Below are 123823 nucleotides of genomic sequence, written 5' to 3'. Positions count from 1 at the left end.
GCTCCAACTTTGAGATGCCAAAGGAAGCGACACTCTGTCACCCAACACTTTAATTACCGGTGTGTGTGTGTGTGTGTGTGTGTGTGTGTGTGTGTGCTGTGTGTGTGTTGTTTTGTCTGCAGCAGTGATGAACCAGTTTGGCCGGATAGGATGACTGTCACCTCTCATCTTTTCAAATTAGTCCCCCTCTCCAAACAGCACCCTTTTTAACACATTTCAGTGCAGCTTACACAGAGATTTTTGGCCCTTATTTTTTTGCAGGATTGTTAATATATCTTCTAACATAACATTTATCTTAAACAAAAAAAACCATATCATTTTCTGCCACCTTTCACAATCACATTCTGCAGAAGGGACTATCACAATCACCTTCTATAAAGGAACAAATGATAATCACATTCTATAAATGAATATATTGCAATCACATTCCATAACGGAACATATCACAATCACAATTTATAAAGGGATATGTAACAATCAAATTCTAGAATGGAACAAATCACAAACACATTTAATAAAGGAACGTATAACAACCAAATTCTAGAATGGAACATATAATAATCACATTATTTTAAGGAATATAACACAAACACATTCTATAAAGGAAAATATAACCAAATTCTTGAATGGAACATATAAGAATCAAGTTCTATTAAAGAAACGTATCACAATCACATTCTAAGGAACATATCACATTGACATTACAGAGCGAGCGGAAATGCATCCTTTTAAAGGAGCATTTCTGCTATGCGTGCACAAATGCGGCCCTGCGTTCACAGAGCTTTGACGAGCGTACGCAACAGCTCAACACTCGGTCACTTGTCATTCGGACTTTTGAGACTTTGGAGTCGGGACTGGAATAGATAATGATCAACATGCACCAGCATGAATGCGACCAACTGGAATTGAAACTCACACACTGACAAAAATGTATCACTTATTGCTTTTTAAAGACTTTACTTATGGCAAACAAACAGTTAACGTTAGGCAACTTTAGGTTCATTAGCATGCCTGTAACATTTCCTCATGAGGAAAGACCCCATGGACTGAAACATTTGACCTCGATTTAAGTGCTTAAGTGTTTTAGATAATCTTGCTTGACTGTTACTTTGTATATAATTTCTCTGATTATCTAAACAATCAAGTTGTGTTCAGACACAAGGCCCAAATCTACACAATCTACGCCTCTTTATGGTTGTTCACTCCACTAATGCCCCACTGGCTTTCTATAACCTTTATTGTTTGTTAAATCTTCACCACATTTACACATCAGCAGTATGCCTCCATCATCCCATCTCCAGTCGTTCTGAAAGTTTTCTCCAACCGTCGCTGACCTCCTGACCCCTCACCTGCACATGCTGACTCAAGGTGTTCACTTACCCTCCTCGCTTTGCTCCCTTCTCTTCTGCCAAGTACAGCTGATATGCACAAACACACACCTGCAGCCAACAATAGAGGCCTTATTCTGGGTGGGCACGCTGCTGATCCAGCCGGCCCTCTATCAAGGACTGTGATCTGGACATGGTGCGGCTGCTATGCAAAGACCAAAGTGCCTCTGAGAGTTACTTAAATGTACTCCAATCGGAGCAGCACATGAAGTTTTTCTTTTATCCGCGGCTTTAACAATGATCTCATCAGACTAAATAAGGATATTATTTAAAGAGTTTCATTGTCATGTTAACTGGAGAGATTCTCTCCAGAACCTCCAGGGGAAGAGGTCAGGAGAAAAAAGGGCTCAGTCTAAGATATAACGATCTGCTGTCATTATATTTTGGATGTTAAAGCCGGGTTTGACCACTTTAAATCCTGTGTTTCTCCCTCCTGGTGCCGCTCGGCCTCAGACATAACACAACATCCCCATGACCATGACATCACTGTCTAAATAACATGCTTGTTAGGAATCTCCCTTGATGTCTGTTGCTGCACAGAGGGATGAAAGCGAGCGAATGAAAGAGAGGGCAAAAGCCATCAGATGCATCTTCACGAGCAGCCATTGGCTTCAAAGGCAAACCTCAGGCGCTGTGACACAGAAACAACAGCCGATGACGTCACAGAGGGCACAGGACATTTAACCAGACGTCCCATCTGCCCCGATGCAATCCACGGAGCACAAAAGGAGAGGGAAAAAACAAAGATGCGGTTTGAGGTTTAATGAGGAAGAGAGAGAAAAACAGAGGCATCCAGAGAGCACGAGGGTTCACGGGGGTCGGTGTGTGCACACATCAGGGTGGCAGGCGAGATCAGAGCCGCGGGGAGCGTTCCCGTGTTTGGGATAGGAGGGAAAGATAAATAAGCCGGGATGGCTGCACAAAGAGAGGCAAGGGGGAAACGGGAATGTTGGGATTCCAGAAAGGAAAATCCGTGTCTCTCCCTCTCTCACAAACACACACACATACACATACAGATGGAGCGAACTGGTAAACAGACGTGTGTGTGTGTTTTGTAACCATGGAACACGACTTTTAGAAGTTTGTTATGGATTTGTTTTCAAAATGACAGGCTTTCACAACAACTCCCTCCCACAGATGCGTGCCAGTGGAGAGCGTATGTTTTACATCATGACTCTAAGTCTGATGCCTCTGAGTAAAAAAATATGCTCACAGCTAAAGATGTGGCCATACTGTGTATGATTTAGTATCCTCTATTCCACAGGAATGCTTGGATGTCTGATGTTATCCTAAGGCTTAAGCTTTGTTCTATAAACTGTCTCCATATATGTTGTTGAACTGTCCAATGCCTTTCCAGGTGATATTGTGTGACACTGGTGCCCTTCCAGTGGAGAAAATGTGATGGATGCCCTCTATTGTGCCCTTGAATGAAGAAAACATGATGAATTGCCCTTTAAGTAACCATCCCAGTGGAGAAAACATGATGAAGTGCCCTTCAGATCCTCTTTCAGTGGAGAAAATATGATGAAGTGCTTTCTACGCTGCCCTCTATGGTGCCCTTGAATGGAGAAAACATGATGAAGTTCCCTCTTTGGTGCCATTTTAGTAGAAAAAACATGAAGTGCAATCTACAGTGCCCTTTTGGTGGAGAAAACATTATATAGTTCCATCCTCTGTTCCCTTAAATGGATAAAACATGACAACGTGCCATCTATGGTGCCCCCAGTGGAGAAAATGGGATGAAGTGTCCTCTAGGGTGCCCCTTAAAATTGATAACACACAATGCAGTGCCAAATAAGCTGCCCTATATACTAGAAAACCTTTCACGCACTGGTCCCCATTTAATTTTTTTCATCCCTGCCCTTCTACAATTTTAACCAAAATGTCCTCCTATTACCAAAAAAATCCCAGAATGCCTTGTAACATAAAATTGCACAGTAAGAGAACATATGTGTGGAGATTTATGATGTTTGCTCATTTTCGCTGAATGCAAAGTGACAGCTCCTTTAAAAAAAGTATTTGGATGAAAAAGGCTGTCCACTGACTCCAGTTCAGTGATTTTGACTCCTTCCCACTGATAGATGATGTCGTCTGCTTCTGGATGATCTCCAATGCCATGAAGGCCATGAAATAGAAAAATATTTCAAAGTAAGCTTGAATTTAGTTAGAGTATGTTCCGCAGGTCAATAAGGGTCCTCCAGGCTCATCACCCATATGTTTATGATCTGATATCTTAACTCCATACAAAAACATACAAAATCCTACAGATCAGAGTTCCTGTCAACAATACCCTGCTGCATTTACTAACAGAAATGGAAATCACCCTTTTTTGTTTAGAAAAATGTAAACTAGCACCTTGCTTGAGCTTGGAGCCAGGGAGTAAAGAGAAGATATTGGAACCACACAATGGCCGTAAAAATCCAAAGTATCCCAAACAAACCTCATCACTCCCCTGCCGGCCTGTCCTCCCCTCTGATCTCTCCTCTTTCATCCTCCTCTGGTTAGCCCCCCACTCTTCCTCTCTCTCTCCGTTGTCCCCATTCTCGCTCGCTTTTCGTCACTAGGCAACAAGGCAATGGAGGTCTGAGCAGAGAGAGAGACAGAGACCGGCACACAGATAGTGAGCTGCTCTTGAAACTTTGGAGACAGCTATGCCAGGAATGCAGGTGCCTGCTGTGAGGACAACAAAGTGAGGAGGACCTCCGTAGGAGCGCAGCGTGGGCAAGCAGCACGTCGGTGTGAGGGAACCCAGCCCACATCTCAACTCCACTCGCCTGCTTCTTATGCAAAGCAGTCGTTCAAAGTTGAGTTTCAAAGGTATGTTCGTCACTGTGTGAGGCTCCTCCACATACAGCGCGACAGCAGGTCTGAATCCCCTAAAAAATAATTACATTTTACCTAGTATCATACACTAAGATAAACATATTTACTGCAGAAAACATACTGCTTAGAACCCAAACGTTCTGTTAATGACATGCCCTCATCTGACATGGTTGAGATTGAGACATAGTTTTGTAACAAAGAACAGCAGGGTGGCCTGTTCTGAGGCAAAGAAAAGGTAGAAATAGATTTTACCGCATAAAAAATAAGTATTTTCTTTCTTTCTTCTTGTTCTGTCTGTTTCTCTCACTTCTAAACTCCCTCTTTCTTTCTTAGTCTTTCTTTCTCTTAGCGGTCGACACTTCTCCTCCTCTCTTTCTCCTAGTCTGTGTTCAGCAGAAACAGAGAAGCCACATCACAGGGAGAGGAGAGGAGAGAAGAGAAGAAGGGTTAAAAACAAAGTGGAGGACAGAGCTTGGGAGAGTGTGTGATGTGGCTGAGTAAAAGGACACAGATGACAGAGAATACTTGAGACACAGATATAAAAGAACATTATTTATTTAGTGGTGTTGTGTGTGTGTGTGTGTGTGTGTGTGTGTGTGTGTGTGTGTGTGTGTGTGTGTGTGTGTGTGTGTGTGTGTGTGTGTGTGTGTGTGTGTGTGTGTGTGTGTGTGTGGACACATCGATCTGTGTGTCCCTCCAAGTGCATGAAGAAAGACTGTAAGAAAGAGGTATTGGCTTGTATGTGTGGTTCTTTTGCGTGTCCTTTATGTGAAAACATGGCCATATACTGAGTATTGTGTGTTGGTGTTTGTGTCTAGAGTAGTGCACAAATTTGTGTAGTTGTGTGTGTGTGTGTGTATGTGGGTGTGGGCAGCTGCCCATCTGCCTAGTGGAGACTCGGGACCCCGTGGCCCTCACAGCCAACGAATGATGTGATTTAGTGGTGCAGGTCAAAGGTCAAGAGCCCCTAGTCTCCATCTGCGCCCGAAGAAAAGGCCATCAGGAAGGAATTAGGTTGGAGTCAATGGTCCTGGTGACATGTCTGCCATCAATTCTTTCACACACACACACACACACACACACACACACACACACACACACACACACACACACACACACACACACACACACACACACAACACACACACACACACACACACAACACACACACACACACACACACACACACACACACACATGCACTCACACACACACACAAAGATAAATACACAAGTTTTTATTCACCCTCTTACAGGTTATGTAAAATAAATAAGTATTTACAATGGTGTTAGTATTAGCACTAGCATAGCATTAATATTTGTATTATTTAAGTATTAGTTTGAGGAGGCTACTAGTGGTTTAGTATAAAAATGAATATAGAAATTAAAATCTCAATGATTGTTACTAGAATTACATAAACTTGCTAGTGTTGCAACAGATCATAAAACTCACGGTTTGGATTGGAGTCACGGATTGGATCACAGATCAGATCAGCACAAAAGAAAAAAGGGATCAACTATAACTTTTAGAAATCAATGATCATGTTTTTTGGGCTGCTGATACTAATTGCCGAGCATTGATGATCCATAGTGTCAGAAACAGATCCCTTTGTTGTTTGATTATAGCAGCTGGTCTACAAGGCTCCAGACTATTATTATTTTTTGTCACCATCGCAAAAATGTATTTGTGAAAACAAATCTTTCATTCAAGTCATTAGTATTTTGAATGATGTCGATTCTTTTTGTCTTTTTTTCTCACAAAATAATCAAAAATAACCAATAAGAGTATCAGTAGGTAACCGGACTGATGAGCAGTATGGATAAGAGTACTAGTGTTGATAAAATACGATTTACGATACCCCTCCCAACAGTCAGCCTTCTGTTTGGTTTGTCCTTTCTGGGATACCATAGCAACATGGAAGTCTCCGTGAAGAGGAACTGCTCTGTATGCTGAAAACTAAACGAAAACACAACAGTTGTTTGTTTCAGGTGATTATACACTCATGAAAACATAGTTATGAATATAATTTTCAATTTCTGAAAGTAAATCTCAATAAACCCGTCACACTGGTTCTTCAATGTTAGTTTTGTATTAGCATCAGTGGTTCTGTATTAGCATTAACAGGTTGTAAGCCATATTTTCGGGTTGTCTTTGGCTTCCTAAAGTCCTGTGAAATCAACTGTAATATCTTTAAACTTGTACTGGGGTCATTTAATATCTACATTTCAGTAGACAGCTGTGGCAACCTGAGAAAAAGTGCTGTTTATGAGGAGCTGTTTGACTGACAGACGGGCCTGCGATGGCTGAAGACAAGTGTGTTTGATGAAACATGGCAGGAGCCAAATCCCAGTCAGCCCTCTCATTGAACCTACTGAAGGAGGACTGTGTTGTGGAAAAGTTCTCCAAAGTGGCTCAGAAGAAGAGCCCGTTATTTTTTTTTTACCGCAGGTGAAGGGAAAACTGGCGAGTCGGGGGAATAATGTTTATGTATTAGATTTCAAACACTTCTTTCCCGTGAGGAAATCCAGATGTAAAGGTATGTTCTTCTGCCTCAAGGATCTGACGGATTGCTTCTTCTGGTTTTTTTCTAGTATTTTCTTCTTCTTCTGGGTGTTGCGATGGAGTGACAGAGTTTGGCTCTCCATCATTCTCCACATACGGAGGATGTTTGAGCTAAATATGCATGCAGGTTGCTACTGAATGTGTCGCCTGGCATTCTTTCTAAATGTGTCATATGGGCAAAGTGTGTTTGCTCACACAGCCTCACACACCTTTAAGTTTGAGCGGTGGAATATTAAAAAGGATATACCAACCATTAAAGGCAATATCAGTTAAAGGCGCTCCCTATAGACAAACCAATTTCTGGGTCTTTCAAGAAAGAAAAAAAAGCCTGTTCTATGATGACGACCAAACTTTAATCTTCAAACAAACCTTATCCAGCTCTAGTGGGGTTTTTCTCACCGCTCTTATCTCCTTGTGAGCGTTGTCGGCAGAGTGAATTTCTATATATTCTTACTTTCTTTGTCAGCATATATAAACAAACCCAGGACCTTCACAAATACGCACCTCCCTGCTTTCAAAAGTTTCGATAAAGTCCTTTTCATTCTCTCTCCCGCTACTCGGAGAGGAAAAAAAAAAAAACGGGTTGTTAGCTCTTTGAGCCGGCTATCAGAAAATCCGGGGGAAATTACGCTGAGCACAGCAGCCGTACAGCAAAGGGTGATTACAAATTCAAATGGATGCTTTTACATCAATGGAGGGCTTTGAAGACCTCTTAATGAGCAGATAGCTGGAGTTAAACATTTGTGGAAGTGCCATCTTCGAAAGAGAAAAAGGGGGGGAGAGGGGGAGAGGGAGAGGAATAGGGGGAGACGGGAAGTTTATTTTTGATCCTGGCAGATATCTGCAGGGCAGCGCTGAGCAACTGTCTATCTTGGACCAGTGGTTGTCTTTTGAGAGCGCGCTGTTCAAGGCTCTGTTTGGATCCAGGCTTTCTGAACAAACTTACACCGGGACAGCATCCCCGCTGCTGCGTACTGATCAATGTCCGTCAAATGTGAAAGACTGGCATATGTGATAAAAGCTGGACTGAGATATAAAGAGGGGGGGGAGGGGGAATGCAAGAACAAAAAGGGCTGCAGAGAACTGAATGTATCGCAGGATCAAATATTGAAAATAAAATTAAGACGAGGTGACAGGGCAAGAAAACGCAAAGGAAAGAGAGGTTGAGGCGAAGGCCAAATCAAGTGAGGGGTCTTCTCAAAGGAAAGGGGATGGAAAATAAAGGAGGTGAAGCAATGAAAGAGAGATGGAAGCAGGAAGAGAGCAAAGCAGAGTATAAACAAACACAGGGAGGGAGAGGGAGCCGAAAGTGTTGTTCCTCCATCTCAGCAGAGCTGCGGGAGTCTAGTGGAGCTTTGAACTTGGCCCCCATTAGAGCCCTGATGACAGTTTGAAGTGAACGGTTGAAACGAACCGGAGCATTTTAGATGTTAATTTGTTTTTGTTGTGTGTGTGTGTGTGTGTGTGTGTGTGTGTGTGTGTTTTCTCGCCTTCGAATCGTTCGTAGTCACACCCAATTTAACACAGCAGGATAAAAATGCTTCCTTTAGCTTTGTTGTTTTCTGCTCTTTGCCTTTTCGTCTCTTTTCCTCTTACCTTTTTTTCTTTTTTGTTTCAGGAAGAGAGAAAATGATTCATGGTTGTTAAGGCAGAACTTTCAGTTGAATTCAGCTGTTTTATGGGAATCTGTGGAGATGTTAATCTTCATACTGGGATTATTTTTTTACCTTCTGTTTTCTCAGTCATAAATCTTTATCACACTGATGGAGATATGCGTCTTTAAAACTGCAACTCGTCCAAATCCGTATTCTGCTCACAGTTTTTCATTAAACATCCATAATCACTTGTTTCCTGTGTGACGCTCTGAGAAGTTTGTTATTTGAGGACGGTAATGAAGTTTAAGTGCTTTGTGAAAGATGACTCTAGCCCATGAAATCACACGCTGGTGCTGGAATAATGATGCTCCTCGGTGGCGTGACTTCTGTCAGCTTGAGCTCCGTAACCATGTAAGGTTCAATGACTTAACATTCAAAAACGCTGTAATTATACGACATTAAATCAAGCGTGTGTTTGGGGGGAGGGCAGCTGAGATGGAGCCAAGAGGAGGTCAGCTGACATTTTTTATTTTTATGGCTTCTTTGACCTCCGACCTTTCGGACGTGTCTCCCATTGGGTCCGCGGCAGTCGGTCAGATCAGAGAGCCAGTCTGGCACCACCACCTCCAGGCCGACTCCCAGCCCTTTTGTCCCCGAGCCTCCCCAGCCAGGGTGACAGGTTCTGGTGGGGGACACGGCTGGGGCAGAAGGGTGGGGGGGGTGAGGGGTCTGGTTGTGTGTCTGGATGGGTCTGGTGTGTAAACACTGAGCGTCTGTGATCTGATGACACATGAAAGGGGTCCGCCTGTGGGGTTGCCGGCCCATCGTCTATATGTCAACATCCCCCACCACGCACACACACACACAGACACACACACACACACACACACAAAAAAACAGACTAATGCATACACTGACACCAGATTTATGTATTTATGCATTGCGGCGGCACAGCTCAAAGGGATATGGCTGTAGGGGGTTGGGGGAGAGTAGATGGGGAGCGAGGCTGTTTGGTCTGCAGACAGAGACTGATGGGGTACTTCTGGGGGATTGGGGGGGGGGTTCTATAGGTGACAGGAGAGATTGAAGGGCAGGAGGAGACATCTGGAGAGCGATGATGCTGATTCATAAGCTGCTGCTTCAGTTCGACCAGAAGTTCTAGTGTTGACGGGTTCCTTTGTGCACACATACACATTCAGATTTCTTATAAAGAGTCTAATTAGGTGAAATGTCCTCATCATATTTTCACAAGTTCTTTTGATTATTTCATCTGTTTTGCTCTGTTAAACTATGAGTAAACACTGAAGACGCTGTATGCTTAAAATGTGAAGTGCAGTGGATCGTGAGATAAATTGGGGTACGTCAGTGTGTTTTAATTAGCAAATTGTTGTCAGTGGCCTTTGAGTTTGCCCATTATTTACTCGAGTTTCTCTGTACTCTCAATTAGACATTGCATCTTGAATCATGTTTTGAATACAAAATGCTACTTTTATGTGTGAAAAGATACTAATTTATGTTACTCTAATTCAGTTGAGGTAACAATGTGTAGTACCAAAAGCCCGACACTAGAGGGTAGAGATATGTGGCTCCACTTTGTTAAAAGAGGGTAAATACAATAAAAGGTTTTATTTTTATTATTGTGAACCTAACCTAGTTATACTTATTAAACTGTCTTGTTATTAGCATGTTAAGTATGCTACCTTAAATTGTACTAACTGGTATGACAGGTGCAAAGGTTTGGTTGATTTACTATGTCAATCACAACCGCTGACTTTGCAGACAATATGTAACAAACCCAACATCTATGAGTGGATATATTGAGAGATAATTTAGGGATGTATACTATATGTATCCTGGTGAGTTCACATAACAAGTTTTATGTTGATATATCAGCAATAACAACACCAAAGAGAGGGTGTCTCGAGAAATTCCACACTGTCCCAAAACACATCAGAATAAATTGCATGTTGGTTAATTAAGGGTTCTGATGGGCGTGACGTTGGTATTTTCATTCTGTTATGTCATAAAAAACCTTGCTTGCTTGTGCATAAACTGGATGTATCCTTTAACACCACGATGAAAACTACTTGTTTGGACTCTGACCACTGAGCTTTCAGCCCTGTCTCCTAAAAATGACCTTCCCATACAATGAAACTGCATTTTGATTTACCTTTCAAGGGAAATGTATTTTGTCGTGGAATATGTTTGCTTTTGACGTATCACAAATAAGTTTCAGATGAGTCTGCGGAAGTCTGTATGGAGGAGGTCTAAGTGGTGGTTGGGTCAAAAAAACACAGGACTTTCACCCAGGAGACTGCTGTTTGGGTCCTGTGCGAATGAAAAAAGTACTTTTGTTGCCTAACCAAGTCCATTTTTTGTTTGTTTTGTTCATTAACCACACGTTTGAAACCACTTTAAACTGCCGTTGTTCTATCTAGACAAAAATATATTTCCCTCGTAACGAAATTGAGAGAGCAGCTTAGTTTTATTGGAACTTTATTTTGTAGGAGCTTTAGCACCAAGTTGAGGAATCAAATTTTTCTTTCCACAAGATTTATCATGTCATGACTCCTTGTTGGGTTTCTGCTATTTCCTTCACAGTTTGCTTCTATGCCTCCTCAGAGCGCCTTAGGTCATTCTCTTTCTCTTTCTCTCTTCTTGCGATCGTCTTTCTTTCTTGTGTCCTTTTTCCTTAAAGAGTCCTTTTTAGTTGATCATTTCTGCTGAAATGTTTCACTTCGATATTGTCTTCTGATTGATAAAAAAAAAGCCCAACATGCTTGATTGTAGGAGATGACTCCAAAAATATGAAAATATGATTTTAGACAACAAATCCCAGCCAAATTCAACTGAAACATTTCAAGGGAATCTAAGAGCCATGGCTTCAATGTCAGACATTAATGCTTAAAAGAAACATGAAGCGTCTAACAGTCATATCAAATTATGTTTGCTCAAAATCACAGATGGTATTTTCATCATAAGAAATGAACACAAGATTCATTTCATCCCATAGAACAGTCTTTTTACTCTTTTCTTGACTGGCAAACAGCTAAGCCTTCAAGAGTAGAGAGAGAGAGAGGGAGAGAAAAGGAGAGAAATAAAGGGGGGATGTCTGGGTAACTTCAATAGCCTCTCTGTGTCCATCTAATATGGAGGGCTAGCATGCTGGGAGTTGGCCCTTTCCATTCAGACAGACCCCAAACTCATAAAGACCTCTTCTATGGCCCCCAACCTGAAACCCACCCACCAAAGCCCTCGCTGGTATAGGCCCCTTCCATGGGAACTTGCAATCTGCAACGTAATCCCACTTTGGCCCCTGGAGAAGCCTTTCCAAACAAACCATGTGAGTCCTAATACCCAGGGCTTCACAAGTGGCTCCTAGCTAGGCCCGAGCTCCACCACCACCAACAACTTGGCCCTCCTTCTTCTTTTTTCCCTCATTCTCTCGCTTTTCTTCTTTCCACGGACAGACGACAAAAGAAAGGGATCTCCTTCTAATTGCTTCGAAAGATTGAAAAGCCGAGAGGGGTGGTGGGCGGCTACAGAGGGAAATGAGACGGAGGCTCTGGAGGCAGCGGGGGACTGTCAGTCTGGCTTTGCCCGCCCTGGGTGTGCGCTAGCTGGGATAAAGGAGCTGGCAGGACAGCCTCGGCTGCAGAGCCGGGCTGAGTGGATCAGAGCGGAGGCGGGCGACTCCCAGGGCCCGGCTTTACAACTCTGGCCAAACGGAGGGACTATGAGAATGTGGAGGAGCTGAAGCAGCTCTGCTGGAGGCCCTCTTCACTCATGGGAAAGGACGTCTGGTCTACACAACTGGGATTCAGAAACCATAGGCCGCTGAGAACGCAGTGTTCAAGCCAAGAAGACGTATCTAACAGAGAGGAGGCAGAAACATAGAGTATTGGTGGCCGTCCAATGCCTCAACGGTCCAGCCACTATTGATCAGCGTGGTGGTGGAAGATGAAGTGTGTGAGCACACAGTTGGGGTGGTCCGTGACCTTTGGATCTGTTGCTATGACATGCAGAGTTGCTAATAACACTCACACACACACAGAGCCACACACACCTTGACCTCTGCAGCAAGCATACCACGCCTCTTTCTGTCGCTATGCCATCACCCAGCAGCAGCTCCTCTGAAGCTCGGCGGAGGGGTTTTGCTCATCTGTTTCTTTATTGTGAAGTCTAAATGGGACAAAAAGGGAAAAAAGAAGTTGCTTTGGTGATGATAAAAATCAAGATGACATTTTATTGTCAATCCTTTGCTCTTCAATAATATTAAGACAATATAAAAATGAATTTTAGGAATAAATTACATCATTTTGTTGGGGTTGGAGGACTTATCACATCATGTCTAAGTTCAGACATTGAATACAAAAAGGGCCCCGCTCCTCTGTTTGTGTGGTGACATGAGATCCAAAGGGTTTTGGCCTTACGAGCTCCAGAAAGTTCTCTCCGTCTCCCCTCTCTGACCTCCTTTCATCCCTCCATCCCTCCGCCTTTCTTCTTTTTTAATACAAATCAGCCACTCAATGCCATGCACATGTTTTAGTGTTATTTGAACTCTGGCAGAGAACTTCAAACAGCTTTCAAAGTGAACTGAGTTTCTCTTTTTTTTTTCTCTCTCACTTGCTCTCCATCTTTTTCTCCTTTTTGAAAGAACACAGCCTTGCTTCCAAGTACACCTGATCAGAAGGTCGAGAGATGGGGATTATGATATGCAAATGAGGCTTTGTTATCAGAGTTGACATTCGTTAGAAAGCCGAACAGAGGAGAGGTTACATGAAAAGGTGGCAGCTCACCCCCCTCCACCCCCTTTTAGCATAACCTCCCCTCTCGAACACATTGGCCTACCTAAGCCCCCTTTTTTTCCATTTAGATCAAAAGGTTACACACAACAAAGAAAGGCCTGTGTGGAAAAGAAACACACACACGCATTCTTCCGTGTACTTTTTACACAGTCAAGACTATTGATTGGTCAACTGCCCCAAAGGTGTCTGTGCACATCTGTACAGTATGCGTCGATGTCGGGATTGGACCGTGTCCTGATGAGGCTGTCATCTCTTGTGCTGTTTAGGCAGAACGGAGGTCTTTGCAATTACCAAACACTGTAGAAAGCCTTTCATGTCTCCCCCCTGCTGTGACAGGATAAGGACGAGGACACACACTCACACACACACACACATATACACACACACACACACACACACATATGAGAGATTGAGTCTTCCTCCTTTCAAATACACACAGAAACGTGCATATGGTCGCCCTCCCCCTGTTCAATCTGCACACGGTTCAGTTCAAAGGAGTCCAAGCGAGGTGGCAGTCTGTGCTACTTTTTCCAGCTATTAGCCTGGCCCGGCCATGTGCAGTGATCTATTGAGGAGTGGGTTTTATGAACTTCATAAAGGGGATGGTTATTAGAGCTTCAGAGTGGAGATGGGCCGTCTGGCCTTTGAGTTGAGCAGCAGGGGTCCCGAGTGCTTTGATGTGAATCGTACTGTTGAGAGGTAGAGGGAGCTACTGAACCCTTACAAAAGACCAAGCCCCTCTTATATAAGTGATAATTGACCCAGTTTTTTTTTTCTTTTCTTTATTTGTCTTTACTTTTTACAACTCAAGAACACGACAAAGACACTCGGACAGCTGATGATGAATAAAGATGTATCCAATATGTAGACATCCTCGTCATACTCTTTATTTTAGTATGGCTTCTTATATCAAAAAATCACTCTCTCAAGACATAAACGACATGACAAAAACGGTCACAAGGTCCATTTAGCAGGTGTCAGTGTTCGATCATTAATAATTATTATTTATTCATTTAAATGACAGCGTCTTAGCTGTACCAATGTTAGTCCCTGAGCAGAAAACAGAATAACGTCTCTGTAGTATAAAATCACACTGACAAGACTGCATATATTCACTTTACAACAACATCAGCAACAACAACACAATAAACAACATTAAGAAACGTCATTATATAACTCAGATGGAGTTTGCTATGTTTCCAAGGTCAGGAACGACTTTTGACAATCAATATATCTCTCTAATAATCAATGATTTATTTCATTTTAATAACTTCTAATGGAAAGGATTGTGTGACATTTGGATGTGATCGTGGGCCTCTTCAGCAGGTGTGAGGAGATCATAGAAAATTCTACTTGGTATTCACTCTCCCTTTCCATAATTCATAAATCAGATCTAAAGTATAGCTGTGCTCAGTATGTCCTGAAGGTGGTGCTGCTGATCCACATCGCAGTCATCAACATCCTCCGCAATATCAGCAGGTTCCTGCAAGTATTCAGGTGCTTTGCAGTGCATCATCCTGCCTGCTAACCAATGGATCCAGATATGGTTTGCATGCACACTTTGCATTCAGATCGCTGTTCTAAATTAGGTGAATTTGTTTTGACGGACCACAATCTCCACACCTGGCTTTAACGCGTCGGACAGAACACAATTTATAAATTGAAAACATTTATTTGCACTCTGTTAAACCTTTCAATTTGCACCTGCTTGTATTATTGACATATAAGATTTTTTTTCTTTACAGTTGTAATACTGCTGAAATAAAGGGCTCTCAAGGATGTGATTATTATACAGTGTTATTTCATATATATATAGATATAAGAACTTGTGAAATACACAGTGATACAAAAGGCTCTATTTAAAGATTTGTGAAACCAGCTCATGAAATATATATCACCAAACCAAGACATGAACTGCACTACTTGCATATAAGATGTCGAAATCAAATTGATCAGTTCAATTTAATAAGAATAAATATTGCCTTTTAAAAAAAACGTTTGTATTAACTCACTTGCATTTTAGGGAACATTGTGAATACGATCAAGGAAAGCTTTAATTATACGACATGTTATTCAAAAGTGAAAACAAAAGGCACTTTATATGAAGATTAAGAAGGAAATTACAGGAAAGAAAAGGAATATGATTTTGGTCACCAAGTTTTTTATAATTATTATCAACCAGGATCAGTAATAAAACATTTAATCTTACAGGTGGCTGTGCATACAGACGCTTCTGTGGCCTGTGTCGGGATGCAACAACCCCCTCTGGCCGCTAGATGGCATCATTTTCAACCAAATTATTCTCAGACCAAACCTGTCGGGTTTGGGATCTACTGGCCACCAGTGTCACGGTGCACCTGGTGGATCTGATCCAGGGGTAGGCTGTGTCTGCAGTCTTTTTGCTTTATAGTTTGATTTTTCTTAAATGACAGCATCTGGAAAACACATCATCATTTTGGATTTGATCTGCGGTGTGTTTACTTGCTGCTCATTGGTCCTGCAGCCGTTTTTTAAAGGGGAGACCGGGTTGCTGGTGCTGTTTGTGGAGGGGAATCCGCGTCTCGTAGTCATGCTGCAACGCCATGACGCAACTCACCCTCTCCTGCTGCAACACAATACAATATGAATCACCAGAGTGCCGACGATGGGACGCTTCTTTCAGGTGTAAATCTCATTTAAATGCTTGCAGAGAAGGGGGGGGGAGTGGCGCTGACTGTCGCCCATTCACTGACTCCATAACACGCCCAGAGCTTCGTGCATTTGTGGCGTAAAAAGTCGGAGAAGGGGGTGTACCGGGGTTTGATCGGTGTCTGTCTGCTCCGGACTCTCGCTGGGTGAGCAGGCTGATCAGGCCAGCCTCCCACCGGCTGCCCCGCCGCGCTCCGTCCGCTCCGCAGGCTCCAGAGAGCGGCTCCGCGCACGGATCCTCACCGCGTTACGCAGAGCCAAAGCCGCGGATGCAGAGCGATCCCAGTGGCCTGCACACGGAGATGCGATAACAACGGTGACATTAAAGGTGTGTTTGGCTTTTTTTGTTGTTGTTGTTGTTGTTGTTGTTGATTTGCCTGATCAGCTGTTCGGTCCATGGCTGTATGACAGTTACACAGCCATAAACCAGCGCAGTCTGTGAGGAGGACAAAGGGGCGGATGGAGACACCAGGAGCCTGAGCTTTACATTTTTTTTTTTTTTTTTTTTTTTTTTTGGGCATTCTTAGTGTTAAAAATAGAAAAATGCATGAGCAGCAACCACATGAAATAAAGCTGTCAGGATGACTGTAGTGCTATAGTGGAGTGTACTTCCCTGTGAAAACACATTTCTGTGTCTGTTTCAGATGTTACATCCTCAGTGTTTGGTTGGATCATGTTGTCCATCACACAGCTGTGTGGACTGGTGTAGGTGATGCACTGTGTAGGTAGGCGGCTGGTTGGATCTGTGGCTCATTATGGCAGCCTGCTGTGAACTGGACAGATCTACATGAGCTACTCAACCCTCTCCCCTCTTGGTCCGCCCCTTCCAAGTAGCAGGCCACAGCATCACAGCCACACAAGGCATCATCCATCACCTAGGCTTTTTATCTGTGTGTCGCCTAATTATGCCAAATCCCCTCTTTTATTCCAGGGATAGACCCCCGTGGGCCAGGACAATGTTGCTTAGCCTGTTGGATCATTTAGAGGGAGTTTATGCTCATTGACCTCATGTGAACTGGTTTCTGAAGGAGTAGTAATGTGGCTTTTAATACAGGTGTGTTAATGAATATGCTATAGTAATTGCAAAATTGTGCTTGACACTGACCTTGTTTTTTTACCCACTCAATGTCCCACTCAATTCTGAAGTTGTGGTTGTTTCATGCAAGACACAAGTTCACAACATTAGCTAGCATCTGTTGTTTAATCACAGCGAAACAACTGTAGCCGGTGTGAAAGTAGATGACAACAGTTGTGCGTTAACCGTTAAACAAATGTGCCTGTCTTTGTTTTTCTAGGCATGTTAGCACCATGACTACAGGTTGTGCTGCAAGAGGAGATTGAATGCCTCTTAAATGTCAAGGTGAGACTTTCTCCTCCTGATTTGACAGTGTGTGTGTGTGTGTGTGTGTGTGTGTGTGTGTGTGTGTGTGTGTGTGTGTGTGTGTGTTTGTTTGTGTGTGTGCGAGTGTGTGTGTGTGTGTGTGTGTGTGTGTGGTGGGTGTGGTGTTAGTAGTGCTGGAATTGATCCAAGGCCTTGAGCAGAAGCTTCCTTCCTCACTTTCTTACCTCACCTTAATTATGTCTCCGTCATGTCGACATCTCTTACTCAACCCCAGTCTTTGGATTCTGTCTGAATCCAAAGACCTATGTCTGTATACATTTTCAAATTCTGCTTTTTCTTATTAAATACCAACATCTCCCACTCTGAGGTGTGTTTGTAGATGAAGGGGGGGTGTGTCACTACGTCTAAAGGGAATACTATTTCTTAGGCTTAATTAGACAAATCGCTGTGAGGGTGAAAGCAAACACTGGCAGCTGAACTACATGAATAAGCTTTTGTTTGTGGATAAAAAGGGACTTGATGGCACACTCTGTCACAAGGCCTTCATTCTCAAACACTGGAGAGTCACAGGAAATCCAGTATGAACATAGAAAACATGTGTGTGTAAAGCTGAAGAAGTCAATGTGATTGGATTCGTTTATGTTTTCATTTGTTTGTGCTCAAGGCTGTGAACATTCAAGTTGAACAGCAGTTCACATTCTGTGCAAAGATAAAATAGTTTAGCTAGAGGGCGTCTGAAGAGCTGACTCTGAGTCAGCGGTTGTTCCTCACATTCTTCTTTGTGGTTTGAACCAGCAAGCAATAAATGAAAATGCTATGACCAAAAAAAAAAAAAAAAAGAGGAAAAAGAATCCTTATCTGTGGCTGTCACAGGACTTTAATAAGACCCCTCCCTGCCTGCCAACCGGGCAACACTCTGCCCATTCATTCATTGCATGTAACCAGAGTCTTCCACAAGCTGCTAGCTTTAGAGTGAAGAGTGCTAACAATAGATTTGTTGGTTGTTAATTAATGATAATTTCTTTGGAGTGGCTTTTAGAAGGAGGCCTGGAGGGCGACTGTGGTTCAGAGGTAGAGCAGGGTCGTCCTTCAATCAGCGGAACGGCGGTTTGATCCCTCGCACCACTTGTCCTTGTCTATGTGTCCAAGGTAGCCCGTGTCATCAGTGTATGAATGGGTTTAAATGGGTGAATGATGAGATGTAGTGTTAAAGCGTTTTGAGTGGTCGGAAGACTAGAAAAGTGCCATACAAGTACAGTTCATCTAATAATAATAATAATACATTTCATTTGTGTAGCGCTTTGAATGGTACTCAAAGGCACTATACATGGTAAAGACAGAGACAATAAAAGCAATAACAATATAAACAAGGTATTTACCATCTACTAGAAGGGATAGTTTGTCTGTGTTGCAGATTTGGCAACTTTCTCACTAGTTTTAGCACATTTTTGAGCCAGTGCTGCTAGCTACTTTCATTTTAAAAGAGTTGGCAACACTAGGCTGGGATTTTTGGTTGGATAATTAAAAAAATCTAGCTTACTCTTGTTACTTTCTCCAGTGTTACCTACCTAACCTTTAATGACACTGTATGTGCCTGTTTACCTCCAAAGTACACCATCAGTAGAAGAGAGAGCATTGGTGACCCATCCAATGTTTGTAGTGGTATGTACGAGAGGTAGCCCCTGAATCTCACTGTATATCAGGTGTCCACAATAGTAATCACCAGGGGTATTCCTCCTACTGTGTGAACTCTGAGAGGTGCCCTGAAAGATGAATTAGACAAAAGAATGGGATATATGTGTTGTTCCTGTTGAGAGAAGTGACATTGAGAGAAAATAGTGTGTGAGCTAATTCTTGTTCGACCTCAACTTCTCCTTATAAATATAGAAATAATCAGTTCGTCATACTATTGTAGACATCTGCCACACCAGACAGGAGTTCAGTTCTGCGCTTGAAAGCAGATCATGACACGATAAGACGAAGGGCAGAGCCAGCCTTATAGCTAAGTTGTTAAGAGACGTAGCACCACCAGCTTGTAGTTTTGGGAAGGCCAAAGCTGTTTCAACATGACAATGCCTCAATGCACAAAGCATGATTCATAAAGAAATGGTGGTTGTGGTGTGGAAAAACTTGACTGGCCTGCACGGAGCCAATCCAACACCTTTTGGGTTGAGTTGGAACACCTGCAGGCCAGACTATATCGCCCCAACATCAGAAAACAACAACGATCTGGTATCCGATACCCTAATTTGAATAAATAACAATTCAGTACATTTATATTTACGTTTTTATTTGTTACACTCTCTTTCACAAAGTTAGAGGAGCCATTTTAAGTCAAGTCTGATGTTGCCTTACACATTAAAGAATTATCCCAGTCCCTTCCACACAGTGAGGCATACAGCTTATAATTTAAGAACTGGTATTGGATCGGTACAAAGCACCTATGGGTGTCCGCATACTTTTGGCCACGCAGTGTCAGTGTGAGCTGAGTTCTGATGAAAATGCAAACATGATCTGCAAAAGCCAAATGATGGCAGATGTGGTAGATGTGATAGTGATGCTGCAAGAAGCGTGACTTTGCTTATGGATTTGTGTGCGAGATAACTGACACACACAGCCCTATTTTGACGTGAAAAGACACACACACACACACACACACACACACACACACATGCACTAATGCATTGACACATGTTGTGTTCATGCTCCATGTCCACACGCTCTGTGTAAAAATAAAAAAGCCACTGGCGCTTGTCAATGTGACGAGCAGCCAGAAGGGTCACGGCTAATGGCTTCTGACACTGCCACAGCTGTGTGTGTGTGTGTGTGTGTGTGTGTGTGTGTGTGTGTGTGTGTGTGTGTGTGTGTGTGTGTGTGTGTGTGTGTGTGTGTGTGTGTGTGTGTGTGTGTGTGTGTGTGTGAACTCTCTGACCAGCTATTGACCAGGATATGAATTCAATAAAGGCACACTGATGAAGCACATGTTCGAATCAACAGCTGAGCTATCCCATAAGCAGTTATTTACTGCAGCTGGAAAAAGAAGTGTTTCTGTAAAGGAAACATCTGTTTGTGCTTAAACTAAAGAAAGAGAGAGGGAGAGAGAGAGAGTAATTCGTGGTGCTTTCCTCTTATTGCGGCTATCTGGTGAAACAGGAAGTTAACGTTTGAGAGAAAGGAGGAAGTCCTTGTTGACTAGATCACAAACAGAGATTAGACCTACACACTAGTAATGCACACACTGTGCAAGTCAGAGGTGTACTTCGCCATTGCCAAACCAAAAAATACCAATTACTAGTACTTACAATATCGTTATTATTATTTTTATGTCTGTGTAGCCAAAGCCTGATATATCTTACTCTGAAATGCCGTAGAGCTTCATGATAAATACACACTTTAAGATACGCCTTTATTTTGAAATCCCCACGGTAAGCTTCTTCCTACAGAGCCAAATTATAACATTTTCAAAACATATTTTAGTAGCTTTTTGTGAGTTTATATACAGTATGTATGATTGTGATTGTGTTTAAACAAACATAACATAGTGTCTGATATTGATCGCAGGCCCCTGAAAAGAATCAAAAGGAATCATTTCATGGCCGACTATGTGATATCATAGCGTTGTCAAGAGTCTATTTAATATTGTATCGTGATGAAACTTGGGATTTTCACCGCAGACAGCCACACTGTTGTACAAAGTGACATGTTCATTTATTAACACAAACAAGAGCTCTGTAGTTTATTTTGATTTGATCACACATTCACTTTAATAGTCCCTAACAAATGCACTATTTTCTCCTAGTTGAGTAACATCCACTAAAAACTATAGTGCCCAGCTGTTTTAGGGAATTACTGAAAAAACAAAACTATATAATTGTTTTGAAGATTTACATCTTCAGTAGGAACCAGTTATATAATATATTGACAACTAAAGTGAACGCTAACATGAGACTGTTGCATCTATTTAAGTTAAGTTTCCGTGAGATTCTGCATGTGCAGCCTTATCTCCAATGACCCAAGATGCTATCTAACATCTGTTTAATGGTTGTTCTGCTGAAGATGGAGAAACGGAGCTCTCACGTACCACCAGCGCCGCTGCCGATTGAGATCACGGATACAGAAAGTCTGATACAGCGAAGATTACAGGTTTCCACACGCAGAGCCGCTGTTAGAAATACACCCTTCTGTTACTTCATGTAACTCATACGCTAATTCTGCTCAGTGTCTGTGTTGATGCATCCATTGTGTGCCACATCACTGTCAAAAACGGGGTGAAAAAATGAAAGAATTAGATATTTTGAGCTGCTTTCAGTGGCCTCAAATCTTCTAACAATGTCGCTCTGGATGGCAGTGCTACTTCTGGACATTATTTAGGAGGTACTTCGAGTAAATGCGTTGAACAAGCATATGTGTACTTTGTGTCTATGTGTTAACACCATGAGAGCTTGCAACAACTCTACACAGTAATCCATGAATGCTAAGTTAAAATAAGATTATTTTACTCTCTTCTCTTATTAGCCCCAGGCTATTATCTCTCCATCATCAATTTCACAGTCTGCATGCGATGGCTTTCGATTACTGCACAGTATTCCCTGCACGCTCACAATTCTGTGAGAGTGTAGGGAGAGTATACACTAAAAGTATCATGGCCCACTTATTCCTGGTGTTCATACAGAATAAAAGCATAACCACATTTCGAATGTTAATACACTCGCTGGTGATTTTGTTTTCTTCTCAGTTTCTCCCCCCAACATCTCCCTCCCTCCCCCCATCACTCCATTCATCATGTAACAGGCTGGATTATGACTAATGCCAAACCCTCCGGCTGTTTGCGGGCTGTCAAGCATCTTTTACACAGATTATAAATTGCTTAATATATTTGGATGCCTGTGTGTGTGTGTGTGTTTGGGTCAGGACTGCGCGTTCCTCCACCTTTTTGATCTCTAAAGTGTCAAATCGGGTTTAGGCAGCACCAGACATCCATATTCGATGCTAATCCGCTAATTATTGAAGCAAAGCGTTAAACCTTGCAATTAAACGAGTGCATTTATGTCTCACAGAGAAGAAGAGTCAACAGCTGAGGTTGTCAGGAGGAAGTAGTCTGATGTTGACAACCATAATTAGAGGTTATTAATTGATCAGGCGCTCCTTTTGGTCTTAGAGAAGGTGGTCTCCAGTACAGATAAGTGATGAACAAACATATTCTCTCTGTCTTTCACTCGCCTCAAAAAGGTAGATCTAAGCTTCTTATATGCTCTTTGGTGCTTTGGTTTAGCTCCTACGCATCCTACACACACACACACACACACACACACACACACACACACACACACACACACACACACACACACACACACACACACACACACTCACTGAGAACCGTTCGCTGAAGATTTGAACAAACACTCCACACACTCCGAGGACACCGGGGTTATACGGTGAGGAAGAGCTGCCTTGACAAAAAAAAGGATGCGGGGATAAGTGCGGAACAAGATGAAAGCTTCACTGTTGGCATGGCAACCACCAGATGATCTGCATGGCAAGGCTTGATGTTTGACGTGTTGACGGTGGATTCTGGGTCGGAGACGGAGAGGTGAAGAAAACAGGTTTGATCCAGAACAGATGCGTGAGTGCTCCTTATCTCCCTGGCTGATGTTTTAGTGGTTTTTTTATTTTTTTATTCTTATCTCGTTACGAGATCCAGAGCAGCGTTGCTCACCATCAAACCTCCGGTCTGCGTTTCCTCTGATGCAGCTCGTGATGCTGTCAGTCGATGTGCTCAGACCCCGGAGCAGCACTCTGCGTGTGCACAGTTCGTGTGTTCATGTGTGCATTTGGAGGTTTGAGGTCTGTTGCTGTTGCGCAAATATATCGGTCTAACAGGCATATTGACAGATCACACAGTAATAGTGTCAGTGTTGTTCACTGTCTATGAGTAATGATAGAGCAGCTCCATTAAAACAGTCTGTAAAGCCTGCTGTGAAATCATTTTATCATTGCAATTTTTTATTTAAATGCTTTATTGCATTTTTTATATATTATTCAGTCTTTATCCAAGGCAAACGGCTGTTTTTTTTTTTTTTTTTTTTACAAACTCTGGAGTAAATGTTGCTTTTGTTCTGTATTAATATTCAATTATATTGAATGGAGCTGATGCGATAAGTCAATTGGCAATTAGTAGAAAATTAATTGGCAATAATTTTATGAACAGAAAATCAAATTGAATCAAAAATAACTTTAATTGGCAACATTTCACTGTTTCCAATTTCTCAATTGTAAATGTTTTCAGGTTTTCGTCTTCTTTGTTAGTTAAATTAATATATATATATATATTTTTTTCTGTTAGTCAGATAAAAAAAGCAATTTGAAAACGTCTGTTTGGGCTCTGGGAAAGTGTGATCACTTTTCACTATTTTCTGACATTTTATGGAATTGATTGATCAATAGAAAAATATTTCTCACTTTAAATCATAATGAAAGTTATCATTAGTTGCAGCCCTGATTAGAATATTGACTAAATTGTCATCTTGCTTAAAGTTTGGTCAAACCTCAACATGAACTGGTTTGTGTGCAGCAGATTCTGCTGTGGAAAGAGCAGTCCTGTTCAGAACTTTGTGCTTGTGTCACTTTTTTCATCTTTCCTTAGAAAGTCAGTCGTTTCCCTCGAGGCTCTGTCTTTTCCTTACCGTTTCTTCTCTCCATGCACCTCCCTTTACTCCTCCACCTCTCTGTCCTTCAGCGAGACCTTTTAAGTGGCCGGCCAGGTGTTTATGGGACCGACCCCTCAGCAGCCTCACAGAGCTTTTCTTATGAACTGCTGCTTGTGTTTGCTTCCCCACAGTCAGTCAGAGTTTCTTTGACTTCTGTGGTAAACTAAGGCCTTAGATTATATGGCAATAAACCTGAAATCATTGTTTGGCTCTTCTTTCTCAAGTGCCCCTTGTCACTTATCCTGTCTTGTCTCATTGTTTCTTTTTTAGAAGAACTATATAAACAACCAGTAAAACTCTGATTGTCATTTTCGCCTGCATTCTTTCATCTAAGCATACGGTACATTTACAAATATTAATGTACAGTACTTCATTTGTTTGTGGTATAACCAGGGTGCTGGTGATGACGGGGACCAGAGAGCAGTGGAGCATCGAAAAAAACCTTATTGTGTGTTAATCTGCGTGCTCTCTGCTGTGTGTACTCAGCTTGAAGACAAAGGACGGTCCTCAGCCTTTGTGTCTTTTTCTATTTTTCTCTCTCTCTCTCTACCTGCTTTAGGTGCTCTCTCTGTCTATTACCTGAATCCCCCGCTCCAGCCTCCCTTTGTGCCACTTTTGTTTGCATTCATACACATCCAGGCAACTGCACACATCATGTGACTAAGGAGCTCATTTCTGTATGTGTGTGTGTCTCTAGGCAGTTAGTGACAATCGACTGCTCCATCAGCCTCTCTCTCTTTCTCTGTATGTGTGTGTGTGTGCATCCTGTGTTCATCTTGAATCTCTCTGTCTCACCCGATCTATCTCCCCGCTGTCACCCGCACCCTTTTAATGCCTCGCCGACTTGTTTCATACTTGACTCGCTCTCCCTTTTTCCTCCTGCCCCCATTTTTCACACAGTCATCTGCTCAGTATGCTCCTGACGCCAGCCCTCATTTTCTTTTTTCCTCGTTTTTACTTTTCTGTTTGATCTGTCCTTCTGTGGAAACTTGGCATGCTAACTTAACATCCTTCAGCAGAGGTCGTATCAGTCTGTCCTCGAAACCTGCTGACGCATCCAATCGCATCGGCACCCGGTTACTTAAGGAGAATTATTCAGTAGTTTAGGTCTGGCACAGATTACGGTGGCCTGAAGTAGACAGGATGGTGAAGTTCTCAATTGAACAAATACAGTAAGCAGGAAATCCAACAGAAACACCAACAAATGTTATATTATACTGCTAATAATCTTTTGATTGTCCTCGTCATTGCAAAGATTTGTGGATGTTTTATTTCCATCAGATGCTTGAACGTTGGTTTTTGAAAGCCAGAATATCTCAACATCTTCTGAAGTAACTGTCTTTTAATGTACCTTTAACTTATTTTGATAATGTTCATTTAGTCTCCCATTTCTTCTCTTTCTCTCACTCCTTTCACCTCCCTCTCTCTATTAATGCTCTGAGGTCGACCTGTGATTGAAGCAACGTCTCACATACCAATGTTTCAATTGATTCATAATCAATAGACATGACCTCTTATGCAGGTATTGAGCATGATCTAATAATCATAGAGACGTTACACGCATCGTGTCATACTCTGAAAACCACACCCACCACAGGGGGAAAACCACTGGCGTCACAATATGCAATGAATTCTACCTGAATTCCTGCCATTGCTTACCTCAACAACAACAGCCATTATCTCTTAATGTGTAAATGTACCGCAGTCTGTGCTCCCTGGTGTTGTGTGACTCTCCTATAAGGACAGTAGGTCCTCATCTCTCCCTCTCCACACGCCTCCTTGGGGCTTGATATTTGTCAGGCTGTGTGACACTCCAGAAGTATCTACCCATCCATCAAATGCAGAGCGAGGAGGAGAGGGAAACCCGGTAATAAAAAAGGAAGAAAGAGGGACTGAAAAGAAGGCACATATGTAATCTGTCACACCCGGTGTATCAGCTAGCAGGAAAAAAACAAGCGGAAAAAAGAAATGCTGCCTTTTGGAGGCACAGCTGGAGGTGTTAAATCAATTAAGATTGCTTCTTGGCTCTTCGAAAATGGAGTAAATTGGTGTTTATTTCAGCGGTTCATTCAGCTGAGAGAAGAGAGACTCGTTATGCTGAAGGCGGCACAAACTGTGGACCATAAATACGTCTCCATCTCTCTTTCAGCACCCACTCTCCCTCCTCTTCAACACGCATCCTCATCATTTATGCCCAGTTATGAAAATACACATGTAAATTTAAATGGTGTCAATGTATTTGGAGTTGAAGCAGGAAGGGATTACAGATTGTGGAGAAGGAAATGTATCTATTTTTGGACATATATTACAAAAACATTTTTTTCATATAGAAGTTCTTCACTGCACATTTTTCACTGTTACATTTTCTACTTTTCTCTCCGGTCTCCTATTTTTACTTTGAGTCCACGTTCTTTTTCTACTGTCTGTTCACCCTTTTATATCATTCTTATTCCCTGCTGCTTTTAGCCCCCTCCCCTCCTCTCTTTCCTCCCGGTCGGGCTGGCCTTAGCTGATTAGAGTGGCCCTGCTTGCCTTAATTAATTGGATAAAGTCTTGTCTCAGTGCCAGACTCCTTTCCTCGTCCTCATCCAGAAGCGGCTAAAACAAACACAGGGCTTTTTTTAATGGCAGCCCAGCACTGAGGAAAGGAAAGAGCAAAAACTGTGGGTGTGTCAGCAAACATTGTGCAGGTTTGCACTTTATTCAACCTGAAACTAGACATGTTACGAATATGTCATCTATGTTTTAACTCTCACATAGCCTACGACCTGTTGGTCCGTATATGAGCCAAATTCATGTAAAAAAAATGCTTATGCCTCTATATGACCCACATAAGAACATGTGACAATCAGTGAGAGGGTTGGCTGTTCTTAATGCATGTCATTGGGTCCAATAAAATCAGATGAAACTATTTACTGCACACAGTTCAGACTCTAGCAGAGCCACCGGCAGCGATCAGCCCCCTTAAGACGGACCCTGATCCGGCTTTGTTGCCACCTTCGACCTGCAGTTGGAGATGCGGTGGCTCCTCCTCCGGCCAGAAGCAGAGGGTTAGGGAGCCAACACTGGACTGAGCTGGGTAGACTGTTTGACCCTTCTGTAGTAAAATTAGAGGTTTAATAAGCTTCTTCTCGCTTTTCTGGTGTGCAAAAACACTATCGCTTTAGTCCACTGGGACCGCCCAAATCAACACAAAATGAAAGTTCCCCGTAGAAGCTTTAACTGCATTGAAATGAACAAGAAAATAACAAAGAAGAAGTAGTTATCTACAAAATAAGGTATCTTTTTATCCCAATGTAGCGTAATAGAGATAGCTAAGAAAATTTAAAAAAAAATGAGTCTCAAGGTGGGACTTTTACTAAGTTATTTTCATTATCAATTAATCTGCAATTCATTTCTTCATTAACTGCTTATCTTATAGTCTATAAAAAGCCAAAGGGTTGTGAAATACATCTAAACTTCTGAGAGCCCAAAATGACTTTCAGTTGCTGTGAATTATGTAATTCTGTGGTTTGTTTGTTTCTTCACTTGCGATTCCAGCTGAACCGTGAATGTTCTGTTAAAGATGCTTTAGACCGAAAGCTAAACTTAAGTGTACTCTGCATAGGTCTAAATGTGCAGATATCTATTCAATCAGTTGCAGCATTTTTGGATACTTCCAGCACCGTATTTGTGTGGTAGATTATCCTGCAGTTGCTATGCATTATGAAAGAAAGGCACCAAATTTTGGTATTTAAGAAACTGGAACGGGTAAATATTCGGCAGTTGTGCTTGAAAATAGAAAATGAATGATCAAAGTGGTTGCTGATTCATTTTCTTTCATTCAAAATCATTCTCTTGCCTTTTCACTTGCGCATGCATGTGGACATTAAGTACACAAACAGAACACACCAGTGCCTAACGTGTCAGTTTTAGATTATGAGGTTTACTCATCAGTAGAATGGTATTTGCGTGATTCAGTGTCTTTTGGCTGCACACTCCTAAAACCTGACTCCAGGAAAAATCTTGGAACCCTCCTCCTCTTCTCACCCTGTCGACCTCCACGATGCTTAAATCCGTCCTTGAGGCTTTATGACGACAACACCCCCTTCCATCTCCATGGCTCCGTCTCCCCACTCGTTTGTCTCCTCCCCCTTCATCACTACATCACTCTGTTGTCTGTGTCATCCTCCCTGTGTTCTCTCTCTGTATCTGCTTTCTTTAAGTGAATACGACTTCCAAAAAAGCTTGTCTGTGAAAGGTCATCTGCAGCCTCCATAGACCCCCCCATGGCTCTCCATCTTTCTTTCTTTTTGTTGCTCTCTTTTCTGCCTCTCTCTTTTTACTTGTTTTTATTCGATCTGCTGTGCCCCCGAGCACAGCCATGGCAGAAACAACACACACACACACACACAGAGAACCCACTGTAGTACAGCCAACCGAGAGGCTGGCTGTGAAAGTCAAATGCTCTGTTATTCCATCCCAGCAAATACAATCTCTGGAGATGCAGTGCCAACCGGAGAGCCCCGAGGGACATTGGGGCTTTCTCAGAAATGCAGACGATCACACAAGCTAACTGCTCTGTAGCTCCCCTCCTCCTTTCATTGCAGGACATTTCTAACAACCGTGCAGAGTGACTGTGTGTGTTTGTGTGTTTGTCTTTCTTTGTGTGCTTGTTTTGGCCTGCCCGTTTGATAATGCTAACCAGAGATGATGGACTCAATGCGATGTGGAAGAACAAACAGGCACAATAACTCAATAACAACGAGGCCTCATTCAGTGAAATCACTAGATGATGAATGACTTTAGTTCCAAGACTCGACAATAGACGCCTTATTCCTGTGATCACTGGAGCCTAACGGCTTCCTTGTTGTGTGATTATGTCATGCATATTGTTATGTGTGGACGGGGTGAAGGAGGGGTTTCTTATATTTATGTATATGTTTATGCTTTTTACGATCCAATAAAGATCAGAAATAATGCAATACATAACCGTTATAGCCTTAGTAAAAGATTAAATTAAAGGACTAAATGACGGACACAAGAAATTAAATGAGCAGTATTAGAACAATATTTGAGCTATTATTTAAATTAATAAAAACTGTGCTGTGCTTGGCAGTGCATTTTGAGGTTCATCATTTTAAATTAATTTGTAAATACAGGTTCTCAACCTTTTTTACCACATAAGTTTAAAGCTGCACTAATTGATATGTTTATATGAAAAAGTTGATAATGTATAATGTGTAATGAGAAGGGTGTTATCCGCAGGTAATCAGTCCTGCCCAGTTATAGTGAAACATGAACAGTACGCTAATCTGAATGTCAGAATCAAATGGCAGAAAATGTGGTGGAGACCAAAACGGAGGTGAAATATCTATTTATATTAAATATTGTACTTAAATTACCCAGGTGGCTAGAAACATGTGTCCAAATGAATGTTAATGTTGCTCTGTATCTGCTGGATGGAAAAAAAGATGCTAACATGATAGCCATATCAACTTTAAAAGGTGACAATGTGTCGCTGTCAATGTTGTATTTGTGGCTTGTTGCACTGCCACAATGTGGACTTAAAAATCAATTTTATTCAGTTTTAAGTTGAATAATAATAATGTTTTTTTTACATTCGCTAGTGAGAGATGCAGCCACCCTTTTGTCTTCTCCTGTCTCGTCTTCACCACCTCACAGCATTTAGCCAGCTGCAGTCTGCCTCCCGTGGAGGGGGGAGTTAAATACAGCTGAAGTGCTGAAGGCCCATCTCCTCAAGGCTCATGTGTTCTGAAGTAACCCATTAATCATGTTGCTATAGCGGGGGTTAGTGAGTGAGTGGGCTGCTGTTAAGACAGAGAGAGGCCAGGCCTGAGAGCAACTCGGTCTGTCAGCTAAAGAGTTGCATAATGAGGGCTAATGGATCGCGGAGCATGGACATACCTGTCCAGTCTACTCACATTAGGATGAACAGAGAGCTTCAGGCCTGTTCTCTTCTGTCCTATGTGCTGTATGTGTGTGTGCATGGATAATATGGGAATCTCTGAAGTTATTTAATCAAATTGCTGATTTTGCGCTGCAATTTGTCAACTTCCTTGCTTGCACCGATGTTTCATACCAGTGTTTCTGTGGTTATTAACGGTGTACTGCTTCTGTCTCGGTGTCTCCCGCAGGCTGTGAGCCTTGTGCAGGGTGGAGATGAGCAGTCAGGGCAACAGCAGCAAGGGAGGTGGCCAGCATGCTGACACTCCACCACCTCGTCACGCCCCTGGACCCAAGCTGCAGGTGCAGCGCTCCCTCTCTCGTGACACCATCACCATCCACTTCTCTGCTCTGGGGAAAGAGGAAGACGACGAGGAAGAGGAGCTCTACGGTGTACCTCTTGGATCTGCCGGGGTTGAATCTGAGCTTGATTTTGCAGGGGGAGTTCAAGGTCTAGAAGCTTCAGGGGCCGAAGACCGGTCCGTCGCCACGGGCTTGGAGGCAAATGAGGAGCTGCTGTTTGAATCTGCTGGTGGTCAGACCTCCTCTGGAGCTGCTGTGCTCCCTGTTTCCTCCACCATCTTGTCTGTGCAGCCCTCAGACCCACACACACCCTCTCCAGCCATGACTATTATCCCTGGCTCCACGCAGCCCCACCTGAGCACCACTCCTCCTGCCAGCTCCTCCTGGCCCTCTGAACGACCTTCAGCCAATCCCCCATCCACGAGCTCTAGCTCCTCCTCCCCCTGCAAGTCTGCAGCGCTGTCCTCCTCCAAGCCTTTCCTCAGCCTGGTCAGGTCCTTGTCCAATGATGTTGAGTCTCGGGAAACCGCCGCTGCTCCCATCACCGTTGCGCCATCGCAGTCACGGCACCGTCACTTAATGAAATCTTTTGTAAAGTCTCTTTCCACGGACACTTCGAAGGCTGAACATCAGGAAGGGCCTCTTCACCAATATCTCCATCACCCTCCTCATCAGCAGCAGCAAGTGCAGTCATCCCAGCGGCCTCCACCTCGCAACATGCAGCTTTTCAAACAGTTCTCCCAGCCCCGCTTGTGCTCAAGCCCCGTCATTGTCACTAAAGCAGGTGGGGACTCCAAAACGGCGCCCTCTTCCCCGATCATGTCCCCAGATGGCAGGTCTTTCTTCAAGGTCCAAGAGGTGGAGGCCAGGATAGAGGATACCAAGCGACGGCTGTCAGAGGTGATGTCGGACCCCTTGCAGCTTTTTAGTAAGATCATGGGAGACGAGTCTGGCGGGGGAGCTGCTGCCACTCATCGGTCCAAATCGCTGTCCTCCAGTGCGTCAGAGCTCAGCGGAGGGACGGCGGTGAACGGACACACGGAAGGTAACAACAACTATAGCATCAAGGAGGAGGAAGGGGCAGAAGAGGAAGAAACCCCCAAGGGGAAGGGCCCCGACTCCGTTTTTTTCTCCTTTCCTTCACTGGGACCGGCCCCAACCGTCCCCCCGGCCTCCTCTTTCACTTTCCCCAAATCCCCGTCCCTAACTCTGGGCCGCTGCTCCATGTCGGCCCTGGTGGCTCGGCAGGAAGACGAGGACTTCTGTGAACTGTACAGTGAAGACTTTGAGTTGTGTACCGATACAGAAACACCAGATGGGGACCGTCCCGCGTCCCGGCAGCCCCATACTGGTAGCACTGGGTTGTGTAGTGAACTTGACTCAGAGGAGGAGGAGGAGGAAAAAGAGGAGGAGGAGGTGGTGGAGTCGGTGCCAGTGACCGGCCTCATCTTCCTGACACAGGTGGTCTACTGGTATATAATCCTTCCAATGCCACCATATGTATGTGCGGTGGTGCATGGGATAGTAGCTGGGTTCATGTTGGCCTTGCTGGTCCTCTGGCTGTCCTCTCCTCGACCCTCCTCATCAAATACGAGAAGAGGGAGGCGAGGGATAAAGCCCTGGAATGTGGCCCAGCTGGATATCAAAGAACCGGGAACCTTCAAGGTGAGACAAAGCTCAGCATGGTTTGGACTTTGTTGCTGTATGACTTCAACATGACTTCTGTAGCAAGTGTCCTTGATTTACTGGCTCTAGGACTTCTATCAAGGTCTTTCTCTGGTGCAACATAATGAATTGCATATTTAGGATGCATTATTTGCGCAAATTTACAGGAGAGTCGCCGATTTTTAGGCATACTTGCATAAAACACATTGTTCTATATGGCAAAGAGTCAAGATAACTTATATTAGGTTTATGCTGCAGACACATGGAAAGTTAGACCGAGCACAGCGTATCAATTTATTCGACAAAATGTAATTGAGGCCGGCAGAGAATAACGGGCAACGGTAACAGTAGATGGCATTGCCGCCCAAGTTAAGATATTCAAATTATTGGCCATAATAACTTAAAATAAAATAATAAGTATTTTCTAAACAGTACAACATTACCATAGCAACATGTTGTAATGCGTGTTTGTTTGTTTTCCCTTGCTGTCCAGAAGATGTTGACCAGATTTTACACATGTAGTTGATAGCATCTGTGTGATATTTGCCTATGGCACTGCAGTTTATCTTACCGTGCCTTAAGTGAGAATGCCAAACAGTGCACAGAATGCAAAACTTCCTTGATGGTTTACTATCAAGTATAAGCTTAATTGTTGTCAGTCAGATTTTGTTTTGTATCTTTACACTAGCCAACCACTGAAATTTCCCCTGTTGTTTCAATTGAAGTTGCTTTGCTCACAGAGCCTCCTTTGGGACTGATAAGGTAGGAGTTTGGAACTGTAATTAAACTCCATACAGCCTCATGAGGACCAGCAGCAAAATATTGGGGAATTTTATTACACTTTTTCTTCAGTGATGGATACAGTTTGGCTTTGAACCAAACATTTGAGAACATCATCCGCATCTGCCCCCTGTCCTCAGTCAACCTCACTCAGTGCTGCAGAGACTCTGCTCGAAGAGAAATGTTTAATAGTTGGAGGGAGTTATGTAAGCATGTGTACTTGTTTGTGTGTTTGTGTGTGTGTGTGTGTGTGTGTGTGTGTGTGTGTGTGTGTGTGTGTGTGTGTGTGTGTGTGTGTGTGTGTGTGTTAGTGGGTACCAAGCTGTTGCACAGGAGAGCCTTTTGGCCAGAGGGCACAGCTGTTCCCAAAGAGGAGCGCTGTGGTTGTGCAGAACATGATACACACATTTGAATGACGGACCCCTGAGCACACAAGTGCAGGGCAACAGCATCTCTCTCTACCTCCGAGGATCAACAAAGAAACCGTGTTTCAGACGCCCCGTTTTATCTTTTGTTGTGTTGTATGAACTTTGTGGCACAACACTTCTGAGGGAAGGTTTGTTTTGAAATATACTGCTACATGATTTTGTTAAGATTCTAGAAAAATACAGCAAGGAGTGATTTTAATTGACAGTAACCCTAACCTCCAAAATTGATGTATCCCCTACATTTAATTTTCATGTTTTATCATTCAAGTCCAACAATGCTTTGTGCCATTAGGTAATCATAGATATATTGTTTTCTTAGCGTCCGTGTTGGCACGAAATTTCAGTACAAATGTATATATATTTTGTCTATCAGGGAGAACCTTTAGGTTTTTATTTAAAAACTCTCATGTAATAAATATCAGCCTCAAACTTCCAGTATCATTTTGGCTATATTCACTAGTGGGGAGATCAAAACAGACAGCTCAGTCTTCTTTCACTTCACACTTACCTCTTGCTTTCTTTTTCAAGACATCCTTTTGAGCTGAATGACTTAGAATCCTCATGAGCAGGTTAAAGGATGCTTTCTTCTGTCATCTCCCAGACGACATATGCACAATAAACCTTTGACAGAGGAAAGTTCAAACATAACATTTGAGTACATGGGTAATCATGCCTGCCAAAGAAAATAACAACAATCTTTGTACAGTACAAACACCAATATTAATTCACCAGTAACCAAATGGAAGATTAACTAGTGAGAGGACGTTTTCCCCCAAATCTTCTGTGTTTGGCTCGGAGTTTGATGTTTGTACATTTACTGTGAGTCGCTGTCAATTAACACTCCTCCCCTCTTCCCCAACCTTCAATCTCTCAGGGCTGGATGAACGAGATCCACAGCTACGACCCGGAGATGTACCACGCCACCCTGACCCACTCCGTTTACGTCCGCCTGGAAGGCTCCATCCTGCGTCTGTCCAAGCCCAACCGGAACATCTCCCGCCGCGCCACACACAACGAGCCCAAACCTGACGTCACCTACATCAGCCAGAAGATCTACGACCTGACGGACAGCAAGGTGTGCCGGTTGTGGGTGAATGTGGCTAATGAGGAATGCAAGAGAGAAGCTGAAATGTGTTTGTGTGTGAGGGAAAGAAAGACATTAATGTGTTAAGTGTGTGTGTCGCTTTGCTGGCTCCTCAGTGTATTTGTGTCTTTGATGATAATCCTAACAGATAGTGACATCAAGCACACGTCCCCTCATATTTGCCTTTGCCTGAGTGCATGCTTGCTAATAGGTCAAGTTCACTGTCAAAGCTGCTCATTCTCAGTGTCACACAGTGTGTGTAAACATAGAGTGGATATCACAGGTCACTGACCCTGTACACACAACTTTGCGTTTTGTGCAGTAGTGTGCTGACTCGATGGTTTTGTATTTCTGAAGGCAGGGCAGTAAGAAGACTTGTATCATATCGTGGAGCAAAGGAGTCATTATGGCTGTCCTCATCATGCAGCTACGCTTCTGTCCTTCTCCTGCAACTGAATGGCTCCCGAAAATGTCATTACTCCAGCATTATTGTGGATGTTGAGTCTGTCTTAAATGTTACCTGGATTTATAGAAGCTGGATTTATTTTAATAGTGTCCCCAAACATGCATTTGTCTGCTCAGAGTCAAGGTCTTATTGTTCTGACATAATACCACACGGCTACACCCAAGAGGCAACCACTGCTTCTGAAAAGTGCCCGCTGAAAACTCGAGGCTCCGAAAAACGCCAAACCTACGTCCACTTCTTATCTACTGTTCATGGGTCACACACACCCAAGTTAATACAACCGTGCGGTGTTTACATTTCAGCAATGTTTATATCTGTATGAGAGTTATGTTCGGCTGGAGCAGGTATTTATGCTTGAATGAATGTAAACAAAATGCATGTACCATTAGAACATACTGTACAGCACTGAATAATGGCAAATGCTAGCTATTATGCTAGCTACTTTCATAATTAATAAAACAAAGGACATGATCTTACATTGCTGGTCAAAGACCAATTGAGCTTTGGGTTAAATACATAATATGAGTCATTTGCATTTGTGAAGTTACAGTCCCCCAGCTGATGCCACTCACACCATGGGGCAAGTCTGTCACATAATATTTCAAAGTATTTAGTTTGTCCTCATTTCCATGAGGGCATTCTACTGCCCCCCAAAACAACAACAAAACACTTTGACATCATTGTCTTCATGCGTTTGATTGTATTAACTCTATATGCTCCCCATAGATCAACCTGGTGCCCCAAAGCCTGGCCAGGAAGAGAGTTTGGAACAAAAAGTACCCCATTTGCATTGAGCTGGCCAAGCAAGAGGACTTCATGTCTAAGGCCCAGGGAGAGAAGCCCGAAGCCGGCGAGGAGAGATTAACGGGGCCGTGTGAGAAACTGGAACGGACGGACAAATGTGAGAAAGTTGAGGTAGCAGGATCGTCAGAGGAACCCAAAAGACCGACCTCTGGAGGGGGGGATCTGACAATCTACTTGTTTGGGAGGACGGGTCGGGAAAAGGAGGAGTGGTTCCGGAGATTTCTTCTGGCGTCCCGACCGAAGTCAGAGGGGAGAAGTGGAAGTCTGCCCGGCATCTGCAAGAGTGGTGAGTTTGACACTGAGACATGCACAGTATGTGAGTTTATCTGGATCTAGCATCCTTTCCTCGCACTGTGTCTGCACAGACAGTCAGAAGAGTATGTAACTGCACAGCCATCAGATCTGTGCATAAACCCCGGCTTAGGGACTGACAATCCCCTCAACTAGCGAACAGATGAGTGTGAATGGGTCAGCAGGATTACATGCACAAAGAAGCAGCATATTACAGCGTTGGTCTCCATTGTGGGATATAAGCCCGCAAGGATAAGAACCGACTCAAAGGCGAACACTAGCAGTGTGTAGGTAAAGTGATAAAAGGCAGTGCAGGGTGAACAGGATTACTGTAAAGATGATATAAGTGTCAAGACCTGTTTTGTGGTTATACATAGCAGATGACACTGCATCTTCTCAGAGAGAAGATGCAGTGTCATCTGATGTGAAGCATGCTGATTCAGAGTGCTGCAGAAATGAATGAAAAGATAGATCCAAGGACTTGAGCATGAATTATGTATGTGGAATGTGATGCATTGATTTCAATCACTGAAAATGTTGTTGATGCATAATTAAGCTTCCCTTACTCATCCCATCCTTGTCCCCCTCCCTCCACTTTTAGCCTTCTTGCCCTCCCACAGCCGCAGTAGCAGCCCCCAATCTGGCGGAGGCCTGGAGGCCGACAGCAGGAGCAGCAGACGGGGAAGCCTGGAGGAGCTGTCTCAGTCTCGGCACAGAGAGACCTCCTCTGCTCCCTCCGGTGGCTCCGCTGGAGGGATGAAGCAGAAGATGCAGCTGGACTACAACGTCTACATGGCCAAGTATATCAACCCCCAGGCAGCACAGGGGAGCCCAACTGCCGCTGACAGTCCTGGTCCAGCAAGCCCCGAGAGCAGCCCCAAAACTACAAAAAAGGTAGGAGATGGACAGACACAAGGCTGGAAAGACATGAACACAAAAATCAGGCAAACTAGTCTTTTTGGGACTCCTGGTGATTTGACTTGGTCATAGATAATTTGTAGATATTAGTAATTGTAGATTTGTTAGTGAAATAATAGCAATTAATTGCATTTCCCCTAAAGCTACCCTGTTGAGTTCTTGACCACTAGTAGTGCTATGGAGCAATGTTTCCGAGCGGGCCCCGTTTTGTTTGTCTCGCTGTCCGGCTGATTTGACAGTTGATGGTGGTAGCGCGCAAAAGTAAACCCCTGGTTTTAACACGTGCTCTGTATCTGCATACATTATCTTGATTGTGACGTATCAGGTCAAGGGAAGCAATGCCATGGCCGGGCCTAATTTATTTATTTTGCAAGGGAAGACATACTTTATAGCTACTACTATTAATTGTAGCTTTTGCCGGGCTTGGTTTAGCTAGCAGCTGGAGATGGAGTTAGACCATTCAACTTTCTGGTCAATTTTTTTTTAGAAACTGATTTCAATTCCACTTTGCATTTACATGCATTTTCTTTTCTAGTCCGGGAAAGATATCCAGATGTGTCAGACGTGAACATTGCTTTTGTTTGTTGACAAGAAAACTGCTTCAAACAGAGTACCTTTTAATCCTGTGGCCCTGTCATGTAGAGCGGTCTGCGTCTTAATCTAGTTTGCAGACCTTAGTTATTTGAGTTAATATAGTGAATTTGTTCAGGGCAGGTCATAAGAGTTAAGCCTGTGTCATGTGGCCCACCAACAGGCTAATCCAGCCATGGAAGGTGATGAGCCTGCATTAACCCTAGGCTTCATATAGACTGCCATTTTACTCGATCGGAACCTTTTAGCTTAACTTTATGTCAAGAAAGTTAAAGCTACAGTATAAACCTGTTTGTGTGCCCTTCAGGTACGCAGGACTTCAGAGGATCCTGTGGAGCCTGAGGCCTGGGTCAACGCCTCTGTGGGAAGGATATTCTGGGACTTCCTGGGAGAGAAATACTGGGCCAACGTAGTCTCCAAAAAGATCCAGATGAAGCTCAGTAAGATCCGGGTGGGTACTGGTGCTAGCTGGTACAAACATACATCTACTATCAGAAAAATGTTCGTCCAATGTGATCAGTTCAAGAGACAATTTCTCTGTCTCTCTGATGGTTGTATTTCATGTCTGTTTTTTTTTCTTTGTCTTCTGTGTTTCAGCTGCCATATGTCATGAACGAGCTGACTCTGACAGAGCTAGACATGGGCTTTTCCATCCCTAAGATCCTCCATGCCTCCAAACCCTCTGTGGACCACCAAGGTAGGAAGAGAATGTTTTCAGATTATCTTATTTGCCTGAAAACAATCTTCTTCCTCTTCCTCTGCTCTCCTCCATCCCTCATCGTAACCCAGCCGGTTTATCAGTTCTCCCTCTTGCCTTTTCGACAGAACAGTGAGACATGTTCTCATTTGTCTTTTCCCCCTCAATCTATCCATCTTCTTCACCTCCCTCTCCTACTCCTACTGTTCCTCCATCTTCCCTTTAGCTTTGCTCCTCTTCTCTCTGGATTAAGATGTTTCCCCCTTCCTCCAAACCCTCTCTCTCCCTCTCTCTCTCTCCCCTCTGGAGCCGAGCCCCTCTACGTGCCTCGCTCTATTAAGCCTCAGTAATTAAACTTCACGTCTCCGGGTCCCCCTCATCCATTACTGAGACTCTGACTCACCCTGCCCACCCGCCCGCCTTGAACCCCAGCAAAGAGATTGGTTGGAAATACAGAGACAATGCAGATATGTGAGGCATATTAATTCCTACCGAGGTGGCAGGATGGGGGAGAAAATGAGAAAAGAGGAGCTTAAGGAGGGGAGAAGAAGGGATGATGTTGTAGGAGTTGTGTTTCTATCATTAGTGGTGCTTTAGAAGAGAGAAGAACAAAGGAGGAGATCTTTTCCCTAAAAGTATATGTATGTAATGTGTAGGTTGTAGGGCGTGGATTTGAAATGATCAGGGTTTGTCCAAAGATGGTTTTGTCTGAATTGATATCAGTGTAAAGATATAAAAGCATTGAAAGTGTGATTTGTTTTACTGTTCAGTTGAAGCAGACAGTCATGAGTCATTCTCTCGTCAGCCACATTTCCACGGCCGAGTCTGCAACGCTCATTAATGTGTTCTGTCTGAACCTATACTCCCACAGAAGTATACTCACGAGGCGTAAACAGTTGATTGCGGCACATAATTAGTCCTGGTGGACTGGCATCTCTAGAAGTGCTGCGCTGTAAACCCCCATGAACAGAACAGGATGCATTTGCTTGGATAGTAAAATTCCTAATTTGATATCCTGTTGATATATTTATTTTTCTCTCGTGATGATGATAAGAAGGAGAGTGAGTGAGTGCTTCCTGCCCTCTTAATGTTGAGAGGGCATGATTTGATTTATAGTGTTTTTAACTCTGCTCCAAGACACACTAGATGCACACAAGCTATTGTAGAGCTTTGCAATTACTTTTGCATCACAGCACCTTGAGATTTCATTGTATTTTAAAGTGTGCTATATAAATAAAATCCATTATTATTATTACTGATGTTATTAAATATATATTTTTATTGAGTACCTAGATATTGATAATCAGTTCTACTAGGCGATCATGAAATAGGTTTGGGTGATATGGTCACTGTAAAGAAAAATAAACAGTTGAGGTGCAAAATGTGTTTCTGATCTAGCAGTAATGGTGAAGTAGGTGTTGTCAGAATAAATATGTTTATATATTTATGTGTTGTCTCTATCAGAAGGGTTTATCATGTTGCGAGCATGAACATGTTATGAGACGGTATTACATAGATGGTTTGAGTGAGGATGGTGTGAGTAAATAGGTCATCATGTAACTTGTGACATTTTATGACATCACATGCAGTGAGCTAAAGAGATATTAGAAATATGGACATTTAGGACATAGCATGTATTTATAACATGTATAGTAATGGTTATTTCTGTACAGCATTAAACATCATCAATGTTTCATCATGTTTATGCACTATTACCATCTAAGTTTAGCATGTTAGCATGTCAACATTTGATGATTCTCAGTGTAGCTGAGGCTGATGGGAATGTTATTAGTTTTATATATCAGATATTTGGTCATAAACCAGAGCTTTGGACAGATTGACATTCATTTGATAATGGTGCCAGATGAGAAGTAACTGGATCACCACAGTCCATAAAGACTATGAATGTCTGCACCACATTGCATGGAAATCCATCCAACAGTCCAGACATCTCACTCTGCACCATAAATGTCAACCTGCTGGTCGCACTAGAGAAAAAGTTGGGGATTACCAAAGTCAATAATGTGCATTATCTGGGCAGCATGCACACCTGGACCTAACTTGATGGCAATTATTGTCACAGTTGACGAGAAAATACAACAAAAAACTAAAATGTCAACTACGGTGGTGCTGCAGGAAAAGAAAAAGGCGTTTTTCAAAGTCCGTACGTTGCATCCTCTTGGGATCATAGATGTCTGTACATAATTGTATGGCAGTCTATCCAATTGTTCAGCTATGTATTGCAATGACTTAGATACAAGGCAATATCTTGTCTTGTATATTAATGCTGTTGTAGTGATTTATTTCCCAGTTTGATGTGGAAGCACACACATGGTTTGATCTGCCATTCAGTTACAGTATGGAACTAATTAATTAGACCCTCCAGACAGTCTCTCCCTCCTGTGTGTCTCGTTCTAGACAGAGACAATAAGATAATGTACGACATGTTCTGACTTAATGCTGTCGTTCAGCTTCTCTTTGAGACTTTGCTGCCACACTCATGCAGATCAATGAGCATTTACGGGGAAAATGAAGAGGAAGAAGGAGCGAGGCAGAAGGATTTAATAAACAACACTTATCAGTTGTCGACGTTAGGACTCGTTGAGCAAACAGCGGGGGGATCTGAATCTAAATCGTTTCTCCCGTCGCCTCCTGAGAAGTGTAATGTGTAAACGGGAAGTAGCCTGATACAGTAAGCCAATAAGGAGGGGGTCTGACCTTTTCAGTGTCTGCTTGAGGATAGGACTTCATCCTGGAAGCTCTGCAGGGGACCTCACAGCAATTAAGAATCATGGCAGGAGGTTCTTGTTTATTCACAGAAATAGCATTTAGAGACGGTCACTTTTGATGTTTGGTTCGGGGATGTAAAGTGATTTTAATGTTGAAACATAATATGTCTGTGTGGTTTCTCTCACCATCTGTCCAGGTCTGTGGTTTGATCTGGAGGTCTCCTACACAGGCTCCTTCCTCATGACGCTGGAGACCAAGATGAACCTGGCCCGTCTGGGGAAGGAGGGCGAGGGGCTCGGGGAGCACGGGAAAGAGTGGTGAGGCCGATTTAAAAATATCTTACAGAGTTGTTGTTTGTGTTTGTCATTGTCTTATAATACATTATCAGTGACTGTAGGCCCAAATGGGATGATTGAAGGTTTTTTGCTAACAGTTCTAAGCTGGATGTTAACTAAGTAGATATACATTTATTAGTTGTCAGATCTGTTTTTTCATAATTTCCTACTATGTTTCTGTTGTGACTCCTTTCCTCCCTTCTCTTGACATACTAATCCTCTCTCTGGACACATACCACTGTGGATTCATCTAATGGCTGGTGAGTTTGAGATTATAAACCCATAGTTCTGAATTATAGTTTCCTTTCTTGAGTGAATCATTTGAGAATAATTTCCTGTGATTTAAATCTGCAAAGCCATTACAGCCTGTGTCCGGTGTGTGTGTGTGTGTGTGTGTGTGTGTGTGTGTGTGTGTGTGTGTGTGTGTGTGTGACAGGCCCAGGCCGCGGACATACTGTCTGGCAGACAGCGATGAGGAGTCGTCTAGCGCCGGCTCTTCGGATGAGGAGGATCCATCAGAACTCCTCAGTGACAAAGCCATTCTCCCTGGAGCCGAGGGGTGAGCGAATGTCTCTTTACAACAACATCATCATCACGTATCTGAATTGAGAATGAGCAGAAACAGATTTGCACTGAAGCAGACTGTTCTGCCCTTTCAGTCCTACCACCCACCCACTCAGTCCCACACGGCGGAAAAGCTTGCTGCTGATTTAACGTAGCACCCGTCACTCCCCTCCGTCGTGGGCGCCGAGTAGCAAGAGATGCAGTTATGAATAAATAATGAACCTGACTCACTCCTTGCCTCCCCTCCCTTTCTCCCTCTCCATCCCCTGCTCACGTAGCTACGTTGGAGGCTACAGGCCGAGCAAGATCATGCGCTTTGTGGACAAGATAGCCAAGTCGAAGTACTTTCAGAAAGCCACAGAGACGGAGTTCATCAAGAAGAAGATGGAGGAAGTGTCCAACACGCCCCTGCTGCTCACAGTGGAGGTGCAAGAGTTTAGGGGGACGCTGGCTGTCAACATCCCGCCTCCCCCCACGGACAGGATATGGTAGGTTCACTTCCAGGGAGGAGTGCAGTAAAGACTGTAGGATTCAGACAGTCAGTTTATGGGAATCATGGTTTGAGAATATAACTCAACGCCCTCTGCTGGACAAATACAGACATGCATTCAATGAAAGATTTTTTTTTTTGAATCACTAGTAAACTAAGTATATTTAATATTTAACATGACGGCACAAAGGTGTTTTGGTTAAATATTTGCAATGTTACATCCTTAAGTACACATCATCAGCAGTGGTTTTCAACCAGGTCAACCTGAGGAGTCACAAGATGAATAAGAGAATAAGAAAGAAACCATATATTTCTGTTACAGAAAATATATATATTTTTTCCCCAATGTTTTCCTTTCTGATTTTTCTTGTGAATACCGGATACCTTCGTCTCTTTAGGCCTCTAGAAATCAATCAAATGAAACAATCGTAGATGTGAAAAATCACTCTTTGGCTGAACTGCTTGAGTGAGATGATGACATTTTAAGATAAGAATGTTTCCTCTTGGTTGTCAGGTATGGTTTCCGGAGTCCGCCTCATCTAGAGCTGAAAGCACGACCCAAACTCGGCGAGAGGGAGGTAACTTTAGTTCATGTGACGGACTGGATCGAGAAGAAACTGGACCAGGAATTCCAGGTAAACACTGAGAAAAAAGTTGCAAATGCTTAGTCACGACTATAATTTCTCTACATTGTTGATTTAGTTTGTAAGGGATGTCACATCCCATAGCTTTTATTAACTTTCTTGCGCTTTAAAAGCTGCCTGACTGAGAGGCTGAAGGTTCACTCAAGGACAAAAACATTGTGCTGAGCTGTTTAGAGGAAGAATTTAGGTAATAAAAGAGGACTTTGGGATTAATTTATGGCTGGCCACCTACATGCACTTCAAAGCAGTGTGCCTGTGGCTCTCCCACCCCCCATATATATATATCCAAAGTAATGATACGCCTGCCTCTAGATAACTGCCCTGAGGGACACCTGCAAGCTACTATCCCTGTCAGCTCCACCACACATCTACATTTATCCCTGCCAGACTCCTCTGGGTGTTATTATGTACCATCCCCTTAAAACCATTCCTCCAGTAAAATACAGAGCTGCAGAGCTGCACTGTTGTCATTTGTGAGCGAGTGTAAACATCTGGCTTTCAACAAATGCCGAACTCAGGCCTCATTGGTTTCCAGACATAACAGTGCAGGGTTGGTTACACAGGAGACGATGTATTTCAGGTCTTTGTTTCTCCAAATCTTGTTAGCAGATACACTCACATGCCAATGTTTTTATTCGGTTTATATTGTTAGTTACAAAAGTATATTCACTTGTAGTTTCTGTCCCTGATGACTTTGCTTTGTTACTTTGCTTGTCCCCCCACAGAAAATATTTGTGATGCCAAACATGGATGATGTATGGCTACCCATAATGCACTCTGCCATGGACACACGTTCAAATGCCAACTTGGTTACTGAGACAAATGATGCCTTGAAGGACCCAGAACCCGAGGAGCCTGAGGTCTCTGACATGTGAAGACTGCTGTTCAAAGTGCATAATGGCGGACATTTTATCACCAAGGTAATATGACAAGGCCCCTCTCAGAGACCCACGGGTACAGGAACGTACCGGACCAACTCTCCAATATTTTTACCCATGATCAAGTCCAATTGTTGCAACACCAGTGATGTGCTCTCACATACAGGAAGTGTTGGTGTGCTTGTTATCATCTGTGGCAATGGAAAAAACAGGAAACGAAAGAGAAATGTGACACAGATTGTCATCGAATCACACAGCTTTAACTTTATTTGTGTGACATCAAATGCTATGATTCATTTTTCTGATGAAATAAAATTCATGGGGCATGTCGAAACCGTTTAACGAATGTGTGTGGTGGTGGTGGATCGACAAACAGCCATCAGATTCAAACAGAAGAACCATAAAACCTGTGACGTACAGCTGCACCAAACATTTGCAGTGTTTAAATTTTTGTGCCGCCCTTTCTAATCCAGCGGTTTGTTGTCGCTGTATCTTTACGAAACGTTTCGAGGCCACTGATGAAGAGCGTGTATGTCCTAGTGAGGCATCTCTTGAGGGAATAACTCTAAAATTTGGAGATGATTTTGCTTAAAGCCCCTGCATCTTTTGACACACATCTCACAGGGTTATTGAGTCATTGGTCACCCATCCACACTGCTGCCTGTGCCGGTCGCCCGGCACCTTTATGCAAACAGATCAGTGACAGTGTGTCCATCGAAGACACTAGGTCAGTTTGAATCCACTATGGACACTGTCATAACATACAAACTGTGTGCTTTTAACCGTGTGGTCGGGATTAAAGCTAAATCTGACTTTAGAGGGGCAAATTGAAAGATTTCTGCAAACACAGCAGCTGAACATTGCCTAGGTCTGATGAATGTATAAATAGGAAAACGCGGATCTCCAGCTGTGCGAGGAATCGCTCATTCACTGACGACGTGCTTCTACGCAACATGCTTCGAGACTTCTTTTCATGTTTCATTCAGAGCTGTGCAAAAGTAATAATTTTTTTGTGTTTTTATTGCCAAAGCAATCTTTCAGTCCTGTCTGGAGGCTACTGTATGAGGTAAACAGTGACAAATAAGCAATCTTATGTTCCTTTATTTGAATAAACATACTGGATATTAGCCATATTATTTAATGTTGTCAGAAGACATCCAGCTTATGAATGCTCTTTCTTGTTGAATTATTCATTGTTTTGCTGCTTCTTTCTGTACACATTCAAGATGAATAACATTAAACTAGAACAGCAACTTTGTAATCTGCCAAGACGCCCGGCTGCTTTACGGGCGACTATTATTTTACATGTTTTTACGTTCAAATGTGTGTGTTGGCAAAGTGTATGAGGCAGAAAGTGCCTTTTAAAATAAACATTCCTCCGTAGTGGGCCACCACATTTGTTGCATCAGTTGAGGATAGAAAGTGTGTCATTGTGTCTGTCGAGACATGCCCTTAGTTTTCATAGGTTTCAGTGTTGTTCATTTGCACAGTGATGAAAAATATCAAACATTGCTGTTGTGTTCAGTGATGTCACAGAATGTTATGGTTCTGATCGTTGTGGATCAATAAAACTTTTTGCTTGGAAAGAGTTTGTGCGGCTTTGTGGCTGTAACTTTAGAAAGTCAGAGGACTTTCTCAGAAGGCATCATGCGTTTATCAGATTGCTTTACTTTTACATATTTAGGGTTTATGCTTGGATCTAAAATTATAATTTTCCTCACCAATTAATATAAAAAAAAAATCATATCACTTGTTTCTGTAAGTAAGATTTAAAAAAATAATGTATATCATTTGAACCCTTTATGAAATTACAATGACTAAACCGTACCAGCAACGTATCACATTTACGATGCTTGTACCAGAGACCATTGAGAAAACTGGAAAATTAAGTTATCAAAATTGTGAGCCAATTATCTGGCAAACAACTGATAAATATATAATAAGTTAACTGTTATATATTGGCCAATAAAAAGCTAGTTTTCAGACTAAATTCTCATTATCCCATCAGGCTTTATTGTTTATTCTAAATATATCATATACAATGAGCCAACAGGGACTAACAAATTCTCAGCTGCACATTTATTTAAAAAAATAAAAAAAAAGTTAAATAAGTTTTCAAACTCTTTCAAAGTTTCTAATTTCCTGTATCCATGCATTTTTTGCACTCAAAGTTATTGCTCTGAATATTCTGTGTCTTGCTTTAAAGGAGAAACTTGGGAAAATTGCCAAGAAACCCCAGTTATAACAAGTTATGATCTAGCACAACTAGTCACCTTTGTGAGTGGCCAAGGAAAAGGCCACTCAGGTTTAGAGTAGTGCCAAAACCCCCCCCAAAAAAACATGAAAAGTAAGTGGAATAAAAAGGAATGACAATACTGTGCTTGTTGATAATTTTTTATTCAATAGGACATCAACCTGCAAAAGAAAAACCACTTTCAGTAGACTCGGTTATTGAAACACCATCAATTAGAAACTGTGTGTGTGTTATGTCAGTTACATTTCTCCGTCATTGTGGATCTGAAGTCTAACCAGTCTCTCAACCATCATTCATAATCCACCTTCTGCTGACTCAAGATACTAACCATGTTTCCACTGCAGGGATTCATCCACACCAAACCCCATTTCCCTGTAAATATATAAAAATAAAAAAAAATCTTGAGTGAACCTGATTTTTAAAAAAAAACACATACAGTAATGGTGTTTGTGGGTCAAGTCAGTTTGTATATGTTAACTTCACTTTTACATCAGAAGTCTAACGCATGAATCATCATTCATAACAGTTTCAATCCACCTTCTGCTGACTCAAGGTACTTACCATGTTTCCACTGCAGGGATTCATCCACACCAAACCCCATTTCCCTGTAAATATAAAAAAAAATCAAAAAAAAAATGAGTGAACTTGATTTATAAAAACACACATACACACACATACAGTAATGGTGTTTGTGGGTCAAGTCAGTTCGTATATGTTAACTTCACTTTTACATCAGAAGTCTAACGCATGAATCATCATTCATGAAACTCTTCAGCTTTAAGAAAGAAAAAAAAAAGAAATTCTCACCATCATAAAGTCATGAAGGGCCTCCGCCTGAGAGCACGCCACCCTTTCTCCGTCCACGTGTGGATGTCCATGCACCAGAAGAGCCCTGCATGGATGCAAGATCATCTCCGGCCCTGATGAAAGCACAAAACACTTTATGTAAAATATTAAAATATTTCATTGTATAAGACATTTCAACATTGGAAAAAAATATTTTACCTCGTTTCCACGATGAAGCGGCCTAGTCACCGCTGCAAAATGCACCATAATGCTTCAGCAAAATTAACAGAACATTGTCTGCATTACTTTCGTCATGCATCATTATAACTAATCAAAAAAATAAACATTAAAACGCTTTTTCTAGCCATTTTTAGATGCAGCTATTTCTAGTCGCACCAGTGAAAGCATGCTCTCAAAGGAGTGAGTGCAGAAAATGTCTGCCCCGGATCTACTTTATATTACATCCGGAAGTATGGAGCTCTTCTCTGATTGGCTGACACGGCCTTGAGCGTCTCCCCTCCTCCACTCGCGGAGGTATCTTATCCCAAAGTCCAACCCTCCTCCGTGCTTCTCATTCCAGGAAGCAGCGGATCCAACGCTGTGTCCGCCTGCTGCTGGCCCTCAACGTTACAGGCGTAGATTAAACACAATAAAATAAGATTAATCTCGTCTGGAAACACGTTTTTTTTTTCTCTATGTAGTCAGACGGCGGTCGGGACCAGCTGTCTTCCCCGGTGTGAGGCCCCGAAAACATGGACTGGACGGAGAGCAGTCGGGCCCTGCTGCGGTGCATCTTGGCGTTGCTTTGCTGCGCTGCTCTCCCACAAAAGGTACGAGAGAGGCTAACTGGATAGGCTAGCTGGCTGGCTTAATGCATCTATTTCTATTAAGTCATTGTTGAAAGCTTGCTATTAACTTATCCACCATTTATTCACATATTATGGACGTCAGAGCATGTCCAATTAAATAGTCCAGTGTCACAAATCAAGGAAACCCTTCAGAGCATGAACATTTGATCTCCATCTGCTTTCTGAGAAACTTTTTAGTGATTGAATTAAAAAAAAACAAACAACAGATCTACCTATTAGGGTGCAATGAGGATGTCCTGTGTCTATATGTGCATTTGTATTGTTTTGTTTAAAGCCAGGCCCTTTACAACCTTTAATTGATTTGATTGAATCAACTCCCCTCAAGTAATCTTTAAAATCATACTGTCAAACTAGCACATTTAACAAAAAGATGACATTCTACTAAGTTCAGTGTGTTGGTGTGGTTAAGGCTTGTTGATATGCTAATATTTCTACTACTTGCATGTTTACACTCCTTATCTTTGCACCAGGTTGAACACAAGTCCTTTGCTTGCACATGAGCAGCAACCTTAAAACGCATCAGTCTGTTGTGCAAAAGTGGGAAAACCAGGCAGATGAGTTAATGGCCCAGTGAAATTTTGGTCTTTGGCGTTGGGCCTCGTCAATAGATGTCTGTAGATGTAAATACTTGGCATAGCAACTCCAAACAGAAGGCACATTTAGATCAAACAGTAGAAGTAGGAGCTTAATGCAAGATAACGCATGTCTATGAACTGAGGTACAGTTGGAAGGATGCTTTAGGACTTCATGGAGGCCTTCCCCTTCAGCCATCTGAGGCTATCCGGACCGATACAGAGTGTGTGGGATTCATCCGTAGTCTCTAATTTAAAAAGTTCCACGCCAAAGCACGTTGTTGTGCGTGATGATTCTTTGTGGTTAGGTTGTTTTAAATCGTGCACATCCTGCACAGAGCCAATACGACCATATTAAATGCCTCTGTTCACATCAAAATGCAACGGGATGTGGTGCACAAATGCTGCGTCTGTAAAGTAGCATCAACTTTGCAAGAATATAAATCATCGGTTTGTGATATATTGTCATCAAGTTTAATTCTTACCGAGGGAATTTTTAAACAGAAAACTGGATCCATAGTATTAGTAGCTGGCACGAATGACAGCTAGCTAATTAGCTAAAACTGAGCCAGATCCCTTGAAAGTCCAGGTGGACACATTATCTACCAAGCTAGTAAACCACTTCAGCTAAGAAGCAGATTAAAGAAGCCTTATAATCCCCTATCATGTTCTTCTTAGCTCGGTAGGCAGGTTGTGAAGTCAGAGACAAATGATGAAGGCGTTCTGTAGATGGTGGCATTTGTGTGTGAGAGAGAGGGATACAAATGAAAGGAGGTGTGTTTGTGACTAAAATCTAGCTCAAAGTTTGGGCATTTATTACTGTTTTAATGCTTCTTCTCACATTAAGCTCTCACTTCTCACATCTGCATTTATATATAACACTAATATACCTTGTAAGACTTGTAGGCCGCAATATCTTAGTCTCTTAGCTGCATCGTGTCCCATTGCTCTCCGTCACTATGACGATATTCTATTATTTTTTGTTTTTTTACAATCATGATTCAAATTGAACCAAGAGAGGCTAATTTGGTTAGAAAAAGTTGTGATCTTGCACTCTATTATCACAACTGTAGATTGGTTGATTGTGCCTGAGCGAGGGCCAACACGTGACATCCATCCTCCCCAAGCAGAGAGCAGCTGATAGACTGTGTTGACAGAGAAGGTTGCTAAAAAAATTTAGCTCCACTTTTTCCTAAATGTGAAACACAATGACTTTCTCCCTTCAGGCATATCTCCTCACCTGTCCTATTGTAGTATAATTCAACTCTTCCGTTAGTGTCTGTGAAGGAAATCAAACATCCCCAAGCCAGTGTCATCTTTAAACAGCCCCGAAGGAGAGACCTGAGCCTCTAATTACCTTTTTGGATGACTGATGGATCAACAGGCTGTTCTTAATGCTGCCTCTCCCTCTAAGTGCACTAAGGGATTTCGAAATTGACTTTCAAAACTTATTTTTGATGACTGGCGTGTTTCTGCCCCAACACCTCCCATGATAAGTTAACCGTGAGAGATAAGTATTTCTTGGTTCCTGTGTTGGTTTTTTGTCTGCACCGGAGAAAGCGGCAAACAAACTGCTTATTGCTGCAGACACGCTTGCGGTAGAGTTGATGTTCCACTTTTAAACAGAAAAACAGTGATTGTTAGTTTAGCCTCAATTAATACATTGGAGAGCTCAGACTCAAAGACATCTTTAAGTAATAGTCTTACATAAAAATAATAATATTTGTCTCATTAAAATGTCAGATACCAATTGATTGTTTCCTTTTTCAAAACATTTCACAAAAGCCTCCCACATGTGTGATCCTGCAAAAGCCCCTGCCTTACGACACATCTTTTACCAATGTTATTTTTATAGTCAGACTCACCATCGTTTCCTTGCTACTTCTAATTCGAAAGCTGACTCATTATATTCTCAGTTGTTTCTGTGTTTTCCTCTCTCTCTCTCTCTCTCCTGCATGCATCTTTAAACCATCACATAGAAGCCTGAGTCAGAGGATAAAAGAAAATCTTTGTTCGGCCACACAATTATTGCTAATGGAGCCCCACTATTACTGTGGTCTGTCTGTTGTTTGTGGCAGTCACAGCCCTTTTAAAGGGGCTGTGCTTTAAGCAGCTACACAAAGTCACTTTCTGACATGTTACACTGTTGTATGATGTTGATGCATCCTAAAAGTGACACCCATAAAAGTCTCTTTTCTTTCAGGATGCAGGGCATTTATGATCGGGTGACACTGGGGTGCTGTGAATTTGTTTGCCTCTTGTTTTTCTGACATGTTTTTCGACTAATCTACTCCTTTGTCTGCTCCTTGAGTCGCCCCGTCCCTCTGTGTCTCCTACATGTGTCCAGTCTCTGTCTGACAAAGAGGCCCTCTGTCTGACTCTTTGTCTTTACCCAAATTTATCTCTTTTTTTTTTTTTTTTCCCTAAGATGAAGGATCACATATTTGCAGCTTTTTTTCCCCAGGTGCTCTGGTTTTAAACCTGAACACTTCAAACTATTTGCTTGGCGTTGAAAACTTCACCATCTTGAAGACATGAGAGAATCTTATAAAGGGGCCATAATGCAGGTGCACTACTAAATGGCTTGTTGGAAAGCTGCCAATTACAGCTTGTCCCGGGTTCAGTTTGGTCTGCCATGCGAGTCTGTGTCCCTTTTTTAAGCTATGCCTGGTTCATTTAAGAGGAGAAAGTGAAGACATCAGAACCAGCCAAGCCGTTGGTTTTCGCACGGTTCTGTAGTATTGAGTAACATGTCGCTTACGCAACAACCTAACATTTCTGCGTTGCACACAGAGTGAGGAAATGGAAGGGATAGCCATGCTTTTTAAGCTTTATAACTCACCTCCTCGGTCACTCTGAGCAGCCCAGACACTGTAAACCAGATGTGCCCGAAGCCAAACACCGCAGAATATTCAACAGTTGCTAAATATGAGTGTCGGCTCTAAACAAGGAGGCTAACAGATGTTAGGAGAGTTATTTGTTTGCGAAACCGAGAACCCCGATGGAGATCACGGGGGGGGGCCCGAAAACAAGTTAGTTATGATTTCTCCCAGTACAGTTGTGTGTGATGCTCGTGAGTTTGCAGCAGCCCAGTGGGAACAGTGACAGGTGCAGGATATTGACACACATACGCTCGTATAGGATGTGAGACCTTTCAGTTTATGGGGTTGTTTTGGCCTCGGTTTCTGTTTTTGGACGGTTATAACTGAAGAAGGAGCTGAAGAATGCACAGGGAGAAAGCGATTGTCGTTCACTGGTCATCTTTTATGACGTTGGTTTTGTGAGGAAATTAAAACTGTGATCAACGGAAACAACCTGTTGGTGTCGTTTGCTCTCCGTACGACCACTCGGGCCGGACTTACTAGCTCTAGTGGTTTGTTTGTGTCCGGCTTCAAAGCACTGCAACCCCCACATACCTTATCTAATTGATAATCTGCATTATGCTGTATGTAGGGGCTGTTTGCGCCGCCCCCAGGGAGCTGTTCGGGGGGGATTAGTCATGTTGATCAATGCTGCTGTGGGTCGGTAGGAGAACGAGGTTCGTCTGCTCAGCTTTTCTAAGACTGCTGTGGTAAAGATGGCAGGTTAAGCAGCATTCCCAGTCTGACCCTGACAACTGAAAAGCGCTGGTAAACTGTCATAAAACTAGTCGGTTAGAAATCATTTAAAAAGTGTGCCTTGGAAGATATTTGACATGTAAGAAATTGTCTGAAACATGAAACTTATTTGTAAAAAAAAAATAAATGAAAAGTCCAGCCTTTCTTAACTCCTCGTTCAGTTGAGAAAGCTCATGTGTACAGAAACCATAAGAAGCCCACGCCTTGGTTATCAAGAGCAACGTTTTTTAAATTCCACAGTGGGTGAGTGGAGCGCACATCATCACCCACAGTGAGGTTTATTCTGGCATAAGCCGAGTCATGAGGCTCGGTCGTTTAGCCGCTGGTTATTGGTTCAATTGTTTTCTCTGGAATTGTGGCATCTTTTGTTTTCGCTTTCCCTTGTGTCATTGTATTGCTCTTGTGTACTTTCATCATGCAATGAACCAATCCAAGTGTCTGTCCATGTCAGCCCATATTTCTGAGTGGGAGTAAAAGGTTCTGGAAAGAAAAGTTCCCATACTGCCCGTCAGCCCACTATTCATCTGTCCAGAGAGGAAGTTGAAACATGCTCTTCACTCAGTTCATTGTGAAATCAATTTTTTATTTTTTTTAAACCGTCAACCTTATAAGTTTTGCTGGTTGGTGACACGAGCGTTAACGCTGAAGTCAAGAACGTGCACACGTTGCTCATGCCCAGTTTGTTTACTTTGCTCCACGTTGCAAACCCCCCTCGGCTCCGGCTGTTACTTTGGACCCTCAGCAACATGCCCTCTGTTACCTCTCTGGTCAGGCCCCTCTTAGTGTGCTCTTCAGCTGTCATTGTGAGCTATTGATTTGAAGTTGATTGATTTTTAGAGCAGACCAAGGTGGCACACTCCCCGAGGGCCACCCGACACACCAACCACCTCCAGCAAAACGCTAATTGTATTGGGGTTTGATGATGAAAACAGGCCCTGTGCTGTAACATTTGTCAGACAATGGAATCATCTTCTGCCACATTTCTTCATATTAATGCGTGAATAATTAAACATAGGCAATGCTGTAATTTAAACACATCACTTATGTTTGGTCCAGGTGTGTGTGAGGACAAGTGATGTCTGAGTGATTAGAGGGTGAAATCATTATTCACAACCTCAATGCAGAAGCACCCATTTACACCTAACCCGTGGACTTAAGTGGGACTATGCATGTTCATACATGGCTGCGTGCTAATCTCTGGGTTGGATACGTTATCACTTTGATTCAGTCACATTATAAATGATTGGAGATGTGTTTTGTTTATGACATCATCTTGATTTTTGTGTTTGGTTTCCGTAGGGGTTTTGCAGCGCCAGCACGGTTTCCCTTCCTGAGAGCCTGCTCTTTGTGTCAACGCTGGATGGGAACCTGCACGCGGTCAGCAAGAAATCAGGCTCCATCAAATGGACTCTGAAAGAAGGTAAGAGGAGAGTTGTTTTTTTTGTATGCGTGTCTCTCAAGACGCAGTATTATTCAGGTTACATTCCAAAACAAAGTGCTCTTGTTGTGTTGCCACAGGGAAAAGAACGAGATCCCACTGCTGTTTTTAAACAGCAATGAAGGGATGGTGACTTTTGTGAGAATATAGAAGAACAAAAAAGGGTTTAATTAGCAAAATCATTTCACAGAGTGAGGGCCACATGTGAGATGCCATATCAAGGCTGTGCCACTTGGTTTTTAATTGTTATCCTAAGTGGTCTGTTGATTTAATTTGATTTAATGTGAACAAAAGGGTATCGGCACCAGAAATTTAACCCAAATATCTGAATGCATTACGACTCCTTATTGTAAAGGAGACTATAACTTGAATCATACAATACTGTCTTGCGCTGTTTAAGGTTTTCTTACCCCAGTAATGCTTATAAAGTCTATAAGTCTAAAATAATATTTGTTATTAATTTGGTCAAGAAACACTGATAGGGCTTTTTTTTATTTGTGTTGTTGACTTTTCAGAAATGTTTTCTGGGTTTAGGCTTTGGAAATGCTGTTGGATGTTCTGTTAGGCATGGAAACAGGGTAATTATTAACAGAGAGGGGCAGAAATAGCCTGTAATCAAGGTCAGAGTGGGCAAGGGTAAGCAACTTTGCTGTAGTGTCACCTGCACTCAGAGCATGCACTATGGTTACCGTGTTAATGCACTATACACCTGGGAATGACATTAGATTAGATACACTGAAGGGTTACTGCAAAACTTGTTCTGAAGACATATACTTAGAATAAGAGACATAGCATGACAATTTAAGACTTTCACAAACTAAGATATATTTTCTCACATTTTTTAGGATCACAAGGTTTTATTAAATATTAAAAACTACTGTGGTTTGAACCCATTCGCCCGGTTTAGCTCCACGTAATACCCAATTCATAAATAATCAGAGGCAGCGGCTGCTTCCTCCGCACCATCTGTTTTGTTTTTTCTGGAAGAACTACTGAATATAAATTCGCCCAGTTCTGTACCAAGCTCGGCACACACCTGTTGTTGTTGTTGTTGTTGTTGTTGTTGTTGTTGTTGTTGTTGTTGTTGTGCTCCAGTCAGGCAACGGTACACCCACACAATGAGGGAGAGGCAGAAATCTTTTCCCTGCACCAAGACATTTCACCTCAGCCCACACGAACGTCCTCTCACTGTTTGCTCGTTCCTCCCCGTCGGCTTTGCAAACATGCATTTGTACATCAGCCAACAGGAGCTTAGCTTATTTCTATGAAACCGTTGCGTTCTCACCACCTTCTGCAATTACAAGACACTGGTGCTGAGGTTTCTTCAGCACAAGAGTCAATGACCACCTTCAGGTAATCCTACGCCTCCCCCCTCCTTCTATTGTTGACCCCTTCAGGCACCTCGGCAGAGATCAGCACCATCTGGTCTACGCCCTGTATGTTCACACTGTAGGGAGGTGTCTGTTTGTCTAGTAGCAATGGAGTTTAGGGCCTTCAGCTATTGTTACGTTTTAACAATCTACATTATTGCTGACCATATTTTAAATAGAGCTATTAAATGAGTTTATAACCATCATTTATATATAATAATAAAACATTTATTTATTTTCCCCTCGTTTTATGTAGCTATCAGTTAGGTTACGTATGAATATTAACTTTTAGTGAATTTAAACTGCACTTTTCTTCTACAACACAACAGTAATATAACTTTGACAGAAAGGTAGACATGACTTTCAATGTGAAGGATCACATACTGCTGAATGGAAGCGAACAGCTGCCCAGTAGGTAGGACACATTATTGGATACTTTGGAAAACTGGTAGGCACTAATGTAAAATGGTTGGAATATGCAAAAACATGATGTGGCCCTTTTTTTAGCATCATTAAATGTCCCTGGGAGCCATTTCAGGGAGGAAAAGTCACATCATTTTTTTAATACACTGAAACTTTTGTATATTTCATAACTGTACCAGAGTACATGTGACGAATAATCAAACTGAAAATGCAAAATATTCTTTTTATTCTTGGAGTAATAAAGTTTGCCGTTATTGTTCAGACTACAATGCCTACCTTTTACACAAATGGACATACTGTGTGAAAAGTGTTCATGAAAAAAACATATTCACATTAAACAACTGATCGCATCAGGAGAAATGCCCACAGTTAAGAGTAAAACCTGCATCCTGGAGTAACCCGCTACTCTAATCAGTCTGTTAAATGGATATGTTATTGATGCTCAACAGGTTAATATGTTCTAGTACACTTTAGAGGATATGATCTAATATGAGCTCATTAGATAACAATCTGTTTGGTGTTGCACGCTTTACTTCTATGCAGAAAGCTGTTGGCAGACGTGACAGTTTGCTTTTCATGTTTCCCCCAGTGGGGAATCCGTTTTCATTTGGACTTATTGTATTCTGTGCGGTTGAAAGTCACCCAAGTTCCCATCGTTCTCTTACTCAACAGCTTCGAGCCACGGCCTCTGTTGTTCCTTGATATTCCTGTCAGTCCTGACTTGTGTCTTGTCTCCCTTTTCTCTCCCCACAGATCCAGTTCTTCAGGTCCCCACACATGTGGCAGAGTACGTATTTATGGACTTTTGTGTTCTGCACCTGTTTATAACAAAAGATGATGAGTGCTAATGGTTATGGTAACCAGTTGAGCTTGTCTCATCTGTCACTCCCTTTACTGATCTTGAGATGTGATGTGTCTTCTTAAATCTTTACTCCAGACCGGCCTTTCTGCCTGACCCCAACGATGGCAGCCTCTACTCTCTGGGAGGGAAGAACAAGGAAGGCCTCACAGTAAGAGGAAATACTTTTTATCACAAGCTATAATCTCCCTTCTCTTGTGAGAAACGCAATGTTCATTTCCTTTTTCTATAGAAAAACATACCCTCTCACCACCGATGTTTAAACAAGTCATGCTGAAAGTACAGCACTCTCATTCTGAAGTTGCAACTCTGGTGGTGAATGAATGAATGTTCCCCATGTCACAGGACACACTGCATGTTATTTCTATCTAATGTGCATTCGTTAATTTTGCTCAAACAGAAATTACCGTTCACTATCCCCGAGTTGGTCCAAGCTTCTCCCTGTCGCAGCTCTGATGGTGTCCTTTACATGGGTAAGGCTTATTCTAAAATAGGAAGTATATTTGTTTGTCTTTTAATTCAACACATTGTTCTCTAGTTTTGTGTCCCCACACCTAAATGAGCGGGTGTTATCTGGATATCTTCCAGCACCTTTCAGTTCCACTTAACCAGAGGTCGTAGCTTGTGCTCTTTTGAATTTACAACAGTTAACAGAGGGAAGGTGCTAATCTGCCGTGGTGACCGTGTCATTGTTTAAAGGGAAGCGGTTGACATTTTCCTCCCGTCAGACATCGTCAGTTAAGCTTTTGTTTGTATTCAACTGAAGCTGATTAGAGCCGCAAAGGTCTCTGGCTCAAATTCTCAATCTGTTTGAATTTTTTATGCTAAGCACAGTTTGTAGGAATTATCACGACAAAACGTCCTCCTTTATCTTGCATTCATTTGCATTAATTTATAGTTATCTGCGGTTAAGTTATTATTGTCACTCCCTGCAACGACAAAACAGGGTGAGATGCCGGTTCAAAGAGGCCGTGACGGGTTGGTCGTTTAAGGATAGATTGGTGACACCCATCACAGGAAGGATAAATGGCTGCATGTTATCCTGCTTGACTGGATTTGCACAGGTGCATATTGTGGTCAATTTGGCAATTCCTTAGAAAAAAATCATAAAAATGTCTCACGGTGACAAAAAGCCCAGCAAAATAGGGAGAAACCTCATGAAGTTATTAAACTCTCTTCCAGGGTGCAATAGGTGTCACATTTCCAGCATGGACAAAACTAGGAGTAATAAAATTAGAATTTAAAGACAGAAAGTCTAAATTACCTACACACCATACTACTAAAGTACATTTTAAATGCAATAAGGTAATTGGTTTCATTATAAGACCCGATTATGAAACAGAAACTGAACTTGTGCTTTTGCCGAGAGCAATTTGAATGCTGTGAACATGTACTCAGTCGTGTCCGTTTGTGTTTGTGCTCTCGTACAGGTAAGAAGCAGGACTTGTGGTACGTGGTAGACCTGTTGACTGGTGAGAAGCAGCAGACTCTGACTTCTTCCTTTGCTGAGATGTTGTGTCCCTCTTCATCTCTTCTCTATCTGGGACGCACAGGTAAAAACAAAACCAATCAAGCAACAAAAGTTTTTTTTCCCCCCAACTTGGCTTGTCTTATCTTAGTCAGATTATCATTTCAGCCCATCCCACCTAGTTGTTGATTTTTAATCAAGCTAATCAACAGGCCTATTTGTTTTGCATACTCTAATTCCAAACTGTTGGCCAACCCTTATTTACCGTCTCGGCTGCTCTCCCCGCCCTCCCCGCCCTCACCTCAACAACACCAACCCCCCTCTCTGTACCTGATATGGTAATTGTAGACAAGAGCATAAAGCATCTGAGCCGTACAAAATGAATACTAGCTTTAAATCCATCCTAACCTCGGTGTCAAGTCAAAGCTCACTTTGTCACTAAACAATGTTTATGCAGGATTTTGTTTCACCGGGTCTCAACTTTCCACTTTTCTTTTAAACAAAGGAAATTCAACACCTCTTTGCATTTACACCCAGCAATTGATACTGAAAGCCGTGTGTGTGTGTGTGTGTGTGTGTGTGTGTGTGTGTGTGTGTGTGTGTGTGTGTGTGTGTGTGTGTGTGTGTGTGTGTGTGTGTGTGTGTGTGTGTGTGTGTGTGTGTGTGTGTGTGTGTGTGTGTGTGTGTGTGTGTGTGTGTGTGTGTGTGTGTGTGTGTGTGTGTGTGTGTGTGTGTGTGTGTGTGTGTGTGTGTGTGTGTGTGTGTCATAAGAAAATAAATACAAATGTTTTTTCTTTTCCTGTGGGAATAAGCCCTTGTTGTCCATCTCCCTGTTAGAGTACACCATCACCATGTATGACACCAAGAGCAGAGAGCTGCGCTGGAATGCCACCTATTCTGACTACGCCTCCACCCTTCCTGATGATGAAACCAAATACAGTAAGACTCTTCGACACACATTTGCTCTTTTTTTTTAATTCAGTTTCTGACGTACGGTGCTAATAACTCGTCCGCTCCTTTGTTTCCCCACAGAGGAGGCTCATTTTGTTTCCAACGGCGACGGCCTGGTGGTGACCGTGGACAGCGAATCAGGAGACGTTCAGTGGGTGCAGAACTACAACTCCCCGGTGGTGGCCATGTATATCTGGCAGCGCGAGGGTCTCCGCAAAGTTCCCCATACTAACGTGGCCGTGGAAACCCTGCGTTACCTCACTTTCATGTCTGGAGAGGTCGGCCGCATCACACAGTGGAAATACCCGTTTCCCAAAGAGAATAAGCCCAAGAACAAGTTCATGTAAGCAGACTGAGAGAAACTATACCTGAGATTGTTACTGCTTTGACATTTCCATTTGGATACATTTTTAGGAAAAGATGTCTTACTCTGTTTTATACATATTGGAACCGTCAGTGTTTATTAATCATAGGAACATAACTTAAATGGAGGCTCAAAATCAAGATTTTCTTAAGTAAGTCTAAAAATGTAATATCTAGTAAGTGGGCCTGTTTTCAGCTGTGGTTTCACACCGCAGCCCTGTTTTATTTTTATATGTTGTGCTCACACCTGCTTCTGCTGGGAAGGCCAAACGGGACTTTCAGTGGTTAAGACGTTGTGAAAGTTTCGCCCAGTTTAGGGACATGATGGAGAACTCCGAAATGTTGTTCTCCACTTTGAACCAGCCACAACAGTATTTTTTTTTGTATTTTGTTTGACTGTGCTCTTTTTTTTTTTCCTCCTACAGGGCCACTTTGTATGTGGGTAAATACTCCACCAGTCTGTATGCCTCTCCCTCCCTGGTGCACGATGGAGTCACTGTGGTGGTGAGTGACCGTTACGTGTATCTCTTCATTTAGGCAAAACACAAACCTTATCCAGAAGACATGAACATAGAATATGTAAATTTACCATTAAAATGCCGAAGCAGTTGTATAGTTTTCATAGTAAGTCTTTATTTTTAATTAGTGGTTTCGATGTATGTATATATTGTATTGTATGAGTACTTCCTGTTCCAGTTGTGTCTTTTATTGCCCAAGCTTAAATCACTAGTAATCTGATACAACATTAATCTCAATCCCTCAAATGTTTTGTGTATTTCTATTCACAGCCTCGTGGCAGCACCTTCCCCATGCTGGAAGGTCCCGACAGCCAGGAGACCGACGAGGACAAGGAGTGTGTCATCACGCCCAGCACCAGTGTCAAGTTCAACGCTGCGCTCCGAGAGCGAAACCGCATCAACTTCATGAGGAACTACCTGCTCCTCATAGGTACTAACATCAAAGCACATGTGTTCGTCTATACCGACTCTTGGTACAGTGAGGGAAAGAGTTTCAGTACACCACCTAAAAAAAAAAAAAAAAAAGGAATCTGAGTTTCACTTACAATTAATGGGTGAGGGTTTGACATCAGGAGAGACCTCTGGAAAATGGTGGTTGCTGTAACAGGCTTTGTACGGTCATAAAAAAAACCTTTTTAAAAAGTCGTCAAATTTGAAAATAAAAATAAGAAATCTGCCTCATAAACTTTATGATAAAGTATATGTGGTTCAGTTAAGATGGACTGAGAAAAATCCGTATTGATTAAACACTACTGAAATGATAACACAGATCAATTGGAACAATGCCAGGAAAATGGCGATTTAATAATGCCTTCACTTTAGTGACAATGAGGGAGTCCACGCAAGGCTATACTTAGAATCAACACAATTTAACAAACTAAAGTTAACACAAAACAAACAATTGAGTGTGAAGATAAGCAAAGTGAGTAATGAAAGTAGGGCATGAATGTGTGCTGTGGAGGTGTTGAAGGTGTTAAACCAAAAGAGGGTGATGGAGGGTGGATGTCGGCTGTAGGAAGGGAGAGGGACAATGAGCAGCTTTTATAGGCTGGAAGGTCAAGGTGAGCTTAATCAAGCTGACGAGCAACTTAAAGGTCATGGCATAGGAAAGACCAGGATCTGGGGTGTGGGAAATGTGGACTGTCTATTACAACGTTCTACATTTGAAATAAGGAAGAGGCGGTGCTAGCTAACTATGCTAAAAGAGCTACACACTGGGTTCAATCAACACACAGCCCCATCACCAGTGACAAACGTGACACCCGCTTCTCTCTCGTCCTCCATCAAACAAGGGACCATTTAAGGTGGTATGAAGTTAATGTCCAGCCCTGCCTACAATTCATGAATAAACACAAGCCAGCTTTTTCAGGTCATATTTCCCAGCAGCTATTGTTATGTCATGAATTTTACCAATATATAAATTTTTTGGTAAATTTAAATATGGATTAATTGTTCTCATTTTTTCCTGTAAACAGACGTCGTAGAGAATGTTTGGTCATGGAAATGTTTTGGTTAAATATGCATATGAACCCTGCTGTATGTCGAAAGATTTCCCTCTTAGTACTCTTCACTACATTTTGAATTGTCCACTCGCTTTGTGTGACCGCCCTCTGCTGGATGATAAAATGAATAACACTATGTTGTGTTTTCTTACCATTTAAACAGAAACTATAAATACTTTAACATCCCAACTGAAAACAGTGTTTGGTTTTGCTGGATGGCCATGATTTGGATGATAATGATGATGATTTAAAAAGCCCACTCTTGCATTTCAGGTCATCATGAGACGCCTCCTGAAGCTCACAACAAGATCCTCGAGAGGTTCCCCGACAGCTTCCCTCGCAATCAAGGCAACGTCATCCCACCGACCACTGAAAAGAAAGTTGAGGAGGTGTGTGTGTGTGTGTGTGTGTGTGTGTCTGTCAATGACATATTTTGTTTCGGTGATTTTTTCCGATACCAAAACATCTGTGCAAATTGTTTCACTCTCTTCCTCTCTGTCCTCTAATCCTCCCACCGTCTCTAGAAGGTGAATGAGAGCGGTATGGATGATGGGCCACCTCCTCCTCCGCCTGAAACATCTATCCAAGAACCTGGGATCAGCGGCCGCACGGTGCGTCCAGAGGCCCCGGTGGACTCTATGCTCAAGGACATGGCCACCATCATATTCTCCACTTTCCTCCTGGCTGGCTGGGTGGCCTTTGTGATTACCTACCCCAAAGTAAGTCAAACAGCACCACCTAGTGGACTGTTGAGTGTCTGCAACTACCTAGTGATGACAGGAAATCTTTCATAATATGTAGAAAGAGGACTATAAGTCTCAAATATGCCAGTGACATAAGTGCTGAATACACTTTTGTGTTTCTAATGCTGCGTTCACACCAAACGAGAAGCGCGTTTAGTGTACATGTAAAGTAAATGCACTGACGCGAGTAGACGCCAAACGTGCCAGTGACAACGCTGTGTTGGAAAAGCCAATCAGCGTTGAGATTCACTTCCTGTCATCCTCTCACGTAAGCAAAGTCTAGCACCAATCGATCCGAGCTCTGTTCAGAAAACAAGCATTTTAAAAGTGATTTCCTTGTCGTCTTGCAGAGAGGACTAACAAAACATGAATTCTGACTTTTTACAAATCTGCATCATTACGTAGTTATTTCGGCGTCCCTTTTTGTACATTTTTTTTGCAATTAAATCACAGTAAAAGTGTTTATTTTCGGTTCATACAGCTGTAGTAAACCAGCCGACAGGTGGCTTGCTGGATTCAGTGAATACGGCTCGATAAAATCCACCGAGCGCCACCGGATGATGTTATGAACCCAGACAAGACGGCGTTTCGTTCTCCGGGATATCTGGGACTATCTTCGCTTTGCGTTTGAACGCAGCATTAGAGCCTCTGACTTAGTCTCCTCCTCTCTCCCCCACAGAGCGTTCACAAGCAGCAGCAGCTGCAGCACCAGGAGTTCCAGAGACAGATGGAGGAGAAGCTGGAGCTGCTCCAGAGACAGCAGCCGTTCCCCACTGCAGACGTGGCCCTGGGCCTGGGCCTGGCCCCAGACGGCGACTATCTGGAGGTGGCCCACACTCGCTCCGAGTGCTCGGACCACAGCAGCCCCAACGTCACCCCGAGCCTCCAACCACTCAAACCTGTCTGTGTCTGAGCTCGGAAGCTCAGCCAATGAGCACGAAGATGGAGGTAAAGATCGGGGGAATCAGGATTGAATGCACGCTGTTTGTTTGTATTTGTTAAACATTTTAACCCAGTTGTCAGTGTCATAAAATAATGTACTTGTCTTTTCAGAGGAGGACTCTAATACTGTCAGAGTGGGAAACATAACCTTCCGCCCCAAAGAGGTCTTGGGTCACGGTGCTGAGGGCACTATTGTGTACAAGTAAGCCTGAACAACCATTCAACAATTATTCAGGACGACCTGTTTCATTTCTTAAATATCACAACATTGTATTTCCATCGTTTCTCCACAAGGGGTCAGTTTGACAACCGTGCAGTGGCGGTTAAGAGAATTCTCCCAGAGTGCTTCAGCTTTGCAGACCGGGAAGTCCAGCTGCTGAGGGAGTCTGACGAGCACCCAAATGTCATCCGCTACTTCTGCACCGAGAGAGACCGTCAGTTCCAGTACATCGCCATTGAGCTGTGTGCAGCCTCACTTCAGGAGGTGATTAACGGATTAATAGATCTCTTGAGCACTCTCTCTGGGAGGAGCTGAGTTAATGAATCAAGTATTTTGCTACTAGCAGCCCAGTTTTAGCTTAATTTTCTTAAATAATGAACAATTTTTTTGTGTCATTAGGATGCAATATAGACTGCGAGCGTCAGTGTACTATGTGATAAAGTTTGGCAGTAAGTGGAGGAAAGAGCCAGGGGTTCTTTGTCTCTGTCATTATCCATAGAGCACAAAAACTACAAGAAACGCTTAAAATGAATTTGTTGCCTTACACATCTTCAAATTATGAGACAATGAGATGTCCCGTTTATTATTGGACCACACTGACTGTGGTCTTTCATCTCTCTAGTATGTGGAGAAGAAGGATTTTGACCGTCATGGACTGGAGCCAGTTATGCTTCTTCAGCAGACCATGTCAGGACTGGCCCATCTGCACTCTCTCAACATAGGTATGTGTTACCAAACAACATGTACACCACTAAACTGACTAACTTGATATTTTTTCATCTCACCTTGATTCTTTTCCTTCAGTCCACAGAGACCTGAAACCCCACAACATCCTGGTGTCCATGCCCAACGCCCATGGTCGGGTCCGGGCCATGATCTCAGACTTTGGCCTGTGTAAGAAGCTGGCAGTGGGCCGCCACAGTTTCAGTAGAAGGTCAGGGGTGCCGGGCACTGAGGGCTGGATCGCCCCCGAGGTTCTCAGTGAGGACTGCAAAGACAACCCGGTGAGTCCGGTAGAAAAGCAGCAGCTCTGTCATGGCGGTTAGAAGTAATGTAGGTTGTTACTGTTGCTGGTAAATGTGTGTTTCACTCCATGCCACGCTGTGACCTCCTCCATCCGTTGCTTCTCTCGTCTCCTGCAGACCTGCTCCGTTGATATCTTCTCTGCCGGTTGTGTGTTCTACTACGTGGTGTCTCAGGGAAGCCACCCCTTTGGCAAGTCTCTGCAGCGGCAAGCAAACATCCTACTGGGCACATACAGCCTGGACCATCTGCAAACTGACAAACATGGTGAGTGCTATAGTAATAACAACAGTGATGTGCTTAATGTAGACTAGTAAGGGCAGGTAGGGATGGTGGTGTGGATGATAGCTGCTATAAGTGTTTTGTACAGCCGATTGTTGCTTGATGGCAAAAATGTATGACTTATTAAAAAGGATTTACATTTTGTTAAAGGTACTGTGAGGGACTTTAGCTGGTCATGAAATAGTGTCAGTTTATTACTGATGCCTCTATATGACCAACATAAGTACACAAGACCATCAGCGAGAAGATTTGCTATTTCTACATAGTTTTTCTTAATGCTTGTGATCGGTGCCACCGGGTAGAATTCCACGGGAAATCAGATGAAATCTTACAGGTTCACCAGAAACGTCCTCAGCTCATCGCTGGAGGTAAGGAGGCTCAGGGAACCAGGACTGGGCGTAGCAGACTGTCAGACGACCTAGTCTTTTTAGAAAAAACTATCATTTTACTGCAGAAATGATAGTTTTTTCTAAAAAGACTAGTGCTAGGAAACACTACCACCTGTGTCCACGGGGTCCTCCTAAATCAACACAAAATGAAAGTTCCCTTTAGTAACTTAAAGAAAAAAAATGTTTTTACCAATAAATGCTTTGTAATCATACTCTGCGAGCACATTGTCAAAACCAGCTTGTTTGTGTCATTTGTTTCAGAGGACATCGTAGCCAGAGATCTGATTGAGCAGATGTTGAGCATAGAGCCCCACAGGAGGCCTTCAGCTGAGAGCGTTCTCAAACAGCCGTTCTTCTGGAGCCTGGAGAAGGAGCTGCAGTTCTTTCAGGTCAGCTGTTCACATATCACTGCTTAATGTTTAGATCACATGTATAAGGCTGTTTACTGTGTTCACTATGCTATTACAGACTCGGGCGTCTTCACAGTTGTATAAACCCTTGTGTGTTCTGCGTGGATTCATTATTAATAACCTTCTTCATAAATGAAGGCAAACATGCGTGCACATGCAAGCAGGTTATCTGTATTGAACTGCATAAAGCGCTTATTGTTCATAATATCTACTGCACGTGCTTGTAGGATGTATGAAAACTATACTTTTCAATTAACTTAGTCTCTACAATCCCATATCAACCTGCAGAACTTCATTGATGTGCCATATAACATATTGAACAGAAGAACAAAAAGCTGTCCCAGGCTGCTAAAACACACTCTGTCTGATCAGGGCCCAAGGTCGCCTCAGATATTAGTTGATGTTACTGACTTTTTTTTGTTGTGGTTGCTTGCAGGATGTGAGCGACAGAATAGAAAAGGAACCGCTGGACGGACCAATCGTGAGACAGCTGGAGAGAGGAGGGAGGGCTGTTGTAAAGCTTGACTGGAGAGAGCATATCACAGTGCCACTGCAGACTGGTATGAAACTGCTTTACACGTGTCAAATATAATATACCCCATGAGGGAAAAGGGTCTTCTTGTTTTCTTGTGTTGGTTCAAACGAAGGGTTAAAGTGTAGCACTCCACAAACTGTACTCGGGTAGAATTTCAGGTTGGAGATGGTTGCTTAGACATGCATGGTATAGGTTCATAGTTGCACTGAAGGCGGTTTCCTGTCATCACATAATGTAGCGGGTGGTAAAGTAAAGCCTTCCTGTCAGCATCGTCCCCCGCTGAGTATCAGAACGCCAACTGGTTCTCTTTGTACTTGTTTTATTGACCAGAACAGCAAATCCCACAGATACAGTTATGGATTGACTAATGTGATACCATTATGTGGGTATTTCTTCATTTTATAAACATATAGTATGAAAGTATACAAAGATTTTCTTCATTTACAAAACGACTACCTTAATAAAAAGCTCATTCAAGTCCAACTTGAGAGGCCAGATGCATAAAACTCACTCCGTAGATTCACAACTAAAGACAGAAATATGCAAGCCTCGTTTCCACTCCCACTGTTAACAATAAGTGGATGCATAAACGCACATAAACATCTGTTTGCATAACGATTCTTGTGCAATTGTGTCACATCAGCAACAGTGCCTGAGGCTATTTATAGCGCCAGTGCCATTTATCACATGTACCTGTCAACCATAATTGCAGTGATACCTCTATCATCATCATCATTAAATGTCTGATGGAGGATCAATGATTAATTTATAGAGCTCATGTTGAAATTTGCTTTACAAAGTGCTTCACAATTCAGGATGAAATTAAAATATTAACACTGAAACGCTGGCTCAAATGTATATAAAAGGATACAATTCATCGCTCATAAGTTATGAAGCTTAAGTTTTTCAAGAAATGGCACAGTCAGTGAATTTGGCCGGCACTATGAAGTCTCTCACTTTATATTAAATGTCCATTTTATGTCACCCACATCTGTCTCTAGAAAAAGCATGTACGTATGGTCTCAAGCGTGTGTGTGAGGTGTACACATTCTTCTTTTAAAAATACCAGTTTATGATTGAGAAACGGTGTGAGAATTGTTTTTTTTGCATAAACTTAGTTTATATTTCCGGTGCAAGATTTAGAGAAAACTCTCTGTTCCTATATTTCCTCAGTTGCACTCATCCTTCCAGGTTTTGGGTACTTCAGTAACGGGATCAAATAAAAAGAAAGCTGCATCATATCAGGATTTCCTGTTTACTGTTGCTTTGTTGGCTAATGATCAGGCATTCTTTCTGTAGTTAATGCATGTTTTTTTGATTAATTTTCTTTTTTTCTTTGGCAGATCTGCGGAAGTTTCGCTCCTATAAGGGCGGGTCAGTCAGAGACCTGCTGCGTGCAATGAGGAACAAGGTAGGAATGTGTTATCATGCTTTTGTATTTAAAGGAAACCGGTCCTACTGTCTGACTTAACGCTTGACATTCCATCCACAGAAACATCATTACCGAGAGTTGCCTGCTGAGGTCCAGGAGACTCTGGGCTCCATCCCTGACGACTTTGTGTCCTACTTCACGTCCCGCTTCCCCCACCTGTTAATGCACACGTACCTGGCCATGCGGACCTGTGCATCAGAGAGGCCCTTCCTGCCTTACTACTCCACTGCAGATCAGCTCGCAAAAACACAGGCCCAGTACACACACCACGGGCCACACAGACAAAATGAGCCATGCACTCAACACCTGCCCACACACACATCACCGCCCTCCTCACAGCCCCAGGACCCCATACAGTCCGCACAGCCACAGGACCCCATACAGTCCTCACAGGCGGTGGAGGTCCCTCACACAACACCCGCCGAATCAGCGCCCGCCACTTCACCGGACGAGCCTGTATCTCCACATTTTCCAGTCCAGACATCGGAGCCAGCAGTGCCAGCACAGTCCACACAGACCGACTTGCACAGTCAAACCTTGAACCCCACGTTTGCCTCAGAATCACCTACAGAGCCTCTCGGGCAAAGAGGATCCAGTCAGTCTGAGATGAACACACCGTCAGATCCTCCTACGCTGGATAACTAACCAGTGTGAACCGAACCAGAGTCAGGTGGACCGAGCACAGACGGGAGCGTTGCCTTCAAGAGTGGACACAACGTGGGACTCAGTTGCTGCACCGTGAGCTGGTGAGGACCAGGCCTGCAGTGCCTGGGATCCACTGCCGGGCGCAGCAGCTGCACCCTTAATTAAGTGCCTTCTGCTCACCTGGGTTAAATTGTTCCCCAACCGAACCGTCCACAGGTCCGTCTCCGCCTTGAGGAAGTCAGATAATCAACAGGGTGCTGTTGGACATTATCTTGTAGCTGGACTAAGCAAAGAGTATATTTTATTTTATAACAGCATGTCCAAAAAATAGTGTTTGTCCACAAAAACATCTGGTCTCTATTGTGGGAAAAAATGTCTGGATGTTGTTGTTGGTTGGTTTTATAGTGCAATGTTGTATTTCTGAGTGAGCCTGTTCACTGCACAGATACCGTATGTATATTTTTGTATAGACTGATTCAGAAATTGGATCAATGATGATGAATCATTCAATGTGGCCAACGTGCCTTTTTTTTTTTTTTTTTTTTTTCTGTCTTTTTTTATATATATATCACTGTGCTGCATTGGGACAGATCTTTAAAATTGACTATGCTAAATGTGCTTGATTCCAGTTAATGCTGCTAAACTGCTTCTCTTTTGTCAATCAAGACTATTGTGCTGACTCGGTAAGAGTGGACTGTTCCAAAGGGTGTTCAGGGTGGCTTCTGAATACAGTAGGTCATTTTATGCTCATGTGATTATGTAGTCATATCAATGAAATATGAGTTTAAGAGGTCAGGCTGCAGAACTAGCATTAAAAACTCTTTTCAAGGGTGTCAAAGTGAAGTTAATGACTTGCACATTAAATTCTATTTTTTTTAATACTAAGATTTTGCTTGTCGATTGGTCTCTCTGTATATCAAGATGGCGATCGGTGGATATGGAAGATTTAACAGTCAGTGCCTAAAAGAAGCTTGACACAGGTACTCCACTGCTCTGAACTGACTATCGCTACAGTTAACATAGTATAGCGTAGCCTACGGTGTAACTTTCCTCTGACTCAGTTTTGTAGCATTGCCAAGCAACAGCAGATATTTTACTGCAGGCAAATAAAGCATGTCACTTAGCAACACAGTAACACAGGGCTGGACTAAGGACTGAGCCAGTGTGTGAATCCAGGTCATACGCTGATATATACACGGGACGTAAACCAATGAATTCAAAATAACTAAAATGCAATTGGCCAGAAAATTGGAAATAAGTGGCATATGAAAAGATCAAAATCAGTTCATTATAAGTGGATTCAGTACAGAGAGGTTTGGAATTGTTGAAAAGACTTTGCTCAAAGACTGAAAACAGGAGTGAGGTCCAGAGGTCCAGGTACACTGCTCCCTTCATGTGGCACCTAGAACAGGTTTATCAAACAATTCTTCCTTGTTTATCATTTAAACTGATAACACTCATGGAAAGGTTATTTGGACGGAATTAACTCTGTAAATTCAGCTGTGAGCCTAACTAGGCCTGTGTACCCTGGCTTTCTGTCAAAATGAATTAATACTCATTTTTAAAGGCTGTTTTACAATTTTTTTTAACGTTTTTATACATTTATATCTCTGCTATTAAAATAATTCTGCCGTCACAACCCCATTTCACTTTTTTTTTGTCAGTGAATTTGGCCGGCACTATGAAGTCTCTCACTTTATATTAAATGTCCATTTTATGTCACCCACATCTGTCTCTAGAAAAACCATGTACGTATGGTCTCAAGCGTGTGTGTGAGGTGTACACATTCTTCTTTTAAAAATACCAGTTTATGATTGAGAAACGGTGTGAGAATTGTTTTTTTTGCATAAACTTAGTTTATATTTCCGGTGCAAGATTTAGAGAAAACTCTCTGTTCCTATATTTCCTCAGTTGCACTCATCCTTCCAGGTTTTGGGTACTTCAGTAACGGGATCAAATAAAAAGAAAGCTGCATCATATCAGGATTTCCTGTTTACTGTTGCTTTGTTGGCTAATGATCAGGCATTCTTTCTGTAGTTAATGCATGTTTTTTTGATTAATATTCTTTTTTTCTTTGGCAGATCTGCGGAAGTTTCGCTCCTATAAGGGCGGGTCAGTCAGAGACCTGCTGCGTGCAATGAGGAACAAGGTAGGAATGTGTTATCATGCTTTTGTGTTTAAAGGAAACCGGTCCTACTGTCTGACTTAACGCTTGACATTCCATCCACAGAAACATCATTACCGAGAGTTGCCTGCTGAGGTCCAGGAGACTCTGGGCTCCATCCCTGACGACTTTGTTATTATAAGTGGATTTAGTACAGAGAGGTTTGGAATTGTTGAAAAGACTTTGCTCAAAGACTGAAAACAGGAGTGAGGTCCAGGTACACGCCTCCCTTCATGTGGCATCTAGAACAGGTTTATCAAACAATTCTTCCTTGTTAATCATTTAAACTGATAACACTCATGGAAAGGTTAATGCAAGGGTCTGACTCCACAGAGTTATATAATGTGATGATACATGGGGCAGCTCTAGTCAAACCGTTGATCCCTGCCTTTTGTCAGCCCATTTGGACGGAATTAACTCTGTAAATTCAGCTGTGAGCCTAACTAGGTTCCTCTTTCTCTTCTGCCCACTTCCTCTTCTAACTCACTTCAAAAGCCCCATGTTTGTCCTAACTGCTCTATAAAACTATTATTACAGATGTACATTTGTTGCTTCTCCTTTTTTGTTGCAGGACTTTTTAAATATGCTCTTTATATAGAGTCTTGTTAACATTATGATGTTACTGCTAGTTTTACATACAGGTAAAAGGTGACTGATGCTGTTATAAACATGTTCTGTTGTGACCTGCTCAGTTTAATCTTGAGTGTAAAGTTTCCAGTGGGGGTGAGTCTTGCTGGGGAGGGGGAATACATTTCCTCGAAAACGAAACCTGGTGGGCTGCGCATGCGCAGTGGGTGCAGCCCACCATTTTTATTAAGAGAGAGAGAGAGAGAGAAATTACAGCAGTCCTGCTTTTGATGTTGATCTCTAACAACGTCTGAATAAAATCCAGATTTCTGTCACTATCTATCCAAGGTAAGAACACTGATCCTCTTTCTATTTATTTATTTACCTTCTTGTGTTCATTTTTTTTGGATGCATATTATATTACATCCATACATGCTCTTAGTATAAAGCTGACACCCGAAAAATATTTATGTCCCGTCCCCGTCCCGGTATATGTGTTACGAGATGTTCTGTGTTGAATCAACGGTGTACCCGTAGGCTGCATGAGTTTGGTGATGTGGAGATCCAGTCAACGGGAGCAGCATGTACCCTTGGGGAAAAAAAGCGGGAATAAAATATGTGAAATGTGGATTTCTTTTTGACCTTGCTTCTAATGCACTTTTACTTACTCTTAATTTGACCGCTTTGAGGGTTTTTGACGCCGTTTAAAGGCAATCAAACGCTGTTTTTACAATGTTTTCCTCATAGTAGTGAGCTCTTCCTTCTGTTTTGCAAAGCCAGAGAGCCCATTGTTTCCCCCGCACCAACCAATCGGTCAAGAGTAGAGCCAGACCAAAGCAAGAGTGCTGCAACTGTCTTAGGAAGTGATCTGTGGTGTCTTTGTGAATTGCACAGTATTCAGAAAATCGTTTAGACCATGTTTCAATTAATGGTATTTTTAATCATCTGCATTATGCTAATAATGGTATCATATCATCATATAAGAGCCCAACTCAGAAACAAAGTCCACATTTCTTACATTACAGTCACTTAGCAGACGCTTTTATCCAAAGCGACCTACAATCAGTAGTATATTACATATCATTCACCCATTCACACACTGATGACAGGCTACCATGCAAGGTGCCACCATCAGACTCTAACTAACATTCATTCACATCCAGTCCACACCGATGGCAAGCCTTCGGGAGCAACTTGGGGTTAAGTGTCTTGCCCAGGGACACATCGACTGCTGAAGCCGGGTATCGAACCACCGACCCTCTGATGGAGAACTACCTTGCTCTCCACTACGCCACAGCCGCCCCCTTAGTTGAAAGCAAAACATTTAAATCCCAGTGAAATATGGTCTAACCGTGAACGTCTAATTAACGTCTTCACATAGTCGGTGAATAAACTTTCACCTTTGAACGTCTTTTAACCATCACCGTCTTATCAAAATGCTCACAGTGAAATCTGTACCAATTAAACATGTAGTCATAGTAACACATTAACAGTTTACATTGACAGGACAAATAAGACCATCTGACACAGGCAACAATTCATTTGATTTTATTCATACAACTACAATGAAATTGAAAAAAACAAAACAAAATCTCCCGTTTCTTCTTTAAATGTCATTGTCAAAGCCTCCAGGAGCCGGTTTCAGATGATCTGCTATATTTCAGATGGATGTCTGTAAATTAAACAAGAATTATAAAACATATTCACTCTTGAACGTCTTTTCCCCTGTGACCATGATCGTTTTTTTAAATGTCTTTCCAACGTAAAGATGCTCACTGGCATATTACACATTATAATACTTTATATTGTTTGTAAGTTGCTGTATGCCAAACAACAATGTTCTGACCGTCTTCTTGTTTGTACATCAATTTATTTTACTCACTACCTCCCCATTTAAACTGTGTACCTCCCCATTTAAACTATGTACCTCCCCATTTAAACTATGTACCTCCCCATTTAAACCGTTTACCTCCCCATTTAAACTATGTACCTCCCCATTTAAACTATGTACCTCCCCATTTAAACCGTTTACCTCCCCATTTAAACTATGTACCTCCCCATTTAAACTGTGTACCTCCCCATTTAAACTATGTACCTCCCCATTTAAACTATGTACCTCCCCATTTAAACCGTATTACCTCCCCATTTAAACTATGTACCTCCCCATTTAAACCGTGTACCTCCCCATTTAAACTGTTTACCTCCCCATTTAAACTATTACCTCCCCATTTAAACTATGTACCTCCCCATTTAAACTGTGTACCTCCCCATTTAAACTATGTACCTCCCCATTTAAACTGTGTACCTCCCCATTTAAACCGTGTACCTCCCCATTTAAACTGTGTACCTCCCCATTTAAACTATGTACCTCCCCATTTAAACCGTTTACCTCCCCATTTAAACTATGTACCTCCCCATTTAAACTGTGTACCTCCCCATTTAAACCGTGTACCTCCCCATTTAAACTGTGTACCTCCCCATTTAAACTATGTACCTCCCCATTTAAACCGTTTACCTCCCCATTTAAACTATGTACCTCCCCATTTAAACTGTGTACCTCCCCATTTAAACTATGTACCTCCCCATTTAAACTATGTACCTCCCCATTTAAACCGTTTACCTCCCCATTTAAACTATGTACCTCCCCATTTAAACCGTGTACCTCCCCATTTAAACTGTGTACAGCCCCACTACTATTTCAGATGTAAAATGGCCTAAAACTCACTTTATATCAATGAACTACAGCGACAGCCTATAAACACAGTCGCCAACATGAACTTACACACATATTAATGATTACTGTTGGTCCATGTAGCAGTAGCTACAAGCCAACATGCTAACGCTACAAGCTAGCAGCCTCGCCTGCATCGTGAGCAGCTTCAAATTATCTAATGATGCTAATTTCGCTTTGAATAACTGGAATCCAGTAGTTCAACCACTTACAAAGTATGTAGTTAGCGTGAAGACTCATTCATTTGATTTTATTCATACAACTACAATGAAATTGAAAAAAACAAAACAAAATCTCCCGTTTCTTCTTTAAATGTCATTGTCAAAGCCTCCAGGAGCCGGTTTCAGATGATCTGCCATATTTCAGATGGATGTCTGTAAATTAAACAAGAATTATAAAACATATTCACTCTTGAACGTCTTTTCCCCTGTGACCATGATCGTTTTTTTAAATGTCTTTCCAACGTAAAGATGCTCACTGGCATATTACACATTATAATACTTTATATTGTTTGTAAGTTGCTGTATGCCAAACAACAATGTTCTGACCGTCTTCTTGTTTGTACATCAATTTATTTTACTCACTACCTCCCCATTTAAACTGTGTACCTCCCCATTTAAACTATGTACCTCCCCATTTAAACTATGTACCTCCCCATTTAAACCGTTTACCTCCCCATTTAAACTATGTACCTCCCCATTTAAACTGTGTACCTCCCCATTTAAACTATGTACCTCCCCATTTAAACTATGTACCTCCCCATTTAAACCGTTTACCTCCCCATTTAAACTATGTACCTCCCCATTTAAACCGTGTACCTCCCCATTTAAACTGTGTACCTCCCCATTTAAACCGTTTACCTCCCCATTTAAACTATGTACCTCCCCATTTAAACTGTGTACCTCCCCATTTAAACTGTGTACCTCCCCATTTAAACTATGTACCTCCCCATTTAAACCGTTTACCTCCCCATTTAAACTATGTACCTCCCCATTTAAACTGTGTACCTCCCCATTTAAACTATGTACCTCCCCATTTAAACCGTTTACCTCCCCATTTAAACTATGTACCTCCCCATTTAAACTGTGTACCTCCCCATTTAAACCGTGTACCTCCCCATTTAAACTGTGTACAGCCCCACTACTATTTCAGATGTAAAATGGCCTAAAACTCACTTTATATCAATGAACTACAGCGACAGCCTATAAACACAGTCGCCAACATGAACTTACACACATATTAATGATTACTGTTGGTCCATGTAGCAGTAGCTACAAGCCAACATGCTAACGCTACAAGCTAGCAGCCTCGCCTGCATCGTGAGCAGCTTCAAATGATACTAATGATGCTAATTTCGCTTTGAATAACTGGAATCCAGTAGTTCAACCACTTACAAAGTATGTAGTTAGCGTGAAGACTCATATTTTTTTTCAGTCCGCTAGTTTACTTCGCTCCGCAAGTCCAATGCCGAGTCTCCCGACCGGTGCTACCTTCAAAGTTGAGTGCAGTCTGAGCCTAATTTCCTGCGCATGCGTGTTCCAGCAGTAGGCACTCACTTGTATTTTACATGAATGTACAGACAGAATGTAAACTGCTCCGTTACGATGTCCTGTGAGCATCTTGTTGGCAGCAAAACGTCTATAGTTCCATATTCATGACTTTATGTGAAACATTAAATGCGTTTAAATCACTTCGCCGTGTAAGACAACGTATGACTTTGGAGAAATACGTTAAAAATAAGCAATATCATCACCTACAACTGAACAAATCAACTTTTTCTGACATTAATGTGACACGTTGATGTTGTAACTGAATTTTAGCCGGTTGAAAAGACGGCAAAAATAGGTCTTAGAGTTCAGACCCAATATCACCCAGTTTTCAACCAGAAATCAACGTTGAAATCCCGGTTGGTGCTCACTGGGCTATTTAATCTTTGTGGTGTAAATATTGGCTTCTGTCACTGCAAAAGGCAGCTACTTGGGCTATAAAATTGTCTTCATTCACTGCTAGATGATTCAAATTGTACAATTCAGACCATCAAATATTTATTTGCATGAGAATATGATCACCTTACCTTAAACATATATTAATCTTCATTTTCCATTTCTCCCTGGTGCAAACAAGTAGGGCTGTAATCAACCAAAGAAATTCTTGGTCGACTGAAACCCTGAAATTTCGACTAAAAATCGACTAATGGGGGGGGCATCACGTGCATCTGCGCAATATAATAGCACATGATTACCGAAAATATATACTGATATCAGCACAAGAAGGCAATTAAACAACAATTCAGGGAAAATTATCTTTATTAAACATCCCAGATCATGTACCAAAAATAAAGCAAAGGCTCAAAACAATAGCCTACAAACAGTGGGCACGGCGCAATTGCGCATTAGGCAAAATCCAATAAATAGAAATAAATGTGCACAATAATAAAAGGGAACCATAAAAGTTCGTTATTTAGCAATAAACTGAAACGAAATAAAGTGCATAACAATAACAAGGAAGGCTCACTCAGAACAAATACAAAAATAAAATAATAAAATGCCTCATATCCTGAGCAATAAAATTGACAATTCCTTCTGTGATATCATGTTTGCGTTTGGATGATATAGGAGGCTTAACATCCAGCGTGGTCTGGGTGTATCGGAGGGATCCTTCTGTTGTTGCGGGCGGGTGCGCCTGCAGTTATAAAACGAATAAACGATTATTAGACTAAAATATTGAAATATGTTTAATATGATATTAATAGGCTATAATATTGAAATATTACCGTTTTTAGATGATACGCCATGTTTGTAGTCGAGCTGTGATATGCAAACTGTTGTTTGCAAATTTTACATTCGACTTTTTTCCCGCATCTATTTTGGAAAAATTCTGCCACACTGCCGATGTCTTTGACATGGATGGTAGAGGAGGAGGACTCAAATGAAACTTAAATGAAACGCTCAAAATAAAAATAAATATTCAGCAATTAAACCACCGGACGTTGAATAACATGGACCTTCTTCAATCTACCTGTCTCTAGTGGGTTGGGCTAATCCAAAATAGTGAAAACAAGGGGGGTGTTCTCTGAAGACAGGCTGTTTTCTGTGAAACAGGGCTCTGAAAACACCCCCATTAGCACTTGGTACTTTCCTCCTGATGACGACTTTATGAAATTAACACGGCAAAAAATCGACCAATCAGAATTTTGGTCGACCCAGAACGTATCGACCAATAAGTCGACCAGTCGACTAGGACTTTACAGCCCTACAAACAAGATTCCAAACTGAAGCAGTTTTTGATCACCAGATTTCATCCACACATGTCAAGATGATAATGGGTTGAAAGTAACTGTAAACATTTTCTCTTGCAGATGGAAGTTGATAATAGGAGAAGCCAAAGTTGATAATGTGAAGAAGTAAGGAGAAAGAAATCATGGGTGAGTGGAGAGACAAGTACTTTTTTATGAGATGTTCTTCAAGGCTTTGTGGGAGTTATTTCTTTTAAAGTGGTAATACCTAAAATATTCCCTTGGCACCACGGTTTGGCTTTACCATCAATTTGCCTCTTAATTAGTAATTAACATATGCCTGTGGAAATGTGGAGGAGAATCAAGTTGCTTCTCGGATTCTCTTATTCATAATCAAACATATTTTTTCTCTCTTTTTACACTATACAGCTGACGAACTTGAGCAGTCACCCAAGGGTTGGAGTGAATCTCAAGTAAGCGACTGGCTAAGATCAATTGGCGTGAATAAGAAGTACATAGAAAAGCTCCATGAGGAAGAAGTAGATGGACAAATCCTTCTTGCACTGACGGAGGACTTTTTGAAGTCAAAGATTGGCATGAAAGCAGGGCCTTCTCTTTTGATTATTAAAAACAGAGATGAGCTCATCAACTCCAAGAAAAAGTCTCAAGAGAAGAAAAATACCACTAGTGGCAAAAACCCCGAATTGGAACAGAAAAACATTGATCAAAAATCTGTTAAATGTCTTCCCACAACAAGTGAAGGTCCTCTGGTACAGATTCCTGAGAAAGATCAAGCCGTCGTAAAGGAAAGACAAACAGCTCAGGTACCATATGCGTTGACTTCAAAAGAAGACTGCAGACCACGACCATTTGATCAAGAAGGGATTGATTTCATATATGTAAAGCACAGAGTCCTGCAACCTGAATCAGGTGCTTTTAATCTGACATCTCCATGCCATGAATTTAAGTCTTTGGCATTAGCTGTTACTTTGGATCACACACGACTCCAAGCTAAGTTTGCAAAAGAGGTCCTTAAATTTGCAACTGGCTGTATGAATATCAGATCAAATGGCACAATACACTTTGGTGTTATGGACAGCAAGGAGAATGCAGAATATGTGCATGGTGAGATAATTGGTATCCCTGTTCAAGAGAAAGACATTTATGTAGATGCTTTGGACTACATTGAAAGGAGTTTCTCTTCTGGCAGCGAGCATGTACGTCAGTGTGTACGGCCACCAAGGTTCATTGAGGTTATGGATCGAGAAAGTACAGAAAAGAGGTATGTGTTGGAGGTTGACATTGTGCCTTCAATAAGTATCGTTAAGAGCAAGGTGTTCAAAGTTCGTCTGCCAAACTTCAAAGCGTCATCTAACAAAGTAGAATTTGAGAAAGAAACGACTCTGCGGAGGGTGGGTTCAAAAACGGAACCAGTGCTCGACAAAGACATCAGTGATTTTTACGAGCAAGTCAAGCATCGGGATGCCCAAAGAGAAGAAGCAGAGAAAAATCAGTTCCTTGGTGCCCCAGACTTCTGCCAAGACCTGGGAAGAAAACTGAAAATGCTAATGACTTGTGGGAAGAAATTCATCGAAAAGCAGAAATGGTTCATACTTGTCACAAACAAATTCAACCCTGATGACCTTTGCCACATTGACTGGCTGCTTAACATGAGCGTGTTCTGTGTGTTTGACTTTGACCCAGACTCAAAGATAACAGGTCTTTGCAGCAAGTACCTTCAGCATCATGCTGCAAACATGCATTCTCTGCAGAGCTATAGGATATCCAGTGACATGAACATCAAAGAATTCACAAGCCACTTGCATCTGTTTGAGCAAGCTAGCTGGATCTTTTGTAATGGCCGTACTGACTTTAAAGGAAATGAACCTCCTTGTGATGAGATGACCTGGATCAAGACAAAAATGACTGTCCTGAGGGAATCTGTGTCTATGATCTGTAAACAAATCTTGCCAAATGGGACATTCCAGGTCGTTTTTCTTCTCACATCACCAGTCGAGAAACCACTCTTGCACACCTTTAATGAGTTCTTCACTGACATGGAAGGCCATGAAGACATCATCTGCATCTGTGAATCACAGACACACTTCCAGAAGTGGCAAAGCTTTGCAGAGGGGTCATGTGGAACAGAAACTGTGAACAATTCCAGTGTTGTTGGGATGAAAATGAGTCACGTTAACGCAACTCTACAGCAAATACAAACTGTAAAAGCATGCGCCAAAAAACACTTGCCAGTCTTTGTGAAAGGGACATGTCTTCTTGAAACACTGGGAGAGGAACAGATGTATTCTCTGGAAATTCTGACGGTCGATCATTGTGATGAAACAAGCAAAGAGTTCATTGATGAGGAGAAAGTAAACATTGACCAGCAGTTCTACCGTGGTGGTAGAATAAACTGGTTGAATTTCTGGCTTGCTGAGCACAAGTATGTTGGTGACATAATTGAAAGAGATGCTTATCATGATGTTTCCAAACTTCTCAGTGACGATTTGAAGTGGAATGCAGATCAAACTCCGGTGAACAGTATAAACATCTACCATCATCCAGGAAGTGGTGGAAGCACTGTCGCAAGACAAGTGCTGTGGAACCACAGGAAAGGTATAAGGTGTGCATTTGTGAAGCCTTCATACGCTGCTGCTATTGTTGCACAACATGCAGTTCAATTGAGAGAATATGAAGAAAAAGATCAACAGACATGTCTTCCTGTGCTGCTCCTCATTGAAGACTCAGACAAAGAATACCTGGATGATCTGAGGAACGAACTGGAGGTTGCCACCAACACCAAAAGAATCCAGTATGGAACTCTATGTTTCATTTTGTTGAGCTGCAGACGATCCCATGATCCAGAGAAGAGATGCAAGGAGTCTCCATTACAGAATGTGTCTGTCACTCACAAACTGTCTGATCGAGAGAAGAGAAAGTTTGCTGGAAAACGTGAGGCACTTGAGGCACGATATGAACCTGAATTCATTCTGACATTTGTTTTGATGAGTGAAGGATTCGATGAGAAATATGTTCAAGAGTTTGTGGAACATTTGCTCCAAGGCATTGACCGCACATCTGTTGCCACTAGACTCATTCTCTATGTTGCACTGCTGAACACTTATGTTCAAAACTCTTTCATCTCTCAGTCCCACTGTCAAGCTTTGCTTGCCTTGACCATTCACTTGGAAAGGTTTCGCCAACATGAGTTTGAGAAATCACTGGGTGACCAGGCTAAGCTAGTCTTCTTGCACCTTAGAGATGACAATACGCACATTGAATCGATCAGAATCATCCACCCTCTCATTGCAAAGGAAATTCTCCAACAACTTTTGGGGAACCAACAGACCCAAAGCAGTTGGGCAATGAATTTGCTAAGCGACACCGTGCTTTTTGAGCACAGATTTGGAAGAGATGAATATCTGTCATTTTTGAGAGCACTTTTCATAAGGCGAGCCAGGATAAGCAAAGGGGACGAATACGATAGTTTTTTCTCTCCTCTGATTGAGCATGTGTGTGAAAAGGAAAAAAGCCCAGGCAAAGCAATTGAGTTACTCAAGGAAGCGTTCGAGCGTTTCCATAAAGATCCATTCTTTGCACAACAACTTGCTCGTCTTCATTACACTTATGAAAAGTTCGAAGAGGCAAAACACTGGGCAGAGACAGCAGCCAAACAGCTGCCCAACAACTCATACATACTCGACACAAAAGGGCAGGTGTACAGGAAGTGGTTCCAAGCTAAGTGCAAAGCTATTGAGAATGACAATGTACCAAAGACAGCCCAGAACATAGCAGATGCTGTGGAGACTGCACTGAAAGCCCTGGATTGTTTTCAAGAATGTGAGAAAGCAGCTAACGCAGAAATGGAAGACATTAATAGTTCAGGGTTTTTCTCTGAAGTTGAGGTTGGATGCAGCCTGCTCAAACTGATCTCTTCATCGCAAGTGTTTGCAAACAGAGCCAATGGCCATTCAGAGTGTATGAAGTACCTGTTGACAGACTACATTCCGGAGGAAGTTGAAGATGCCTGGGAACCATTTCATGGCCGTTTGAAAAAGCTCAACAACACAATGCAAGAAGCCCTGGAATGGATTTCAGAAGACCTCAGTTACTTCCAGACAGACATTGGTTTAGATGGAGAAGAGACCCCTGAAAGTCCTGAGGAGAAGAGAAACCATCCACTCAAATGGTTGGCAAAAAAATCTTCAGAGTATGGGAAATATTTCAGTGAAGCTTATTCTACTGCGCTTCAAGGGCAATCAATCCCAGCCAATCTGACTCCTTTCCAAAAACGCATGGTCATCTATCATCTTGGTGGGGGGAACATAACAGCCATCCTCTCCAAGCTAACTGACCAGCGGGATGCAGTGCGTCTCCTCGAGACCATCATTTCTCTCTACCCCAGTGATCCAAAAAAGGCCAAATTTGGTCAAAGGGACATTGTCAATTACATAATGGCCCACCTTACTCTGAACTGCCTTTCACCACAGATACAAAAGGTCGCTCCTCTGAAAGATCTGCAGGCACTTTGTCATCAGTTCCCAACTGATAAAAGAAAATGTTTTCCAAACGCACTGTTCTTGCTTACCTTGCTGTTCTGGCCAGAGGATCACGACACAGACCATGAGAAAGAAACCAAATATGAAATTGTGCATTCAGCTGTTGAATACCTGGAAAAAGGTTATTGGACCAAGAAGAAGGACATTCCTCAGAGGAAAAGAAGGATTTACACACATTTCTTTCTGGGCAGTGGGAACGGACTGGATAAATTTGTCCACAAGAAAAAGTTTGAAAGAGTCACAAAGGGGTTCTCAGTTTCTGAGAAACGCATGAAGTGGTTGAGGGGTGAGGCATGGAAAAAGCCTGAGATCGCCACCATGCTGAAGTGTGTTTCTGGATGGACTGAAGATGGAGTGGTGTACCTTGAAGGCCCTCGGAAAAAAAAGTTCAATATCCTGCCTCTTCATGTACCATCAGTGCCTCATAGTAATGAAAACATCACGTTCTACCTGGGGTTCACATTCCGAGGGCCCGTTGCCTGCAACATCATTGTGAAACAGTAGATTGTACCATGATCCTGTCACAAATGGCTGTACGTCATCTTCATGAAGCATGGGATTAATATTAACAGATTAAAAAAAGGAGAGAGATCAAGTCACACAAATTGTTTTTCAAGGAACTAATATTTGTAAAATACAAAACTCTAAATGTTGAAGCATGTGCTATGGTACAAACTGTAATTTGTTTTGCAAGATAGTTTGTTATCAAAATTATATTAGTTTTTTTACATCTTTTATACTTGTATATGCATATGTGAACTGAAAAATACAGCTAAAAGATGAATTGTTCACACCGTAAAATGTTCATAAACATCTGGGCTTCTAGTACATCATGATGGCTTATACTAACTCTTCTGTATCTTCCAGAATACAATATAAAAAAGCAGTGGAACTAATAGCAACTACATTCATTGTAATTGTATCAGTGTTTTAACAATAAATGTTTAAAGACCTAAGCAGCAACATTATGTACAGTTGGAGAAGAACGTGTCTATCATATATTAATATGCAACAGAAAAACAAGTGTAGTTAATTGTGAAAGGAAACATTTGAATTAAAAATTAAACTACAAATTACGCCAGTACCTGTACTTAACTGGCTATACTTTTTTTTTTACTGCTATACTTATATTGAATGAATTGTTTTTGGTCGTAACATGAATAAGTATTTGACTCTGTAAACATAAGTGTTGCTGAAATATATAATGAAGATCTTGTAATACAATAAACTTTTTTTCTTCAATTCTAGTTTGTTTTATGTTGTCAATCCTATTAAACTGACCTTTGAAGTTCAACTAATAGTGATAGCCCTATGAAGACATTCATTTTATAGTGTAAGAGCTTTGTCTGTTAACCCTTTAATTGTGATCCCCACTGCACATGTTGGAGCTAAGCCATGTAGCTTAGAAATTATAAAATGGTGACAGTTTGAATGTAGCTATAGTTGGAGGTATTCTTCACTCGTAAACCGGGTCAATACAGGATTAATACAGTTGCATGGCAAATGAGTTTAAAAACAACCTTATTTGAGATATTTCATGACTTAAAGTCAGTGAATAACTTTTTGACATGGTGCGAAGACGGGGATCAAACATGTTGTTATAATGGTTGCACACACAGGTAATATTCTTTATTGGCTTATGTACTTCAATTTAATCAGTGTGTGGTCATCAGGTACTTACATAAATGTTTTTTTGACATAAAAAAGTTTGAGTTGGTAAATGGCACATATATCTACTTTTTAGGAGTTTGCTGCAACAACCCTTATATACAGTCACTATAGCAACAACACAGAGTATTTGAATATTTAAAGGTACAGTTCACACCAAAAATTAAATTACACATATTTATCCTCTTACCACAAGTGCTATTTATGTATCTTGATTGTTTTTGGTGTGATATATATATATATATAGTCACTTTATATTTTAGACTGTACAATACTGATTCAGGAACAGAAAAAATAAATAAAAAATTTGACATCATATTAAGGACCTTATAACCTTGATTTTTTTAAACAATCTATTTTAATTCATTGTATGAAACGTTTATGTGTCATGACTGACAATACATGTCTGTTGCTGTTTTCGTTCATTCACAAAAAAAAAAAAGGCGAAAGGAGGTGACGTAGTAACAGTGGTGGTTTTTGAGCGCTTTTGTCCCACTGTGCTTGCCATAGTTTGGCTGCACTCTGGATCGTCTTCTGCACACAAATGATTTCGTCGTATATAATTTATGTCAGTCACACTCTGCTTGTCCGCTTCCTTGCAACACAACTTGTTTCCTGACACTAGTGAGAGAAATGTTAAATAACAGCTTTGATCGACGCTGAACTGCTCGATAGACTGAGTGTAAGTGATTTTCTGTTAGCTGTTTGTAGCCATAGTTTGCAGTAGCAGGCACAACTTGATATGGGTCTGCTGTCTAACTCAACAGTAGCTGTGCTCCTCCTCACATGTTTGTACATCAACCACTTGTGCATCCACCAGACCAGACTGGTTAGATCAGACTCTGCAAGGCACAATAACACTAAAGCACATGCAAGACTTGGTATTAATCCAACAAAACTGCAGAATAATACAGTGGAAACAAGGGGAGTCCTCACAGAAAGCTCGAAAGAGACTGATATTTCCAGAGATGATAAATGCACCGTGTCCCCAGAGAGCCGGTTTGATTGTGCCAGGGACAGGCTTCTGAGCCAGGGAGAGTGTGAGGAGAGGGGGTGCTGCTATGCCCCTCTGCCTGACTCTGCAGGACCACCTTGGTGCTTCTACCCCAGTTTGTACCCTGGCTACAAAATGGGTCCCCTCACTCCCACCATGCGAGGCAAGGAGGCCACCCTGAGCCGAGCCACCAGCTCACATCTCCCCAGAGAAATCTCCACGCTACACCTAGAAGTCACAGAAGAGACTGCAGGCTGCTTTCATCTCACTGTGAGTACCACGGTGTGCACAAGGTCCCATTTGAATTCCCTGTTGATGTGCATGTTAAGTATGTAGTTTGAGTGGGAAATGTATTGAAAGAGTAAAATGTGTATTTCCATGATAACATTGAGGTTGTTAAAAACATTTAAGAGGAAAGCAGATTGTGTGAGCTGTGTGATTTGGTAGGATGGGGAAAGTGAGTCCCGTTTTATTTTGTCTTGTAAATACTATGAGGATTTAGGATAGTTCATTTTTTTTATGAAATGGCACTTAACGAAACTCTGGAATATGGTGTAAAGATAATTAAACATTGCATTGTCTCAAAAGCCAAGAAAAGAAGGCACGATGGACTATTTAGTTAGTATTTACTTGTAATTTGTAGTAAAAATGTTGTCAGCTTTTTATTTTATTTTATTTTATATTTTGTTGTAGCTAATGAATGTCTTGTTTGAAAGTTTTGTTTGAAAATACATTTGCAGCACTCTGAATCTGGCTTATAAGGATTTTTGGTATACTGTAAGCTGATGCAGGCTGGGCATTGTCGTGAATAACTCAATATTAAAAACTTCCTTTATTCCTTCATATGTATGAAATCAAGAGATAAGACCTTCTGTTATTCTATACACATGGGTTCATTACTGTATGCTGGTAAAAACTAGACTGACACTTATTTTCTCTCCAGTTAAAGGACCCATCGTCTCAGCGATATGAAGTCAAACTTCCAGCTGGTGTTCCTCAGAGCAAAGCTGATGCTCAGGATGCCCTCTATTCCACTGAATACCAGTCGGACCCATTTGGCTTCATAGTGCGGCGCAAATCCAATGGAAGGGTGATGTGAGTAGCTCTGTACAGTTGTTTTTACAATTACAATTATATAAATGACATCATAGAAACGGTCTGTGTAGTCATACTTGTGTCTATCCTTATTAACAAGTGAGATAGGGCCTGCTCCTGCTGTATCTACTTGCAGTGTGTTCACTCCTTCATACAATCCATTTTACACAGTGTTTTCTTATCATTTTACGTCCACAATGTATATTTATATGCCTGTAATATTTAACATTTGTAATATTTGTAATGCATATATATAAATACACTTCTCTTAAAATGAATGAGAAGGTGGAGGCCACATTAATATACATATATATATTAATGTTAATATATATATAGAGAGAGAGAAAGAGAGAGTACAAAACTTTGATCAATTTTGTACTTTATTTTACTAATTTTACTTAATCTTTTTAGTACATTTGTATATTGTATTTAGCTTTATAAACAGTATATTTTCTAATATTTATTTACACTGGGGCCACTTTTATTAGCAACACGTGCAAAATCTAATGTGGTCGAATCCAACAGCTCTTCCTGTACGAATATAATAATATTCCATTTTGATTGACACTATCAGAAAGGTATTAATTAAACTATGTAGTTATTATTGAGGTTGTGGTTTGCAGCAGTGCTGTACTGGATTGAATTATATTATAATGTGTTTGCATTACATCGTGTACAGGTAGATGAAACTCACTAAATTTCTCTTGTTCTCTGTGTCCTGCCTGTCCAGCATGAATACCACAGTCGCTCCTCTGCTGTTCGCTGACCAGTACCTGCAGCTGTCCACCGCGCTGGCATCCTCCCTCGTGTCTGGTCTCGGGGAGCATTACACCTCCCTCCTGCTGGACCTGAACTGGACTTCTCTGACTCTGTGGAACAGAGACATGGCGCCTCATGTGAGTCTTTTGCAGATAAGGGGTCACAAGAAAAATCTGAAGGTTCAAAAGATAATTAACAAGATCTGAAACAGGAAAAAAAAGATATTCCTGCTGCACAAATAGTTAATTTTTCTCTAATGTAGTCTCACCTCTTCCAGTCTCCAAAACACCCTAAACCTACACTTCTGAAAAATCAGAGCAGGGGACATCTTTCTTTGGTTGAATTGCCCACAATGATACGAGATTGCAAGTAGTCAGTGATGTCCATTATGTAAAATATAATAATCCTCTTTTTTTAAATCATAGCACATTAAAACTAAGATTTAAAACCTTTAAATAAAGTTGTATGCAGGCGTTTGTAATTTCCTGCCTCTCTCCGAATGTGTGTTCAAGTTGTAAATGTTGCCACTTGTCTCTCTCTGCAGGCTGATGCTAACCTCTATGGCTCCCACCCATTCTACATAGTACAGGAGGAGGATGGCTTGGCACATGGAGTTTTCCTTCTCAACAGCAATGCCATCGGTACCAAGCTATCCTTTCCAATAAGACACACACAGAACCCCAACTTCTTTTTCTTGCATGTGAGAATACTAATTGTTGCTGAATATATTTCCAAATGTCCGTGCAGAAGTGATGTTGCAGCCGACCCCGGCTCTCACCTGGGTGGCTATCGGAGGAATCCTGGACCTCTACGTTTTCTTGGGTCCTGACCCTCAAAGTGTTATACGACAGTACCTTCAGGTCATTGGTATGTCTTTTCAGTGTTGACATTCAGTAACACATCTTCAGGAAGCATGAGAAATATATATATGTATATATATATAGATGTGTAGTTTTTAAGTGGAAACCTGTGAATCCTTGTCTACGTCATATTTAAAGAAGCCCTAAGGTAACCTGATAAAGAGTTGATTTGAGTTGAGTTGTTTTTGTGTTTCCCTTGTGCAATTTCTTTACCCCCAGGCTATCCTATGATGCCTCCCTATTGGTCATTGGGTTTTCATCTGTGTCGCTGGGGTTACACAACCACTATTACTACCCGACATGTGGCACAACGCATGCACAATGCAGCATTTCCCATGGTAAATGAAGTACTCACAAAGCTCCTTTTAAAATGGAAGTGAATATTACAGCCCCCGTTTTTTCCTACATATGTGCATTTATTATGTACAAAGTTTTGTGGATCTGTGAAAATTGTCAGTAATAATTTAAACACAAGTCGAATCAACACTTAATAACACACGATAGTTTGTTGTGACACCCTCAGATACTTTAAGTTATCATCAGTATTGCACAATACTGACATCAAATTGAGATTATTCTGGGTTTTTTTCATCACCAGGATGTGCAGTGGAATGATCTGGACTATGCAAATAAGGGCAGGGTATTCACCTTTGACCCCTGGCGATTTGGGGACCTCCCAGAGATGGTGGAGGAATTCCATGAAAGAGGCCTGAAGTACATCCTGATCCTGGTGTGACATCTTTTAGTTTTAAAAGACCTCACAAACTGCTGATGCTGAATTAATAATTTAACATTTCATTCAAAAAGTAAAAAAAACACATGCATGAATTGTTTAAATAGTTTTTAGTATTGTGTAGTTCTTTAAATGAGCACAAGTAATCATTGACCATTACGATGTTTTTCCAGTAGATGGCAGCAAAACGTCCTTAACTTGCCCTCCTGGTTTGTGTCTAAGGACCCGGGGATCAGCAGCACCAGCCCCCCTGGGACTTATTCGCCCTTTGATGATGGACTGAAACGAGACGTCTTCATTAAAAATGCCACAGGACACATCCTGATAGGGAAGGTTAGACTTCTTTTTTTTTTTTTTCTAGGGATGTATGCTTTTCTTTTTCATTGTGATGTTTGATGTCATACACATATAAACACTGTGTATCTAGGTTTGGCCGGGCCCAACTGCCTTCCCCGACTTCACCAACCCAGAGACCAGGCGCTGGTGGGAGGACTGCATCAGAGATTTTCATTCTAAAGTTCCTGTGGATGGTCTGTGGATTGTGAGTATTCAAACACAGAGCCCAGGTTATAAAGACACAGATACTATCACTTAGACATAAGACCTCAGGTATTTCAGGTTTTTTTGTTCTGAGATCTGTGCATGACTGGTTGTATTTAGTTTGTGTGCACCTTTAAAACCCACATAAAGAATAACTTATCCTCTATTGCTAATCTCCCATTCACCCCCCAGGATATGAATGAACCAGCCAGTTTTGTGCAGGGCTCAGTGGAGGGCTGTCCTGACAGTGATCTTGAGAACCCGCCCTACACACCCAGTAAGTCTATTGGATCAGTGTTGCACATTACTAGCATTTAAAGGCATACAAACGTTATTGGTTTTACATTTGTAGTCAGTTTATATGTTGAAGTACATATATGGAAATTGTATAAGATACTAAGTAAATGACTATAGATGCGTAACTGATCTGTTCATTGCTATAAATGTTGCATTCATTTGTAACCTTTGTGTGTCTCTGACTGTCTAACAGGGGTGGTTGGGGGCCAGCTGAACTCGGGAACTCTTTGTATGTCGGCTCAGCAGAAGCTGTCCACCCACTACAACCTGCACAATATGTACGGACTGACTGAAGCCTATGCCACGCACAGGTTAGACCATGCCGCGATGCAGATGCAGATGCAGTTTGCAGAGCTAGCTTTGTGGGAACTTAGTTATTTCACTGTAAGTAGCTGAATAAAATAAGTTAATACCAGCAAGTAGCAATCAATTGACAGGAAAGCAATGCATTTTTTTTACATTCTAGTCTAGTTTAAAGGTGGATCAACAATGTGTCGTATGAACAAAACATAGTAGTGGTACTAAGTAGTGGTATAACTTATTCAAATTTCAATTCCTCTTGCATGGTTGCTAGTGTACTGTGTAAATGAAACAACAGAAAAACTGAGTTTTTCTTTGGCTTTTATTTTTTTTAATTGTATACTGCATTCATCCCGGTGTTGGTTGCCATCTTCAGTGCTCTCATGAAGGTACGAGGGAAGAGACCCTTCGTCCTGTCTCGCTCCTCCTTCCCCGGCATCGGACGCTTCTCTGGAGTTTGGACAGGAGACGTCAGGAGCGACTGGGAGCAGCTTCGATACTCCATCCCCGGTGAGGAGATGTCTGAGGGGTCATTACACTGTGCTTTTATGATGATCAAGCATTGTCACGCAAAACAACAATTGAATAAACGTGATTATTCAGTGGGATAATGGCTTGAGATGGCTCTAGTTTAACTTATCTGTATGTGGTAGAATAAAGAAAAATATATCTCTTTTTAAGTGGCCAGAGAACATTTGATGGTTTTAAACTGACCTTTTGCACCTGTCCCCCCTGCAGCGGTGCTGCAATTCGGCCTGTTCGGCGTGCCCCTCGCGGGGGCGGACATCTGTGGCTTTGGAGGGAACACCACCGAGGAGCTGTGTGTACGATGGATGCAGCTTGGGGCCTTCTACCCGTTTATGAGAAACCACAATGACAAACCAAACGCTGTGAGACAGAGATTTTGTTAATTCATGTGCATTTTTTTACAAGTTAAAGCAGTGTTTTAGGACGTCAGGGTCCGTCCTGTATGTTTTTTCCACTGCCTCTAGAGCAGTCCATCTGTTTCATGTATTATGAATAGAGGTAACTCTATATCGTGTCATTGTCTGCGTGTTTCTGTGTGTCCCCTCAGCCTCAGGAGCCCTATGTATTTGGGCAGAAGGCCCAAGCAGCCATGAGGAGTGCGTTGAACCTTCGTTACTCCCTTCTTCCTTTCCTCTACACACTCTTCCACCATGCACACACTTCTGCTGCCACCGTGGCCAGGCCTCTCTTTATGGAGTATGTGTCCTCTCTATCCTCATTGTCCTATGTAAATTAAAAGGCCGAGACCACATGCTTCTATTTTTATGACATAGACTTTTTCTGCTCCTTGTCTATCCGTCCTTCTTAGGTTTCCCACTGACGCTAACTGTCAGGCCATAGACCGACAGTTCCTGTGGGGGAGTTCACTCCTCATCAGCCCGGTCTTAGAGCAAGGGGTGGTAGAGCTGGCTGCTTACCTGCCCTCTGGCACTTGGTACAGCCTGCACAATGTGAGCCAAACTCCAATCTATTATTGTTTGTTTACTGCTAAAGGTAGCCATGTTTAAGGCTTTTTGTAAGTGTCCACCTGTTTCTGTTTGAGGTCTGTTCATTTGTGTTTTGCTCACTAGGGTCAACCTTTCTACAGTAAGGGTCAGTACCTGCTCCTGCCAGCACCTCTGGACACCATCAACCTCCATGTGAGGGAAGGACATATTATCCCCCAGCAGGTGGGTGTCTGCTGCCAACACGCAGCTCATGTTACTGACCTTAACACTCTCTGTTTGATTTTTAGTTCAGTGGGAGACAACATGTGGTAGATGAATTATTGATTAAATATTTCAGGGTTGGAAAAATCCACAATGCACAATTTAAACTTCGGAAACAAGTACCCAGAATTCCTATTATAATTGCTCCTTCTATTTAGCTGAGACTGGTGTAAAGTATAATAACTTTTTTCAAACACAATTGTTACCTCTTTATCTACGCAGAAACCTTAGTTTTCAGTAAAATTGATGTGACATTCACGTGTATGATTAAATGTTGTATCAGGTCTTTTTGAACTATAACTATCATGACATCCTGACTGATGTCTTAAAGCTGAAAACTAGTCGAAACACTTCAGGGAGTAGAGTGCATTTCGTATAATTTCATCATGTTTTCTTTGATGTGCCTGTGAAGGAGCCTGCTTTGACAACCGCCGTCTCGCGCAGAAACCCTTTCTTCCTGACCGTGGCACTGTCAGCAGGCGGCTGGGCCCGGGGCGACCTGTTCTGGGATGACGGGGACACACTTAACACTTTCGAAATGGGAAATTATTGTTACGTTATCTTCACCGCTGCATTTCGTATAATTTCATCATGTTTTCTTTGATGTGCCTGTGAAGGAGCCTGCTTTGACAACCGCCGTCTCGCGCAGAAACCCTTTCTTCCTGACCGTGGCACTGTCAGCAGGCGGCTGGGCCCGGGGCGACCTGTTCTGGGATGACGGGGACACACTTAACACTTTCGAAATGGGAAATTATTGTTACGTTATCTTCACCGCTGGGCAGGTAGGAAAAGAGACAAGTGATATTTGCATTGGGAAAGCTGCAGAGACAATGTTTTGCTTTTAACTGCAATACTTTTCTTTTCTTTTCTGAATGATGAAATTCTGTTTAAATGCTTGAAACCCTTTAACTTGACCTGATAAATTCAGACAAAACCCCTCTTGATGTTCCCGTAATGTCATCTTCAGTCTCAGGTGGTGGGTGATCCTCTCAGGCTGAATGGGGCCCTGGATGGTCTGGTGCTCGGGGGGCTGCAGGTGTTCGGGGTTCCCTCACCACCACTATATGTATTAGCCAATGGGGACAGAGTCAGGGATTTCACGTACCGCAGTGACACCAAGGTGAGATCTGTGTGACTCAGCTCTGCTTCCTCTGGAGTTTATCGGAAAGATAATGATGTCATTCTGCAGATAAGTGTCTGTATGTCTCCTCCTGTGTATTAAATGTATTTGTGTTTGTCCTCCCTTTTTACTCATCATGTTTTTCAGCCATTTGTCTTTGTGTCAAAGAATATAACCATTGAGTCGAACTTTGTTTGTGTCTTTCTCCCACCGCAGGTTTTGACAGTGACCAGCATTGCTTTGCCCATGTCAGAGGTGTTTACAGTCCAATGGGCTCTCTGATGCAGCCTTTGCATTTACTGCTGTAAAGATCAGCTGCACTTTTCTGCACTCACACCAGCTGATTTCTTTGAGCCATGTCAACCATCCTGGAGCTTGAGATGCACGTTATGCTTGCGTTGCCTCTTTTTTCCAAATGAAATGCTCTGTAATTAGCATGTTTTTAAAAACAAAGGGAGCCATTATCTTTACTTATCTCAATTTCTTGCAAGGTCGTTTTTGCTGCTAACTGCTACACCGAATCAAGACCATGTGATGCTTTGTAAATGTATATAACTTCTGAGACTGTTTATACTTCTTTGTATTTTTCTAAAATCGTGTTTATATGTTATTGTTACTGAAGTGCATTATAAAAATAAATGTATCTACAGGGCTGAATGTGAGAAATAATCAGAAGGTTTCATTTGCTTATTGTTTACTGATATTCTCCTAAGATGTTGAATAAACTGTTTCATACTGTCTCTGAAATGAGATCCACAAAACCAGTTTGAGCCATTGCTTTTTCTCAACATAATACAACATGAAAGTGCAGTAGCATTTGCATATACCACCATAATTGTACATGATTTATTGAATATACAGTACCAGTCAAAAGTTTGGACACACCTTCTCATTCAATGGTTATTTTTTATATTTTTCTACATTGTAGATTAATATTGAAGACATCCGAACTATGAAGGAACACATATGGAATTATGTGGTAAACAAACAAATGCTCAACAAACCAGAATATATAAAATAAAATGTATATTTTAGATTCTTCAAAGTAGTTGAATGAGAAGGTGTCCAAACTTCTTTTGACTGCTACTGTAGGTGCAGTAGCAATTGCAAATACCACCATAATTGTACATGATTTATTGAATATATAAACAATTTATTGCACATGGGAATTTATTTTTTGATCAAAACAACTACATTTACAGATTGAAGGCAGTAAATTGTGTATTGTTGTTTTGGAAAGGAGATAAATTATTAATTTCCTGAACTCAAATCGTTTTTTAAACAAACAAGTGACGCCTTCAGCAGCTGTGTGACGAAATACTCTGACTCCATCTCTGGTCCTGATGACGGACCAACTGCATTCAAGCTTTGGCCAGTGACCTTTAAAACGTCACTAGTGATGAGAGAGTCAGGTTTTTTAAGGAGGGGTGGGTCGGATGATGACTGTGGTTAATACAAAACATATTTATTTTAATTGTAAAATGCATAAACGCCCTGTTGTCCCTAAACGTAACGGTGTGTTTCATACGAAGCCTTCACAGTCCGGAAGCAGCGGAATTTGGGAGCTTGGTCTGGCGCTGTGACGTCAAGCTAGACGCGCACAACCAGGAAGTAAAACAAGTCCAGCTCACAAAATAAAAGCCGTCAAGCATTGCCTTAAATCGCAGCTTTTATTTTGAAAGTTACAACCAGAAGTGTTTTTTTTTTTAGTTGTTGCTTGCTGTAGAAAGAGCAGCGGTTAAACGTTTGGTGTCACTGTCGGAAAACACTGGGACACAAACAAGACTGCACACCGTTACAGCAGAGATAAATCCCCGGGGGTGGTGGGGGGGAAAAGGCGGTGCAACGACGCCGGTGCATGCAGCAAGGTCGCCCGGTGAGATGGACGTCCGACATGGGGTGTAGACTCCTGCAGCGGGACTGAAGGTGAGAGCTCGTTTTTCTGCTATTCATTCATTTTTCTCCAGCTGGAACAGGTGTACGCTCAACAGCAATACAAGGACGCATTTCTCCTGCACTGTGGCTGCTGTTAGGATTAAAACTAACTTTAAAGTTGCAGGTGAAATGTAACCTGCAGGATTTCGGCCATGGTCTTGGCAGCTGGAATCAAATATTTATGCTCAAGATGGTATAACGTTACAGAATACAACTCGCATTATGTATGTATTAGTGTGGGCCTGTGTGTGAATAGTGCTGTGGTGGCAAAAAGCCTGGTCCCGTCCTCCTGTCAGGCGGATTCTGGCTGTCAGTGTAGTGATAGCTGATGGAGCCCCGGACATCATGGCACTCCTCTGTTTTTACACCGAGGCATTTCCCCCACAGCCCCTCCACAGTCAGGACAGGGAGAGGCAACCTTCAGCCTGCATCTTTACTATGGTACACAAGAGTTTAACCACAAGCACATTTAACCTAAATTCAGCCTATACAGGGACTGAGCAGTTCAAATGTAAATCCCTGTACATAAAATATGTAATACAACACAAATAATTATATTTAATAAACTGTGTATTTTCCATTCATTGGGTGATCCAACTGTGTTGTAATTTTCTTTTTTTTAGGCTGTAGTTTGTGGTGTTTTTTGTATTTTTTATATTTATTTTGTTATTATTCTCACTTTTCTCTACTGATATGGAAAAGTGGTGGGAAATGATTGCATATGAAAACTAGAGGGTTGCACACAGTGAAGTGTAGATCTCCACCAGGTGTGTCTGCAACGACCACTGCCGTTTTGTGTGATTGGATGAATACGACCCACAATTGGCTAAACCCGCCGTCTAGACAACGTTTGGCTTTGAGGCAATCAGAGATGAATGCAGGTAATCTGCTTAAAGTCGTCGTATAGGACAGGTCATACTATCTTGCCAAAACCAAATAAGCTCACCATGCTGCCTTCCAGCTTATCAGCGGCTGAGTTTCGGCGAGGCACTGCAGTGTGTTTACTGGTAGTTTCATTAGCTGTTAGCCAAACACACTGCAAACTAATATCACCTCACTGTGGGTGATCGGGGGTCAGAGATGCATTTAGATGTGTTGTCACTTGAGGCCCCTACCAGCTGGGGGTCGGTTAATAGCAGTGAGTGAGGAGTCAGCAGGCAGTCAATGGCTGTATAATAAAAACAGGTAATAAAAGGTGTTTTGAGAAAGTCACCACAACCACGAGAGGTCCCTGAGGATGCAGCCATAACTGGTCACTCAAAATATTATAACGCTTGCTGCAGCAGAAAGCGAGATTAGCCGTGGACAGACGCAGAGGTGCACACTCACTTACTCACTCACGGAGGCGCTTGATCCTGCTCGCTGAGATCATAACAACAGTTAAATTGCCGGGCCAAAGCAGGATTTCTAAGCTGATAAAGAAATTGATATTTAAGAGTTTTAAAAGATCTTTCGTAAGATATTCCTATTTAATTTTACATTAACACCTACCATAAACAAACTGTTTAAATATGGATCCCTAAATGTATTTATTTTCATGATATGTACTGAGCAGGACATTTCAGTTTTGAAATATAAACTTGTTTTGTGCTGTCTGCTATACAATTTATGTCATGACGTTCTGTTTCTAAACTACGTCAATCATCTATTCAATTTCTATACTGCAATTTCTTGTTGCATATCTGTTGACTAATAAACTGATATCGATATATCTGAGATTAGCTAATATCGGCTGATATATCCGCCCAGTGAATTCATCCATCAGGCTTGAGTAAACTGTGTAGAAATATTTACTGCAAAGATGTTCAATTGCAAATTTAAGCAAAATTTTATTTTTTTGCAATAACAGAAGTATGTAATCACCTTTCTTTCCTCATTAAAATCAATAAAGTTTTGCCACTTTTGAATTCGCCATTACCACTTAATACCAGCTAGTGGTTGCCGGGGTTACGTTTTTTAGGCTTGTTTCTAAAAAGTGTGCCACCTTTTCAAATGGGTGTATTTACTTTTTACGGCACACACAACTTTACGTGAAGCCCATTAAAACACTTTTCCTGAAAGAGAAAAGTGTTTTACTGCTCCCACCGAGTCCCCCGTAAAGTTCCCTCATAACTTACCCAGACTCTTCAGAGTCCACAAGAACCTTGTTTTTCAGGCCTCTTTGTGGTTTCCTTTCAGTTGCTGCAGGCATGTTAGTATACAGCGGAGATGTAAAGGGGTTTCAGTACTGGCACCTCTTTTCAAAAGTCAGCGTGACAATTTAATTAATCTAGCCCAGAGGAGAGAAGCTGAGCTGAACTTCCACGGTGTAGGTTTCAAGCTCCTATTAAAAGCTCTCTTTTTGGAAGGCAATCTGTTAAAAGTTTGTTAAAACTCTGCAGGTCAGAGTGGGACTAGACAAGAGTTTAGAGTGTCCTAAGGGTGTGAATCATTTGATAAAACGGTGAAAGGTCAGAGAGGAGAGGCATCGTGAGATCACACTGAGGTGTTGACGGCATAAAATATGAAGCGAGAACAGAGGACCAGACTGAACGAGCTCTATCAAACTGACCTGAGCGGCCCTGTAATCCCAAACAGACCAAAATAACCAGCGGAGAGCTGCACATTATTGCTGCTGTTATGAGGCCGCTGGAAACAGCTGTGTGAGGCAGGTTTAAGATCGCAGCCTTTCATTATGTTCAGGTAGCATGTTTGTCAGGAGTGTGCGTCCTGCAGGAATGCAGAGTCCGATTATGTTGACACTGCTTTAGTCCATCGGTGAAGTGCTATTTGAAGCAGTTATTATGCAAATGTACAGTAGTCTAATAATGTGGCTTGCAAATAGAGGAATGGTGACTTTGCAAGCAAATATTGTGTTCTCCTATTTGGGATTATAATCTAGAATTCTAGTTAAATGAAATATGCTATATAAATAAAGAAAATCAAGCTTTATTTTTTTTCAGTCTGGTTACATATAAAACTAGAAAGGTGCCCTTAGTAAAGTGCAGATCTCTGCCAGGTGTGTCTGCAACTACACTGCTGATATATTCAATTCAATGAATACAACCCAAAATTGACTAATCCCCCCGTCTAGATGTGTAGTGCAGTGTGTATTTTTTTTCTCACACATCTCACACAACAGATGCGTTGTCATAGTGATCTATGCTGATGTCAAGACCGGTTCTGTGCAGGTGCTCATCTCAAGTTAATGCCAAAGGCCCAACTGCGACTGGATGCGTTTATTTAGAACCCCCCCCCTTACTGTGTCTTTGGAAACAGTCAGCAGAGTGTGTACTGCTAGTTCCCTCAGCAGCTAGCTGATAGCCAAACACACCATTCAAACCACTGAAAGTGCATAAACTGTTTTCCCCCACTGTGGCTGTGTGCAAAATTGTATACTAACGTACTTTTCTTGCTAAGTGTGACTTTAAATTGAGCATACTGCGTTCACACTGCATTGTATGGACATTTTGTGTAGGTAAGAAATGCCAGGTTGTATTCTACATTAGCAATAATTTTAAGTATGAGACTTGATGCCTTGCTTTTTTGGTTCCTTGAGACCGGCGGTCAGACTAGTGAGGTTTTAATCCAGGCTAAAACCTGTTGATATGTCACTTTATTAGGTTTAAATATGTTTCATGCCAGAAAGTAACCGTTTAGATTCCCAGTATGCGGTCAGTTTATTTATATAACATCTAAAAGGACATTTCCTGCCATTGTTTTTGAAGATGTGAGAGCTGCTGGCGGGGTCCTTTGAAACTGGCCCGGCTGTCTGTTGAGCAAACATCAAAAAAAGGTTATGATAATTTGATTATTATCTGAAAGAAAAAAAATCCCCCTTTTTTGTTTTTTACAAGATGTACTGCGCAAATAGTAAAACTCACAAACCCAACATCCCATATTTTTTTAATGTAAACCAAATGATGGCCTACAGTCAGCCTCCTTTCGGAGGTCATGCCTGGATTTCGTGCCAGCAGACTTCCTGTCTGGGGCCTGGCATCAGGAAGTGGGGTGCCTGCCTAATCAGGCAGAGGTAAACATGCCCTCTGAGGAAAAAGGAGGGAACATTCCCCTGCCGGAGTGGGGAGCATATGTCGATGTTCTGCCAACATGAAAACAAGGTTACACACATGAAGTGGGTCCAAATATACGGATCCACATGTCAAAGCAAAGAGAAAAGAAAATGAATCAATGAGTTCTATGTGTTCGTTGTGATCGAACAGGAGAAAGAAAAAAAAAAACAGAAGAGTTTGATTCTACTTCCTTTTATTGTTCTTTGAGCCTGAAAGTAAGATTACTTTGAGTCTTTTTCAAAGAAGGAAGCCTTCAAAAGAACTGTGTCTGTTTCGCTGGATTTAACGTTTGTCTCATCAATGGAGACTTTCTCTCTGAAGCAGACAAGTGGCAACACTGGTGGTGTGACATGCTGATCCCAGTTCAGTGCTGCTGTTGAGGACATCTGTTGGATTCTGTTATCTGACAGGAATTTCACACGGATGGAGTGCAGTGTGTTTGCACATGGCTGTGTGTGTGTGTGTGTGTGTGTGTGTGTGTGTGTGTGTGTGTGTGTGTGTGTGTGTGTGTGTGTGTGTGTGTGTGTGTGTGTGTGTGTGTGTGTGTGTGTGTGTGTGTGTGTGTGTGTGTGTGTGTGTGTGTGTGTGTGTGTGTGTGTGTTTGTTTACAGAAGGTGGGACCTGTTTGGTTACACACTGTATCCACAGATCCTGTGAATATGTTTGTGTTAGTAGGTGCAGGCGTCTGCTAAGAAAATGTGCCATAAAGAAATGCTGAACGGGTACAGAGGGTAAAGGGGGTTGTTGGGTGGAGCGCTGCAGAGAGGACACTGCAGTAAATACAGGGACAGTGAAGTGTAGGTTATGTGCAGTCCTCTCCTGTCCTTAAAATACAAACCTGACTGTCATGTTTCCTTTTTGTCTTCTCTTATGTCCCCCACCCTTTGCTTTTCCTGCTCTTTAAAACTCCCTTTTCTGCTCCCGAATATTCAGACGATGGGCCCAGTGTCCCGGTGCCTGAGGAGATGTCTCTGGGTCGGCTCCTGCGACGTGCCTCCTCCAAGGCCTCCGACCTCCTGACCTTTAACCCCGGGGCGGGGGGCTCATCGCTGCGCTCGGGCTTGGATGGCGAGATCATCTTCTCCAAAAATAATGTTTGCGTGCACCCTGCAGAGCCGCTGCCCGGCCTCGCCGAGCACCACCCAGGTTAGGCTGGACCGGTGTTGAAAGTGTCTTTCCTGCTGCGTGTCTGTGTGGTGGGAATGGAGATGTGGAGAGAAACGGTCTGACCAGCTTTCCCGTCAGCTAAGTTATTGATGCAGGGTTCTCGCGGATCCTTGAAAAGTCTTAAAAGTCTGTAATTTGATTTTTTTAATTGTGCCACATCCCTGTTATAGGTCATGAAGGGGATAAATCATTTGATGTACTGATTATAAGTTCCGAGTGCAGTGATAATGTCACAATCCCTCACCAGCGTCACACTTATACAGAATTACTAATCCATTTCAACTAGCATATGCTATTGTACTTGAAGTATAAATGTATAGTGCCTTTTTAACAACAAGGTAATTCAGACTACTTAACATAAGACATAAAAGGCATTAAGACAAGATATGAAAGAAACACAAGGCGATGTAAAAGACGAATAAATAATGTTTAAAACCAGTAAAATTAAATAGAAGATAAATATAGAATAAAAAACCCACTTAAGTTCATACCAGGCTTCCCGCTACAAATATACAGGAGAATGGGTTCGCTTATTATTTGACCAAAATATGTCAACATAAAACATGATTCAAGCTTTTTCTAAAAGCGAAGATTAAAAAGGCGTCTGAAACACATTGCATATTAACAGCTGTTCACCAGATGTCCTGCTGTCAGCACTATACAGGCTTTTATAGAGCGTGTCACTGTTACTACTGTATAACTATAAACACACAATACACCTCCTTTTACTAAGACCGCTGTAACACAGACTAAAACATTTTTACTTTGGTCTACTAGCCTTGTTCATGTATCAGGAGAATGTTTGGTTCTGACCTAATGGTTTAATAATGTCAGCATTAGTGGCCTGTGTTGCTAGTTTACATTTTTTACTCGCCCTGGCATGAAACAAATAGCATTTCCTTAAATTCTCCTTCTCTTATCTTATGTGTGTGTGTGTGTGTGTGTGTGTGTGTGTGTGTGTGTGTGTGTGTGTGTGTGTGTGTGTGTGTGTGTGTGTGTGTGTGTGTGTGTGTGTGTGTGTGTGTGTTCCAAGGTAGTAACTGGCCTTTCAGGGTGTGTCCTCATCTCTTTGTGTGTTTGATCTCCTCTCAGGTTTCATGTTTGTCTTTGTGTTGCAGCTTCCTGCAACTTATAAAAAAAAGATTTGTCATTACCTTTTATGTTACCTGGATTTCCCCCCCAACATGATTATTTATTGGTCCGTGGTTTATGTCGCCCCCTGCAGGCTACCTGTGCGTCCACACGGAGAAGGATGAGAGCCTAGGCACCACTCTGATTCTGACCTGGGTGCCCAACTCCCGCATCCAGAAGCAGGACGAGGAGGCGTTGCGCTACATCACACCGGAGAGCTCCCCTGTACGCAGGAACGCACGGCGACGAGGCCGACGGTGGGAAAGACATTTCTTAAAATGTGTATCCTCAAGGTCTTTAAAAAGTCTTGGTGTGTTATTATAACACAGATTGTATATAAGAAGTGGATGTAGTCACCTTGACATCACCCATTAGTTTGTGGACGGTTTGAAGCATTGAGTTCGTCATTTTGGATGTCGCCATCTTGCTTTTTGCAACCAGAAGTGACATGAGAGGGTGTAGTTGGTACTGTTAGTACTGTTAGTAACTGATTGCTGGATAAGATCATTTTAAGAAACAAAAATGTTACATTTATTTTTTATTAACTTATAACACACTGTAAAAGGGTTAAAGTTGTAGTACGGGACATACAGGACAGCGCCGTGGTAGAGAAAGTAGATATTGAGACCATAAACTAATGATTACAATGTTTAATGAGGTCATTATTAAAGAGAGAAGTGGAGTAATTTTCATCCTAGACTTTTAAACAATCTGACTTATAGAAAGTTTCGATCACTTCTGCTATGGCTTCACTTTTCAGATCCGGAGTTTGCTGCCTCTGTTATAATGATAATAAAAGTCAGATCTATTAAAGAACACTCCTTAAGATATTTCTTATTAAAAAAGGCCTGAGGTTAAAGTGTCACGCTGAGATTCGAAACATATCCGATAAAGTGTGCAGCTGCATATCAGTATTAGTATGATACTGATGGTGTTTTAAATCCACCTTCCGCTCCAGACCCCACTCCCGTCCCCCAGCAGCCCAGGAGGAAGATGAGGATGAGGAGAGGAACATCACCACCAGCAGCACCTCCGCAGAGAACCACAGCCTTGCTGCAGAGGCAGGAGCGGATCCCTCCTCACACCAGCAGCAGCTGCCCTCGGCGGGGGAGGAAGGCGACGAGGGCTCCTGTGAGCTGTCGGACGAAGTGAGTCGGGACAGCACCATGGGATCGGACTCGGACACGTTCTCCTCCCCGTTCTGCCTGTCGCCCGTCAGTGAGGCCCTCTGTGAATGCAGCGGCTCCGTCTTCCTGGACAGTGAAAGCAGGTTAGTTAGTAGGTTGGAATGGGCTCCGTTCATGATCTGTAGTGGGTGTTTTTTTTTTTTTACACGGCACAGTTACGTTTATTCTTTATTTTATTCTTACAGCAGTGTGAATATTTTTTTATTTTTTTTATAGTCCTCTCCCACATTAACACACAAAATTGGGTGGTTTTGACACCCTGGTAGCCAAATAGTTAATTCCACCTGGGACATTTGTTTTCTCTCTCTCACCTAAATTCCTGTCTGCCTTTCTAGCTTTTCAGTGACGAACAATTGTAGTGTTTTTATTGCTCTGAAATGGTCAGAAAATTCTTAATTGTAGGTGAGAGCACCTTTAATCAGGCTGCCTTTTCATTGGTAATTCAATGTGGTCATTTTTTTACTGTTGTTTATCAAACATCCAGCAATTGATGCTTGGGAGAGTTTACTTTCAGGACTGTTATTCCTATTTGCCTGTGCCATTTTTCCCATGCTTTCTTTACATTAGAATTTGGATGACAACACTTAATAATTTGACAGTTTTTTGTAAGTCATGCGCCAGCATTTGAGGCAACAACTATCTGGTGTCACTGCACCGCTTTAAGTTGCTTTGGAGATTCATTCAAGTGCCACATTAGCTCAGGTGGAGCTCGAAAAAGGATGCTGACAGCTGTATTTTGTGACGGCATCGCCTTGCCTCCAGCATGAAGTTTATTTAATATGCAGTGATCTCTCATTTGGGATCTGGTCTGAAGGCTTTTGGGTTTTCATTGTGCTCAATGCCACTTAAGTTCAAGAGCAGAGCCGGTTCTGTCAAATATAAAAGCATTTGTGGCACTAAGTAGTTCCATATCATTTACTGTAATTGTTTTTAAAAAGATATAATAACAGTCATTGGACGGCCATTGTTAAAGATGACACATGCTGCAGATTGCTGTTCAGCTTAATAGAGCTTAATTGTGCGGCAGCTTTTGTAATTGCTGTGGAAGACAATTACAGAAGCAGCCATACATAATGAGGTAGACGAGATAGCAGAAACACAACATGAAGAAATGTGTGAGACAAACGGGGCCGTAGCCATCATTTTATAAATATTAAGGTCGAAGCCTAACTAATTGCCCCCCCCAGCTCAGCAATTAGGGTTTAGCATTTTATATATTTAATGTATAAGAGCAGAATGATTTGAGGGCTGACCAATATTACGGCAAAAGTGTTCTTAAAATGAATCTCCAGGCCTGTATTGATGACCTAGATGGAATTAAATAAAATACCTTATAACTTTGATTAATTAGGGATGCACTGATCTGACTTTTACACTCCCAATACGGATACCTGGCATTTGGGTATTGGTCACAATCGAGTGCTGATCCAATACCAGTGTTTAATTAATGAGCAGTATTCCTGCCATGAAGACATCGGTGTGAAAACATTTTTCCTTCACCATGATTTGTGTAAACACTAAACATGTTTGTAAGCCAAAGAAGATTTAGAGACTGCAGCATCTAGTTTTTGTGTGGTAAAGCATCTGGGCACCTACAGGGATTTCATGGTGCATTCAGGTGTACCTCGTAAACTCTGAGAAACACAAGCTGTTGTTGTAAATTACCCTCCTGCCATCTAGTCGATCTCCTTTGTGTTGTTTACCAGTTTGATCCCAATTTACTGGTAAAATAAATTGTTACATATTAAATTAATTATTTAAATTTGACAATATTGCTTAGTCATAGTCTGTCAGTGCTGAAAAAAGATAAATAAAAAATGTAATTGAATTACAACCTTTAAATCGAAGTCAACCAATCATGAATTTGAAGAATCGTGACACCCCTACAAACATGCACATAGATTTAAAATGTACTGAATTGTTTAAATTAATGGTATCTGATACCCGATCCATCTATTTGAGTTAGCATCAGGCCGATATCAGTATAAGTGTATCTCTATGCATTATTAAAAACGTATTTCTACATGGAAAAAAAATCCTATAAAATTATGCCGTTGTTTTTGTTTTTTTTAAGTTCGTACCACGGCTCTTTTTCAAACCAGTATTGAGAAAAACTGTCAAACTAGTAGCTTATGTTCTAAATAACAAAAAAGAATTCTAGTAAGATTTGATCAAACATTCAACAGTCTCTCATTAAGGTGTCATAGTTATTGATGCAAAGTTGCTTTTGTTGGTCTGAAAGCAATGAAATTTAAATATATTCGGGTAAAAACATGGAATCAGCCTGCAAAATACTCACTGTATGTGGGTTGTTATGTAAACTTCCCTCTTGTTGCTTAAAAAAACCCCAAATAATTACCCAGAGGACATGGCCTCATTGCAAAGCTGATCTGTAGTGAGGACAGACCAAATCAGAGAAAAGTTCAAAATAATTTAAACAGATTTAGGGACTAAAGAAGAAATATAAATTATCTGAGTGTGCTGTAAAATTATTTAAGGATGTGTGTGTTTGTTGTAGAGTGAATGCCCTGTCTATCTGTGTGTTATTCCTGCAGTCCCTTCATTCCTACAATTGTTATATATAAATGTACTCAAATACTACAAAGACACAGTTGATATTCTATGTGGAATTTATGAAACTGTCCCATAAGTTTTGTGTCTGCCCATAATGTCAGCATTTTTCAACTGATACACTCAGAATTACACGCTGTCATAGCTAAATGTGTAGCACAGTAATGCAGATGGTCATTTGTTACAAGTCACTATTTGTTAAAAAGGTACATTCAGTTACCCTAAACTGCCACAAGGTGGAGCCAAACAAAAATAATTATTTGCGTGAGTGATAGTTTACACTCTGAGGCCACATGGGGGCTTCCTGCACTATAGCTGAGTGCAGCCATTGGAAGGGAAATCAGGTAAGATGACTTCTAGTAGAGTGCATGAAATGTTATCAAAAACCAAGATGGGCTCATTCTCTTAAAGCTGCTCTCAATCTGAAAGTCTTACAATGTCACAGATGGCCCCAAAACAGGTCCCCAAATCCTAAAAACCCATAACCTCATGGGCTTCCAGAGACTTCTCTCTAACCAAGCGAGCCATCTGGACAGTGATTGTGTTGCTGCTTTTTCGGACCTCACGACCGCTCGACTTTTATGATTCCCTCCGTGGTCGTTTCCTCACGCAGCTATTTGGCCGTTCTTGTTGCCCAGAATGTGTGGGCCTGTGTATGTGTATGTGTATGTATGTGTGTGTGTGTGTGTGTGTGTGTGTGTGTGTGTGTGTGTGTAGGCCTTTTTTTAACCGCTCTCAGACCCCAGGCTTGCTGTAAGTGCAGTCAGTGTGTGACTTGGCAGCGCCCTCTGTTTCACAGCTTCTAACCTTCACTCCGGCCTTCTCTTCCTCCATTCCTCGTTGGTGTTAGCGTCTCTCCTCAGCTCAGCTCTTCTCTGCCTGTTTTCACTTCGTCTCTCCGTCCCTTCCTTCCACAATTTATTTTGCATCCTCTCCTCTTGCTCATTCCCTCTCTCTGTTTTTCTCAATATTGTTTCATTCTGTGTTGCCCACCTCTCAAATATCTTGCCCTCCCTCCCCTCTCACCCCTCTCACCCCTTCCCCTTACCAAAGCCTGTGTGAAGCCCTTTGATTCCCAGTGCTCCCGGGGTTGTTGTGCTGGGCTGAATGTCAGCTCTCCGGATTAGAGGACTGAAGAGAGTGGAGCAGCAGCCAAAACCCTGGAACCCACTCAATCTCTCTTTCTCTCTCTCTTGCTTTAATTGACACTGTTAAGGGGCCAGGAACTGGAAACATGTCACTTGGAATCATTCAAAGAGAAAGAACCGCGTATGGGAGAGCGAGAGCAGATGAAAAGGGGGGGAGGAGACAGAGGAGAGTGGTGGGAGAGGGCGAAAAGAGAGAAATCCACAGCAATCTATGTCAAGCCTCTTAACAAGTTCCTTTAAAGTTTAACAGTAGTTTATATAAACCGCTGTTGACTGTCAATGTGCACTGCCCTCTTTAGGCTTCTCTTGCAGAGCTTTAGCATGTGATCATGTCTGAGATAAGTGGTTTCCAATGTTTTGGCTTGTGACGCCTTAAGAAACAATTATTTATCTCTGGTTACGTGTGTGTGTGTGTGTGTGTAGCAGTCTTGAACACAGTTTTATTCCTATTTAATCATTTTTAGGGTTCTGAAGAGGTATTTTATTAATGTAATTGTTTTTCCTTTTTATCATTTATTGGACCTGTCCTTGGAAGTTTTCATGTATTGTTTTACAACATTACAGTTCAGAACAAATCAAATATACACATTTTTTCGCATATTTTTTGGAGGTATTGGCTGTAGAGATGTTTTCTCTAATATAGTTTAACAATTCGGCTTTTGGTGCTCAAAGCTCCAAAAAAGTCAACAGCAATGTTACTTTCCAGAAATCATGACTTGATTACTCAAGATGTAGGAACTATTTTCTTTTAACCATAGTTCCTGCATGAAGCTGCTCACAACAAGAGTTGTTATAGATGTATTTTTTGGTAATATGACTAAGTGGGAAGAGGGAACATTTGTTTATTGATTTGAGGCTTAACTATCCCTTAAAGTAGAAGTACATTTTAATATGGGTTTTTTTTGACAGTGATCAACAGAAAAAGACCCTTTAATGTCAAAGTGAAAACTGATCTCTGCAGTAGTACTCTAAATGCTTTACAAATAGAAAATACTAAATTATTTAAATGGAGATCCCCTGGGTGTAGTCAATGAGTTTGAACTGTTTGCAGATTAGAAAAAGTGGTGTGAATACTGTTTATAGGCACTGAAATAATCTCGGATCGTCACTTAAATGTGTGCTGTTTTGGTTCTGGGATTAATAAAATACCCCATGAGTCATAAATAAGACAAACTTCAAACTGTACTGACCATTTTCCACTGTTGGCACTGCAGAGAGCTCCCCCCTTCACTATTCGCCCTCCCACGTCTCTCCAGGGATTAGCTGAAGGGCCTGGGAGTCCCTGCAGGCCTCTAGCACTTGGTCCTGGTTCTCAGGGTGACCTGGCAGCACCTTCCCTCGGGGTAAAGCCTTGTGTATGTGGAGAGAGGTGTTATGAAGGGCCTCGGGGCAGTTTTGATCTCACCCTGGTCTGGTGGGACACACTGGTGGCATCAGCCTGACTCCATCAAAACACCTTGTTTACATAACGTACTCTCTCTCTGCACAGTTTATGGCTCGGCTGCCGCCTGCATTAACGGCCTTACAGCACATGACCGGCATCAGGCCGTTGACGCTGACAGACGTTGTTAATCTCTCGCTGAGTTCAACGCTTGAATGCAGCACAGCGGTGGATCCATGCTATAAAGCCAAGAATCATGTGCTTTCTCACTACATTTTCCATGGTTTGTGCACTTTTATTTATATGAGGAGAAGCGTTTTTTTTACTGAAAGCGTGCAAGAAGACTGATGGAAATGTGTGCTGTAAATGGGCTCATACGCCTTGTTAACAACCCGAGCTTGACCGTCATAGGATTTATGAAAAAGCGAGTACAGTAGCCCTTTTTAAAGTATATTTCTGATCGCTTCACTTCCTTACCAGAGCTGTCTGTGCCTCTCTCCCCGTCTCCTTGTAGTCCACAGTCTGGTTTGTGGCGTGATACATGAGACAGAGAGCAGTAAATCACTAGATAGCGGAGGAAACTGTGCAGCTTGGATTGATCAGCCTTGTTATTTTCCCATCTGCTTACGGGGAAATGATTAGCCGGACATGATTGATTCAGGGTGTAATAGATTAGACCTGGACCGCCTCCCTCGTAGTACAAAGTACTACCAACATGCCACTTGTGTTCACCTGTAACAATGGTGGAAATAGATACGGTTTTTTGGGTCATTTTTTTCCCCTAAATTTGTGGGGTACTTTTAAATTCACACATTCATTTATACAAAAGAGATAAACAGTTCTTGTTGCATTATTTCTATTATAATCAAAGATATAGAATTAACTACATTTTTAAAATTCTTGTTTTAATTATTTAAATAAATGTGTGTGAGTGGTGTGAGTGAGGAAGCAAATAACTTCATGTAGATGTCTGCTTCTCAAGTGTCAGTGGGTTTAACACATTTCTGTTTCTCAGCGTTAGTAGGTCCTGAGACGTGTTTGAGAGTGCATTATGGTCATTAGCTATGGTCTCTGTGTGTGTGTGTGTGTGTGTGTGTGTGTGTGTGTGTGTGTGTGTGTGTGTGTGTGTGTGTGTGTGTGTGTGTGTGTGTGTGTGTGTGTGTGTGTGTGTGTGTGTGTGTGTGTGTGTGTGAAGAGAAAGACATTGAACATGCCAGCCAATGATTCTTATGATTGAAACACTTGTGTGTGTTTTCTGTGGTGCAAGAAGAGGACTTTTATCTGTTTTATCTGTTTTTCGTGTTTCTCTGACATAAATGTGGAGTGTGTGTGTGTGTGTGTGTGTGTGTGTGTGTCCTCCTGCAGCAGAGGAACCCTCGGCTCAGGTTTCAGTGCCGGGAACAACACTGGCCATGGGGGAATGACAGGGGAAATTGGACGGCAGACAGTGTGATTTGTGTTTGTACAGATTTCCTTGTGTGTGTGTGTGTGTGTGTGTGTGTGTGTGTGTGTGTGTGTGTGTGTGTGTGTGTGTGTGTGTGTGTGTGTGTGTGTGTGTGTGTGTGTGTGTGTGTGTGTGTGTGTGTGTGTGTGTGTGTGTGTCCTCAGAAGCCTCCATGCATTCCTCCCATTCTCCGCCTCTTGGTTGAACCATACAGAGACACAAACAACAGGGCTGGACTATATGTCTGCACAATGCTCGCTGCTGCTAGCCGTCTACACGAAATGTTTTATTGATGTTCCAAGTGGTTTTTAATAAGAGGCACACAAAAAAGTGGAGATTTTTATCTAGAAGGGATAAAAGTCTCATTCCTTTGATTTCATGGAAATTATGACTCAATTCCCTTCAGCACAATCAAGTCCCCCAAAAAATGATTTTGTCTTTCTTATTTTGCCAGGGAGCTGTGCGAGGAGTCCATGACCTACTCCGCAAGCTCCGCCTCCAGCCTGGACAGCCACGCCCCCTCAGAGAGCGGCGGCAATTCTCATGGCCTGCGGTGGGAGGAGCAGCAAAAGGTGCTGGCTCTGGAGCAGTTGTGCGGCGTTTTCAGGGTGGACCTGGGTCACATGCGGTCTTTGAGACTCTTCTTCTGGTCAGTGGGGAGTGCAAAGGTCACAGGGAGGTCATGGCCTTGTCGAACTACTGTGCAATGCCTCACTGTGTGTGTGTGTGTGTGTGTGTGTGTGTGTGTGTGTGTGTGTGTGTGTGTGTGTGTGTGTGTGTGTGTGTGTGTGTGTGTGTGTGTGTGTTGTAGGTTCCAGGACTGTTTTGTTTTATGATTAAAAAAAGTGGAAAATAAGCTTTGAGATATGATTAGAAATACGTTAAGGAGTGAAAAATGATTTATTCCTGCTTTAATAAACACATTTTTTTGTGAATCTTAATTTCTTGTCCTTTTTGTGATGTGGTTTAGCGATGAGGCGTGTACCAGTGGCCAGCTGGTGATTGCCAGCCGAGAGAGCCAATATAAGATTCTCCACTTCCATCACGCCGGCCTGGACAAGCTGGCTGAGGTCTTCCAACAGTGGAAGTGTTGCAGGGAAACGCAGCTTAAAGACCAGGTCGGGTTACAATCCAAAATCCTGTTTGGCATCCATAGTTTTATTGAGAAACAAAGACATTTGTCAGATTTTTTTTTTCCCCTGGTTTTTCTCCTCAAATGTTGGTTCTGTGCCCACATTTTTTAGCTCAATTGATTCTCTTTCCATTAGGTGTCTGATGAGAAATCCTGCATGCAGTTTTCCATCCAGAGGCCCACCCTGCCGTCCGCTGAGACTCACCCAGAGGAGAAGCTTTATCGGCGTCTGGATGTCACCACCTGGCTACGTCACCTCAACCACAACGGGCAGGTGGAGGAGGAGTATAAGCTACGTAAGGTATGTGACTGTATTTACAATCCCGTTTTGAATAGTCTCACGCGATGCTTTCCACAAAGTTAAGTTTTAGATTTTCCTGCATTTTTTTTTTTTCTCTCGATCACACGTACTGAAAGTCATTTTGAAAGTGAAGCCCACAGTGGTTAACTCTCAGTTTGAATCAGCACCTCCAGTGTTTACCTAAAGAGAGGGTTGGTCTTGAGCAATGTCCCCCTGTGAGTCATTTGAGTTCTCTGAGTTGACTCAGTTGAAGGTTTACCATCTTACTGAAATGACTGGAATGGCAGTTAGAATGTGACGAAAATCCATTTCCTCTGTAAACATGCAAATGCAGGAACAGAAGAGCACTGTTTTTGCTGGACATACAGATTATTCAGTGGGTTTTTTTTTTTTTCTTAGTTTTGCAGCGTCTTGCAACACTAATAAAATATTTGTATACTGTAGTTCAGTGAGACGATGGTTAAGGGCAGACTTTGTTATCTACACCACTGTTTAAACACAGTTTGATATGTTCTCAGAACAGGAGTGACCCCTCGCTGTGTGCTTTTGTGCTCACTGTGTTTGTTCACCTCCCCACTTTTTTTGCCAGGCCATCTTCTTCGGCGGTATCGACCCATCCATCCGTGGCGAGGTGTGGCCCTTCCTGCTGCACTATTACAGCTATGACTCCACCTCTCAGGAGAGGGAGGCCTGGAGACTGCAAAAACGCTCCCACTATCATGACATCCAGCAGAGAAGGTGGGGAACAGGGCAGAAAGAAGAAGATATGTGTGTTTGTCTGATTTCCTGACTGCTAACTGATAACATCTGTTCCACGAAATTAAAGTTATTTGACGTTCCGGAAATTAAATCGTTTTTAAAAAAAAAAAAAAAAAAAAAAAGTCTGACCACGACGCAGCAGATCAGCTGTCAGGTGGCTGCAGTATCGGCTGCCAAGCGCTCAGTGAGTCAAACATTAAACCATATGTGAGTGTGTTGTGGTTTCGCATCACAGGCGCTGAGCAATCAATAGGCACAATCAGGCAAGTGTTAAGGGGAGGTGCCGGGTGTGAAATAAAAGGTGTCTGGAGGGAAAACATGTCAGCAGTTATCAGATCATACTCACCGCTCGGAAGGAAAAACACACAAACACACACACACACATGCATGCATATCCCTCTTTATTCGTCTCCACCCCTTAACCCAAAGGTTGAGTGCACATATTTTCACACGTTCCACCGCTTTGTCTGTAATGAATATGATAATTTGACAGGTTTCATCTGTATGGCCTATTAACATTTCGAGTGCGTCAGAAGGTCTTATCGAAGTCAGGTAATTAGAGCCCCTTGTTCTGACTCTGATGTGGATTCCTTTAAAGACCCTTTGACTAGAGCAGCCTCTGGGGCCACTGGTTGATCATTAGGAGCAAGGAGACATGTCTGTGGTTTGGTTCCTTGTCTCCTAACCGTGTGTCCCTCCCTCGGCTGTGATAACTAAGCAGCTGCAAATGGGAAGCGATGCAGCTGTAACAACTGCAGATGTAGATCAGCTGGCAGTGAGGGGAAAAAGAGACAGAGAAGAATATTTAGGATATTTAGGATATATGATATGATTTGAAATCACAGACAACAGCCTTTTTTCTTTCGCTGAATAAATGTATTGGTTTACTACAATGATGAAGAACATAAATGCTAAACAAAAAAATGACATACACACACAGAAAACATAAAAAAACACATCTTTTGAGTTAATATTGTCATACATAAGCTAGATTTCGACATCACATATTATAGAGTTGGTTGGATAGATTTTCTCCATGTATTGCATGAAGAATATCCATATTGTTTGACCTTTTAGATATTCTTTGTTGCACTCAAATGCTGCTGGTTATGTTTAAGGTTTGTTTGCAAGTTTTTGTTCGTGATACATTTGGAATTTGTCATGTTAAAAGCTGCATGCTTAATATAAGAAGATGTCCTCTCTGGCTGGTTTGAAGAGAAAGTGCTTGTATTTCCTTTTTTTTTTGGTGTACCACTGACTAAAATTAAAAAAAGCTTTATTTTGGATTCAGATTTGTGGAAGACAAAAGGAAGTTCACTTCTCTCTGTCTTTGTTCATAGTACATGTTCATGTACCTTCAGATATGTTGCTGGATATGTAGCTCGAACCAGGGATTTTTGCTTGAAAAATACCTTGAAATTTATAGATTATCAAAATAATTGCTTATTAACTTTCTGTTGATCAACTAATTGCTTAACTGTCTCCGGTTTAAACATATTTCAAAGAAGAATCTCTCATGTGAAGGAAATGGAGCTTGTTTTATGTTAGAAACACCGTGTCATTGTTTGTATTTTGTTCTCTTTAGTTTTTATGGAGATTTGTGAACTTTCAAGGCCTATCTAGGGTCGGACATTGCAAACTAATTAAGTCTACAAATGCTGTGGTAGTTGGCATTGGTGCATGCTGTATAATGTCCCTATAAGAGTAAACATGAAATAAAATGAATGTCAGATCCAGGGCAGGAACGATTATGTCACTGTTAAATATTCCTATGTAAACACAGCTTTATTTTTGCTTAACCATACCAGTCGCAGACATATAAAGAGATGAAAACTCCTGAGTTGTATCCTCCAGAGAGAAAGATAAGAAAGGTAGTTGGGGAGGGTCCAACCAGACTAACACACGGCACTGAAACTAAACAGTTGCATGGCGTTGCATCAGGCTCACTATTCCTGGTGGGGCCACATGGAAAACAAACAGTGTTAATTAAATCCCCTCTGCTTGTTAGGACTTGGGTACATTAGTGCCACACACAGAGTACATTACTAATATATTCCCTAACATTTAGAGGGATAGATTGGGGTTTTATGGTTGTGGTATTATCCTCAGCGGAGTACTTGACGTTGAAATACCCCTTTAGTCCACTGCTTGCCCACCCCCACATTCTTTAATTCATTTGCAGCTAACCATTAGCGATTTACACCAGAGTAACATTTGAGGTGAAGATTATTTTATAACACTTTATTTCTTTTTAAGACATCCTAATTACCTTAATTTCCTTAGAGATCGTGTAGGAAAACTTTCTTAAACTTTCTTTTAAATCTGTCATGATTGACTCTGTAAACTTATCTTGTTTAAGAAAACAACAACTGTGGTTTCTTTATTTTTTTTGCTTGTATCTCATTTTTCCATTTCCGCTTGTTGTTTGTGTGTATTTTTCAGATTATCCATGAGCCCAGAGGAGCACAGCGAGTTCTGGAGAAAGGTCCAGTTCACAGTGGACAAAGACGTGGTGAGAACAGACCGCAGCAACCACTTCTTCAGAGGAGAGAACAACCCAAATGTGGAGATCATGAGGTCAGACTACTTTCTTTTTTCTGTCTTCATTTTTCCCCCTCCCTCTCCAGATCTCTATCTCTGTCTCTTTCGCTTTCACCTCAATTCATCCTTATCATTCCCATTCCTCAGCCCAACGCCCAGGCGTACCTACTCATTTCATATTCTGTACCCTGGGGGAGCCACAAATGAGTTTCATGCTTTATTGACTCTGACTAAGCCGTCGGAGCACTTTTGATGCATACTCAGAGCTAATGGCTTTCTAAACGAGGAGCAAGAGGATTTAAATAGCATATTAGTTTAGTGACTCTCATCGAGGCTTCTGGTATTTGTCAAGGTATTATGTCTTATGCAGCGTCTGGAGCATGCTGATCCCAGACGCTGCTCATGTCCAGATGCACGGCGCTTATCTCGTCCTCGGTCCCCCATCTCACATCTATTGTACCAGTGTGTCGCAAATAACTTCTATGGGTCATTGGGTCTAAGGGTTACATTTTATTTTCGAGACTTCTTATCATTTTTGTCTTTCATTTTCTAAATGTATAACCACTGCAAAATCTGCTTCCCAAAAAACCCCCTTCATCCTCATATTTTTTCCAAATGACATCTATTTTTGCTATAAATAGTTCACTGATAACAATAAAAAAAAAAAAGTCCTCAGGGTTTTCTCCTTTGTTTTACAATCCTCACTAATGCATGAGGACTGCCAGGGAAGTTTACTTCAAAGTAGTACCCATATACAAAAAAAAAAGGGGAAAAAAAGCAAGAAAGATCATTAATTAGCTCCCTGGTTACCAGAGGGGTTGGCATAGCAACAGCTTAAGCAGGGCTTGTCATGTTTTTCTGGGCATTTCCAGTGATGCTGAAACACATGTTGGATCATTCAGTGTTTGGGCGGGACCACACTTTTTAGTGGTTTGGCTGGGCGGCAGAGTCGTGAACATTTCGCTCTAAGAGACACAAAAAAAACAACTGTTCATGTCACTGTATTGCTTTATGATATTAGATCTTCTGTTTTCTGCTCGTTGCTGTTCTCGACCCAGGCGGACTCTGCTCAACTATGCAGTGTTCAATCCAGACATGGGCTACTGTCAGGGCATGTCTGACCTGGTGGCCCCCCTGCTCACTGAGATCCAGGACGAAAGCGACACCTTCTGGTGCTTCGTCGGTCTCATGGAGAACACCATCTTCATCAGCTCGCCGCGTGACGAAGACATGGAGAGGCAGCTGGTAGGATGTTTGTGTGTTTGTCTTTGAGTCAGGAAAATGTCAGATTGTATCATAGAACTGGAAAAAAACTGGAATTATGCTTCTGCGGCGATACACATGAAGGAAACAGAATACTCATGATGGTCAATTAGCTTCGGAAAATGACATCATTTTACTGTAATGCAGCATCAAAAAAGGGAAAAAACATACTAATGCCATATTACGATATTCAAATATCTATCTAGTCTCATAACATATATATATATATATATATATATATATATATATATATATATATATATATATATATATATATATACAATACCTGTTTATACTGTCTAGCCCTATATGTACTTTACCTTGTGTGTAGCCCGGAGAAGCATAATCCCAGCCTGAGAATATAAAACTTTCTCGAGAAAAAGTTTGATTATGTTTATAAGACAGTGTGTGCCCTCTCTGATCCACCTCCAGATGTACCTGCGGGAGCTGCTGCGTCTCATGCTGCCTCGCTTCCACCAGCACCTGACCAGGCTGGGGGAGGACGGCCTCCAGCTGCTCTTCTGCCACCGCTGGATCCTGCTCTGCTTCAAACGAGAGTTCCCCGACACCGAGGCTCTGCGCATGTGGGAGGCCTGCTGGGCGCACTATCAGGTCAGGGCAAAGTCCGAGAGACTCCTTTTGCATACACAAGTTTGTAGGAAAAACTTTGAGTCAATGAGTGCAAAGAGGCGCAGGGCTGTATTCTGTCTCACTACAGCTCTACATTTATGATCGGATTCAACATCGTCTGTAATAAAAATAGATTCCATGTTATCCCTTTTAAGCTTGTCACCACAGACTATTGTAATCCACCTAAGTACCTATTAAATGTAACATTACATCTTGGTTTTGAAGGGTTTAATGATTTATATTCAACAGTGATCCTTTTAGTTAAGATTCAACCTATAATAAAATCCCACATTTTGATTTAGTTAACTTTTAATTGATACATTTAAATAATTCCTAAAAGCCTCACAGATCTATGGATATAGATTGTACAAAGTAAGAGAACTGTTAACAATAGTTTAAAGATGCCAGATAGGAATCTGTTTAGACCTGCTTGATGTTCTGATCTACACCTACAGGTTTTCAAACAAGGCCTTCATTTACTTCCCTCTTTAAGCTTCAATTTCCAGATATAATTAGCATTTCCCTTGACCTCGGTTTCACTGTAAATTATCATTTTGTCCGTATCTGTTCTCTGTCTTTCCTTGCTCTGTGGTGACCTTCAAATTGCACCCTGCAGCAAGGGTGCAACTAAATACAGAGATGTGAGACCTTGTGTTATCAGGGCCTAAAAAAACCAGCAAATATTCATGCATTTAAAGTAAAAACCTGCTCACTAATCTCTTTCCATTTCTGCATAGACGGACTACTTCCACCTGTTCCTGTGTGTGGCCATCATTGTTCTCTATGGGGAGGATGTGACAGAACAGCAGCTCGCCACAGACCAAATGTTGCTCCACTTCAGCAACCTCTCCATGCACATGAATGGAGAACTGGTGCTACGCAAGGTACGCGGCAGCAAACTCTCTTTATGTCACCTGTGTACACCCAAAGTGAATGGTTATCCATTCATCTTAAAGTATTTGAATAATCGCTGGTTTACGATCACGCTCAGGAATTCCTCAACAGACTGCCGCAGTACATTTAATTCAAATCGGTGTCGTGTTTGCATGAAGTAGCCCGGCCCGATGCTGCAGCACAGCAGCTCTGACATACTGTAACCTGCCCACAGAGGCCCTGAGGTGCTCAATGTGATGCTGCCGTGCCATGCAGAGGATTTATGATCTGCATCCCTGCTACTGTGTTTGTGCCTGAGTCCTCATGTTTATGGATGCTGTGTTAGCACTGCTGCAACCACAGGCAGTGAGTTCATTTTAGCATGCAGAGGACGTAGCTCCTGTTGTTGTTGCCTGAGATTTTGTATCCGATGCACGCCGGCTTTTTTAGCTTTAGGTACCAGACTGCAACACTGACCTTGACATTGTTTTTTTTTACACGAGTCACAGGTATTCATTGATTTTAATGTTTTTACACACTATTCTGCATTCCTTGACTTTTTTTCTTGTCAAATCAAAGTTATTTTCATTCTTTCATATATTATAATTCATAATGCCACTTTTGCCCTGCTCCTCCAGGCCCGCAGCCTTCTCTACCAGTTCCGCCTGCTACCCAGAATCCCCTGCAGCCTCCATGACCTTTGTAAACTGTGCGGCCCGGGGATGTGGGACAGCCGCTACATCCCCACTGTGGAGTGTTCTGGTGAACACCCGGACTCGCAGAGCTGCCCCTATGGAGGCACCTCCACCCCCAGCCCTCCTCCCCCTCCCTGTCCTCCTCACCAAACCCCACCCCCACGCCTCCACCAGAGGGCAAGAAAGGCTCCAAAACCCGGGATATTTTCACCTTCCGGAAACAGTCCTGAGGATAAAGGCTATGGGGAGCTTTGCTGGTCTTGGCTCACATTGGCAAATGTTTTGAATCCATCTCCTGGATTCCTGAACTACTCGCCGCACCTCTGACTCCTCTCCCCAAAGTCCCTGCCTCTAGTTCCCCTCTCTTGCTGCTGAGGATGTTTGTCAATTGATCCTTTCATGAGGTGCAATGAGGAACACTGCCTTACCAGAATGATATTTGCAACGTACAGCACCACATGAATCCGCAATGAGGACGGTTTGCCGCTGGACAGGCCAGAAGTCAAACAGCTGCTTTGCTCTCGGAGCAGAATGGACAATCACCAGGCGCCATGTCGGTCTGGAGCTACTTCAGGTTCAAATCTGCTGCTGGCTTGGCACACTTCCAGGGGCTTTGTGGGCAGGGGTCACCCCAGGGTCTGAGGCAACCGGCCTGAAATCATGCAGACTCTGACCGAGGGGTCAAACGAAACTGGAGATTCATTCACGGGACTTGAACTTGAACTTTTTGAAAATGTTGCCGTGTTCTCACAAAGGAATATTTGTGTGAATATCAAATTACATGTGCATATCTCAAGTCTGAGCAGGACATTTTAACCATGAAATCCAAGCCTTCTGTGTTAACAAAGAAGGGTTAACTTACAAAATAGGATTATACCGAGTTACTGGTACTTTTAACTTTTGTTTCATTTTATTTTTCAAACAAGTGAATGTTTGCGTTTGTATCAGCAGTTACAAATATTTAGCAATACTATATCCTTGCATGAGCGATGCTTGACGTATAGAGGGCGCGACTTGTTTGTTGGAAAACACTCAAGCCCAAAACAGAAGTAAGAATGTGTTTACACAACAAACACTCACATCACGATAGGGCTCTGCTTATTTCCTCATCAGATTGTTGGAAGGAATTCCTCTCTGTCGTAATGATGTTTCCCGACAGGCAGTAGGAAGCCAGCCGTATGTTTTCCTTCTGATAAAAGTCAGACACAAACGTTAATTTTACCTGTCGAGCAATAGGAGCTCAAACATTTCCACATTACCATCGTAATATATCACTCTGTGTGAAGCATTGGATGGGTGTGACGGCGCTGTCTGCCAAAGAAAGCATAGATCATGTTTTTATCCTGACAGAAAAAGGGACAGCCTGCTGTTTTTACTTGAAGATTTGTCTTTTGTGTTGAACCATGTTTACACAGGGTTGTGAAAAATAATCAGCACAGTGGGATTTTTTTTATTTCTTTTTTTCCATCTCCAGCATTCTCTCCACTTTCACCTTAAAATGACAACGCACTATCAACACTAAGAATCAGTCCACATGAATGTATCTTTGTTTTGTTTTTTGCTTCTTCTCACTCGGGCAGTGTGTGTGTGTGTGTGTGTGTGTGTGTGTGTGTGTGTGTGTGTGTGTGTGTGTGTGTGTGTGTGTGTGTGTGTGTGTGTGTGTGTGTGTGTGTGTGTGTGTGTGTGTAAACTGGAGTGACCTCTAAACATCTGGTAATGAGTTGGAGAACAGCCATAGAGCCCCCCCGACCAGTCTCTTTAATTATAGCAGTCATCATGGGGAGAAATAGAGAAGAAAAGTAAAACTGCCTCTTTGGAGAGAAAAAAAATAAAGGAGGGATGGAGAGAATAGTGTGATTTAAGCTCTGAACAGGGATCTATAGTGATCTACATCTTGCCTCTCGATTTATTAGTCCCAGAGGTAAAGACGGTCTCCGCTCTGAGGCTTTTCCCTGAGAGCTTTTGAGTGACACTCCTGGGGCTGAAAACATCTTTAAATTGCTGCTAAAATGTAACATTAAGACCTTCAATCAGACCCCCCCGTTTCTCTCTCTCTCTCTCTCTCTCTCTCTTTCTTGCGCGCTATGTCACTTGAGGTCTTTCGCTCTCTCACTCAGCAAGCAGTCTCTGCAAATGACATTCATAACTGCTCCTTTTCCCCTATTAGTTATCATGTGAAGTGCTTGCTGGAAATGCCCGCAGAGTTTAGAAGATTGGTTGGCTGCGTTAAAAAGAGCAGAGTCAGAGATGCATGATGGGAAAGTATCAAACTGTGTGTGTGTGTGTGTGTGTGTGCGTATGCGTGTGTGTGTGTGTGTGAGAATTAATTCAAATCCTCATTGAAATCACAATGTCTACACAGGCACCGTAAGTCATGAGCCTAATCAATGACCACTCCTCTTTAAAGGGGCTTTGAACAGTCATCACTGAATGTACAATGTTGCTATTGATCTCTATGACATGTTGTTGTATTACTGTACACACCTCAGAGAAAAGGAGACAATTCTTATTCTTGGTATGAATAAAAACACAGACGTACTTTCAAAAAAATTCAGCTCCTGAAAATGTTTTACTGAACAACAAAACGTAGCAAGCGTACAATTTATAATTGCCTTTCTGACAAAACATGACTTGTGATTGTGATCTGATACGTAAGTAAAACAATGCTGGAATTACAGAACCACCACCACACTGCTCAAGTTATAGAATAAACTCTGTGTATTGTTTGTAATTTATGAAGTAATAATAATAGTCAATAATATAACCATAAAACTAATAATTTTGCAAACAGTTTGCACTAACCTGCTTTCTAGTAAAAGACATTTTTCTTCTATTTCTTACTTTTTTTGTTGTTGTAGAAACCAGTTCACTTTATGCATCCATACAAAAAAGAATATTTAACAGATAAAACAAATAACGGAATATCCACCAAAAAATGTAATTCACCTGTAAATCCAGTACTTCTCATTGTGGAGGTTGGTTTATGGCATTTTGCCAGTTACACCTACAGTCTATGGACATATTTATGGGTTACACTCTTTGTCTTTTTCATTCTTCACAGTATATTTTGTTTGTATGCCTGCTGGCGTTCCGGAGATTAATGCAGCACACAGCACAAAGAGTATAAATGCCTGTTAGTTTATACAACATACTGTTGGTTTACGGATTATGAAAGCTGAAGACCCCATGTTTTTAAAACAATATCACAAGACCATCCCTCATCGTGACTTTTTGTAGCTAATGTGGACCCGGTACTGGGCCCGTCTGGTTCAAAAACTATCTGGAAATCAAAGCATCAAGACTTAATGATCTCATGTTTCAGAGTTGGTAAGGAATAAATTTAAAATATTCCATGTTGGTAAACATTTCAGACCAGGAAGTCATGATAATGGAAGTTATATGGAGCAGCTGCAGGATTTGTCTCATGCTGATGACATCATATAAGAGGCCTTATAACGTGGAAATTCAATCCTAGTGTGAACTCTCCCTTTAAATGAAGGCAACAACAACATGCTTATACTTTGTTATGTCTACATCCATTTAACTAGAAAGTGTTGAAATAAGCTGTAAGAGTTTCCAAATCCCTGAAACTGCGTACTTGGTTTTCCAGCAGCAGTTACATCACTAACTAAGTTAACTCAGGAGAGCAGAAAAACAGCTGTATATTTAGCCCAAAGCCACCTGATTTATTTCTATGGATTTTCCTCAGAAGACGCAACTACGTTGATCAAAATTAGAAAAAGCCTGTTATCATGAAACAGATACAAAATGAACCTATAGCTCAATTAATGTGGAGGCATAGTTTTTTTTCTCTTGCAATTTCTGTGTCTGTAGCTGCAGTTACCTAATTTTGTGAAACAATCTGGTTTCTACCGCTAAGTGGCTAACATGCTAGCCTTTTAAAGATTTTCGTCTCTCAGCTGCTGAATTTGTGAAGCCTGAGAATCTGTATGTTGCTTTAGAAATCAAGCTATACTTTCATAAGTTTTCCTAATACAGTTGTAGTTACATGTGATACTTCTCAAATTTCAGAAATCAACAACACCTGACCAGTTGTGCTTCTTCCAATCTAAAGCACTTACACACATGTCATACTAAGCAGCAAGTATAAAAGTAGTTGTTGTTTGTAGTGTGCCTTCCTTTAACTCGACAAAGGTGAAAACTATGAGGTGTGAATTATGCCTCACAGGGGATTTCCATTCCAGTTTTCTGCCAAAAATTATAAGGCCTCCCATGAGACAATGCAGCAAATCAGACAGTGTTGTGCATCCCAGAGTTAAACCCACAGTCTTATCAGCCTCTGCTGTTTGGTGTGTGTGTGTGTGTGTGTGTGTGTGTGTGTGTGTGTGTGTGTGTGTGTGTGTGTGTGTGTGTGTGTGTGTGTGTGTGTGTGTGTGTGTGATGGCTCAGGCGTTTGACAGCGATCAACTGACTGTCACAGACAGCTGTGGAGATAGCATCAGACTCCGTCGTCAGGTGGCTGGCTCCTTGAAAGCGAAAGGAATACTCAGGGCTGACAGTCGTCTTTGGGGAATGGCTCTGGCAGCCCAGGTATTATGGTTTAGTCACTCCGACTGGTTCCAGGAAAAACATCATTTGAACTATTTTTCTCTGGAAGACCCAAACGTATTATGAATGTAGTTTCGGGGGAAATCCAGACTAAACTGTTGGGAGTAGTTTCATTCCCAGAGACTGATCTGAAACTCCCTTTAATCTCCTCTTGCCCCATTGCTTTAAACCTCACTATATTTACCTTGTTGATTCATGCAAGGTATCAGGATGAGTATTATGGGTGTCAACGGAAAAAAGGAGTTTGATTATGATAACCCGTGCCCCGAGATCTCCCAGGGAGAATTGCTTACAATGGACCTAATCCATTGTAAACAATCCTCTACTGTACGTGTGATCATTCTGCTGTCCGGAGACCCCGCTGCCTCTGATGGGGGGGGCCTGCCTGCCTCCAATTACAAACCACTGGCCCCTGATTGATAGCATCACCGGGGGCTGTATTGCTATAGCAGAAAACAAGATAAAGGGAAAATTTCAATAAATGGATAAAATGTGACTTCTCATTACTCAAATATTTGGCTTCTTTGAGTCATTTGAGTGACTAATGCAGTTTCTATCAGCAGAAGGAATTAAATGACTGTTTTTGCGGTGGTAATGGAGCAACACCTTGATCATGTGCCATAAAAACTCTATGTACGTTGTAAAGTCTGCTGCTCGTTGGAGCCACTTTGCCTATTTCTACACAGCGTCAGATTACAGCATTTTTAGTAAGGCGGTATGATTGATAAGATCTGCGGTTTAACAGTCATTATAAAATGTATATGTGGAATGAAATGCCCGACCTGTTGTCCCCAGTTACTACTCCATACTGCATGAGCACCACAGACTGTATCAGTACCTTTTGTAACAGTAAGTCTAATTAAAACCTGCCTATTTGTAACAAGAAACCACCTCCCCCTTTCCTCCAACCCCCTACCTTGTTCTATTCCTGCCCCCCTCCTCAATCCCCTCTTCTCCCCCGCCCTGAGTGACAGTGTGAGGCCTGGCCACTCTCCTGTCACGAGGCCGGCATCGAACGCTGGGCTATTGCCCCGTAATTATCAATTACAGGGCTCTGCTTCCACACCTGGAGCAGGCCAGGCTGGGAATGAGCTCAGCCCATTAGGATGGACCTCCGGCTGGGTTGTTTATGGAGGGGGCTGGGCTCTCCCCTCTGGAGGTGTTAATGGGCCTTCGAGGGGAACAGTCAGCTGGCTGATCCTTCAGAGTGTCTGATAACATGCTGCACCGCTGTTGGGGTTTTTATGCCTATTTCTTATTATATGTACAGATTTTACATTTTTATTTCCCTTGCAAAGCATTAAACCTTTTAACCCTGACATAAAATATCAAGAGATCAATTCAGAATATAACAGATTGCAATGAAAGAGCTCGGGTATATTGCATTACTTTTATAGATCCGTGAGAGATGCATTAAAGGAGACCCGATTTTACCCATTTAAGTCAATTTAATGGTGATAAGGAGGACTGCCCATCCTGTGTAAATTGTGAAATTGCAAATTGTACAATGTTTTCTGTGGCTCTCAAAGTGCTTTCTAAAGTCTGAGAGAATTGTAAAAAACGACATCACTTGTATATCTCGGCTTAGACTTGGAGGCAAATACAAACTGTAAAATATAAAGCCCATGTTACAAACTGGAGACGACGTTGACGTGTTTTTGGAGCTTGACCCATGGAGGGGACTGATAGATTAAATATTTGTTGTACTTAATTGCCATTTCATTGTAGTATAGGTATTTTCGTTGGTGACCTCAGATGAATAAATAAAACACAAAAAAGACATTAAACAAGTGTTTAAGACATAATAACCATATTTACACATTAAAAGCATGCAATGGTTGAATAAATAAATGATAAATAAATAAACAAGTGTTCCCATAAATCCAACATGTTGTCTACCACTGTGCACACATACTGTCACAGTGTCTTACGAAGGAAAATATAACAGCAGTTAAGGTTTAGAAGTTAAGGAAATACACAGATACGTCCTGTCTTTTTATGCTTCCGGGCAGCAACAACAAATTATGAAAATTTCCTGCGAAATTCTATAGGATAAAATCATGAAGTGGTGGCATTTTGACAAACATGGATGTAAACTGAAACATGATCAGTTGGCAGAGGCACACTATCGAAAAACGGTTATTCTAGTTTTATAAAAAAAATGAGGAAATTGAAAAGCAACATATGTCGTCAGTTGGCAGCCATATCCAAAAGTCCGGAAAGCTACACCTCTCACACATTGATTTTGACCATACTTGGAAAAGAATCTGTCTAATTTCAAGTCCACTGACTTCACGGAAGGACAACACTATAATGCCGAGGAACTCTTCGGTATCTACTGAGAGTTCACAATGTGGCAGGGCAGGTTTACGTATGAGAAATGTGGGCTCATCACCTATTGAATTTACTCAGAAAGACCTATGAAACAAGTACGAGAACCATGTCCCTCCACAGCCAGGATTAGTAACGGCGTCAAGAAAGAATCTGCTCCCTGAATTATTGCCTCGTCCTTCTGCTTAAGCTTCAGACCTCACAATATTCAAGGTAGTACACTCACAAAAGGTGCAGCATTGAAAGAATGTAGCATGTAATTTGCTTGTAGGCACTGATGTCTTTTATACATACGAAGCGATCAAGTATGACATGCATAGATCACTGCCTCTACGCTGTACCTGTATCCTCCACCTGCCTCTTTCTATTCATGTACGGAGACACAAAAATAGATCTGTGTCTTTTCACCCTTGAATGCAAATGGATTGACTCTGCCTCTTATCATGACAATAGTCGCTCTCACAAACCCGTCTCGTCTGTGCTCCATTCAACTGTTAGCGGCTGTTAGGTGAAGGAGTCATCTCATGGCAGACGTGCTCTATATCATGCAGAAGATTGAAATGAAAATGAGGCATTTCTCAGAATAGCTGCAGGCAAAGAGGGGTGGGAGTGGGGGGTGGTGCTGGTAGTAGGAGGATTGAGGGTGACGGGGGGTGAAGATATACGCTGTGACTTTCTGTGTATGTTAGAGCTTGCGGGTTGTTTTTGAGTCTTTGCCGTGCTGAATGCTTCTGAGATATGTCACAGGTGTCGATGGATTGAAAAGGGCGGTATGCGCCGCATTAACTCTGCAATTGGTTTTACATCGTGTGAGTGAGTGAGAGACACACAGAGCAGGTGTGTGTGTGTGTGTGTGTGTGTGTGTGTGTGTGTGTGTGTGTGTGTGTGTGTGTGTGTGTGTGTGTGTGTGCGCTTGTGAATACAAACACACATTTGTATTCTGTGTATATTTTAGATGCAATCCCTCACCCCCATTGGTCTGCAAACTCTGTGTGTGTGTGTGTGTGTGTGTGTGTGTGTGTGTGTGTGTGTGTGTGTGTGTGTGTGTGTGTGTGTGTGTGTGTGTGTGTGTGTGTGTGTGTGTGTGTGTGTGTGTGTGTGAAACATTGTGGGAGTTTGCATATTTTGTCGGGAAGAAAACAAGGGAGGAAATGAATGACTGTGGCTAAGCTTTGCATTTACTCTCCTATTATAGAAGCACTATGGCTCATAGGAGATTGAAAATATGCTCGATGCATTATAAACTCTGCTTGTGAAAGATATTTCACTTTTATGTACATGGCTTTTTATATTGCTGCCAAAAAATCCATTATCCCCAACAATGACTTCTCATATGTAAGCATAATTAACAGTATTAAATCAAAGGCTGTCGACACAGCGCTTTGATCACCTACTGTAGTAATGCACTTTGCATTTCATTTCCACTGTAGCTATACTTGTGATGCTGTTGCTCACAGTCTGGCAATGTTCTTTATTTTTTCTAATTATCAACAAATTATTTTAAAAAGCAATAACCAACAACAAATCCATCCACTAACAAGTACACCCTGTTCATCCAAATCCTGATATATCTAATTCCCTTGTGCCATAGAGTTCATCATTGTTTAAAAAAACAATAAAAATGCATAATTGAGTGACATTGTTGCACTGGGTGCCATTTTCCCTTATAATGAAGAACATGGGTGCTCTAGCTTTTTTCTCAGGTAGTCCCACACACACAGTCCTGATGCTTTAAATAATTACTAGAGCCAATGTGTATTAATCCACAGCTGAAAAAAGTCCCCAACAAATGCTTCCTGTAAGTCGCTTTGGATAAAAGCGTCTGCTAAATGACTGTAATGTAATGTAATGCTCTATTTCCTTCTGTTAGAAAATCTTTTTCTAAAAACTACAATTCCCGGCTGTTTTAGATAATTTGTAACCCTTCTCTTAAATATACACTTTATATTCATGTGCTGTTTTTAATGATTTACCTGTTTAGTGCAGACAAATAAAAAGTCCAAAATAAAGAAAAATGCACTTTCAACTTTTCTTCTTCTTTTTTATGAGCTTTGTTAATAATAACAAAATTGTAGAAAAGATCAGGATTATCCCCTTATAGCAAGAGCTCTTCAACATTATGTGAAGCGATGTTAATAATATATGTGCAATATTTCAGCTTTTTTCATTTTCGTCTTTTTTAGCAACATTTGCTTAAAACTACACCGTCCAGCCATT

At 41.9% G+C, this 123823-nt stretch overlaps 5 protein-coding genes and 2 long non-coding RNA genes across 9 annotated transcripts; 5 read left to right on the top strand and 2 right to left on the bottom strand.

Annotated features, from left to right (window-relative positions):
• The first annotated feature begins 15503 nt into the window (after window positions 1-15503).
• Window positions 15504-45106, top strand: tex2 (testis expressed 2). The gene is made up of 13 exons (XM_054608066.1): window positions 15504-16192; window positions 17160-17224; window positions 30051-31827; window positions 33910-34110; window positions 35312-35675; window positions 36282-36574; window positions 37497-37640; window positions 37787-37886; window positions 40813-40933; window positions 41394-41510; window positions 41794-42003; window positions 42520-42640; window positions 43375-45106. Exons 3-13 carry the CDS (start codon window positions 30076-30078, stop codon window positions 43522-43524), a joined length of 3573 nt encoding a protein of 1190 aa, XP_054464041.1. The 5' UTR covers window positions 15504-16192; window positions 17160-17224; window positions 30051-30075; the 3' UTR covers window positions 43525-45106.
• Window positions 45107-45903: 797 nt separating this feature from the next.
• LOC129098988 (uncharacterized) lies at window positions 45904-46995 on the bottom strand. The gene is made up of 4 exons (XR_008531617.1): window positions 46787-46995; window positions 46589-46701; window positions 46343-46386; window positions 45904-46153 (listed from the first exon to the last, which is right to left on the bottom strand). It is a non-coding gene; the product is annotated as an uncharacterized LOC129098988 (long non-coding RNA).
• A 132-nt stretch (window positions 46996-47127) lies between these two features.
• Window positions 47128-68025, top strand: LOC129099166 (serine/threonine-protein kinase/endoribonuclease IRE1-like). Its single transcript, XM_054608347.1, is given in 23 exon segments — window positions 47128-47397; window positions 52925-53045; window positions 55610-55643; window positions 55794-55866; window positions 56116-56188; window positions 57146-57268; window positions 58021-58122; window positions 58216-58477; window positions 58923-59001; window positions 59286-59445; window positions 60791-60906; window positions 61042-61236; window positions 61940-62127; window positions 62129-62208; window positions 62314-62404; window positions 62497-62686; window positions 63045-63144; window positions 63227-63426; window positions 63565-63712; window positions 64378-64505; window positions 64963-65086; window positions 66405-66472; window positions 66554-68025. Coding segments are annotated over 23 exon segments (3327 nt in total). The 5' UTR covers window positions 47128-47319; the 3' UTR covers window positions 67148-68025.
• Window positions 67777-81641, top strand: samd9l (sterile alpha motif domain containing 9 like). Its single transcript, XM_054608345.1, has 6 exons — window positions 67777-67869; window positions 68060-68118; window positions 69220-69287; window positions 69369-70217; window positions 75959-76024; window positions 76265-81641. The coding sequence occupies exons 5-6, from the start codon at window positions 76021-76023 to the stop codon at window positions 80896-80898; spliced, it is 4638 nt and encodes a 1545-aa protein (XP_054464320.1). The 5' UTR covers window positions 67777-67869; window positions 68060-68118; window positions 69220-69287; window positions 69369-70217; window positions 75959-76020; the 3' UTR covers window positions 80899-81641.
• Window positions 81642-82406: 765 nt separating this feature from the next.
• gaa (alpha glucosidase) lies at window positions 82407-91248 on the top strand. 2 transcript variants are annotated; one of them, XM_054607152.1, is made up of 19 exons: window positions 82408-83326; window positions 84000-84151; window positions 84882-85047; window positions 85455-85551; window positions 85658-85777; window positions 85990-86108; window positions 86369-86500; window positions 86726-86836; window positions 86931-87044; window positions 87236-87320; window positions 87534-87651; window positions 88017-88150; window positions 88379-88530; window positions 88716-88864; window positions 88977-89118; window positions 89239-89337; window positions 89994-90158; window positions 90344-90496; window positions 90713-91248. In XM_054607152.1, the coding sequence occupies exons 1-19, from the start codon at window positions 82805-82807 to the stop codon at window positions 90776-90778; spliced, it is 2796 nt and encodes a 931-aa protein (XP_054463127.1). In that variant the 5' UTR covers window positions 82408-82804; the 3' UTR covers window positions 90779-91248. The 2 variants fall into 2 exon arrangements, with proteins under 2 accessions (XP_054463128.1, XP_054463127.1); XM_054607153.1 differs by lacking the exons at window positions 89994-90158; window positions 90344-90496; window positions 90713-91248 and adding an exon at window positions 89821-89942 and having other exon boundaries at window positions 82407-83326.
• A 1084-nt stretch (window positions 91249-92332) lies between these two features.
• On the top strand, window positions 92333-115026 carry tbc1d16 (TBC1 domain family, member 16). Its single transcript, XM_054608295.1, is given in 14 exon segments — window positions 92333-92422; window positions 97417-97629; window positions 98876-99038; window positions 99740-100051; window positions 106967-107161; window positions 107483-107630; window positions 107781-107945; window positions 108535-108683; window positions 111147-111281; window positions 112304-112490; window positions 112941-113120; window positions 113876-114022; window positions 114650-114815; window positions 114818-115026. Coding segments are annotated over 13 exon segments (2247 nt in total). The 5' UTR covers window positions 92333-92422; window positions 97417-97448; the 3' UTR covers window positions 114937-115026.
• LOC129099123 (uncharacterized) lies at window positions 109099-113032 on the bottom strand. Of its 2 annotated transcripts, none has more exons than XR_008531619.1 (3): window positions 112947-113032; window positions 112056-112210; window positions 109099-109473 (listed from the first exon to the last, which is right to left on the bottom strand). It is a non-coding gene; the product is annotated as an uncharacterized LOC129099123 (long non-coding RNA). The 2 variants fall into 2 exon arrangements; XR_008531620.1 differs by having other exon boundaries at window positions 112829-113026.
• Window positions 115027-123823: the final 8797 nt, after the last annotated feature.

Source organism: Anoplopoma fimbria, chromosome 11 (genome assembly GCF_027596085.1).
Source record: "Anoplopoma fimbria isolate UVic2021 breed Golden Eagle Sablefish chromosome 11, Afim_UVic_2022, whole genome shotgun sequence".
Classification (NCBI taxonomy): domain Eukaryota; kingdom Metazoa; phylum Chordata; class Actinopteri; order Perciformes; family Anoplopomatidae; genus Anoplopoma; species Anoplopoma fimbria.
The sequence above is the reverse complement of the archived record's forward strand: the minus strand, read 5'-3'. Positions and strand labels throughout refer to the sequence as shown.

Coding starts and splice junctions, on each gene's coding strand:
- gaa (XM_054607152.1), top strand. CDS start 82,805: ATGGGTCTGCTGTCTAACTCAACAGTAGCTGTGCTCCTCCTCACATGT. Junction 86,109..86,368: donor ACAATGCAGCATTTCCCATG/GTAAATGAAGTA, acceptor TTTCATCACCAG/GATGTGCAGTGGAATGATCT. Junction 90,159..90,343: donor TTATCTTCACCGCTGGGCAG/GTAGGAAAAGAG, acceptor TGTCATCTTCAG/TCTCAGGTGGTGGGTGATCC.
- tex2 (XM_054608066.1), top strand. CDS start 30,076: ATGAGCAGTCAGGGCAACAGCAGCAAGGGAGGTGGCCAGCATGCTGAC. Junction 34,111..35,311: donor ACGACCTGACGGACAGCAAG/GTGTGCCGGTTG, acceptor TGCTCCCCATAG/ATCAACCTGGTGCCCCAAAG. Junction 41,511..41,793: donor ATTCTCCCTGGAGCCGAGGG/GTGAGCGAATGT, acceptor CTGCTCACGTAG/CTACGTTGGAGGCTACAGGC.